Here is a 144,179-nt window from a genome sequence, read left to right as displayed (position 1 = left end):
TTTCTCCAAAATAAAACCATGGAGGTCAGTTAAATGATCTTAAACACAACCTTACTGGAGGAAAGAAACGTACCCATTCTCCATACTTAGTGCGTAATGATGACCACCACCCACAAGTCAAATACTGGGTTCAAGTTGCTTTAGAATGGGGGTGTGGCTCCACATGAGAGATAAGAAACCACAGTAGCTCTCTGGCAAAGCAGGGAGGATCCAAGGTCTGCACTGGAGCAGGGGTTTCTGAGGAGCAAGTGCTTACTTTGACAGTAATCTTTCCAACATCTGCAGTTGAACTCATCTTCTTTCCTGTTTCGTTTATCACTCTGAGAGAGAAGGTCCTGGCTGGTACCACCAACAGCTGCCTGGGTTACACAACCGCCAATCGGGGGATATGTAAAAAACATTTTTTCCGGTTTGGGGGAAAGCAGATATAACTTATGTCAAGATGTCGGAAAACAGCTGAAACATAAAACTGATCTTTTCTCATCCTTTTTATTCCTGGAGAGTTTGAAGAGTATAATTCAATATCAAAACCAAATAATAGCAAATACTGATGTGAGTAAGAGAGCATCAGCAAGACAACCGAGACAAATGGACCACTGCTAACAACTCTTTCAGACTTTTTAAAGCCTTGAATTATTGTAGGAAATGTGTCAACTCAACTTGGCTTTTTATAATCACATCTTCCGAACATATTTAAAATGTAGTAATTGGATAGTTGGGTGGATTGGGATAAAGAAGACAATGACAATGAAGGTACTGGAAAAATCATCATGTAAAATGTTCAATTGTAAACAGATCACATGTTGACCTATGCAACTAAAAGCTAATTCCCAGAGCATAATAGAACTATGTATCTCAGTTCCATTTAACAGAGCCAACAAAGACACACTTTCAAACCAAGGATTCCAACTCACTTAGCCTGGTGGCTTTTCTTGCTCCCAAAGGCATCATAGCACTTCACATTGTTACTTCATTACATTCAGCAAAGACCAGCAGGTATGTCAAGTATTTTATTAAAACTACAGTCAGGATTAAGAAAGCAGTTGCGTGCCATAAAACCTAAGTCATCATAGTTGAGAGGAGATGGTTGCCAACTCTTCCACAAGTGTTGCACTAAGATAAAGCATAGACGGTTGATCCTAAACAGGCATTTTTCTGACCGATGTTAATCAGCAGGAAGGGCTGGCATGTACCCAACGGGCACAGGCATAGACAAAATATGGGCACACAAAGTCCTGCCAACACTAGTGTGCAGATTGCATATTTTATATAACACACCACATACGTGCAAACTTAATATCCACAGGCTGTGAACATGCTCAGACAATTCTGAGAGATTCAACTTGCATCACTAGCAAAGAAAAAGAATCACAATTCAAACTTGAAACGTGTCATTGCAATTACACTAAACTCTTCTTACTTCAATAAAAACCTGTTACAGATCATTATATATTCAAGATCTTTGGCTTTGCGGACAGGATAGTGCATTTTGTATTAATTATTTGATGAGCCAGCAGATTAGTGGTGGGTCTCTGCTTAGTGTCAGTTTTTTTGTTTTGTAGCAATTCTGCAACTTCATACAGCCAGCATTAAAAAAAAGATCACTGTCCCAAATCTGACACATCATAAGTGAAAATGTCCAACATCACCTTAGCTGTGAACTACACAACATATAGTTTTGCTCTGGACAAAAGCTATACCAAATGAATGTGTACCCCTATAAAATATCAGGGAGGACACGGTTCAAGAAAAATCTCTAAATATAGTAAAGGGTTCAAATGATTTCCAGGTGTAGGTCCAAGATTCCTGCTGGCCATTATGTGGTTGACATTAAGGACAACTTGTTTCAGATGCTATGAAAGCTTAAACATCTGCAGCTACAAAGTGCAGCTTAAAATATAAAAGATGGTTGTTTTCCTTCAGAACAACCATTTTCTAAATGTGTCCCAGACATGACTAAACATCCCAACGTGGCAGAAAGACCGAGTAATTTATCACCAGAATGCTGTGTTGCAAAGATGTTCATTTCAATCTGGTATGAGCTCATTCATACCGGTGTTACTGATCACAGAGCGTGAGCCATATGTTAACATAAAGAGACAGACAGGCTTGAAGAAGCATGCATTAGTTTACATAAGCATTAGTTTACATAAGCAACAGACACACACACATTTTGCATGTGCAAGGGTAGTCAAACACACCATCTCTTGCTAAACTTGTTCTGGTATGCAAACACTGAAGCCTCATATAAATAAGGTTTTGATAAATAAAGAGATGTACATGTAAATCACCCAGACATTTAGATAAGCATGGCTTCAATAATTAGAATAAAAAGACACAACCAGACTCGGGAACTCAAGGCAAATGAAATGTATAAATGGAAGGGGGAAGCATCAGATGGAGACTCACACAACTTAATAAAGCAGTTCTAGCAATCTAGCAAGACATCAGTCTCTTTAGAGTGCATGTCACCTGCCTTATAGCCCAATTACTGCTGACAGATTTATGACATCCCTCTATTTTGTGCCCTCCATGTATGCCCAACCTAATGGCTGCCATTTTCCATTACTGCCATTATACTACACATAAATCACTGCAGGGCAACATTTGCCTACTGTGGATGCAACCTTTTATTCTGGGGATGTGTGTATAGTGATATATTGTGGCATTTGACAAGGGTGGACAAAGCCTATGTCTAGTGTGCTAAATATAAAATCGTCAGCAACATGTCTTTCAAAAGCCAGTGTCCTCTTACTCTGAACCATTACCACAGCTCAAGGTTGACACACGTTTTAGTTGGGACTATTTCTTTGGTAGAAAGTAGTTCCAATAAAAACATATTGCCCCTTACTCTGAACCATCACCACAGCTAACGGTTGACACACCTATTAGTTGGGACTATTTCTTTGGTAGAAAGTAGTTCCAATAAAAACATATTGCCCCTTACTCTGAAACATCACCACAGCTAAAGGTTGACACTTTTTCTATTGGGACTACTTATTTGCTAGAAAAGTAGTTATAAATAATAACATATTGCCCCTTACTCAGTCTGAACCATCACCACAGCTCACGCTTGACACACTTTCTTATTGGCACTATTTATTTGGTAGAAAGTAGTTCCAATAAAAACACATTGATATGATGAGTAAACCGACTCATCATATCATAAATGATATATGATCTAAAACTTGATAGATTTGTAAAGTGTGGTTAGTTAGGTAACAATGGTAAGACATCACCAAAATTGTCACAGAAAAATATGCCTTTGCCCTGCGCCTTGCCTTGCAGACCCCGACTCTGCTCACAGCTGGATAGTAGCCGGTGTTCCGGATTAACTGGTTCCCCGATCAACTGGTTTACAGAGGTGGGGAGCGTGGCCTTCGACTGAAATACACATTTCGATCGCTTCTTCTGTCGTTTACATACATCTTTTGGTATATTTGGCTCGGTAGGAAGACTTCGATGCACATTCCGTCGGACTGTGTGAGGTTGTGGTTACGATGGAGATATCCGGACGCGAACAGCAGGGACTACAAAGAGAAAAACGAGTTGACTGGGGATGTCTGTTCAAAACGTTGCAAACTCCAATAAATCATTTAAACCAGCTATTGTTGCCAGACTTATTACTGAATATCGTTCTTAATGTGATACCAAGTCCATCTGAGACCTGTGTACACCTTCAGACAGCCTCCCAGTGAAGCACACGTGGTGTACTCATAGTTTGAAAGCAGCGTGGAGAAGTCTTCAGCTGTGAACTGTAAACTGTGATCCTCTCAGCTAAACATCCGCCCAGGGAAAAATGGGACCCGCCCAGGTTAAACTGTGTTACGACTTCTGTGGCTATCTACCAGCGATCATGTGTAATATGAAAGACTACACACACATGTATCCCTTATAAAAACAGTATTCTGCAGCACTCATCCAGATAAGATGTGACTGTTAACTCGTTTTGCAAAGATAGCAGCAGAAATGTAATTGCTGCATGTGCAGGTAGACTTTAAAATGCTGATGGGTCATTATGTTGGTCTCGGCAAACAATATTAGGAATTCTCTATTCAAACATAATAATTCAGTGTGCATCGACATGAAAATAACAAAAAAGTTCATGCTGGACTCAAACCCGAGTCCCAACAGCAACAATCACGCAAGCCCTGCGTGCGGCACAACTCAACATGGCACCTTATGGAGAATCATAAATGAAATAAGTGTGTTCAAAACACTCACGTCAATTACATTACATGACATTCCATTTACCTGACGCTTTTATCCAAATGCCTACTATAATATGTATATTATAAGTGTAGATACATTCGCTCACATTATAAATGATGGTCGGGTTGCATCTTTCTGGAACTTTTTAACAAAGTTCATCCAACACATTAAAGTGTGGTGGTGTAATACTTTCTGTAGATCCGTGGCGCACCATGGCCCGAGTGATTTTTGCTGTTGGGACTCGGGTTTGAGTCCAGCATGAACTTTTTTGTTATTTTCATGTCGATGCACACTGAATATTATGTTTGAATAGAGGATTCCTAATATTGTTTGCCGAGACCAACATTAATGACCCATCAGCATTTTAAAGTCTAAGTACCTGCACATGCAGCAATGACATTTCTGCTGCTATCTTTGCAAAACGAGTTAACAGTCACATCTTATCTGGATGAGTGCTGCAGAATACTGTTTTTATAAGGGATAAATGTGTGTGTAGTCTTTCATATTACACATGATCGCTGGTAGATAGCCACAGAAGTCGTAACACAGTTTAACCTGGGCGGGTCAAATGTTTCCCTGGGCGGATGTTTACCTGAGAGGATCACAGTTTACAGTTCACAGCTGAAGACTTCTCCACGCTGCTTTCAAACTATGAGTACACCACGTGTGCTTCACTTGGAGGCTGTCTGAAGGTGTACACATGTCTCAGATGGACTTGGTATCACATTAAGAACGATATTCAGTAATAAGTCTGGCAACAATAGCTGGTTTAAATGATTTATTGGAGCTTGCAACGTTTTGAACAGACATCCCCAGTCAACTCGTTTTTCTTTTTGTAGTCCCTGCTGTTCGCGTCCGGATATCTCCATCGTAACCACAACCTCACACACTGGTACTGAATGTGCATCAAAGTCTTCCTACCGAGCCAAATATACCAAAAGATTTATGTAAACGACAGACGAAGCGATCGAAATGTGTATTTCAGTCGAAGGCCACGCCCCCCACCTCTGTAAACCAGTTGATCGGGGAACCAGTTAATCCGGAACACCGTCCCCGTGATGTCAGATCGTTGTTTCTAGAAATCCCCGAGACTTTCAGCTCTTTCGGGTCTCATGTCTTTGCAGCCTGTGCAAAACAGCCTGGACTGTATGCTAAAAATATATCCTACTACGCCAACATTCAAAAATTCGTATAACAGTCCGCGTTAAAGAAGTGAGTAAGTATTCAACAATGTCATGTAAAGTAATTGTCTGTCACTGAGATGCTCTCCCACAAAGTTATAGCTATGTTTCGAAAAACTTTCTCCACTTGTGCAACACAGTAACATGCACCTCCCGGAGGCTTACAATGAAACCAACATGTCGGAAATAAACAGACCTCCAGAAAATAACGAGTCCTTAACCTGCTCGGTACCACACGGTTTTAAGCTTCTGGTGTTATAGGCTTCCCCTCCAAAAAGCCTGTTGGACCCAGAATTGACAACTATCACAGCATGTTCGGTAATGCGCGCTAGCTAAGCGACTCAGCCCCCTTCCAGTGATGTAAAGAAGAGCTAAGACACAATATTAAACGTGTTCTTACCTGTATTCTCTAAGGTCTTGAAGTGTAAGCTCACACTTTAGTATGTGGACGCAATCTCACTTGGTACCCAGGGGTTATGAATAGGACAGAGAGGGGTTTCAGACCGACGCTGCCACGTACAGAACCCTTCGGCGGGGGCTGACCGTACTGCCGCGAAAAGAAGCGCAGGGACATTCTTCATAATAGATTGATTACACCGAACTCAAGTGCGCCTCATACGCAGATGTTACAGAGGTGGGAGAAGTACTCAGATCTTTTACTTTAGAAAAAGTAGGAATACCCTTTTACAAGTAAAAGTCCTGCATTCAAAATGTTACTCAAGTACAAGTACGAATGTATTGTCAGCTAAATGTACTCATTTTCCAAATTGGCCCATTTCAGAATTATATATTATTGGTTTTGATTATAATTATTGAAGCATTAATTACTATTTACCTCTGAATTGTAGATTAGAAGTACAAATTAGCAAATAATTAAACTACTCAAGTAAAGCACAAGTACTTTAAAATTGTACTTAAGTAAAGTACTTGAGTAAATGTACTTAGTTACTTTACACCACTGACAAATATCTTATACTTCAACAGAACTAGTAACACCACACAGTATTATGTTAAAGGTAAAACTCCCAAATGTTATTTTAAAAATAAATAAAAGTATATAAGTTTAGGAATTCAAATGTATTTGAAGTACAACAAATAAAAGTAGCCCAACAAAAATGTATTCAATTATTTCACTGTATGACCTTAATCTCTTTCTATACCCTATAACCCATAAACTATATGGATCAAGGGTCAATAATAATGTTATCTTATTTTCATATAATACTTAATAGATTATTGGTGATTTATTGGATATATTAATAATATGAATTAATGCATTCAAAGCAACTAAAGCTGTCTAAAAAAATGACTAAAAATAGTAAATACAATATTCACCTCTGAAATAATAGTGTAGAAGAGTAGGAGTATGATTCTATAGAAATGCATTATATTTGTATTTGTTGTGTTCTGTGTGTAAAATCTGAACCTGCAAAACAGGTTGTAAACTGTAAGATAATTAGAAGAGAAAAAGTGAAATAGAAATGTCTCTCCTCAATATAGGAGTATTTAAAATGTTGTTTAAGAAAAAGTATATAAGGTGATTGAAAAAAAATCAAAATACTGTTGCTGTAGACCTGAGTCTTACTTCCAAATGTCTCGTTTATTTTCACAAGAACGCCTCTTGCAACAATCAAAGAATGGTAGTATATGGAAGACATTCAAAAGCCTTTTTGCCTTTGCATTCAATCTTTTAGGAAGTTTACGGTAATGTAATGCATGCACTTCTTCACGTTTACAATCTGGACCTGGATATCCACAGTTTGTTCTCTGGAAGTTCAGAACACCATCTGGAGAAAAAAAAACATCTGCACATGGCTTTTCGGTTATTTCCTGTTCCAGACGTTTCTGTTTTTGTTACTGCTCTCCCTGGCTCTGATAATTATGTTGCCCATTATGTGCATGCGACCAATGGGAGACATGGTACTTAATTGTTGGAGACACCGAATTAAAGCTGGCAGGATGATATAAGAGCCTTTGCTTTATTGGAGCAACATACAGTGGCAGGCTGAGGCACATCTGATTAAATACATATTATGATTGCATCATCTCTACAAGAAACAGTATATTCAAGCATTTATTTTTTTCCTTAAAATAATGGTTATTGATTATTCAAAATGTTCCATTATTTAAAAAAAAAAAGATGTATTATAAGCATATTAATGCATACTTTCAAAATGTTACTTTGGATTTTTTTTTTTAAATATATAGATTTTAAAACGTTTACTATACTGTAGGTTACTGTATAAGGTTTATATGATTCCTGACCTGAAATGTTATTCATATATTATAATGGCAAACATCTCCTGGACACTTTGAATGGAGTTTTACCAGCAGGTGTCACTGTGGGTCAGAACAAGATTATTGATCAACATTAGTTCAATCGGCACTATGGAGAAGCATTAACCTCATCTTTGTTTTAAATCCAATCTTTAAAGTACACTTAAACAAAAAATGTCCCATTTAAGGGCTTGAATGTTCTTGCTTCATCTATTCTCTTCCATATCATGACTCGTCGTTACTTGAGTCAATGCCGGGCTAATTTGCTCCCATGACACATGTAATACAGTATATACAACTATATTTAAGCAAAACGTTGTTGTGCATATCTGCAGTAGCAAGCCATCTTTCCTACAATGAAACAACGTTTTTATCCAGTGTGATGAACCTTAGTCTGAAAATGAGCGGATCTGAATTTCATGCAACAATTAGCTCTATAATAATTCCTTATCATCTTTAAAGGTGATCTTTAAGCAATAGGCCATACCAAATGCAAAAATTATAAGCTTGTTTTAGATCAAATCAACAAAACCATTGATAAAAAACAAAGCAACATCATATGGAATGCCATTTATTTATTTATTTAATTTTGGCTTAAATGGCATTCCATAGAAGACCACATTAGACCAGGTCCTGATCTAAAACCACTAGACCTACACTCATCAAATCTGGACTGGATTATCCCAGAGAGTCTAAAGATTCTTTATAACACAGTTTCAGAAAGATTTCACAAATCTGAAACTGTGTTATAAAGAATCTTTAGACTCTCTGGGATAATCCATTCCAGATTTGATGAGTGTAGGTCTAGTGGTTTTAGATCAGGACCTGGTCTAATGTGGTCTACATGTACAAAAAGCACTGAAATCTCCCTTGTTTGTATTTTCACAAATAGAATAAAGGTTTCACAAATCTGAAACTGGCAATTGGCAATTTGACTTATACAACATTTGCAAGTTATACATTTGACTCATACAATAACCCACCTTCGAGTGATGCTCTAGTTTCTTTCAGTGCTGGAATTGGGCCGGTACTCACCGGTACGCAGTACCGGCACTTCTGGTTCTGACCCATGGAGTACCGGCACTTCTTGCTCAGTACCGGCATGCTGGCGGTACTCCGGTACTCATGCACCGTGCCAGTACTCAACACTCTCCCGCCGTTCTTATTATACATCCATATATATATATACAGCCGCCCGGTACTCAGTAGATGCGTCATGAGGTGCCGAACGGACATTCTCATCGCTCTAACCGCTGGAGTTTCACAGCGGCTGTCAGCTGTTTACTCCTGTCATTCAAACAGAACGTGCTGGAGAGGGGGCGGGGCTTATCTTCTCCATGTAAATACTGTGGTGGAAACGACTATGTCAAAATTAACCTATTTGACCGTGATTTAATAGTAATACACGTTTCAAAATAATAATAATAATAATGCCGAAGTAACAACATACTGAAAACTGTTAGTAAAACCATGTTTTAATGCTTTACAATTTACATACCTAGATGCACGTGTGTTGTGTTTATGCAGTGCAACTCCCACCCAGTGGGTGGCTATGTAGAGTGATAGAACAGAGCAGGCACGCCCCCGAGAGAAGGAAAGCAAGTCACGTCACAAATTAGCATTTCTAAAATGTTAGCGTGGATTAATAAAAGTGCAAAAAGACAGCGGTTGTCGCCGGAAGAAACTTCAAATACAGAGAATGCTGTGCCTGTGTTGGAAATTGTGTCTGATGGGGAGCTTTCTTTGGTTGATCCTCCTGCTCCAAGTTCTAGTGCATTAGCATTAGCACTAGCTCCGCCGCCTCCTCCAGAGCCTCTTACGTTAGCTGCTGCTGGCGCAACTGCCACCACCAACACCGGGCAAAGCGATGCACCTGACTGCTGGACAACGGACCAGGTGCAATATTTTTGCAAGACCAATGCATTGCTCCTTCTTAAAGATAAGAAGCTAGGATGTCGGATATGCAGAGATGTCAAATCTTTGGGAATACACACTGGACAAGGACTGAAACTGTCAACTGAATGGGGTGAGTGTGCAGTGTCTCATTTCGGTGTTGACAAGGGCAAACAACAAGCTAGCCTGAGAAAAAAAATCAAAGAACATAAAGAATCACAAGCCCATGTAAAAGCTGCTGACATCCTTACATCTGCTTCACGTGAAACTATTCAACATCAAGTGCAGCCTATGCATCAATCTGAATTAGACACCACTATCAGAGTTTTTCGAACGGCATATAAAATTGGCAAACATAGCCGGCCATTCACAGACATGCCAATTGATTTGAATGTACATAAACTGAATGGGCTGAACGTGGGCAGGGTTTTGCACTCCAATAAAACCTGTGGCGAAATCATCGACCACATAGCTCATGAGCTGAAGAAAAAAATGGCAAAAGACATTACAGAAAACCAAAGAAAACTCTGTGTTTTGGTCGATGAATCTACCACTATTAGTGGTAAAACGGTGCTTGTTGTGTGTCTACGCTCAGCATTAGCTGATGCTGAGCCCGAAACGTTTTTTTGGGAGCTGATCGAGTTGGATGGAACAACGGCTGATGACATCACAAAGGCGTTAATGGAGTGTCTTGGAAGAGATTTTAACGAGGACTTTTTAGGTCAGTGTTTCGTTTCTTTTGCATGTGATGGGGCTTCAGTCATGCTAGGGAAGAGAACAGGCGTTGCTACCCAGTTGTGTAGTAAATTCCCAAGCCTGTTTGTGTGGCACTGCTCCAATCATCGTCTAGAGCTGGCAGTTGGGGATGTGGTCAAGGAGGTCTCAGGGCTCAATCATTTCCAGATCTTTTTTGACAAACTCTATTCCTTGTTCCATGCCTCCCCCAAAAATCAGAGGCAGTTAGCGCAGTGTGCGCAAGCAGTCGGACAGCGTCTCCTGGTGATAGGGCGTGTTTTGTCCATCCGCTGGGTGGCTTCAAGTGAAAGGAGCGTCAGAGCAGTCTGGGAAAACTACCGAGTGCTTCATGATCACTTCACAAATGCTGCAAACGACACGGGCAGGGATTCCAGAGACAGAGCAAAGTACAAGGGCCTGGATGATGTGCTCACATCTGCAACGTTTGTCAGCAATCTGGGACTGATGTACGATGCGCTCACAGAGCTCAGCGACCTCTCTCGGCAACTCCAAAAAAGAGAGATGACACTGCCTACAGCAGATAGGCTCTTAACTCGAGAAATACGAGTTTTTGAATCCATGGTCACCATGCCTGGCCCACACATGACTACAGTTCATACAGCTCTAGCTGAGAAGTCCTTCAAGGGTGTTGCCCTGCGTGAGAATGGCAGGCTTGTACAGATTCATGCAGGTCAGTTTTTCCGCAGTATGGTAGAGAATCTGAGACACAGAATGACTTCCACAACCGCCTCTCATGTCAGCACAAGAGAAATCCCATTACATGGCCGGGAGGCCCGGGACAATCAGCTAATCCAGGACATGAAAGTTATCCATCCTGGAAGTTGGCCTGAAGAGGAGTTAGACGTACAGTATGGGGACGTAGAGGTGCTACGTTTGTGCGAAGTGCTGAATGTGGACAGGAGAGAGACTGTTCAGGGCTTTCGCGAATACAAGGAAACCAGGGCATCCCGTACACCTGCTGCCATGGAGCCTCTACTGAAAGCAGTCCGAACCATCGCTGTCTCCACTAGTGAGTGGGAGCGGGCATTCAGCTGCATGAACGATATCCTTACTGCAAAAAGGAATGCTCTCTCTGTCAGCCGACTGTCCAGCCTGGTTTTCATTAAATGTAATGGACCATCACTAGGACAGTTCAATCCGGAACAGTATGTGAGGTCCTGGCTGGCAAAGGGACGGAGAAGTGCTGATGAAAGAGCCTGTCCAGCTCCAGCCCCTGATACTGATGTCCCCAAGGCCTTCTGGAGCCTTTTCTAACAATGTGAAGTATATTGCAAAGCAGCTCACCCAGTGAGAAGACTTTTGGCATAATGTGCCGATTTGTACAGATCCTGGAGATAGAAGGACTTCAGACCAACCAGGGAGTTATCTGATCAGCTTGGTGTTCAATGTAACTCTTTACCATGGCTCAGACTTTGTTACTTGCAGTTACAGTTTCTCATTTTAGATTGTGCAAATTTTGCATTTGTTTTTACATGTTCTTTGTTCATGCTCTTTATCATTTTTCTGAGTTGGAAAGTTAGATTGCATCATAGTTTACTTTATACATATTTGTATTCTTCAGTGGTGAAGTATATTGCAAAGCAGCTCAGCCATGTGAGAAGACTTTTGGCACTTTTTCGTTTTTCGTTTTCTGAGTTGGAAAGTTAGATTGCATTCAAAATGTACAGAAATACTTAATTTTGTTAAAGCTTTTTATAAAAAATGCTTCTGACCAGAGCTTTGTTTCCTTGTCATTAATGTTGAACACCACCAGAGGGGCTCTCACCTGAAAGGTCTCTGCTTCATGTGTCTTCAGCAGAAGATCTAGACTTTGATTGCTATATTTTCAGTTAATATTGACCTTACTGAGCTTTAGCCATATCCGCTGCCTATCATAAAAAATGTTAAGTACAGTGAACCTTTCTAAAATATACAGTAGTAAAGAGACAAACCCACCAGCATTGTAGTAGCCAAATTCTTGTTTGTGGGCTGTATATATAAAATTGACTTGAAAAAGTTGCTGATTTTAGAGTACTGGCACCTTTTTCATTCCAATTCAAGCACTGGTTTCTTTATGTTTTAGTTTGTTTCCCCTCTTGCTTGCTCCGGACTGAAACTGTCTTTTCACCGACATCTCTTCACCTGCACTAGTGGCCGTATCAAAGCCGTGATTGGTCAGATGTCGATTCATTGCAACGGTGTCGGGTTACAGACGTGCTCCCCTTGTCACTTCTCACTCTCGCGGGAGGGGGGGGGAGGGGGGGGAGAACTGAGCGGAGAACTGCGCACAGCAGCTGAGGCCCTCTGGGCGGGGCCCCCTGCGCAAGGCGGGGCCCCATGCAGCCTGCGTTATTGGCCTGTAGGGTGGGGCGGCCCTGAGTAGGTTACACCTCCTCCCTATTTAAAGCAGAATACCATCTCAACTCACTATTTTCTCATCATTTGATCCATCCCTTTCCAGTGGATCATACGGCTGACCACCTCCTCCCTTCTGATTGAACACCTGAAATGGCGTTAAATGGTAAAATTGCCGTAGTGACCGGAGCAGCCCAGGGGATAGGAAAAGCAATAACAGAGTTACTCCTGCAAAACGGGGCTGAGGTAAAGTTACTTTTTAAATAGAACAGTTGTTTCTACGTATGGCCATTATAGCATAAAAGACAATGAATGAAGGTTGATCGGTGCTGCATTTATTATGTAAAAAAAAAAAACCGGCAGCCATTAAAAGCACAATTGTATATCTGTTGTCTTTTCACTCGTTCAGGTTGCCCTCTTGGATACGAATAAAACTAAAGGGGAGAGTTTGAAGGAAGCCCTGGACCAACTGTATGGAGAACAGAGTACTCTCTTTCTACACTGCAATGTTGAATCAGAAGAGGAAATCAAAGGTAACACACACTCACTTGTTGGAGTTGAACATGTTGGCACTGGAAAACATGGCTGCTAGTGTTCAAACTTGGCTGCAAAATTATTCGTTAACAAGTAATTGCTTTATTTTCTGCTTCAAGCTGCCTTTCAAAAAACTCTAGCAAAATTTGGCAGAATAGACATCCTGTGCAACAACGCTGGCATCTTGAATGAAGTAGAGTGGGAGAAAACTATCTCCATAAACCTCGTAAGAACTTGTATTTATATTTACCACCTACAATAAAACTTTTCAAAGGTTAACATGTCCTTACCTGACTGAACTCTTCAGTTTAACATTACCCCGTGTGCACTGCAATAAATGTTTTATTATGCAGGTGGCTGTTGTCAGGTGTACCTACCTGGCTCTGGAGCACATGAACAAGATGACTGGAGGTCAGGGAGGGGTCATCGTCAACATGGCATCCATGGCAGGTATGACCCACAATGCATTATAATGTGGGGTTTGTAGGATATCAATCAATCAAAGGCACAGAAATGCAGTGCAAGTAGATTTACTCAAGTACTGTACCCAAGTAAATGTGTTGCTACTTTGCACTTTTACCCTACTACCAAAGGTAAATCATTGTAATACCTTCACAGATTTGGATTAATGTGATATATAATCAACATTTTAAAAAACTAATAATAACCAGTTGTACATTCACCAGCTTTGATAAACACATTAATGCATCAATATTTATAATCAAAACATATATGTTATTCTGAAATGAGTACTTTTACTTTTGAGTATATTTTGATGCCAATACTTTTCAACTTTTATAATAGAAACATTTTGAATGCATGTCATGATCCTGGTTTTAGGTTGTTTCCTGTTTTATTTTCAAATGTATTTTCTGTGATTGTATGATTGTGTACACCTGCTGCCCCTTTGTTTCACCTGTTCTCTCCAGCTGTTCTTTTCTCTGTGATTAGTCTTAATTATAAATGCCTATCTTCCCCGTTGTTCTTTGTCAGTTCCTGTCTGGTTTTCCCGAGGTCCTGCCTGTGTTTCTGTTCTTGTTTCTGGTGCCCCTCGGTCTGTACTTGTTCAATTTTCTTCAAAAATCTCGCTTTTTGTTTACTTCCCTCCTCTTTGACTGTGTTTGCGTTCAATCTCTTGTTAAAACCTTGACAAGAAAACATTAACATTTTAAATTAAAACCTGGTAACACTGTAACTGGTGAAAACGTTCATCTTTGTCCCACTTCTGACATTAATTAATCAAACAGTAAAGTACTGTATGAAAACAAAAGTATGTTAAATGATAACCCACATCTTTCAGGTATAATACCTCTAAAAGCTGTCCCTCTTTTTGTTTGACTTTTATCACCCACATCCTGCAGGTCTGAGTCCTGCAAAAAACTGTCCTGTCTATACAGCCACTAAACATGGAGTGGTCGGCTTCACTCGAGCCATGGCTGTAAGGTTTTTTACTATATATTTTATTTATAAAGAAAAGGACATCATGACTTTTAATTCCCAGTATGCTATACATTGTGCCTCTGAGCATTTAAGGCCTCATTATGTGTTTATCTTTTAGGCTGCCTCTACTGCCGCAGGCTACGGTGTTCGATTCAACGCTGTTTGCCCAGGTTCTGTCCAAACTGAACTCTTGACAAGCCTGTCGAACAAATTGGGACAATTTTTCCAACTGGCTGATGAATTCCAAAAATATGCAGAACAAAGCACGTGAGCTAATTTTCTTTTATTTAATCAAACCTATTTTGATTCCATATTTTTGCTGTGCATTTTGTATATTCAGTTATTATTTCCCTGTATAGAAGATATTCTTGCTAGTGACAAAGTCTACCACGTTTACTGTTCACTCTCATTACACCTGGTCAGAGCTGTATTACTCTAAGGGGCATCCTATTATGTTTACTGCTTCACAGTAAAAGCTTTCAACTGGCAAAACAGGTTGGCTTTTATTGTGAAGCAGCCTTAAGAAACGTAATGTTTTGTCATTGATATTATCCTTTGATTATAGGTTAGGGTGGTTAGGTTTCTGCCTGCATTTTCTTTTTGGCAGAGCGCTTTATTTGAGTCGTTTTAACATGTTCTTCCTTTACCTCTAAATAAGGCTTATTTTCTAAAATAAATTCAAATCAATACGTAAAATCAACACTCACACATTTGGAAACAGGACATAAAAAGATATTGTGATGTAACTGTTACAATATGGTTTTGCTTCTTCTGTTAAAATCCCTGTACCTTTTTTCTTTCAGTGTGTCTGAGGTAGCTGATTGCCTCCTCGAGCTGGTGACAGATGAGACCAAGAATGGAGAGGCCTTACAAATTATATACAATGGAAAGAAATACATGACATTTCCTGTTTTTACCTAACAGGTAACTAGGATTATACAGTCGGACCAACAAAACCAAGCCCACCAACTGAATCCTGTAATGTTTCACACTGCACTAACTGAATCCTGTAATGTTTCACACTGCACTAACTGAATCCTGTAATGTTTCACACTGCACTAACTGAATCCTGTAATGTTTCACACTGCACTAACTGAATCCTGTAATGTTTCACACTGCACTAATTTGCTTAAAAATGTTTCATCATGGTATAATAATCGCAAACATACTTCAGTCATGTGAAAAATGTAAATGTAAATGTACTGTATAGTCTACAAAAATAACAATCTGATGTTATTAATAAATGAATAAAACCTTACATAACTCTGTCTTTCAGTCATTCGCAGTCACTGAAAAATCTTCAAGAAGCAAAGATTGCTTGCTTAGGCTTTGCCTTCTGACTCTATTTGAATATTTTGCATACATAATAAAGGCAGCAAACTTAATACTGTGATTTTAAAAGAGGTTATGCCTCCTAATGCCAGTGGTAATCTGTCCGCTCATTCCTTTTGCCTTCCTGTTAATGCATGTGTGTGTATCCATCTATTACTAATGTAGTATTTTTGAAGTCTGGCAATGCTACTTTTACCACAGTAAAGGCCCTGTCACACTGTCCCGAAATTGACACCCGATGGACACACGAATATGGAATTGTGCATTTCGCACGAAGATGGCCCCGAACCACATACAAAGGCAACATTTACATTACATTTAATGAAGAGTGTATCGCCGGCCACTAGAGGGCAGCATCACTGCTGTCTCTGCCCGGATATGCCGTGCTTTGACCCGGTACTGCATAGCGGCCATGTTAGCCCACATGTTATTCATTCACTCCGCCTCGGGTTGAGACGTTCGTCCACTCACACATGTAAGACTGTTTCCACTACCGTTTAGTGTGTCTTTAATATATGTATGTGAATATATGTGTATTGTTCATGTTATACTTTATCAGCTTATCCTGCGGCATTGCTCTATTTCAGGGTGTCGTCATCTTTGTCAATAAAGTACCAAGACTGACATTGAGGAGTGTGTTTCTTCATTTAAGACATACAACTGCAATGAAAGTACCAAAAGCAATTATGTTACAGTAATATGATACTGTACTGATATCGTCAGACTTTGTTCTTTACTTTATCCGTCTTTATATGTAGAAAATATTACGTTTTCTCCGTAATGTTGTTTCCATAACAACAACAACTTCCTGTCAACTGTCCTTCAAAATAATATATTATATCCTTTTTAGTTTCACAGAACACAAATTGGGTTATTTACATAATATATTTACATGATTTTGTTGTGCAATAAAACAACCCGATGGACACACGATAAAGGAAATGTTCAAATTCGGCTGTGATCGTAGCAACATCGGGCCATTCGTGAGGGCATCTTAAGCCATCGTATGACCGCCGGTGGAGTTTCTCAGGCTCCGGCAGCAACTTAGTGAGCGGTGGCAAAATCTTTGGCATGCCAAAAAATTGCCGAAGGACCTTGCGAAGGTTCATTTTCGTGTTGAATTCGTGTGTCAATTGTGCCCTTCGTAAGGCCATCGTGAGGGCATCTTGTTATCATCGGTGCCATCGGGCATTCGCCCCGATCAGAGTGAGGGTGAATGCACCGATGATAACACGAAGATGACACGATTTGACAAGATGCCCTCACGATGCCTTACGAAGTTGCCGCTCACGAAGTTGCTGCCGGAGCCTGAGAAACTCCACCGGCGGTCATACGATGACTTAGATGCCCTCACGAATGGCCCGATGTTGCTACGATCACAGCCGAATTTGAACATTTCCTTTATCGTGTGTCCATCGAGTGTCAATTTCGGGACAGTGTGACAGGGCCTTAAAAGGACTCACTTGGGCACATGTACTGTATTGTAAGCAAAAGCAAATATTTTATTTCAGCAGTACTAGCAACATTAATGAAGGGAGAAGAAGTGGCAACAGTGGCCAGCTTAGACTTCCCATGTACATTGTCGACAATATTAAGACATTTTAAATACAAGTATTTGTCTGATGTAGTTGTAATCAAAGGCACTTGAGGCATTTTGTTTTTTTATTTTGTGCTTTCAAGAAGAGAAGCATTGCAGTTTTGATTATAAAATCCAATACTACAAAACCTGCCAATGCTGGCGTTGTGGATTTAATTGCAGGGATTTTCTAACTGAAAGATGGAAAAGTCATGTATTGTTTTCCTTTAGGGATCAACAATAAGGCATCTCCATTCTTCGTCTCGTCTTTCACCAGCTCCAGTACGCACTCTGCTACCTCAGACGTACTGAAATAAAAAGGGTACAGTGATTTTAATGAATACGCCTGTATCCAGTATCACACATGTTCAAAAGAATGTAAAGTCATAGAGGAGTCTAAAGATAATGGAATTATTTTCATGCTTTATGGAAATGTATGTGGTAGTAGGCTACCTAAGGTTATGCATTGTTGAATAAAATTGATATTTTTTGTGAGCCTTAGTACAATCATTAACAACACAAGCAAGACTCACTTTAATATCCCAAACTTGTCTTCAATCTTTTTGGCTGCATCAGCCAGGTGGGAGAATTGACCAAGATTGGATGGAGTATTGACGAAGAGGTCAGTTTGGACAACACTTGGGCAAAGAACATTGAACCGTATGCCATAACCTGAAGCGGTAGAGGCAGCCTAGGAAAAAACCCACATACACATTATTTAGATTCAACTTCCAGAAGCACAATGTTCAAGACATTAAAAGGACAAGGTGTCTCATTCAGGAAAAGCAATTCAATTATTCTCGCAAAAAAAAAACCTGTACAATGTCAAAGCATTTCATATAATTTGCATTGATTCCCACACCTATGTGGGCACAACACTATCTCTGTACATGCACTTAAAGGTCCCATGTCATGCTTTTCCGGTTATTACCCGTTCCCTTGTGTGTTATGTAAACGGTATGCAAAGTCACAAACCCTCAAAGTACACCCTGTAGCGAGTAAAACTCTAACACAGAAAAGACGTGTCTATGCTGCCCCAGAACGGAGAACGCCTCGTTGGAGATGTTTCTTTTTCCATTGTTTTCTTCCGGGAACCAAGTGACGTAACGACGACCAAATGGACCAATCCGTGGAGCTCCTCACACACACATACTCTCTCGGCGGCAAAACTGTGATGCGCTGGGGGGGGGGGGTGCTAGTGGAGCCATGACATGGGACCTTTAAAAAACACTTTAATTGACTTATTGTACACAGGTATTTACTTCAGCTGTGTCTCATGTCTCTGCCAACACTGCAATGGGCATTTTGACTGGATAGTGTTGTCTTAAATATCACAAAGCAGCTGGAAGTGAATATTGTAGCTGTTAGCTAGCTAGCTAGCTGACAACATTATCGTTGATGGTACATTGCAGACTGCTAAATTAACCCAATACAATTAACAGCGGCTTCCTTTCAACAACACTGATGTTGCATGTTTATTAAATGTTAAATAACCACACTTGTAACCTGTATTTGTATAGAGCAGTGTTTCTCAAACTTTTTCATACCAAGGACCACTTAACCAATAAAAAAACACTAGCGGACCACCTTACTTCACAAATATAAAAAAACACATCGTTTTTCTAGAACAGATTACAAATCGCCTGAAAATGGTACAAACAAGTGGCAACATGTGTGATGAAGGTGTTGCGCTGGGCTATATCATGCAATCGAAACTTAACATCGCTCCATTACGGAGATATTCCCGCGAGAGTGCGGAAAACTGAAATGTATTTATTTATTCCAAATGTGACATTTTACCAATAGGCCTATACTCACAGACCACTAGGGTCCGCGGACCACACTTTGCTATGCCCCGCAACCTTTGTTAAATAGCCAAAATGGCGACCGATGGCAAACTTTTTGAGAGTTCATAGTACACTGCATTTTGCACTTTTGTCATCAATAAAAGCAAGTGTTAATACAAAAGTACACCTATGAGACATGTTTAATTATTTTTTGGACATTTCTTCTCGAAAACCATCCTTACCGCCATGGCTCGAGTGAAGCCGACCACTCCGTGCTTGGTGGCAGTGTAGACAGGACAGCTTGGTAGAGATCCCAGACCTGCAGGATGGGGGTGATATCATTCAGACAAAAAGTGTTCTTAAAGATTTTACAACAGGTAAGTAAATGATATACATTTGGTCATTTTGTGGGTGAAGTGTTCTTTAAAATGATGAGTTCTTTATAAACTTTTTGGCTGCAATGAATGTAGCTTTTCCATATACCGTCCTTTTTCTGCAGGCTTAATTCTTTGTGAAACATATATTATTTGTATGTTATGCAAGATATATCATCTCTGTTCTTTTCTACCCGACTCGTTTCTGCAAATTATGAGAATTTAAACAAAGTCAAAAGCAGTTTATAATAATAAATAATAATTTCTTGTAACAAAGACACTTTTTTGTCTGGTCTTTACCTGCCAAAGATGCAACATTGACGATGACCCCGCCACGACCTCCACTCAACTTGCTTATGTGCTCCAGAGCCAGGTAACTCACCCTGATAACACCCATCTAAAACATAGAATAGTTACTGTTGATTTTGGTGTAAACAGCTGTGATTTGTTTCTTTATGTCTATGAATACTTTGTTGTGTACTACATATTGTGAAATAAAAAACAGAAAACTGAACTAAATTAAGATTAAAAAGAAAGAAAAATGTTGTGTGCAGTGGTGCAAATAGTCATTCATGAAACACTGCAATTGTATGTGTTGTGGTCAGGGGCGCCGTAAGGGGGTGAAAAGTTAGGACGATTCTAAGGGCCCGTGACTGACAGGGGCCCAAACAATTTTAGAACTTTAAGGAAAAAAAGTGTAAGTAACCAATGTGATTATCTTTTCATGGGGCCCAAAATCCCTGACGGCGCCCCTGGTTGTGGTGTAATTTACGGGTACAAGAAATTGACATAATAGCAGCCAGGTGCAGTGTGCTTCTCTCTACTTCTTACGAGGTTTACAGCGACAGTTTTCTCCCACATTTCCTCATTCAACAGGCCAGCGTTGTTGCAAACGATGTCTATCCCACCAAAGGCTTCTGCAGTTTTCTGTAAGGCAGCTAAAGAGCAGAAACAAGTTATTTGTTCACTTTTAATTTCATAACCAGGTGGAACTTGTCCTCTCATTTGGCCACATTGTACATTTCTTCGGGTCCAACAGAGAGGCAGCAGCTGCGGGACAGTAGCCTGCATACTAGCCTGCCCTGCCCTGAAGAAGAAATGATCAAGATCATAATGGATATTCAAAAACAAAAAACGACTGGATATTTAATTTTCGTTTTTTAAAAATTGAAAAACTAAAATTGAAATACGACCCGGTCAGTAACAAACCACTATCTGAGGATAATACAAGCAACCATACAACTCCCTTTATCTAGAGAACCATTGAAGCCCATGAAGAAGTTATCCTTCCACAAATCTTTTCATCTGCTTTAATAATAATGAAGTTGCCACGTGTTTTCAAATTCAATTTAAGGCACTATCTGTGCAGAACATTACAAATATTCTTCATTTGCAGTATTTTATTTTAAAAGTGTTCAGAAAGACTGCATCAATGATATGCTATATATCTATATATCTATATAATATCAATGTTCCCATTTTCCCCCCTCAAACTGTGGGTTTTCTCTGGAAGTTTTTCCTTGTACGATGTGAGGGTCTAAGGACAGAGGGTGTCGTTTTTCTCATACTGATATTCTGAACAATCTGTGTTGTTGTATTTGCTGTAAAGTGTCTCTACTGTAGGCTAATTTTATTATATGTACAGCACTTTGGCTCGACCAAAAATCGTTTATAAATTTGCTATATAAATAAAACTTGATTTGATTTGATTTGATGTTGTTATTAACTTCAATCAAAGTCAATTTAAATAGCGGGCAAGACTTTCCAAGGTGTAAAAATGCTGCTGCCGGAGTACTGACTGGAAGTATTGCTGATATCATGTCTACCATCCTCTTAAAATACTCTGTCCAACAATATCAGTCTCAGGAAGAAAGGTTTTTTTAACGCTTATTAAAAGAAAAACATGCATTCTTGTACTCATGAGGGGACATTGACAGAGGATTACTGGAAAAGTACACAGTACGTACTTCATAGTACTTGTGGGGGTAGTTTCAGTAGTACTGAGTCCAACAGGATCAATCTCATGAAGAACTAATGGCAACAACAAATAATTCCCTCATCAAATTTAGCAGAAGTGGCTTGATGTTGTTCTCAGCAGGGGACTTTGAGTATTTCTCAAAAAGTAGACAGTAAAATTACTTCAATGTATTGTTAGTAGTAGGCTAACTAATACAAAGTCAAACAGTATCAATTTCATTAAGAACTAAAGGTAAAATTATCTTTTTATCACTCATCAAAGATAGCAGATAAACATGCATTATGTACTATGGAGGGGACTTTGACAGAGGATTACTCAAAATGTGTGTGTATGTTCTTTTAAGGTTTTCCCTTTGGTCTATCAACTGGGATTGAGGACACCTGGCGGCTGGAGCTAGCCGGATAAAGGACCGGGCCGGATCTCGCTCTCTCTCTGGCAGGAGGACGCAACGCGAAGAGCAGCCACGACCAGCTGACCTCTTGTTTCGTAGTTTGTTTCGCCTGTTTGTGTCCTTCGGCAGCAGTGAATAAACTCTTGTTTCCTATTCACGCCCTCGTTTTCTGTCGCGCGTTTGTTGTGGCTGAGAGCCAAGCCATGACAGCTGGGGGCTCGTCCACTTCTTTTTAATTTTGATACAGCAACGGATAGGTGAGATTTGTGTGGGTTGGTTGGTGCGTTGCATGTGGAGCAGTGCGGAACGGTGCGGAGTTTTCCCTGGCAGGTTAAGCGGCGGTTCCCTTGGGATCGTTGAGCGGGGTGTGTAGTGTTGCGGAGAAAGTGGTTGAAGCCTTGGCTTGGGAGCATGGCCGTGGTCTCAGTAGTGTTGCTAGTTTGCTAGTCGCTTTGCTGGATTAGCGGTCTACTCTCCAATGCATAAATACCCACCACAAGTAACTGCATGAAGACTAGGGAGGAGATTAGTCAGTGGGATGGTGAGTTAGTGGGGAAACTCCAATCAAAAAATTAGTGTTCCACTTTGGACGCATAATAAACGTGGTGGTATCTGTCCGGTTGGTTTTTGTTTTTGTTCTCTTCTTTCGGTTTAAAGGTCCGGTGTTGTGTTCCGGTGAGGGGTAAATTAAGATGGCTGACGTAGAGGCATTTATTGAAGCTCCGTCTCAGGAGTCTCTTGCCACTTTCTCAAGAGAGCAGCTGCTCTTAATTGCTGATAATTTCTCTGTCTATTGTCGGTGATAGAAGGGTGAAAGACAACATAAAAGACTCTATAGTGTCGACATTAAGTGAGACAGGAGTGTTTGCTGCAAAGGAAGAGGGGGTTTTGTTAAAACCTCTTTTTCAGGCTAGTTCACTGTCCTTTGAGCAGCAGAAGGAGATGTTATTGTTGCAGCTGAGTCATGACAAAATGAGGTATGAGATGGAGTGTGAAAAGGAAATTGCAGTGGAGCGGATGCGGCAGGAGACTGAGAGAGCCAAACTGGATATGGAAGGACAACGTCTTTCTATGGTCAGAGATGGTGCAGTGTTGGGTGAGTGGCACGGTGAACAGGTGCCCAGGTCTCCTCATCGGTTCGATGCTAACAACTTGCGCTTGTTACCGCAATTTAATTAAAGTGATCCTGACACTTTTTTTTTGCTTTTTGAACGTGTAGCTATAGGGCTAGAGATTGGCCTGATGCGGACTGCGCTCTGATGCTTCAGTGTGTTCTCACAGGGAGAGCGCAGTCAGCATATTCCTCCTTATGTCTTGAGGATAGCTCTAGCTATAGTAAAATAAAATCGGCGGTGCTTAGAGCATATGAACTGGTGCCAGAGGCCTATCGACAGCGTTTTAGGTCCTTTGAGCAAAAATAAGATCAAACATATGTGGAGATGGCGAGGGATTTGTCTGTTCATTTTAAGCGTTGGTTAACTGCTCTTGACGTCACTACTTTTGACGATTTGTGTGAGCTCATGACTTTGGAACAGTTCAAAAATATTCTTCCAGACAAGATTGCTGCTTACATAACAGAACACAGGGTCACTTCTGCGGCTGAAGCTGCTGTGGCAGCTGATGAGTTTGTGTTGCTTCATAAGAGCAGGTTCGGAGGGCGATCTGGGGCCCTGGCTGTTTTTGAGGGAAGTAGAAAGGTTGGTTCATTTGGGATGGAGCCAAGGAACTTGGGTTTGGTCAAATCTGAGGGGGATAATAATGATATTTGCCACTACTGTCGCGAAAAAGGCCATTGGAAGGCAGACTGTCCTGCGCTTAGAGCAAAATCTGAGGGAGGAAGATATTTTGTTGGGCCTGTTGCGTTGGCTGCTCCTGTGGAAAGCAGCGGTGTTGCCGATGTGCTTACATCCCACTTAGGTGGATCTGAGGTTTTGGCCTCTTATGCTCCATTTATACGAGCCGGCTTGGTGTCATTGGTAGGTAGTAATGTCAGAGTTCCAATCAAAATCTTGCGAAACACAGGGGCTTTTGACTCCTATATTGTTGACTCTGTTTTGCCTCTGTTTTATGAAAGTGACACTGGTGACACCCTTCTGAGTAGGGAACTGGGATTAAAAGTTCTTCCTATTCCTGTTCATAGGATGTATATTGACTGTGGTCTTGTTAAGGGTGAGGTGGCTGTTGGTGTACGTCCAGCTTTGCCAATCGAGGGGATACAGTTCATCCTGGGCAACGGTTTGGCAGGTAGCAGAGTCTGGACTGATGTTCCCCCTGTGCTTTTAGTGACTGGCGCTCCGATTGAGTCAAGGTCTGAGGAGAGCGCTACAGTGTTGGCAGACGTCACGCCCTCTGGTGTGATCACTTGTGCTATGGACAAAAACATGTTTAGAAAACAGAAGACCAAGCATTGTCCCACTAGTCAAAGTGGTCGTGGTGGGGTTGATGGTGGTCGTGGTGGCGGCAGCGTTGATGGTGGTCGTCGTGGCGGCGGCAACAGGGGTCGAGGAAGAGGCAAGGAAATGTCCTGCTATCGGTGTGGAGACCAAGGACACATGGCTCGTGACTGTGGGCATGCCAACGACCGGAAGTGCTATTCCTGCGGTGGGCTTGGTCACATCCAGAGACGTTGCAGTAGGGTGAAATGTTACAGGTGTGGCGACATTGGCCACGTGGTGGTGCATTGCAGTAAAGCCAGTGAAACTAACTGCTACAACTGAGGAAGCATGGGCCGTGACGGTAATGTATTGTCTGTCATACTGTTTAATAAATCGTTCTCGCTCTGCCCATCCTTTTTAAAGTGTGCTTCTCAGGTTGCTTACCTGTGTTGCTAAAGATGTGGCTGGGTGTGGGAGGAGCGGCTGGCAGTGTGAGGGTTGTATGTTGCAATTGTTGGTTTTGTTGGAAGTGGGGTGACTTATGTCTAGTATTTTTGTTGTTCATTACTGGTGTTCTTTTTGTTTTGTCAGGGTTGGTGTGCCGGTGGTCCTGGGGACACCGACTTTAAGGGGGGGGGTGTGACGACCCCTGCCTTGTTATCTCTGGTGTGTGTATGTTCCTTTAAGGTTTTCCCTTTGGTCTATCAGCTGGGATTGAGGACACCTGGCGGCTGGAGCTAGCCGGATAAAGGACCGGGCCGGATCTCGCTCTCTCTCTGGCAGGAGGACGCAGCGCGAAGAGCAGCCACGACCAGCTGACCTCTTGTTTCGTAGTTTGTTTCGCCTGTTTGTGTCCTTCAGCAGCAGTGAATAAACTCTTCTTTCCTATTCACGCCCTCGTTTTCTGTCGCGCGTTTGTTGTGGCTGAGAGCCAAACCATGACAATCACTCATTGAATATAGCAGGGGAAAAAATGAAGAGCAGCTGATTTGAAAAAACAAACTGGAGAGACTGCTGAGGTGACCAGGTGCCAGAAAGCCACAAGTGAGACAGAGCTCTGTCCCACTTGTGGCACAAACATACCACAAGTTTTTTACCACAAGTTCTTAATAACACCGACACTGTTCCACTACTAGTTTGACTGCTACCAGAAATGAAATTAATTACTTTTACTGTGTACTTTTTGAGTAATCCTCTGTCAAAGTCCCCTCCAGCCTACACCGGCTGAGAAAATATAAGGGTGTGTGCGTAGATCCGCACATTGGTCCATTTGGACCAATTGCGCGTTACGTATGACCAGGAAGAAAGAAATGGAAAAATAAATCTCCAACGAGGCGTTCTGGGGCAGCATAGACAGGTATTTTCTGTGTTAGAGTTTTACTCGCTACAGGGTTTACTTTGAGGGTTTGTGACTTTGCAGACCGTTTACATGCAGAAAAAGCTACATAACACACAAGGGGATGGGTAATAACCGGAAAAGCATGTCACGGGATCCTTAAATTTAAAACAAGGTCCATGATACCGCTGCTTCGGGATTTTGACATTTATTTCAGTTGTCCCCCCCTGTTCAGATAGTACTGATAACTACATTATTTGGGGGTTTTTAGACCGTTGAAAACACATTTTATAGACCAAATATTTACTTGAGAAAAGGTTGTTAATAATTTGTTGCATGAAATAAAAATGAATAACTATAATTATAAAGTTATAATATATAGCTATTATGGAATAATTGATGCCATTTTCAAAAGTCGAGTTACACTTTTTTTGTCATATACACTAGAAATGTGAAACAAAGAATCAACATACTGATGGGGTATAACAATGTATATTCTACTAAATACATGTACATAAATGAACATAACATCTAAACATTCCACTTTGTGTGATTTTAGCAATATTTTAACACAAAGCAGGTTTCTGGTGTGTTTGATTAGCTTCATGGTGTCTAGGTTTGTTTACAACATTCCAGCTGCTGTTCCCTTTTAAGTACCTCCCCTATTTCCATACTGTGTGTGTGTGTGTGTTTGCCTGCTACCTTTGATCTGCTCTTCTGATTCCACGTTACAGTTCAGGAACACAGTTCTCTCTTGCCCATATTGTTTTTCGAGGACCTTGATTAAACTCTTTCCAGCTGTTTCATTCACATCCAAGAGGGCAACCTGAAAGACATAGGATTAACACATAGCTAAAAAGTTCTAGGAATAAATCCTTCCTTAAAAATGTTCAGTTTTTGTTGAACTGGTTTCCTCTTGATTCAACTTTATGATGATTTTGGAGGCTCTCTTGCCTTTGCTCCTGAATTTATCCCCATATGTCAATAAAGATAAGGCACGTTGCAGTGCTCAATTATAAAAAACGTTCATTTATGAAACTGATTTACTTTTAAAAGCAGGTTGAAATATGACTATAATATCTGCAGAACATTTAAATATTAAGAATGTACCTTTTAGTTGTCACCACTTAATTCATAGGCCTACATAGAACATCCATGCAGTTACCTTCAATTAGATCTCACACAATTAAAGCTTTACCTTGGCACCGTTTTCCAGGAGTATCTTCGTTATTGCTTTTCCTATTCCCATCGCTGCTCCAGTCACTACTGCGATTTTACCGTTTACTGCCATCTCAGCTGCTCAGTCAGAAACCAGGATTTTCTCAGCTGAAGGATCCCTGAAACAAGACAAAGTGAGGAAACGAAAAAGGCTGGTATTTAAGATGACACCGCCCCTCATCAATGGGACATACCCATCATGTCGAAACATGATGAGGAAATGTGGATTACTATGTTAAAACTCTATTCAGGTTTTACTTTAAATCGATAGAAAAATATGTTTCACCATTAAGGGAAAATCTTAGAAAAGTGGAACAAATGCTGTGCTTTCCATTGAGTATAAACTTGTTGTTGATGTTGCCTCCTGAGAGCTCTGGTGATGATGAAATCATCTTAAATAAAACCAGACCTTTCAGGAAGCATCTGCGTAAAAGATCAACAAACAGGTACGATAATACATGTTCCGTCTATAATCTTACACAAATACAAACCAATGCAAGTCAATTTAGTCTTTTAACTCTTACGACTCCTACCACTTGGTGAGTTGTGCTGTTGTTTAAGAGATATAACGCACATTTCCGTTTAAAAACATTACGACTAAATAAATTATTTAAAATAACTATTTTCTGGTAAGCCCATGTGAGTTTAAGCTTTAGTCATGTTCCAATACTGTTTCTGTTCGTCAATACACGATATTCCACTCAGTATGAGTCTGTTGCCATTTGCAATAAAACGTAATAAGCAGCGATTATCTGTTACTAAAACTTGAGTATGTACTCGGTTGAGAGCATGTTGGTGTATTGTACGAGTGCCGAATTTAAAAGTGCATACTGTTATCTCTAAAACCAACCTTATTGTAATTTTAATAATTGTATTTCCCTTTAGAAACAAGTCACAATAAAACAGACATATGTTTTAAATGGAGTTTGGGATGACTAGGCTGGAAATAGACTGGCATACATATGTGTAAGTGTTTGTGGCCACTAGATGGAGGCAGAGTGCTGTTTGACCTGATAGTTAATAATCCTCTACATATCTTTTAACCAGAATAAATAGGACAGGCAATAGGCTTTAGGAATTTCCCTCCAAACTTATTTTGCCGATAGATTGTTTTTCTTACCCAAAAGTAATTTCTATGTTTTAGTATGAAAGATATGTGTAACCTATATGTTTGTGTACATTATTCCAGTGTACAATATGCATTCATTTGGTTATTACAAAACAAATTGTGGGGATTGAGTTTAACCAGCCCACTCTGACTATAGAAACTGACAATAAAGGCTGCAGGAGATATTCATTGTTTGGTGTGGACCTTTAGTGGCCTGAACTTAAGATGAGCAATGTTAGTTACTGTAGTCAGAGATCTTTGTGTATTTGTGTCCACACCTCTTTGTGATGTCTTATAATGTTCCCATTTTTATAGTTCTCGTAAAAAAGTTACATTTTGCTTCAACTTAATGATTGGTTTCCATTCCAATTATGTGATCAAAATGTGAAGTGGGGCAATATTGATGCCATACTGTATGCAAATATTTGCTGGAAGTGCTAATAACTCATATTTAAGAGACCCTTCAAAGACAAATACCAAATTCAAAGGGTCCTTCAGTGTACATTAACCAACTAAAAGGTATTTCATGTGGTTATTTTCAGTAAAGAAAATGTACCTAAGCTAGTTCTGACAACACTTGTTTTTGTTTTTAAGTTCAGCAAAGTGTTTTATTTCTTAATTTTTTGCTATTTGTTGACCATTGTATTGATCCATGTTGATCTCTTCTTTGACCTATACCTTGCCTATGAGTATGAATAGGGATCCTTCAAATAGATTGAATCACTTGGGAGTTGGAGTGTGTGTGGGTGTGGGTGTGTGTTGCCTTAAAGGGTTAAAGTTGCTTAAAGGGTTTTTGATAAGCATACTTGGCAAGACTGTTCATGCTTCTGCAACAGTAAAAGTTAACTTAGGGAGATACTAAGAGAAACAACCACAAGAAATGTGTCAAAAAGTGTTGCGACAGAATAGCAGACACTATTTTAATTCAGATGCGGTTTTGTTCATTAATATCACTGTTATTTGGTGTAACAGAAAACATAACTGCCTTTGTTGCAGCTTACAGGAACACCCAAAATAAATAGTTTAATACATTTTTGTGGGAAGTGGTGCCTCAGGCCTGGAACTTAAAAACGTTATTAAATCTATGTGGACCTCCACTCATCATAAATAATTTGCCTGGAGAGTGGCTCACTAAAAGGATCTTTCAGTGGGACACCTTGTATGGGCAAAATGATAATTGTTCATAGATTTACACATTAGCACAAGAGGAACAAATCTGGATTAGTGACGTCAAATAAGTAGTCTTTGATTTAATGATGTTGGTAATCCATTTTTGCATTCACCAAATAGTTTCTCTGGTTAAGTAGTAGGTGGTTTCCTGACTGTGGACATGTGCATGGACCTCTGTGTCTTATTGTGCCGCTAGGTGGAGTGGAGAGTTGCCACATGGTGACAATCTGTATTTCCTGTTTTACTGAGTCCATTACATCATAGTCTCAGATACAGAAGGTTGAACACATGGACACAGAAAGAGAGAGTTCCCTTTTACTGTAACAGAACCCATATGTATTTTATTTCGGGTTTTTTGGTACTTAAAATATTTGTAAACACTATTTCTGTCTTTCCCCTTTTGAAAGGTCATTTTCTGTCAAATATTGTATGATGTAAGCAGCTATAGTACTGTATAATGATGCAGATTATGGGCCTGTACTTTTAGTTTTACATTATACTACGTAAAATGATGACATCTAACTGATATAATGATTATGAAATTCTCCTTCCAACTCTGTGCACTCACAAACCCGAGTCCACAAAGGCCCCTGGAGCTTGTCTTGCTTACGGGGCAAATCCATCATTTAACGCCTTTCAACTGTGATTTGCTGACCAGCTGCTGACTTGTGTTTTCATCCCGGTGGCCCATTGCCATTTCACTGGTGATTACACTGCTAAAGAGCTCCAGAGAGCTGGACAATGCCCGAGAGCTTTACATGTCACCAATGTCATCGGTCGCAAAGAATAGGACGTCGCCATTGAACCAAATATCAGCCTGTTTACAGTGAGGGGCCTCGAGGGGCAGCCAGGGGGGGGAGGGGGAGGGATGTGTGTGTCAGGGTGTGTGTGTGAGGGTGTGTCTGAAATGTCAATACCTACAGAAGACCATGGCTTTGAATGCAAAGGCTTTGTTGTGTGTTTATAGATTATGTGGTCTGAGGGTGTGTGATGGGTGCTACATACTAGACAGAGATGGTTGTTTGTTCACGGAGATACATTCCGCCATGTTTGTGTGTGTGTGTGTGTGTGTGTGTGTGTGTGTGTGTGTGTGTGTGTGTGTGTGTGTGTGTGTGTGTGTGTGTGTGTGTGTGTGTGTGTGTGTGTGTGTGTGTGTGTGTGTGTGTGTGTGGTGTGTGTGTGTGTGTGTGTGTGTGTGTGTGTGTGTATGAGTGTCCATTTTTCATTTTATAACAATACCATTAAAGATCACAACCTTAATTCTATCAACAACAAAATACCCCTCATTCTTTTCAAAACTGTATTAGCTGTCACGAACCATATAAATACAATGATTGTTAGGCAGCGGACTCCCAAACTTCACATGTCAGAGACCCCATAAGCTTCTCAAAGCACCAACATCTGTATTATGACTTTAATAGAATCTCTAATGGTTGCAGTGACCCACAGTTTTTGAAAAATGTATTTGATGCTGTCATGGTCTGGTAGAGGCCACAATTGCAACAACGGTTTCTGACAATTGTCTACAGGCTACAAACAAGCATACCTAATATGTTTCATATCACGTAAAAAACTGAGCATACAGAGTGATTCCATACTCAATATTTTATAAATTATGATCCAAGTTAGGACAATACCAGATTAATATACTTGTTTTTGGTATTTCCTTTTATTTTCAGGATACTCCATTTGACCTACAGTGAATAAGGAGGGACAAGTGAGATTCTTATTTTTTTTTATGCAAGAAGAGAGGGAAACACACCTTGCCAGAGATCACCACCTTTCTAGTTTTGGGAATAATACGTTTTTTCCCAAACAGAAAATGCCATCTCATCCGATACATTGTGTTGGATTCTAGAAAAACGTAATTCTAAATGACAATGATGAGAAAGTAGTCATTTTGTTCGCTACTGTTGTAGGTGAGAAGCTCACAAGATGCACTTTTAAAAAGGTTTTTCATAAATATAAATGTGTTCCACTAATCACGATTCGGGGACCTAAAGCTGCTTAAATGCGTTTGCTTCCTTTAAATGTTATAGTTCTAAAACTCAATGAACGCTTTAAGGATAAAGACTTAAATGTACTAGTTTGTATCTGACACTTACTTCCAAAACCAGAAATTGCATTGAGGCAGGAATCTGACATTTGTTGTTTGCTTTTCTCTACTGAAGGACTGAATGCCTGGATGTAACCTAAATGTGAGGAACAGCAGAGGCTTCACAGCGGCCTGGAGGGCTGGTCATGTCCACACCACACCTTATTCAGTTTTTGGTTCTTAACTGTGGGATTTTGGGGGTGTTTGTTGATTCAAGGATGGTCTTATTTTCAAAGGACTTTGTAGTATAGCCTACTGTTGAATTGTACACGATTATAATTCAAATTTCTAAGCTCATAGTCTGGAAACAGGGCAATGCAGCTAATTTTACAAAAATGTCCCATGTACACCTTTACTCTTGTGGGTGACTTGCAGGTGTTGTTATAATGTATATCAATATAATTGAAGGTGTGAAAGGTAACGGTAAAAAGGTTTGGGAAATCTTAAATAAATTATTAGGTAAACATATACCAAGCAGGAAAATAATGTTCTAGAATAAAAAATCAATGATGCCCTGATAAAAGACCCTGCAGTGTTGGCCAGCTCTCTCAATGAGTATTCCTTATATAGTTCTTTGGACATTACAAAGCTCTTCCCGCCATCTGAGGTCTCACCTAGCCCGACTGTGGATATACACCCCGTTTTTGACCTGGAGGAAATCACAGAGGCTGAGGTAAAAAATATAATCTTAGAGGTTCTAAGGCGGATGCAGAAGATTTCGACACCAACTTGATAAAGACACATATCGACGGTTTAATAAAACCAATTACTATGCTAGTGAATCAATATATCAGCACGAGGGAAGTCCCATCATCCTGGAAGGTGGCCACGGTGACTGCGATTTTTAAATCTGGAGATAAGGCAATGATGTCCAATTATAGACCTATCAGCATCCTCCCCTGTGTCTCTAAGATATCTGAGAAATGGGTGTCAAAACGAATCACCAAACAGTTAGATAAAGGTTTCGCTCCACTCCACCCAATGCAGTTTGGTTTTCGTGCTCACCACTCCACTGAGACAGCTAACTGTGTCTTTGTGGAAAAGGTTAAATGTATGTTGGACACGAGCCCATATGTAGGTGCTGTCTTCCTTGATCTCAGTAAGGCATTTGACACTGTTGACCACCAAGTGCTCCTTACAAAGCTGACTCATTTCAATTTTTCGGCAGTTTCAATACATTGGCTCAAGTCTTACTTATCGAACAGAAAACAGTGTGTTTTGGTCAACGGTGCCAAATCCCCCTACCTTGTCAACCCTGTTGGGGTTCCATTCTTGGACCGTTACCTTTTTCACTGTACATAAATAACTTGCCCAATGTATGTCCTGAGTTGAATGTGCAAATGTATGCCGATGATGTGTTCATCTTTATACACGGGAAAAAGACTGAAATAATCTCATCCTGTCTCTCAAATGCTTTGGACAAGGTTCAACTGAACAACTAAACAACTAAACAACTAAACAACATTTGCTTACAGTTAAATATAAGAAAAACAGTATGCATGATGTTCAGTAAACGACCAGTCAAAATCGAAGGATCCAAAGTATTTTTAAACGGAGCAGAAATAGAACTAGGCTGCAGTCGAATAGTCCATTTAGCTTAAGAACCTTCCTAACCTAGTGAAATTACCCGGAAGTCCTCAGTGGCAGCCATGATAAGTGCCGTTCGAATTCTCTATAGGAAAGGAGGTTTCAAACTTCCTTTATAACCTCCTTTAGCTTAGGAACCACTGGACCTCCCTCACCGAAAGGAGAGGAGAAAATGCTGCCCCACAATGCCTTGCAGCCGCAGCATTTGCCGTCACACAACAGTAGGCCGTTCACGGAAACAACCGATTATGACCGAGAAATGATATCATGAAAGTTACGGTGCTTATTAAGCTTTTTAAAACGTAGGTGGAAACTTGCCAAAGTGCTTTGTTTTGAACGTTCATCAGTATTATAATCAAAGAGAAATATGAACGTTAGTTTTTACTGAAATGATCAAATAAAGTCAACATTTCACAGTCTTTACTGAGCTGTGTGGGGTTTGTTCAACTTTTAAAAGATGTTTGAATGGTGATATACACAGTGATAGATGTTAAGGACTAACGTTTATAATAAATACATTTGTATTGATTTTAAGATCTTTTCATAGTGCATACAATCTTTGGGATCATTTGTATTAATGTAGACCGGAGGGAGAGGGTGACGAGCATAAGTTTCACTTTCCTTTTTTATTTCAATTCCAACTTTGGTCATGAAGAATATGTTTCTCTGTTGTCCACGTTCATAAAGCATAAAACAACAGCATCAGAGCACGGTGCAGAGTCTCTAGGTGAGTTTACAGTAGTCCCTCGTTCTTATTATACATCCATGTTGTAGTCCGCTGTATAGAAAACTGTAGTTTCCATAGTTTCCCCACAGCAGCAGACGCACATCTATGACGTCCGCTGGCGCATCATAAATACGTCGGATAGTGAAAGTGCATTCGGATTCTCTAAAGTACAGCAGTCTCTTCTCCTAAATCCTTTTGAATTCTCCTATCGACTATCCCTTAACCCCGTGACGTTTCACTCAGAGGTCAAGGAATAGACGATAGGGTTAGAACTTATAGGAGCTGATTTTTGGACTATTCGACTGCAGCCCTCGTCTCCCACTTCAAGTATCTTGGAGTTATAATGGACTCAAACTTGACTTTTAAGAAACATATCAAGAAAGTATCCAATACTATTAAATTCAACTTGCTGAATTTTAAACAAATCAGACCCTTCTCAACTGTCAATGCTGCTAAGTCATACCTCCACTCACTGTATGATTCTATCCCACATTGAATACTGTTTGACAAACTGGTCGTTTGCTTGTGCCACAAACCTTAAAGTTAACCAATAGAACAGCTGTACAATAGAACTATCAAAGTGTTTGACAGAAAGCCATATTCATACCACCACTGTACCATCCTTGAAAAACACAATTTCTTGAGTTTTGACAATTTTAAATCTTTTAAAAGTATGTGCTTGTTTTATAAATGTTTACATGGACTGGCCACCCCTCCGTTAGGGGAATTCATCCACAAAAAACACACTGGACGCTGCACTATAGGTCAGAAACCATAGGAGACTGTGAAGTCCACCGCAGACGGACCACTTTTGGACAAAATGTACTCTCCATTAAAGGCAGCTAATTCTGGAATAGCCTCCCAACTGAGATACGGGATTGTCCCACTCTCAATAGTTTTAAAGTTCAACTCAAAGAATGGTTGAGAAACAAACAGATGTGCGATCACCACTAAATGCACTTTAATACAGGGGTATCTCCTCTTGCACTTTATGTATCTCTTGTATCTTCTCTTGCACTTTATATGTCGTTGCTGCTGTATTGTGCTGCCATGTGGTAAATACTTGTGTATGCTGCTCTTGCTCTTTTTGCATATTATGTATTTATTTTTGCTATCTTTATAAATGTCATGTTCTTATATGTTGTATGTGAGGGACTGCGGAAGGAAATTAGCTCAAAGCTAGAATCCGGCATGTTACACTTGAAGCATTATTTGTCGTAAGTGTTCATTAATGTGCATTGTCCCTGTTCAAATAAAGGATTACATGAAATGAAATAAAACAGTGGCAGTATCACGGGTGTATCTTTTTTACCTACTACCACCCCCATCATTCAAGCTCAGAGGAGTAGCAACCATTGCTGCACCCTTCATAATAATGCAACTATTTCAGGGTTGCCAACTCTCACCCATCTGGCGTGTGACACACGCTTTCACTCTCAATCTCACGCTCTCACGCTGCCCAAACTATTCTCACGCCAAAAACAAGAATACCGAAGACTAGAAACGGTTTTGAAAACTTTTGTCAGGTAGTGATCGTCTTCTCAATAGAACATCTTTGATAATGTCTTCTGGCCAATCAGAATCAAGATAACGGCGTGGTGTTGTTGCAGGAAGTCCCGACAGAGAATACTTTTGCTGTAGTACATCTCTATACATCGATACAACATTACGTGTTGATAGAAATCAACACGTAATGAAATAAGACCCCACGGTGTGATGATTGATAGGTGTGTGGGCTGTCTTCCATTTTAACACACAGAACAATGGGGGCTATCCACCCTTATCCACAATATAAAGTCATTCACAGCCTCTTCCCTCTTCTCTCTGAGGAGCAGCAGGTTCAGCTCTCAGAACAAAGTAACAAAAAACTAAAATGGCATTCATTTTTTTAAATATGTCGTGTAGTAATAGATTTATTTATTTGTCTTCTCAAGAGAGTACCAGAATGTGTATTTTACGTTAGTATTTCAAAAAAATCTCCTGGGGGAGAATCCCCCCAGACCCCCCTGCAGGGGTTGGGTTTTCAGCACGTCAACTCTTTCACCGGTGGGGAAATTGCAGGATTGGCTCCAGGTCGCCCTTTTACTACAAGACAAATGTGCCTTTTTATTTCATACAGTTCAATTTGGATTGAGACAGGGAAATAATCTAAACCTCACGCGTGGCGTTTCACTGTCAAGGGGAGCGGGTATGTAATTACATTGCAAATACTGACTTGAGCCCCACCACTGTATGGGTTAGCCCTACCATAGATTACCCAACAAAAATACTCTCTCGCAACTGCCGACCCGTATTGCGCATGCGCAGATCTAAGATCCAGTAGAAATTATAACAAAGTAAAAGTCTGCTGCTTATTGTTCTACTAGGCCAAAATAGAGTCAAAGAGTATATCAGAGTGAGTGTGTTAATTAATATATTTGGCAGTTTGGAGTAAGTCTGTAGATTTGTGTGTGTGTGTGTGTGTGTGTGTGTGTGTGTGTGTGTGTGTGTGTGTGTGTGTGTGTGTGTGTGTGTGTGTGTGGTGTGTGTGTGTGTGTGTGTGTGTGTGTGTGTGTGTGTGTGTGTGTGTGTGTGTGTGTGTGTGTGTGTGTGTGTGTGTGTGTGTGTGTGTTTCATGTATAGGCCTCTCACGATAATTAATTTTGTTGGATACATTTTCCCGGAAATTATTGCGATAAATGATAATATTGTCGGCACCGTTGTATGACCATTTTAGACCCCTGACATAATGATAATATATAACAGTAATTCAAGTACATCCTTTCAAACTGCTAGTCACATCCTCATGTAAATGGGAATTTATCGAGTTCATTTTATTTATCGTACGATAAGTCAATTAATTGCTTATCGCGACAGGCACACAATAAAACAGTGGAAACAAACATGTGTTTGACTTTCATTAGTGAATGAAACTTTGTGCCCTTTATAGTCTGTGTCCAATATTGTGTATTTGTATATATTGTATATGTATCCTATATATATGCTAAGGTCCCGCTGCTGACACGATAGCAGTCATTTAGTGCGCATATGTGTAATAAAACCCATGATATCAAAATCTCACTCCAGCCAGGTACCTAAAGTTGGCAACCCTGCTATTTACAGTATGCAGTAAGAAGCTACACACATATTTCAGGCTTCAGTCATAAACATTTAAGGAATCCTAGAGGCCATTTGCAGCAACAAAGTCTTTATAAACTCCCTCTGCAGAGAAGCCCCTGTGCTGTTTGTCAGTACATCGATACACTTGTTTATGACTAAGGCAAGTGACAGGTTTAAGAGATATTCAAACTTTTAATATCAGAATACTGACCGCAGGTCAGATGGGGACTCGAGTTTGTGACTCGGACTCGAGTCGCACTTAAGTCGCACACACAGAGACTTCAGACTTGACTTGGACTCCTGCTCAAAAGACTTCGGACTCGACTTGGACTCGTGTTTTGGGACTCGTGAACAATCATTGTGTTTTCTATTTTTGGCGTATTAAAGGTGGGGTAGGTAAATTTGAGAAACCAGCTCGAGATCGCTAGAATTTGAAAATACACAACCGGAGAACATCTGCCATTCCTCACAGAGCCCCTCCTCCAACACACACGAACGTGCACATGACCAATGAGGGCACGAGATAGTTTGTGCCCAGATGGAAGGCTGACAGGCAGGTCGGCCATCCAGTTATTTTAGCCGGGCCGGCTATCGGGATGTTAAGAGCATTCCATGGAATATAACAAAAAGTGTATCTCGAGCCGGTTTCTCAAACTTACCTACCCCACCTTTAACATTAACATTAACATCATGGTCACACCATGGCGACTGGCGGGACACCTGCAGCTGTACCGCTTGTAATTACGTTCAACTATAAAAACTTCGAACAAAACGCCGGCGGCACCAACAAAAGGAGCGCACACTGCAAAGTCCATCTTCTCCATCTTCTTCCGCTTATCCGTGGTCGGGTCGCGGGGGTAGCAGTTCCAGCAGAGAGCCCCAAACTTTCTTTTCCCTGGCGACATCAACCAGCTCTGACTGGGGGATCCCAAGGCGCTCCCAGGCCAGCGAAGAGATATAATCCCTCCACCTGGTCCTAGGTCTACCCCTTGGTCTCTTCCCAGCTGGACGTGCCTGGAACACCTCCCTAGGGAGGCGCCCAGGTGGCATCCTAACTAGGTGCCCGAACCACCTCAACTGGCTCCTTTCGACGCGAAGGAGGAGCGGCTCAACTCCGAGTCCCTCCCTGATGACCGAACTTCTCACCTTATCCCTAAGGGAGACACCAGCCACCCTGCGGAGAAAACCCATCTCGGCCGCTTGTATCCGCGATCTCGTTCTTTCGGTCATGACCCATCCTTCATGACCATAGGTGAGGGTAGGAACGAAAATGGCCCGGTAGACAGAGAGCTTTGCCTTCTGGCTCAGCTCCCTTTTCGTCACAACGGTGCGGTAAAGCGACTGCAGTACCGCTCCCGCTACTCCGATTCTCCGGCCCATCTCACGCTCCATTGTTCCCTCACTCGAGAACAAGACCCCGAGATACTTGAACTCCTTCACTTGGGGTAAGGACTCATTCCCTACTTGAAGTGGACAGTCCATCGGTTTCCTGCTGAGAACCATGGCCTCAGATTTGGAGGTGCTGATCCTCATCCCAGCCGCTTCACACTCGGTTGCGAACCGATCCAGTGAGTGCTGAAGGTCGCAGACCGATGAAGCCATCAGAACCACATCATCTGCAAAAAGCAGTGGTGCAATCCTTAGTCCACCGAACTGCAGACCCCCTCCCCCATGACTACGCCTCGAAATCCGATCCATGTATATTACAAACAGGATTGGTGACAAAGCGCAGCCCTGGCGGAGGCCAACCCTCACCGGAAATGGGTCCGACTTACTGCCGAGGACCCGGACACAGCTCTCGCTTTGGGAGTACAGAGATTGGATGGCCCTGAGTAGAGACCCCCCTCACCCCATACTCCCGCAGCACCTCCCACAGTAACTCCCTGGGAACTCGGTCATACGCCTTCTCCAAGTCTACAAAACACATGTAGACCGGATAAGCGTATTCCCAGGCCCCCTCCAGGATCCTTGCGAGAGTAAAAAGCTGATCCGTCGTTCCACGACCAGGACGGAATCCGCATTGTTCCTCCTCAATCTGAGGTTCGACAATCGGCCTGACCCTCCTTTCGAGTACCTTAGAGTAAACTTTCCCGGGGAGGCTGAGTAGTGTGATGCCTCTGTAATTGGCACACACCCTCTGATCCCCCTTTTTAAAAAGGGGGACCACCACCCCGGTCTGCCACTCCTTCGGTACCGTTTCCGACTTCCACGCAACGTTGATGAGACGTGTCAACCATGACAGTCCCTCAACACCCAGAGCCTTCAGCATTTCCGGGCGGATCTCATCCACCCCCGGGGCTTTGCCACTGTGGAGTTGTTTGACGACCTCAGTGACCTCCCCCCGGGAGATTGGTGTTGATCCCCCGTCATACTCCAGCTCTGCCTCTAACATAGAGGGCGGAGTTGTCGGGTTCAGGAGTTCCTCAAAGTGTTCCTTCCAACGCCCTAACACTCCATCAGTTGAGGTCAACAACGTCCCATCCTTACTGTACACAGCTTGGATGGTTCCCTGCTTCCCCCTCCTGAGGTGTCGGACAGTTTTCCAGAACAACTTTGGTGCCGCCCGAAAGTCCTTCTCCATGTCTTCTCCGAACTTCTCCCACACCCGCTGCTTTGCCTCGGCCACGGATGAGGCTGCTGCCCTTCGGGCCTGTCGGTACCTTGCAACTGCCTCGGGAGTCCCCCGGGATAACAAATCCCTGAATGCCTCCTTCTTCAGTCGGACGGCTTCCCTGACCACCGGTGTCCACCAGGAGGTTCGAGGGTTACCGCCCCTTGAGGCACCTAGGACCTTGAGACCACAGCTCCCCGCCGCGGCTTCGGCAATAGAGGCTTTGAACACCGACCACTCTGGTTCAATGTCCCCAACCTCCACAGGAATGCCCGAAAAGCTCCGCCGGAGGTGTGAGTTGAAGGCCTCCTGAACTTGGGCCCCCTCCAGACATTCCCAGTTCACCCGAACTACACGTTTGGGCTTACCAGGTCTATCCAGAGGCTTCCCCCGCCACTCGACCCAACTCACCACCAGATGGTGATCAGTTGACAACTCCGCCCCTCTCTTTACCCGAGTGTCCAAAACATACGGCCTCAGGTCCGATGATACGATAACGAAATCGATCATGGACCTTCTGCCTAGGGTGCTCTGGTACCACGTACACTTATGAGCATCCTTATGTTCGAACATGGTGTTTGTTATGGCCAATCCATGACTAGCACAGAAGTCCAGTAACAAACCACCACTCCGGTTCAGATCAGGGGGGCCGTTCCTCCCAATCACGCCCCTCCAAGTGTCTCCATCATTGCCCACATGTGCGTTGAAGTCTCCCAGCAAGATTAAAGAGTCCCCTTCAGGAGCCCCATACAGGACTCTTTCCAGGGTCTCCAAGAAGGCCGTATACTCTGAACTGCTGTTGGGTGCATAAGCACACACAACAGTCAGAGTTTTCCCCCCCATAACCCGCAGGCGTAGGGAGGCGACCCTCTCGTCCACTGGGGTAAACTCCAACAACGAAGCACCTAACCGGGGACTTGTGAGTATCCCCACACCCGCCCGGCGCCTCACACCTTGAGCAACTCCGGAGAAGAATAGAGTCCAACCCCTATCCAGAAGTAAGGTTCCAGAGCCGACGCTGTGCGTAGAGGTGAGCCCAACCAGATCCAACTGGTAACGCTCCACCTCCCGCACAAGCTCCGGCTCCTTCCCCCCCAGAGAGGTGACGTTCCACGTCCCCAAAGCCAGCTTCTGTCGCCCGGGTCTGGTCCGTCGAGACCCTCCGCTTTCACTGCCACCCTTCTGGCAGCGCACCCGACCCCATCGATGTTTCCCGTAGGTGGTGGGCCCGCGGGACGGAGAAGCGGAGGTGTTGCCCACGTTGCCTTTTCGGGCTGGGCCCGGCCGGGCTCCGTGGCAAGCCCGGCCACCAGACGCTCGCCGACGAGTCCTCCTTCTGGGCCTGGCTCCAGAAGGGGACCCCGGGCTTCCTCCGGGCCGGGTATCCTCACTTCTTAGTTTTTCTTTCATGAGGTCTTTTGAACCAATCTTAGTCTGGCCCCTTGCCTGAGACCAATTTGCCATGGGAGACCCTACCAGGAACACAAGGTTCCAGACAACACAGCCCCCAGGTTCATCAGGGCACACAAACCTCTCTACCACGGTAAGGTGCTGGTTCTTCAGAGAGGTAAAGTCTGCAATATTAAAATCAAGGATGCTGGTGCAACAACGTCAAATTTCATCAGGCACTTGAAAACTCACCCGGAGAGGTCAGTCACATTAACGCATATGGACGGTTAGCAAACATGTTTAGCTCAGCATCAGCTATATAATGTTAACTTAGCTTGCTACTAGCTTTGTAACTGAATATTTGAAAAGATGAGTGAATGTTTGCTTGTCACACTTGTTTGCGTTGAGTGGCGTTGACATCCAACTCTTGACATGACATAAAAAAGGTCGGTAACGTTAATCATTACGTTCCGCTGCCACCATCTACTGGCTAACGTTAAACGTAGAAAAATACATAGTTACATACATAAATACATCTGTCGGTTTATAGGCAGGTTACAGGTTTATTGTTGACCACGTAACGTTAATGTTACAGGTTTATCAGGTTACCATTACACTGGGTTTGAGTGAGAGGATAGAGGAATATGTTTATTTATAGTAGACTTAAAAGATTTAATTAGAGACCCAGTGTAATTAAACAATACGGTTGCAAAGGTCAAATTTTAACATTTTTGTCCACTGGCCAAATGGCTAGCCTAGTGAATGTTGAAATTTTACCAGCCACTCAATAGATTGCCATTGTTATTTTTGGCTGGTGCGTGCAACATACAGTACCAGCCACTTGCATGATTTATCAGCATTTGGCTGGTAAATGGTGTTAATGGTAGATATCTCTTTTGGAACAGGTCATGTTTTAAATGGCACATAACAAATGTATACTTTTAAGTACTTTTAACACAGTTTCCCTGCGGGGGATTAATAAAGTATTTGTGATACTGATTTCTGATTCTGAAGTGTTTTGCTTATAAGTTGTTTGCATTTAGCTAAAGTGTGATGTTTTTCCTCATATTGCATTGCAATAGCCTGTTTAAAGTGATCATATAACAAACAACTAATCAGTACTGATAATGTATGCTAATAGATATAGGAGTGATAATAATACAGTAAATGCTTTGAATTTCTTAGATATAGCTGTGCAGTATTCTTAACAGACTGGATAGCAGCAGACAATAGAAGGCTTATTACAACCAGAAGAGACATGAGACTTTTATTTTGTAGAGACTTGAGACTTGACTTGGACTCGTGACCAAAGACTTGAGACTTGATCAAGTCTCACCCCACAAAGACTTGAGACTTGACTTGGACTCGTGACCAAAGACTTGAGACTTGACTTGGATTTGCAAAAAAAGACTTGTGAACATCTCTGCCGCAGGTTGTTGCTTAGTCGTGAGAGTGACACTTGTGTTTTTATCAACTTGTGAGTCTGAGTATGTGTGTCATCACAATGAAATGTGTTCCTGGAGAAACCTTCTGTAAACTACCACAGAGGCGGTTTTAAATACTTTATAAGTCTCTAAACATATTTGCTCATCATGATAGCATTGTAACCCTGTAAGATACCATCGCAAAACTATACAGATGTGTAGTTGATTTTAAAATGTGGGCTGATAATGAAGATGTGTATAGTTCACCTGCTGGGTCATTTGCGCCGGACCTCTTCTCTCTAAAGTGCATATTTATACTGTGTGTTTTTGTACTGTGTGTGTATTCAAATATATAAAGAGTAGAATTTCCCACAAGGTGAATCTTAAAAATAAGCAGGAACACCCGTGGCTCCATTTGGTGTTGTAGATGATGTGTAAAAGTTGTTTAGACTCCAAATCCCAAATATGATGCTTAAGCTTTATTTATGGTAAACTGAAGCCAAAAAGAACGTGAGGTTTTGTTCATCATGTAGTTTTCTGTATGCCCTTTTTGGTTAGTAGCTAAACTGTATTTTGGGTCGTAGTGACACTTTAAGTAGGCTAGCATGTCTTTGTTAAATATCTGACTCTATCTTATAGCAGAGTAGTTCTACACTCTACTGATACTTTTACTTAAGTGAAATATCTGAGTATCCTGGGCTACATGACAAAAACAAACAAAAAGCAATGGTGGCTGTGGAGTATAGTGCACGTTTTAGATCCATTAGAAAAAGAATAAACATAATAAAAAATATAGTAAAATATAAATATAACAGTATTTGCATTGCAATTATGTGTTTGTATTGGCTAAAGCCTCATTAATGTGTAATTATATTGCATTTTACTGTTGTATGTGTTTAAGGGTTTTCCCCACTATTAGCAATGTATCATATTCTTCAAGAATATAAGCAAATTCAAATTGAATAAAATGTAAAGATGTGACGATACCTCACCTACCTGGAATGAGTCTAGAGTAGCCTCAATGTTTTAGGTAAATTCCACCTCAGAGGAACAGTGAACCTAAAACACTGAGTAGCCTCTCAAATAGCACAAGTTAATCACTGCTCTGTTCTTTAAAAACAACAGTTGTAGGTTGAGCCACGTGGAGGATGTCACTGAACACAACACACATGCATTCACACCAGTTTGTAGACTAACATCAGAAACGCACACTTAAAATCGTATTTTGCTATGATAAAATAATAAAGCTTCAGAATAAGAGCTAAAACACACAAGACAACTGAGCGTGAGCGCACACGTGCAGCTACGGTATGGACACGTGTATACCGTGTAGGAACAGTGAAGAGGGTTAAGATGCTTTTTTATCTCCTTTTTTCACAATTGTTTAAAAACTGAGTAGCCTTCAATACACGAGTGAGGGGCAAACAGTTGTCAAATCATAGAAAGGTTTTTTATGAACAACTAATCGGAGTAAAAACTTTTGTTTTGAACGGATTGAATGAGGTAACGTTGATTTGAGGGTGCGTTCAGGGGGCTAGGCTGACGTCATCCAGGCTCCGTGCTGCATTCAAGTCCGTCGGAGAAAAAAACGTTAAATTACGGGTAAGTAGCCTGTCTGCAGTAAAAGTCTAACAAATAAATACAACAGCCTTTGTGACATTATTTACATCTATTAGTGTTTGTGTGTGTGTGTGTGTGTGTGTGTGTGTGTGTGTGTGTGTGTGTGTGTGTGTGTGTGTGTGTGTGTGTACAACCTTTTACTTTGTTTCTGCATTGTCTCACAAAAACATGCACACTTCAAATGCAAGGACATTTAATTAAATCAAACTATTTTAGGGTGCTTGTACTTTGGGCTAAACTTGGTTATTCAATATAATATTAAATAATAATGCAATTTAATATTTCAACTGCACTGCCTATATCTGACAGCTTTAGTTACTACTTAACTTGCAGTTTAATATATTTCTAATAATACATGTTTAGCCTATACATGAGACAAACTTGTACGGATAAAATCATGTAACTGTTGTATTAATAACACTTTAAAACATATAAAACATGTCAATGCATCAATAAATATAAACCATGATATCACTTATATAACAGTTTAGGCCTTCTGATTGAACGTCACCCTCCTGAGTAACTCCATCCAAGGTTTTTTTTGCTGTATTCTTTTAAATGGTAAATGTTTACATGAAATAGCTTTTTATGGTGGTTTTATAACTTTTACTTAATTATCTGAAAAAGGCTGCTTATTCAACCAATGAGAGTGGTGTAACATTACATAAGAACCATGTGTTAGAAAACTGGCTTTCAAGGTTTGATATCTATGACTGCTTGTGAATAGTCTTCTGGTCATATGTTACAGTGATAGGCTAAAGTAGACCTTTGTGTATCTGCCTGGCAATACGAATGAATCACCCCCTCACACACAAAAGTATCTCATCAAATCACACATTAAAGATGTGACGGTGATCTTCATGTACTTTGGTTTTCTGGAACTAAAGTTGCTTTTAAGGTACACGGGTAACTATTTAGTTTGTTTTGGTCCGTTTGTTATTCAAATATTTATATTAATTAAATGTGTTAAGCTAGTTGTGGAAGCTATAGTTTTATCTAGATATAATCCTGCAGAATAGGACAAAATAACAACATATTGAATTAAAAAAGGGAGCATTTTCTCTACAAAGTAGGTGGTGTTGGTGAGGACACAGTATTAAAACCAAAACAACAAACACACAACAAATAAATAATTGTTTGTATAAAGAGTGGGGGCCATAATAAAGTGGCATAAACAAATATTTAAAAAATATATATATATATATATCTAGGTTAGGCCTACTACACGAAATAAAGTTGTTTATCAGAAATATATGCTCTTGTCATTAATAAGCTATCCAGCTTGAATCGACAAGGCACTTTAATGCTGCCAGAAACTGGGAATTAATCAATTCTACTACGAGGAAGGGTTTGAAGGCATCATCTCGACCTGACACAAAAGCGCACTCCCGGCTTTACGTGGCTACGCCCCCTGTTCACCGTACGTGCGCGTACCCTTCTATCGCGTGGTGAGGATCATCCATATTGCTGCTAGTGGTGGAGATAAGGTTGTAATCCTGCGAGGCCCTCGTACACGTTTCTTTATATTTATACGTGTTTTATTTCGGCGCCGAATGCTTTGCGTCTAGACTGAAGCTATTTTCGTCAAGGACCGACTGAGGAGCGCAGACTCCGCGTAACAACTTCACATTTCCTTGAAATTGAAGGAGAATTCGGGCCGTGGGGAGGACTGGTAATCCTGAGGGGGGAAGAAAGACGGCGGTGGGAAATGGCCACTCAGGTGGAGGCTCTCCTGCCCGGCAACCCGCTTGCAGAGCACGGTAAAACGATCCGCGGTGAGCCGGAGGAAGATGAGGGCGGCCGGGGCGACGGGGCCAAGCGGCAGACTGGTGTCGCCGAGCAGGGGAGCTGCAGCGGCGGCAGCAGCCCCGGGCAGGGAGGGACCTCGGAGGAGCAGACCTCCAAAGAGGAGACAGAGGAGAGCAAAGGAGGTTGTGACAGCGAAGATAAACAAAACGAGGAAGGCGTTAAAGGCAGAAAGGAGTTTACTGAAGCTCCACCGCCCAAGGTGAACCCGTGGACTAGGAAAATGAATGCGGTGACCGTGGTCAGCGTGAATGGACAAGCACACCACGGTTGGTACACCCTCCCTTACATGTTGATTGTACTCGCTGTCGGTGTCTGTCCTTCCAGGTGTGGTCACAAACAATGACTGAGCAGCTGTCAAAGAAAGGTCGGGTAGCATTTTATTAAAAACAAAAATAATAATAAGAGTGATTGCATAAACAAGCCCTGTCTGTGGTCGCCCCCTTGTTGCACCCTGCAAGCTGGATATATTTGGAGTTAAAGCCCCCTCCCTCCTCCTGCTAGGGAAGGCTATTCCTGGAGTTGTGGACCCATAGGTGGCTGGGTGCATCAAAACAAAAAAATATCACACCCATTTAAGTTGCTGAATGTCTAAAATGTATTTCTAAATTGTAAATACTTGTAATCACATGCCAAACAATGGGTCCACCTAAGGTGATAGTGTGCCCCCCATCCCCAATCAATACTTTGAACAGTTTTAGGTGTAATTAGGGGATTGTGCTTCGAGTTTAAGGACACGTTGTGTTGTCGTGCAATGGTTGTAAAGTTGCGGGGTTGGTGCAGACTCGCCAGAATCTGTATTTACTTTAGTTCATCCAGTTTGTGTTTATTTTCTGGCAATCTTTTGAGGTATAGTACGCTTATTTTAGCAGTGTCACAGTGCATGCTTGTTGGGTACGTTGTACAAGACAGTAGTCAACTTAAACGTCCTCATTTGTAACCTGCTCCATCACCATGCTCACCCTCCCTGTGTTTTATCTTCTGCCACACACACCCAATCAGCCAAACCCTAGCTGAACACTCCATGTGTTTGCAAAATATTAAAACCGGCGCTTACTAATGTTTACACGTGTGTTTTGAGGCCCTCTTTTTCGACACATAGCTGCAACACAAATACACGACACATCCGCCCATGTCTCGCATTGCATCAATTAGAAGAAAAACCACGAGCTTGCCGGCTGTGTCGCTGCTTAGCCAGCTAACAATAGCACGACTACTCTTTGGCCTAGTGCTTCGTCAAGCCCTTTCCACTCAGACATTAGCTTAGCTTCCAAGTCGCTACTGTGCAGTCGTTTCAGACTCTGTGCAAGGCATGACATCTCTTTAAGTTTTTTTAAAGCTCAATTAACGAAACTTAAACATTGTCCAACATGAAACATCTGCTTGTTTAATCGCTAAAAAGGAGCTGGCTTGTTGTTAGACATCACGTGTTTACTCCACGTGTTCCCCGAGAGAAAGGCATGGGCGATACTAGCTAGCTAGCTAGCTAGCTAGCTAGCCACTTAGCAGGTTAATTGCGTCGGATTCGTGCAAAGTCAGAGACCAGTTAATATTTGAGGTGGTCCTATGTGAGACATTGTGTGTGTTTCGTGGGTAATATCCCTGTTGTCACGTATTGTGTCTGTTGTCAGCGCTAACCCGGCTCCTGTCTGGTTATCCACCCAGCTAGCCACCGTGAGCTTGGATGCTAACAAGCAGGTTTATGAGAGTCATCATGCCTTATGCTTGAGCTCACTAATCTGGGCTTCAAAAATACAACATAATGTGTTTTCATAAATAAATAAAACCGCACATTAAATGTTTTACATTAGTGGTGGATTGCCAAAATTAGGGTAATTATAATCGATTGTGTCGAGGTATTATTGGTATTATACAAGCTCAGCTCTGGCAAGGCAACGTGGTGTTTCCTCTCACAGCCATGTGTGAGCTTGTTCATGGCCAGTGTCAGTTTTGGAGTCAGGTTATAGTGATTCTGACCCTGGCCTGTCAGCAAATTGTTTTGTCTTTTTGTTTGCCAGTTGGTTTGTTTGCTCGCTGTTACTAATGTAGAATTTAGGGTACAGCCTGTACCCTGAATCTGGACCAATCTGTGAGGTTGGGTGGCTTGTGCTTGGAAAGCTGTCATATCAGCAAGTAAACCTGGCCGCCTGCCAGATAACCCAGCAGAAGTAGTGCCACTTTTTGTATGTCGCATTCAAATAACTAAATTGGTTGGATGCTAATTGTAGGCTGCATTGTTGACTGTTTTGAGAGCTGTTTCTTTTCTTGTTCATGTGATACTTAACCATGCCTACTTAGAAGTTATCATGGGTTTATGGTTTGTAAGCATTACAATAAAAGGTTGCGTCCTTTTATTAATATTTTGTAGATGTAAAAGGTAAAGACGTGAGATTATCATGCGGAAATTGATCTGGTGTAGATTGAACGTCTATCGTTTGAAAGATTGCTTCCTCAGATAAATTATTTTCCTAGAATGTTTCGTTTTGGTCAAAATTAAGGAGATTAATATTTTGAACAGGTAAATTGCTCCCTAATCCGTCATGTGTACTCAGTGTGTCCTTGAACAATTCCCTGAACTCCTGCCTGGATAAGAACACCAGCTGAAAGGCTGAAAACGTATTTCCAAGGCCCAGGCAGCTTGTGTAAGGATCACAGTAGAAGTCATCCTAAATGGATTTGGATTCAGTCTAAGCAGCAATCGCTTTAGACGTGCTACTACTACTACTGACCAGGATTATTTTTAATTGCTGTAAATAATTGTCTTGGCCAAAAAGATTATGGAAGTTTGCGTATCATTTATAATTTCAAAGTTAGCTCAATTTTAGGGATACATTTATTCTCATGTCAAATCTAGACAAACACACAGACTTCAACATTGTCAAAAAAGTAGTGTAAATGTATGTGTGATATGGGGTAAAACGTACCACATAAATTCAAACATTTTAAAACCTGTAGTACATGTAGCTGTCCCCATCCAACCCCATTATCAGAACTCATCACCATCGCCACCACCCCAACTCGTTCCCTCATCACTTTGTTTGATGGACAGTTGTATTTCTCATCTTAACATATACCTCATTCACACCAACGCAACTCCGGTTCAAGCTCCGTGCTAGAGCTTTTCAGGTTCAGAACCGGTTCTTCGGTTTAGCTCTGGCTCTTTTCACACCGCCCAGAGTCCGACTGGTAATGTGTCATTGCGTCATCGTTTGCGTCATGACGTAACCGTTTGCGGGCCTGCTTTATAAAGCCAAACCGCGCGGATGAAATCAGTTGCATTCATTTCTTATGGCTCTATATGTAGCTTTTCCGGACTCATTTCAGTGGTTTAGAGTTGGACTATATTCTTATAAAAAAGTGTACTCGTGTCAATAAAGTTTTTTTTAAAAACACAACTGCTTCCGAGGTTGGTCTTATTTCTTAAGGTGGACTGAACCATGAGTGTGGAGTAACGTTGTATCTTTCATTTAAATGAACTGTAACCTTCACCCAGGTATGTAACCGCTGTTCTCAAATGAACACGTAAAGTTTAATATTTATAGTTTTATAGATTTATAATGAGAGGTGATCAATCTGAATGCTCAGGTTCCACCTTAACACAGACACGTTGCTTCACCATGAGCAGAAACCTTTATATATACAGTCTATGGCAGAAACTCTGAAACTCTTGTTAAGTTTCTCCATCATCGTTGTACAAACTGGATAAAACGCGGGCTTGTTGTTGTTGTTCAGGAGTTGATCTGTCTCTGCCCCCGCCTCGACTTTAGCGTGACGTATGCGGTGCTTTTGCTCTGGCCGGACAATTTTTTGGTGCTTGAAACGAACCGGATTCCGGAGCTAAGAGGCTGCTCCGCTGCGTTGTGAACAGGAAAACCCGGTGCTTTTCAAGCTCCAGCTCCGAACCGGCCCTGAAACACCGTTGGTGTGAATGAGGTATAAGAGGTGAGGTACTAGCTCTTTTTGTACATTTGAGTGTCACTTAGGTCTGATTGAGCTTTGGCAAACTTTCCAGGCTCTTCGATGTCCAGCGAGCCTGAGAGTTGGTTAGCCCATATAATAATGATAATTGGCTGCAGTGAGGGAGCTTAATGTGCATAAAGTATTCGAGAAATACAATGTACAGCTTGACTCAATACTGCCGTTAGCCCTGCTCGCCCAGCAACTGCTACAGTTTATGTTTGAAGTGCGGGCGGTTGCTGATTTTGTCACGCACACTATTGTCACTTTCTGCTACAACATTACATAAGCTATTTCGTGATTAGTTCAAGCTTACACACTCACATGGGAGATCTTCTTGCCTCAAACCCTTGAACTATGTCACACCCAAAGTTTAAACTATTTAAGGTTGTGTACAGGCTACAGCCTACCTTCACCTGTGTGTGATAACTACCACGCTGCTGCAGTTGGCCAGTTCTTTTTTTGCAAAGCTGAAGCCAAAAGAAATGGTAAGGCATTAGAGAAAAACCTTTATCATTACCTACGGGTAACATTGACCGGACCAATCAGTTTTCTGAACAGTTATACTGCTCAGTGTATTTTGGCTCTAGAGGGAGTTGATGGTGAATAAGTGATAAATGGAAGCCTTGCTTTTACCCACCTTGTTCCAGTTGGTCAGAGCAAACGTACCAGTGTCCTTTTATTGGCATGCCCTCTTAAACATTTGATGTAATTCATTCAGTTGGCAGACAATAGTGAAATGTCCTGGCTGTGGTTTTAAGCAGTTTTGTTGGGTCAAAAAACCCAATTTGCCAAATTTAATAAACATGGTCCAGTCAATCAGTGCTCAAAATTTACTTTTTTCTGCCTGCAAACTGCAGCCACTTTGGTAATGCAAATAGGTTGCCCGTCCTGCTTAGGCACCTGTTTTTAAAATGGCCCAAATAGCCCCAAACATGCCAGTGGTGTTGCTACACAGTCTTGGGAGAAGATAAACCAGAAAATCAAGTTTGAGGTGTAGTTCAAAAGGGGCTTACGGCCCGTCTACACTACAGGCATCGAAAAATGCTTTCAACGCTTCGCCCATTCACTTGAATGGGGTGACGTAGAAGATTTTGAATCTTCGCCGAACTGCATTGTGGGGAGCGGAGCATGGCTTTGCAAGCATCGTGAGCAGCAAAAGTTGAGCAATGTTCAACTTTTGATGCTCCCGATGCTTTCGAAGCTGGCATCAGCCAATCAAATCCCGTTTATGCAAATCCCGCCAGTACAAGCGCTAGCCAATCAAACCGCGTGCAAGCTGGGAGAGCCAGACCGCAGTTCATTTCCTCCTATTCCAAACGAGAAATTACGGTAGCAAATCACCCGGTTCTTTCCGACCAGAACTATTTACCGGGATACAAACCGGAGGAACCAGGCATGGAGGGTGGTGGCAGAGACAGTGGGTGAAACTGGTAGGTTTTTGCCTGTTTGGGGATTTTATATCTAGTTTACTTCGTTTTAACATTGCTATTGCTTTGTATGTCGGGGGCGGGAGATTCATGTGATTGGTTGTTGGTCGCTTTGCTCGCAAAAAATCGCCAAGCTTCAGACACGCCCAGCTTCAAGATTTGTTTATGCCTGTAGTGTAGACGGGCCGTTATAGTCATTTTCAGGTTCATACTTGTGCAGTGTGAAAATGTACCTCCTGTTAGCAGTACAGAAGACTGGCACATAAACACAGCCAGCACATCGTCTTCAGATCCTAACCATGTTTAATAACTCAAACGTTTTGCATTTTGCTGAACAAGGGTTTGAGGCTAATATTAGTCATTTTCTTATATTTTATTTTATTCTTAAATGTAACCATTGTTTTTTTTTTCAAAACACTACATATCCCGAGGATCACTTTTACTGTTGAAGTAAACTACTGAACTAGCCAACCCAAATGAAGATACTTACATTTGCATAATGAATACAGGTTGCAAAAAATCCCGTATTTTAAGTATCGGAACTAATTGTTGCTGCTGGGAAGAATCTTTTAACGCTGTCCAGCAGCTGAGGATTGACCCCATTGTCAGGGGGGCTAATGAATAAATGTTAGTGGTGTAACGGTACACGTACCGAAATTATTCGGTTCGGGCCCTTCGGTTCGGTACACGTGTGTACCGAACGAATATAACGTAAAAAATTGAGAACGTGAACAACTTTTTGGAAGTAATCTCAGGTGCTGCGTTGCAGCATTCAGAGTAATTTGCTCACATTGGGTTCAACTCGTCATAAAGCGACCAAGTCATTTCATTGGACGAGAGGCATACTATGAGAGCTGGTCACAGGGATGCGTTCAAATTTAGTCAGTAATTTGAGGAACTGTCTAAATGGCGAACGCAGATAAAGTTGAGCTCGAAAATCCTCCAGCATCATTGAAGTCTCCAGTTTGGGAACATTTTGGTTTCGCAGTTACGTACAAGGATGACGGACAAAGACAGGTGGACCGAACCAAAGCCGTTTGTCGGCATTGTGCGCGGCTTGCACACTCATTTGAAAAGGCATCACCCGAACGTGAATATCACCGGTACCAAAAGACTGAAGTGCAAACCCAACTCCCACTAGCATTTAAGCCTCCACCACTCGCAAAAAGTTCAGACCGAGCCAAAGCTATTACAAATGCCAAATATCCTTAAGTTGCCATGTTAGCAAAGCGCTACCTGGCTGTATCTGCTACCTCTGTCCCTAGCGAGAGGGTGTTCTCCAGAGCAGGAGACATTGTTAGTGCCAGCAGATCTGCCCTTTCGGCAAGCAATGTGGACAAGTTAATTTTTCTTTAAAAAAACATGAAAATATAATGACAAGCAAGTCATAATGTGAAACTGGCTGCTTAGGTACTAGTACAGTACAGTTCAAATACAGATTATTTCAGTTCATCGAAATGCTGCACCTTAATGTTTATTTTGTATTTATTTGAGTGAATACATTATTCACAGTTTAATAATAATTAAAAAAAAATATATATTTTATGTTTTGTGATAATTTTTTTTGCTGTACCGAACTGTGACCTAAAAACCGAGGTACGTACCAAACCGAAATGTTTGTGAACCGTTACACCCCTAATAATTGTAAATATCGGTTGGACTCCATACATTCAAATTTGTTAGCATAATGCAAGAACCTTAATTAATACTTGCAAATGCGGCCCTTTCTGTTTGAAACTTTGGCTCTAAAGAGACTGACTAAAACCTTCGATCACACTTATGTGATTTTTGGCTTGCTTACAATTAGAACCACCTTTTTATGTTAATTAAACATCTCGACATGAATTGTGAATTAAAAAATGTTCGACATGATTTGAGCAATTTAACCTTTCACTTATACACAGGACAAAAGCACTAATGATTGCCATTTTAACTGTGCACAGATAAAGTTGTGATTTTGAAAGACTGATAGATCTTTTGAGGCTGCTTTGCATTCCAGCCAAAGTCACTTCTACTCAGGATGGAGGTTTCAAAATTAGCATGTCCTCCACACGTGTCCCTGCTCTGTGAATCTTGTCCTCTTTGTTGTGGCATTAAACAGACAGACCCCCGCCATAGGCGACGGATGCCTTCATTGCTGTTTGTAGCCGAGTTTTATTACCTTTGTCGGGATCCGACAAAGGTCACGATCCTGGACGGAGTGCTGACTCATGGAAGGGTGAAGTGTATCTACTCTTGCAGGAGAGACTGCCACTGCTGCTACTGAATGTCAACATGAAGTGTCTTCATGTCTGCTGCTCAAGGGAGTGGACTCAAATCTGAAAACCTTAAAATGACTTAATGCTACTGATGAATTCCTAATAGTCATTGGTCCTACAGATCATTGAGTTTTTCATCTTTGCATGTTTCTTGCTGTGAATGCAAAACCTCCATCCTCAGTAATTTTATCCTGTAACACACTATCATTTTGTTCAGAGGGATACTTTCTATTATACTACAAAAGACTTAGACTTCACTGGAACTGAAACAATTAGAGGATTTATCAGTCAGAAGCTTAGAGCCTTTTAGAGGGAACTTACTAAACTAGTTATACCTTACATAACCCATTTTCACACACACACACACACACACACACACACACACACACACACACACACACACACACACACACACACACACACACACACACACACACACACACAAACTGTCAGCTGTTTCAGATGAGCTCCTCTTAATTTGTGTAACTCTAGCTGCTTTATCAGTTTCAGGCTTGTGTCTGGGCTCGATGATAGTGGCACATCCCTCTGTGCTCAGGGTGTGGACCGCTTGCATCAAGGATGTGTCCACTTAGTGACCAAGCCCTTAGTAGCAAAATATCTCATCATGAATCTAGTGGTACTTAATTTTACAACAAATTTAAATAAAGTAGAGAGAGTAATTGTTCACCAAATAAAAGTAGCTGTAGCTTGATGTCTCATGTCTCTTTTCATGGAAATGAGTATTACTGATAGAAAAAGTGAATTTTGTGTTCCATCTTTAACATTTCACATCATGAAGTTAATAAAGACAAAATGTTAAAAACAAAATCCAACAGGAGAAAACATTATGGTTTGATTGAGTTTCTGTTTTCCTCTAAACCAGTTTTTTCTGAAAAGATGTGTTTTTAATCGGTCCAAACGACTGAAGTGACAATTTTTTTTTTTTTCAAGGACAGTGTATAGCTTGCTTTCGATGTACCGCGCTGCTCCAAGCGTTAGCACGTGTCTCCACTGAGGCCTCACTGTCGTGAAAAATGTGAACCTGCACTGGTCTGATCGATTCTGTTGGCTGAAAACGACCTGTGACGACCTCCTGCCCCAAATAAAGCTTTGTCTTTTGCAAAGTTCAATTGTTTACACTCTCCAATATCAACTTTAGTTTACTTTCTACATGCAAACCAGCAGAAGGCTTTAAATGTGAGGAAGCAACAAGACATTCATGTTTTTCAAAGTTTACAGAACTTTGTTAGAGTTGTTCTGCAAAACAAGATGTGGACATGGCTATTAAGATAACCATTAACATTTTGTTGGGGTGGCTTGAAGAGTCACAGATACCCACCCAAAAATGTGCATTTTCTTTTAAATTACAAAGCGTAATATAAGCTAAAAACTATTAGGCTATAAATAACACATTTACATATTGAGGAAAATTGCTGTCTTTGTCGGATGAGTATTGATGTCTGTACGTTCAGGGCTCGACATTAAGGGCTGCCCGATGGCCCGGGGCCATCTAGTATTTAGCTCGGGCAATGAAGCCTCACCTGCTGGTTGGCCGATCGGGCAATCTATTATGCCAGTACCATGCAGCTCGGGGATCAGTAATGAGTGACCCGACAGTAAAACTAAACTTATCTATAACTAGTTTAGGTAGTTTGAGAGGTAATTAAAATAGCTACGTGTGATATTCTAACCTGAAGTGTGTGTGTTTTGTCCGCTCACCGCTACATGTGATTATGCAGAGCTGTGACTCGTCAGCAGCAGCTGATCTCTCTCCCGCCAGATTAGGCTTCACTCGCGTTTATGTCCATAACGATCAGATCTAGCTGGTTCTAGCTAATGATATGACTACCTGCTTATTAAAAGACACCTACACAATAAGTGTCGCTATGCAACTGGGTGAGGCCACAAAGTATAGCGCAGCATTATGCATTTGTTTACATGCCCACCGGAACTGCTAACAGAGCACTTATAATAAAGGACTGGCTTACCTAAAGCCAGTTGAGTAGCACTTGAAATGTTTGGCTCTATGAAACCTGATGTACTTATATGATGTTTTCTTCAAGGTTGTGTCTTCCTGGTCGAACGCACTTATTGTAAGTCGCTTTGGATAAAAGCGTCAGCTAAATGCAATTTAATGTAATGGAACCCCGAGGCATTACCAACAGATCAACGCACAATCAACCCATACAGGACATCTCTTTCTCCACATTAAGTGTTGGACATTAGAATTGACTATTCTTGTCTGTCACATACTCTTCTTGTCTGTCACATACTCTTCTTGTCTGTCACATAAGTGGCGCAACTGAAGCGGTATTGCGCTAAAGGGAAATTATTTTGACCGGACATTTTGACCGAAGAGATTTAGATTTGCCGGCTAACGGGAACTCTGACGTCCCATTTTGTGTGCTTCGCGGTTGCGCTCGGCTCCTCTCGACTGCTGCTCGGGTCTGCTCGGTCAGCCTCCAGATGAGGAGGCATTCGTTTGACCAACAGGGGCCATAATAGTGTAAATAATGTTTGTTTTCGCAGTTATAACTGAATGTAATGTTTTTTACATCTGGGAAGGCATTTGCCTTCATCAGATGGAAAGTGTCTTGACCAACAACTTAAGTATTTCTTATAGCTATGCAGGGCATGCAAGCGAGCAAACACAAACAAGAACAAACAAACAAGTGAAATGAAGAATAAAATTGAAATTGTACAATATAATATTGTGGTGGTTCATCTTATAATTCAGTCTAGAGAATGCACCAGACAGCATCTAAGACCTGCAAAAATCTAAATTTTCTAGGGGGAGGCCCTCCAAACCCTTCGTCCGTCATTTCGTCCGCGTGCATTTTTCAGGGCAATCTCTATTGGGCTCAGGGCCATCTGTAAATTAGCTTAGATGGCCCACAGGGCCATCTCCCAAAATCCTTAATGTCATGCACTGACGTTGTAACTTGGCGTACACAGGGAGACCCCTCCCAGCCTCTCACCTTTGTCTTTGGAGTGTGTGTGTGTGTGTCTTTGTGGCACGGAGGCAGTTTACTCGCGTATGCTCTGTCGTTTCCTCCATATTTGGTTCTTGCAGAGGCTTCACTCCTCTGACGTTGCTCTGTTTTAACACCATCAGACTAAAAGTGGCTAAACATTAAAGTTTCACTTTGATTAAACTTAAGATTTGGAGTGTGAGAACACCCTTATATTGACGACTATTAAGCATTCTCATCCAGTTTCTCTTTCCCCGTAATGGGGGTGGGGGGGAAATAGGTAATCTAGGGATGTCCTAGTTGCCTTTTGGGAACTGTATTTGTCCCGTTTCGAAAATGTTCTCATATCTTTTAATTTAAAAGACACATTTTGTTTGAAATATGTGTGCTTACAATTTTATTTAAATGATGTTAGACCCTGGCTTCTGTGAAGGATTTGTTTATCAAACTTTTGAGGAAAGTCTCAGATTGCTGCTTCTCACATGATTAATTACCACAGTTACCTGAAAATCCCAAAATGACAACAATCTCGTCAATTGAAATAGCCTACAAAAAGACCCAGCATCTGGCTGAGAGCCGGTTATGTTTCCCAACACTAGCACTGTGTTTATCTAAGACTGCAGAGCCGACGTGGCTTAAGGTTTATTTATAGGCTTCAGCAGCGAGGGGGGGTTGTTTGGGAGCAGGCATTGTCACTGGTTTCAGAGATGAGCGCAGGCAGGTGACAATATTGCCACCTGTACTGAAGACCCTCTCTGAAGAGGAACTTGTGGCAGTGCTGCCACATATGACACAGGAAAAAAAGAAAAGACTCTGAACCCTTTCTTTGCCATTATATAAAAATAGTGTTGCTACAAAAGTATAAATTAGGCTTACTAATAAGACAACTCAGATCTGAAGCTACACAGGAATCTGCTGCCAAAGTGCAATAAAAAAGGCAAAATTAATAGAATGAAACCCATTTTTTGTTGCATTTTTATTAGAGTATAAAAAGAAATGCCTTTTTAAAATAGGATGCAAGCAACACTAGTTTCTTAACCTGAATTGATAATAGACCAGGGCTCGACATTAAGGACTGCCCGATGGCCCGGGGCCATCTAGTATTTAGCTCGGGCAATGAAGCCTCACCTGCTGGTTGCCCGATCGGGCAATCTATTATGCCAGTACCATGCAGCTCGCGGATCCAGTAATGAGTGACCCGGCAGTAAAACTAAACTTATCTATAACTAGTTTAGGTAGTTTGAGAGGTAATTAAAATAGCTACGTGTGATATTCTAACCTGAAGTGTGTGTTTTGTCCGCTCACCGCTGCATGTGATCATGCAGAGCTGCGTGTCGACTCATCAGCAGCAGCTGATCTCTCTCTCCCGTCAGATTAGACTTCACTCGCGTTTATGTCCATATCGATCAGATCCAGCTAGTTCTAGCTAATGATATGACTACCTGCTTATCAAAAGACACCTAAACAATAAGTGTCGCTATGCAACTGGGTGAGGCCACAAAGTATAGCACAGCATTATGCATTTGTTTACATGCCCACCGGAACCCGAGGCATTACCAACAGATCAACGGACAATCAACCCATACAGGACATCTCTTTCTCCACATTAAGTGTTGGACATTAAAATTGACTATTCTTGTCTGTCACATACTTTCTTGTCTGTCACATAAGTGGCGCAACTGAAGCGGTATTGCGCTAAAGGGAAATTATTTTGACCGGACATTTTGACCGAAGAGATTTAGATTTCCCGGCTAACGGGAACTCTGACGTCGCCATTTTGTGTGCTTCGCGGATGCGCTCGGCTCCTCGCGACTGCTGCTCGGGTCTGCTTGGTCAGCTTCCGGATGAGGAGGCATTCGTTCGACCAACTTACAGTAGATAACATTACACACATTTTTAACAGGGGCCATAATAGTGTAAATAATGTTTGTTTTGGCAGTTATAACTGAATGTAATGTTTTCTATTTTTTTACATCTGGGAAGGCATTTGCCTTCATCAGATGGAAAGTGTCTTGACCAACAACTTAAATATATCTTATAGCTATGCAGGGCATGCAAGCGAGCAAACACAAACAAGAACAAACAAACAAGTGAAATGAAGAATAAAATTGAAATTGTACAATATAATATTGTGGTGGTTCATCTTATAATTCAGTCTAGAGAATGCACCAGACGGCATCTAAGACAGAGTTCCCGTTAGAATATTTTTTCGCCGGTCAACATGTCCGTTAAAGTTTAAATCTTCCGGACAAAATGAGAAAAGTGCCGGTCAAAGGACTTCTTTGTTATTTATTGTGCTTTAAAACAAATTGATATGATTCGATATTAAACAAACTAATCATAGTAGATTAACTATTCAAAAGTGTTCAGTAACTTACAATAACACAGGAATAATAAACGGAGCGCTCTCTCCCTCTCCTGACAGCCCTTCAGTATCATGCAACTCGCGGATCAGTAATGAGTGACCCGACAGTAAAACTAAACATATCTATAACTAGTTTAGGTAGATTGAGAGGTCATTAAAATAGCTACGTGTGATATTCTAACCTGAAGAGTGTGTTTTATCCGCTCACCGCTGCATGTGATCATGCAGAGCTGCGTGTCGACTCGTCAGCAGCAGCTGATCTCTCTCTCCCGTCAGATTAGACTCGCGTTTATGTCCATATCGATCAGATCCAGCTAGTTCTACAGTAGCTAATGATATGACTACCTGCTTATTAAAAGACACCTAAACAATAAGTGTCGCTATGCAACTGGGTGAGGCCACAAAGTATAGCGCAGCATTATGCATTTGTTTACATGCCCACCGGATCCCCGAGGCATTACCAACAGATCAACGCACAATCAACCCATCCAGGACATCTCTTTCTCCACATTAAGTGTTAGACATTAGAATTGACTATTCTTGTCTGTCACATACTCTTCTTGTCTGTCACATAAGTGGCGCAAATTGCGCAACTGATGCGTTATTGCGCTAAACGAAAATTATTTTGAACGGACACTTTGACCGGAGAGATTTAGATTTGCCGGTCTTCAGCATATTTTACCGGTCGTAGTCCGGTAATTACCGGCTAACGGGAACTCTGATCTAAGACCTGCAAAAATCTAAATGTTCTAGGGCGAGGCGAGCCCCCCCCAAACCCTTCGTCCACGTGCATTTTTCAGGGCAATCTCTATTGGGCTCAGGGCCATCTGTACATTAGCTTAGATGGCCCACAGGGCCATCTCCCAAAATCCTTAATGTCATGCACTGTAGACTAGTGTTGTCACGATACCAACATTTTGGTTTCGATACCAAGTCAAGAATTGCGATTCCGATTCTTTTTCGATACTTTTCTTAAAAAAAGGGAAACAGTCTTAAATGTAATTATTGTGCTTTATTTCACACCAGAACCATAACCATAACACAAACTTTTAAACCATAAGAACAATAACCAAAATAAATGACAATAATTCATATTAAATAAAATTAAGCATCATCTCAAACAACTTTTTTGTTTTATAAAATATATATTTTTTAATATTTTATTAACATGTAATAGTACAGTAATATAAATAATTATTGACAAAATGTATATTGCAGATGTTAGCCACATTGGTAAGTTAGCTAAAAAGATAGCCATATTAGACAGTTATCATTGCCATTAATTGCCTCGTCAAACTACGAAAACGTTCGTTTGTCAAAAAATAAATTACACTTATTTGACTTAGATTTGAGGGCATGGGCTTGAGCATGATGTAATTATGTTATCTATCACAGGGGTTCCCAACCCCCGGAGGTGTTACTGCCGGGCCGCAAAATAGCTGTGAGTTTATCGTAATATTTGCAGAATTATAAATATATAAAATATTTTATCATATTTTTTTCAAAAAGTGTTTAATGTTCGCACCTATACCAGTCATATTATTTCATCCAGTAGCTTAGTTAATCTTTCACCAGATAACCGTTGAAAATGGCTTTTATGATGTTCCGAGGGATTCGGCGGCTCAGCCTGGGCCCTTTCTCATTTCATCAAATCCCCCTCCTCGACTCCTCGGTCCTCCGGTAGTGAACCGGAAATGAATTTCAGCGCGCCATGTTGAAGGACATCTCATTTCTCTAAATGCACTTCGAGCGTCGAGGAGGCTCTCTGGAGGAGCTTTAACCGAGGATACACTGATGGGTCCTCCACGGCTCCTTCGTGGATGCATTTCCGGGAACAGAGATGTTTCAAAGAGTTGTGACGCACGGCCGGACTGATCTCAGCCAATGACAGCTCTGCATGCATCCCCTGGATATTATTTTATTAACTGCTCTCATCGCGACGCGATGTTTACAGTGAGAACAGCTGTGAGGTCCGTGCAGAAAGCAGAGCAGTGTGTAAAATATATATCACTCAGTATAACAGGCCTACTCTCTTTATTTGCTTTAGTTTAGTAGATATCTACAAAGAGTCGACATTTTTCTAAAACCATTTAGTGCTTCACATAATAAAATACACAACGGCTGTTAGCTGTAGGTGCGTGTGGTACAGTGTGTGCGTAGATGCAGCGGACAGACGGGTCTCAGTTGGTTTGGTGTCCTCTGCTTACTTTCAATACTTGTAAATAAAACTTTTGGCCCGTAATTTAATGTCCTCATTGTAGCGACCAGAGAGGGGGGGGGGATATATCCAGTCTCTGATAGTGTTACTTTATTATGAGAGTGCTCTGTTTAATTCTGAAATTGTATATATTTATATAAATATATACATATATATGTGTGTGTGTGTGTGTGTGTGTGTGTCCGCATCTGTAGCCTGTTATTGTCTCATTATACCGCACTGTGAATGAATTAAAAGTAAATAAGTCGTCATGAACACATCTGTCCATCAGACAGAGGGCTGCTGTGCCTCCCGTCATCATTAATGGACGTCTCTTTAAAATGACCGCTCAGAGGAGAGGAGTTCTCATTTCTCTAACCGCCTGCTGCTTCCCCTCCTCTCTCCTCAGTTCCTCGGCTCGCATCTCCTGTGGGCGGGACTAAGTCTCGAGGATAGGAGTTGAGGAAGGGAGTCGAGGAGGGGAGTTAGAGAAATGAGAAAGGGCCATGGTCTCAGCCTCTTGTGCGCACGAGAAAGTTACCGGTGCGCCAAGTAGGAAGAGGAGCGCACAGGAGACAACCGTTTAATTGCAGACTGTTATGTTTATGTGGGGAAATGGCAGTGCATACATTATTTGAGATATATTTCAAACTCAGACTTCATTTTAAGGACATGTCGGCCAGGGGTGTAGAGCTATACGTTTATTTTATTAGATTTTCTTTTTAATGACTGATTTTAAATGCCATTTTCTTAATGTCTTTCATTTTTTTGTAAAGCACTTTGAATTGCCTTGTGTTGAAAAGTGCTATATAAATAAACTTGCCTTGCCTTTGTTTAAGCACCGGATTGGCAAAACAGGAGAGTACACCAGTCTGCCTTGATCTATGAATTCATGTCCGGGACTCTCACGGTATCTGCTGCCCGCAGCTGTTTTATAGAAAGAAAACCTCCTTCACTTCATGAAATGGCTGCAGGCAGCATCAGGAGGCAGCGGGACGTGTAACTCCGCTTCTGAGAAGTGCAGCACCAGCGCGCCGAGAGCTGTGCCTTTTTACGTACCGCCTTCGCTGGGTTTACCTTCATCAGAACAGCGAGTGACTGCAGGCTGCTACGTATTAACCACACACATCTCTACACACATCGAACTGCCCGATTACTCTCCCTTTTATTAGTTTTATGAAGGAGATGTCCGGTCACCAAGGCGCATAATGTGTGTGTGTGTGTGTGTTCTGCTCAGCTGTGTGTTTGTGTCTGTCCGACACCGGCATTTGTTTTCAAATGACCATGAACAGTAATTTACACACATCTGGCTAACTCCTATAGGTAGCCTATATGCGGGTGTTCCCAAAACAAATTAGTTTAATTTTAATCTCGATGTAGTGCTAAATGCTGTCGGACGTGCACCGGAACGAACGTCACTATCATAATATCTTCTGAAAACAAATGCCAGTGTCACTCACACACACACACACACACACACACACACACACACACACACACACACACACACACACCTCCTTCATAATGCGCCTTCACCTCATTTTCCCATCACTGGATTATCCGTAAATCATACAAACAAATCCAAAACGTTGATTTATCTGTTTTCCCGTTTTGGTTTAAAAACTGAATAACGTTGGTTTTTTGGTTTTCCGTTTTTTCCGAAAAACCAAAAAACGACACCGGTTCTTTTTTAAACGTTGTTAATATGTTTTGGATGCATTGTTCTATTATTTGTTCAGGCTGTTACATACAATTAGCCTCCGTTGCTACCTGCTGGTGAGTAAATATTAAAATCAGTTCAAATTGACAACCGGTTCGCGATTTTTTTTTTAATGTAGCCTATCTGCCGGTCCTTGGCACAATAAAGGTTGGGAACCCCTGATCTATCACATTCGCTAACCTGTCTGTCTTTAAATTCTTTAAACAGCTCTGGATGCCGGTCGGCGGGTGCTTAGCCAAGTTTGATGTGTTGGCTCCCTTGGTTTGCAGGGATCTAAAACATTTCTCACAGACAGGCCTCGTGGTGTCCGTAGGCTTGCCCTCACTGTCAGAGATATCGCTCAAATACTTCCAAATTTCGCTTCTGGCGTCTTTTTTGTCAACAAGCCGAGGCGCAGCGGCAGTTGCACTCCCACTTGCAGCCATGCTTCTCGTTTTCTCACATGCTCTGGCATCTAGCGCGTGGCCGAGTGCACGAGAGAGGGGAGGGACTTAGAACGTGCTTGAGAGGGGAGGGACTGCAGGCACGGGCAGTGCAGGGAATGGAAGCAGAGCGCTGAACACACACAGCTCTTAGTAAAACGGCGCTTTCTCACCGGATTACTTTTCCCCGTCATTCTTAAAGTACCGATACTAATGAAACGGAGGAATCGTACCGTTTTTAACGGCAGGGTATCGCGGTACCTTTCAAGTATCGGTACACCGTGCAACACTACTGTAGACTAGGGCTGTGCGATTATGGCAAAAATCATAATCACGATTATTTGGGTCAATAATTGATATCACGATTATTTTGACGATTATTCATTGACCATTTATTGAACTTTAAAACAAATAATATTTTACCAATAAACAAGATCAAATATGTTGGAGCGCACTTCCAAAACCATACTAAACATATATTATTAATATGATAAATAAAAATAAATTAGACCAAAATAAATGAAATCAAACATGTTGCAGTGCACTGTCACAACCTACTGAAAACTCCTTAACATATAGCCAACATTTTGGTAAAACATATTCAACATATTCCACTCAGTTAAACGTTGAAGGCTGGCCAACCGTCATGGTCCAGAAGTAACAGGAAATAAATGTTGAACTACAATTTAAGACCAAATAAAAATGTTTAGGCCACCATGGCAAATGCTGGTAGGGCTGCTCATGTCATCTCTTAAAGATTGTTCGCAAGAAACACCAGCCTGTTTACATGGTCTGGTTTCAGAGATGAGCGCAGGCAGGTGACGATATTGCAACCTGTACTGAAGACCCTCAGCCACGCCCCGACACATGGGGTGACGCCGGCCAATCACAAAGCTTTGATGCGTTCAAGTGCATTATTCTGGCACAGGAAGATTATGTTACAGGACATTAACGATAAAACAGAATATTGTTGTTCTATTTTTAGACACATCTCGCGATCGACTGGTTGGGCACCCCTGGGCTAGACCATAGGTCTGTTGTGGTAGCAAAGTAGTCAGCTGAAGCCACATCTCTCTCAACTTCCCCACGGCATTTGTCATATAGCGCAGGCAGCGCAGACCTGCTGAAATAATACCGAGACGGCATCGCGTAACGCTTGTCCAACGTGTTGACAAGTTGCTTAAAGCCCTGGTTGCTAACAGTGCTAACTGGGCACATATCTTTAGCGATGTGAAATGTAATGGCACCTGTAATATCTCTGTCTCTGCGAGCTCGTCGCGTAGGCCGTTGCTCTGTACAATGCGTCCAGAATCGATGACTGTGATGATGTGGTGGATGAAGTCGAGCGGGCATCTGCTTTTTGTTGTATTACTGCCCGGTCGTATTGCACTTTGTGGTTGTATTTCAGCTGATTAAAGAGATTGGTTGTGTTAGCGTGTGGTGCCAACACAACCTGGTAACAAATCCTGCACTGTACTTTGTTTTGCTCCACGTCGGACTCCTGAAAGCCAAAGTACTTCCAAATAGTGGAAATAGTTGTACCCTTCTTTCTAACGAGTTGCTCCTCTTGATCTGACATCTTCGCTCGCGCTGAACACTCACAACACATGTCACTCCCACGTGGCCGAGTGGGCTTTCAGGGAGGGGCGAAAGCGCACCCAGCAAAAATAATCGTATTTTGTCAATTATGCGGTTTTCATAATCGTCGCAAACCATAATCGTAATCGCGATTAAAATATGATTAATTGCACAGCCCTACTGTAGACTATAATCAATTTAAACGGAACAGATCTTAATGTTTGCATTTTTATACCATTTTGTACAATAATTATAATGAATAAGTTCAAAGAAACTAAAACTTACAGCTGATTAATAACGGTATCTAACTTGAGTTTTTTTTATATCAAAAACCTGTTGAAATGCTACTGTTATTTTTACTGTCCCCAAAAAGCACGTCGGCAGCCTCCAGGAAGGCTTCTTTCACAACTTCGCCGTCTTTGAAAGACTTCATGTGTTTCGCAAGAACGTGACTGACACGATAAGATGCTATGGTAGCAGCCTTGCTCTTGTTGTTGGGCCTGGTGGAAATGGACTGCTGTGCATTTAGCTGTCCTTTCAGGCCCCTCCCCTTTTGGGAGCGTAGGGCAGAATTAGGAGGGAATTCCGTCTCGTAGCGTTTGTGCACTGTTTTGAAATGCCGCTCCTAAATGAGCCTTCTTCGATAAAGCCATGCTCGCATTGCAGATGAGACAGATGGACTTTGAATTGGAATAGATATAAAAATAATCATCCTCCCACTCAGAGTGAAAATGATATATTTTGGGCTTTTTTGCTTCTGCCATAATTGCGGTCTTGTGTGTGTGTGCGGACTGTCACTCCTGTTGACACGGACAACGTCAGCAAACTAGTGCACTGCCCACCAGCCACACCCCGACACATGGGGTGACGCCGGCCAATCCCAAAGCTTTGATGCGTTCAAGTTAGGGATGCACGATAATTATCGGCCCGATAATTATCGGTCCGATATTAGGAATTATGACGTTATCCCGATAAACCCGATACCAGTATTAATAGCCCCGATAATATACAATATATTTTTTGGGTAAAAAAGAAAAAAATACTGCGGTGTGGGTGGATTGGGATGAGGGGCGCTTGTTTTTCACTCGGCTCCGTTTTGCCAGTACTGTGGTATTAGTGGTTTAGGAAGAGGGGAGTTCTTCACAAATCCAGCGCTCCCTAACGGCCCGTCCACACAGCAGCTTTGAACAAATCTTGAAAATCTTGGAACTGGGCGTGTCTGACAGCTTGGGGATTTTTTGCGACCAACAACCAATCACATGAATCTCCCGCCCCCGACATACAAAGCAAAAAAAAAACGGGGATTTTATGCGAGCAATATATATATATATATATATATATATATATATATATATATATATACTCCCCAAACAGGCGAAAACCTACATGCCTGGTTCCTCCGGTTTGTATCCCGGTAAATAGTCTGGTTGTAAAGAACCGGGTGATTTGCTACCGTAATTTCTCGTTTGGAATATGAGGAAATGAACTGCGGTCTGGCTCTCCCTGCTTACATGCGGTTTGATTGGCTAGAGCTTCTACTGTCAGATTTGCATAAACGGGTTTGATTGGCTGACGCTTCCAGCTCAGCTTCAAAAGTTGAACATTGCTCAACTTTTGAATCCTGAACATCCTGGAAATCCTGGAAATCTTCGCCTCGCCCCCCCACAATGCAGTTCGGCGACAAGCGAGGGAAAGTGACGTCATCCCCATTCAAAGTCAATGGGCGGAGACGTGCTGGAAGCGGTGGACAAATCGCCAAAAGCTGCTGTGTGTACGGGCCGTGACTCATGCCTGGCTGTGACGTAAATGGTGTGCGGCCGTGAAGCCAGGACAGTAAACAAACATCTCGTCGGTGGTATGGGCGTTGGAGCTATGTGCAACTCAAGGCATATGCTCGAACCGGAGCTGCCTGGACGCTGCAATCATGTTGCGCACTATCCGTGCTGAGTGTGCTGACTTTTCGTACAATGTCCCACTGTCTGGCTTCCTGCATAAAGTCAAGTGCTCGGCGCAGTTGTGGCGAAATGTTGCTCCTCTGTTTTCATTTAAACAGCTCCTTATCCGTTAGCGCAGCTAGCTAGCACCAGATGCTAACAACAACAATGCACGTAAGGTCTCTCGCTCGCTCGGGCCACACATACACACACCCTCCCGGTCCTCCAGATGACCAGTCGGTGCCTTTATATATACAGTCTATGGTCGGTGCCTGCCGGTGAGCGTGGAAGTGTGGTCTGCCACAAGCGGGCGGCAGGATGCTGTCAGCATCAGCTTGTAGATGGTATTTTAAACTCGATGCGCTCTGAAACTACGGGGCGGCCAAGGAAAAAAAATACACATGCGTTAAAATAATTAGTGGCGTAAACATTTTTTTGTTATCGGTCTTGAGAAGCAGGAAGTTATCGGTATCGGTTTTAAAAAAAACAATATCGTGCATCCCTAGTTCAAGTGCATTATTCTGGCACAGGAAGATTATGTTACAGGACATTAACGATAAAACAGAATATTGTTGTTCTATTTTTAGACACATCTCGCGATTGACTGGGAATCTCCCCACGACCCTTCTTTTTAACGAGTTGCTGCTCTTGTTCTGACATCTTCGCTCGCGCTGAAAACTCACAACATGTCACTCCCACGTGGCCGATTGGTATTTTAGGGAGGGGTGAAAGCGCACCCAGCAAAAATAATCGTATTTTGTCAATAATGCTGTTTTAATAATCGTCGCAAGCCATAATCGTAATCACGATTAAAATACGATTAATTGCACAGCCCTAGTGTCAGGCGTGTCCCACAGGCTGCAACAACTGTCTCTGAGTGCTGTGAAGAAAGATGTGGAAAATTAACAAAGAGGAGAGCGAAAGATGAAGGGAGGAACTGACAGGAGGAGAGAGGTGATCGAGTTGAGTGTAATAGCAGAGAGATAAAGGAGCCAGTACCTACTAATGTGTGTTGGGTAAACTAATGATTTGGAAAATGCAGGTAAGGATGAATAAATGTTTTTTATATGCAGGCATTCACATCAGCATCTGAATTAGCTCCCATCGCCTATCTGATCTCATCATTGCGTGTTTTGCCAAATAAACTACTTGTATATTGTAGATCCTAAACAAATCACCATAGATTTAAATTATAGGCAAGTTAAGTACATTTTCATTGCTTGTCTATGTGTTTGATTTGCACTCTTGTAACTGTGTTGGTGTTTAAACTCTGCTGCTGCAGTGTGTCGGATCATATTTCAGGTACATCTGATCCAGCTCAATCCTGCCAATTGTTTCGTTAATTCACAATTTCAATGGAGTGATACAGTTATGTGTCAATGTACTTGTTGTGTAACAATGCAACCACCTTTTTGTTTGGTTGGAGGTCTTTCTATACTTTTCCTTGATTCTGATCATTTATTTTCTTTTGAGGCTAATAGGTGATAAATGATGATGCAAACATGGCAATATCAAAAGTGCTCCTGCCCTTGCCTCCACATATGACTCCTACATTTTTACTCCTTTTTATGTTCTTATGATATTCAGTCATATGTTTCTGTAACAGACATGCATGGCGTGTCCTTGAGTTGTGTTAAATATAACCCTTATCAGCTATCATACAATTTTTAGATAACACCCATAGTTTGGTTTTCCTTCTGCCAAATGATCATGGTGTAATAGATTTGCACGGATCCAAATATCAATTAAATTCTGATCATTTGTTCATTTTACTGTAATTATTTAAAGACCTAACATTGATAATTGCAAACAGGATTTTCTTGGCAGTGTGAATGAATACAGTGCACAGGTTAAAGCAGGGTGCGATCAGTCACGACCACCTCACTACTTGCCACACGAGGACGATAACGGTCGTGTCTGCTACAGTTCTCTATCAGATAGACGGTTCGGCCACACAAGGCCAACACGGAAACGCAGAAAACGATAACTATAACGGGTCCCAAGGTGGGTAGATCTGCAAACGAAGCGCTCTGGGGGGGCAAACGGCTCCGTGTTTACGCCTATACGATCATGTCCTGATAACGATGGCGGAATAGCCCAGCCTCTCCCCACCTCTCCTGCTCAGAGATCAGCTGCTGGGCTCTCAGAAGAAGGGGAGGAAAAGTGAGGCTCCATTTTTTTATTCTTATATTATTATATATAGGCCTGTCGCGATAATCGATAAATTGACTTATCGTACGATAAATAAAAATGGACTCGATAACTTTTCTGAGCTCGATAAATTGCCGTTTACATAAGGATGTGACCAGCATTTTAGCTAGGAGCGCTGTGGCTGCCGGCCACGCGCGCTGTGAGGGGCGGGGCTGACACACAGCCAGGTCAGGACACTCCGCGTGCAGCAGCGTAGCAGGAAGCCAAATTAATAATATAGCGACAAGCGGGAGACAACGTGTGACTTACTCGCGGGGAATTTAAAGTGAAATGGAATTGGTTACAAAACCTAACTACACATCTCGATTCTCCGGTGTGGCAGTATTTTGGATTCAAGCCAAATCAACGAGGCGAATACGGACTTGAATATGCCGGGCGGTGTGTCGCATTTGTTTAAAAAAGGCAGCGACAAAAGCAGGCAATACCACACATTTTAAACTACACCTAAAACACAACCACCCCATTCCGTTTTCCCAGCTGGTAGCAAACACTGCAGCTGGAGATGGAGAGCCCCCACCTTCCCGACAGTTTACAATCAAAGATGCATTTGCCCGACAATGCAAACATGTTGGTGTTCCTTGCTCGAAAACTTTGAAAAACATATTTGGATATGGCCTGTTGAGGCATCTGGGTCTTTGTATGGACAGTGGACTGTACACATGAGTGTTGTTTTAAGGTTTTTTTTTGCTTGAGACAATGTGTGCTCATATGTATTTATATATATATATATATATATATATATATATATATATATATATATATATATATATATATATATATATATATATATATATAGGGTTGTGTGTGATTTAATTAATTTATTAACATTTAATTAATTTGTTTTATTTATTATATATCATTTATATATTTTAATATTATTTCATTTGCAATGTTGAATGTTCAATAAAAGGTTGTTTGAAAGTATGTACTTGAATTATTATTATTATATATTATCATTATGTCAGTGGTCTAAAATGGTCTTACAACAGTGCCGACAATATTATCGTTTATCGCAATCATTTCCAGGAAAATGTATCATCCAACAAAATTAATTATCGTGACAGGCCTAATTATATAGAGTCGTTATTCATTTGTTTTAATGCTCAATAAATAAAAAAGAAGACCTTTGACCGGCACTTTTCTAATTTTGCCCGGAAGATTTAAACTTTAACGGGCATGTTGACCGGAGAAAAAAAATCTAACTGAAACTCTGCTGCACGGTTCCCTCGTCCCTTGGAAGAGGCGGAGAGGTGGGTGTTTTTCATCTGCTGGTGGACTACCCGGAGAGATTTACAGCAGGAGCAAACACTTGCCTCGGGGAGGGAGAATAAGAGCCAGAGCGTCCACAACGGAGAATAAACAGAAGGGCAACCATGAGCGGGAAGTCTTCTTCGCTGCTTTTGTGGTAGGAGTACAGCGCCACTTACAGGCCTGGCATATGTACTACAGTGTCTCCAGCGCTTTCGAGCGGTCTCGTGTGAACCGACACGTTTCTGGTGCCTGTTGCGTGTGGACGGAAGACTTTTTTGATAAGGATTGCGGTCTGTTATCGTTATCGTCCTCGTGTGGCTGCAGCCTTATGGCGCGTTTCCACTGCAGCGGGGTAGCCCCGTTTAAGCGTCCCTAAGCGTCCTCGCTCTGGCCTCGGGCTGCCTCGCTGGCCGGCCCAGGCCGTGGCGCATTTCCATTACAGTTTAGGACCTGGGCTAGCAACGCAGTGTAGGCGGGGCGATCAGCTTTTTGGCGGGCTTTTTGGGCGGAGCGACGCTGAGATAAAACTGCAGTGGCGTCATCTTCAATGCGACACAACTCACACACAACAATGGAGGATATGGAAGCGATCGTGTACTTGTTTCTTGGTGTGTGGCTTTTTATCACAGCAAGAAGAAGGAAAGGGATCACAGCAAGAAGAAGGAAAGGGATCACAGCGAGAAGGAAAGTGATCACAGCAAACAGGAATGTGATGCAAAGTAGGCTGCGTATATCAAGACGACCACGGTGTGCTTTTCTTAGAAGTAGCCATTTTTGTAGCTCCTCCGTTTACAAAATGCTGTGTGTAAAAATGCTGCAAGCTTGCTTCTAGATATATATGCGACGCTAGGGATGAACTCGCGCGCAATCTTGTGACGATTCTCTCTGACCAATCAGCAGTCGAGAGTGTTGACGTCACTAGTTCAGCCCTGGCCCTGGTCTGAGGGAACCACGATTTTATGAGGCCGGAAAAAGAGGGAAAAAGTACCCGCTGGCCGGTACTAGGCTATACGGAAACGCCACCAAAAACCGGCCTGGACGGTTAAGGACGCTTAAACGGGGCTACCCGCTGCAGTGGAAACGCGCCATTAGAAGATGAACCCAGAGAGTAGGGACTTTTTAGGGGGTAGGAACTAGTTTGCCCTAGTAACTAAATCTGTAACTAGATCCCCTGGTTAAAATGAAAGCAAATTTACTAAATACTTTTCTTATACAATTGTAATTATTTGGCGCGATATGAGCATTTTGCAATGGAACATTAATTTAGCTCCTGTTTTCATTTTAAAACTGTCGAAAATAATAAGATGAGGGCTGACAAAAAGGCAAATATAATAGTTTGCTTGCAACATTTCCTGGAATTTAAAATCCTGGAAGACTGCAAAGAGGAAGACTTCACAGAAGAAGGTATTTTCTGAATTCACTGCTGAATGTGACTTTATTTGGAGCAGCCACTTATAGTGGGGAAGACATCTTGGCCCTGGGAGGCTCTACTCTGACCTTAAACCATCATCTGATACCATCTGATGCACTGAGCAGAGGCATACTTGCCCTCAGTGGGGGGTAATCGTGGTGAAAGACTCAGCTGATCAGCAAAATGTCAACAATGACAAACCTGCTATTTTATTATTGAACAACCACCGTTTGTCCAGTTGTTGACAGCCTACAGAACTCAATTTAGAGTCCCGAGTCACTTTCAATGCATGGCTCATGGTCTGTCGTGTTCTGTTATGTTCAAGAAGTGGTTTTAAAGCAGCACATTTGATTTAGCTTTAATGACAATAACAAATATTTGGACTCTAAAATGTTATCTAATACAGACAGGCTGCAACTTTGTATTTTGATAACTTTTAACACATAATACCTACAATTCAGGGGGTTTTCTTGAAAGGGGATATTCAGACTTTAAATGCTTGTCTAATATAAAATTATAGTTACATTGAAATGAGTTGAACACTTTATGTGAAGGGTATAGTCCTCTGCCATGACTTTGAGGCAGAAAGTCAGCCACTGTCAAAGAAAGGTGTCAGAAGAAATCTGAGGTAATACCTGATGGTAGGGGTGCAACAACTAATCGACTTAATTGATTAAAATCGATTACCAAATGAGTTGCCAACTAATTCAGTCGTCGATTCGTTGGTGACGTCATCACGTGTGTTTTATGCGCCGTTAAGCTCCAACGTTATTGGTCTTTTTATCGGTACTGGAGACATTTAAAAAATATATGTCATGTATTATTGCTACAAAAACATTATATCGCAGTCTTAGTGTCGCCAACTAGTTTCTAATATGCAAAAAGACAAACAAATGCGTCTATGATGTATTTTCGATCAGACGAGATCTCTCCCCCGTCTGTGTGCGAGTGGGCGGGGCAGTTTACACACACGTACGCAGCTGCTACATGCAGCAACACACGGAGGAGATGGCGGAGTGAACGCGCTCCGAGGTGTGGTTAAACTTTACCCGTCTCGATGTGGACAATGCTCGTTGCCAAAAGTGCAATGAGAGTTTAGCATGTAAGGGTGGTAACACGAGCAATTTGTCTAAACATTTAGCAAAAGTGCACTGCATGCAGACGGAGGAATGCACCGGGTTCGACTGTCTTTCTAGCAGCTCTGTAGCCCCATCCACGAGTAACGTTTCCACGTCAGGTGTTATGTATGCTAGCAGCAACACACGGAGTTAACTACATGATACAAACATGGGTTAATGATTAGAGGTAACCGAGTTATTTATTTTGTTAAAGTTTCAGCTATTCTGTTTACAGTTCTGTCATCACATTATTTAATACGATTTGTTAAAACACTGTTGTTTCTTTTGATGTGAAATATTATTTATTTACTTTAAATAAAAAGCAATGTTAATTTGGTTAAAAATCTGTTTAGTTAATTTAATAATATATGTATTTTTGAATCAAGTATTCATCTTTATTGTCTTCATTGTTAGTTTCCACATGCCTAAAACAACCTCAAGCTACATCTAAAAGTTGATGGCTAAATAAGAGCGTTTGAGAAATTGTGCAAGGCATAATAGTCCGAATAGTCGATTAATCATTTCATTAATCGATAGATTAATCGATTATCAAATTAGTCGTTGGTTGCAACCCTACCTGATGGTCACACTGTAAATCTGCCACACAGTGTGTGTGTTTGCCTATAAAACATGCTCTGTCATGCTCTCTAACCAGCATCAGTGTGATGTTAGAAATGCTCAGACTACTGTTGTTCACACTTTCTGTTCAAGCTAAGCAGATAAATGTGGATAAATACTTGAGCAATTTGTGCTTATCCCTCAACCTAACTTAGAGACAGAGTTTTTGCACAGGCAAAAGCTTTTTCAATGAGTTTTTCTATTAACTATCTGTTTACGTGACCCAGATATTGCTTTATATTTGCACTGTGTGTTACTAACTCCCTTTCAAGAGGGTTATGAGATGCTGGACACATGCCTGATTAGCTTTTTAATGTAATACTGGTTGGTCACAGGCCAGTGTAAGTCATAATACTTATAGTACTAGTTGAGTAATCATATATTTACCTCTGGCGTGGAAGTTATTTATTCTCTCTTTGTTGAGACCTGGTTACACAAGAGCTAATAAATGAATATCTGGATAATTGTAACATTTAGATAATTACTTTATTTAGCCGTAACTAATACATTTGTTGTAGCTGATACTAACCCAAGTGGTTTAATGGTTTATCTAAATCCAACTGATGAAATGGTCACATGAACAGAAAAATGTCTAAACCCTAGTTGTGGCTAGAGGTCAGGGGTCGGCTAATGCCCCAGGGTTACTGTTCATAAAACACAGGAAGACATTTATGCCTTAGATTTGATCCACCATTAGAATACAGGATCCTGATTCTGTTTTGAGTCCGATTGAGAGTCTTAGATTTGTTGATGGTGATCCTTGATTTGAGTCTGGATGTTGGTGACACGTAATATTGCCAGCTATAATTAGAATTTAGCAACTACACTGAACAAAAATTTAAATGCAACACTTTTGTTTTAGCTCCCATTTTTCATGAGATGAACTCAAAGATCTAAAACATTTTCTATATACACAAAATAACCATTTCTCTCAAATGTTGTTCACAAATCTGAAAAAATCTGTGATAGTGAGCACTTCTCCTTTGCCGAGATAATCCATCCCACCTCACAGGTGTGGCATATCAAGATGCTGATTAGACAGCATGATTATTGCACAGGTGTGCCTTAGGCTGGCCACAATAAAAGGCCACTCTGAAACGTGCAGTTTTGCTTTATTGGGGGGGTCTGGGGGGGTCCGAAAACCAGTCAGTATCTGGTGTGACCACCATTTGCCTCACGCAGTGCAACACATCTCCTTCGCATAGAGTTGATCAGGTTTTTGATTGTGGCCTGTGGAATGTTGGTCCACTCCTCTTCAATGGCTGTGCCAAGTTGCTGGATATTGGCAGGAACTGGAACACGCTGTCGTATACGCCGATCCAGAGCATCCCAAACATGCTCAATGGGTGACATGTCCGGTGAGTATGCTAGCCATGCAAGAACTGGGATGTTTTCAGCCTCCAGGAATTGTGTACAGATCCTTGCAACATGGGTCTGTGCATTATCATGCTGCAACATGAGGTGATGGTCGTGGATGAATGGCACAACAATGGGCCTCAGGATCTCGTCACGGTATCTCTGTGCATTCACAATGCCATCAATAAAATGCACCTGTGTTCGTCGTCCATAACATACGCCTGCCCATACCATAACCCCACCACCACCATGGGCCACTCGATTCACAACATTGACATCAGAAAACCGCTCACCCACACAACGCCACACACGCTGTCTGCCATCTGCCCTGAACAGTGAAAACCGGGATTCATTCGTGAAGAGAACACCTCTCCAACGTGCCAGACGCCATCGAATGTGAGCATTTGCCCACTGAAGTCTGTTACGAAGACGAACCGGAGTCAGGTCGAGACCCCGATGAGGACGACGAGCATGCAGATGAGCTTCCTGAGACGGTTTCTGACAGTTTGTGCAGAAATTCTTTGGTTATGCAAACCGATTGTTGCAGCAGCTGTCCGAGTGGCTGGTCTCAGACGATCTTGGAGGTGAACATGCTGGATGTGGAGGTCCTGGGCTGGTGTGGTTACACGTGGTCTGCGGTTGTGAGGCCGGTTGGATGTACTGCCAAATTCTCTGAAACGCCTTTGGAGACGGCTTATGGTAGAGAAATGAACATTCAATTCACGGGCAACAGCTCTGGTGGACATTCCTGCTGTCAGCATGCCAATTGCACGCTCCCTCAAAACTTGCGACATCTGTGGCATTGTGCTGTGTGATAAAACTGAACATTTTAGAGTGGCCTTTTATTGTGGCCAGCCTAAGGCACACCTGTGCAATAATCATGCTGTCTAATCAGCATCTTGATATGCCACACCTGTGAGGTGGGATGGATTATCTCGGCAAAGGAGAAGTGCTCACTATCACAGATTTTTTCAGATTTGTGAACAATATTTGAGAGAAATGGTTATTTTGTGTATATAGAAAATGTTTTAGATCTTTGAGTTCATCTCATGAAAAATGGGAGCAAAAACAAAAGTGTTGCATTTATATTTTTGTTCAGTGTACCTTTCAAATGTGTTACTGCTACTTATATTTACACCCATTCAGTGTTCAAAGGTCTCACCTGTATCCTTGCATTTATATTTTTGTTCAGTGTATTAATAACTGTCAACAGTGGGGTAGGGTGAGAGCTTGACGCTCGTGAACTGTCAACGGGAGGGCGGAGGGAGCCTCGCTGCGGGGAAGCAGTGTGTGGACCTCTTTCACCTGTCAGCGCAACTTACATGATGTGGTTTAAACAAATTTAAATAATTTGTTTAAATGGCATAATAATAATTAATGACGACCGTCGGTTCTGTGATTCTTCAGAACACACAGATGGCCAGTCCGCCCCTGTGTAGCATATTATTTCGATGAGCAGATCGCCACTGGGCTTTCAACTAAAGACACAGCCACGCAAAAATTGCGGCATTTGTACAGCTCCTTATGGGTACTGCAATTTGTGAAGTGCCGGCGCGCTCCGGCAGCACTTCACCCTTGATTGTTTCACCACGGAGGAAAGCGGCAGAAAGTCACCTGGAGTTAAAGAGAGCGGGGCTGCGTTGCGTGCATGGCTTCCTTCTGCAGGTAACGGGGAGACGCGCTCTGGCGGCGGTCTCGTTCAGGATCCGAAAATAAAGTTTTAAATATTTTGCACACTTATTCCTAGTGTGCCACTGGTTACGGTGCAGAGGTCACGTAAGGTCATTTTGGTAAATGACGTCACATTTGATAAATTGCCTCACGGGAGATAACTCATCGTAGAAATGTAGAAAGTGTGTTTACCAGACCTTGTGTAACCCACTCCTCATCTGACATCATTTGACCTACTGGGATTCTGTATATGATGTTGCTTACGTATGGGCATAGATTTACAATATAGTGGTATAGCGCTGAAAACTGTAGCTACATTTAACAATAGACAGCAGATATAAATGAAGTCGCTGCTATACTGCTTTTATGCTGGGAGGTAACATTTTGTAAGCATTTCATATTCTTGTTGTACTCAAAAGTCATTAGACTCGGTTTTATCAAGCTTGAGTAAAAGCAAATATGCAGCCAATATTTAGAAAAAGGAATAAAATGCATCTAATAAAAACCCAGATTAATGAGCAGAAATTATTCAACCTAAACTTAGTTTAGTGCAGCTCTGTGCGGATGGTAAAAACCTTTTTGTTTCAGACCAGGACACAGTTTTGTGTCTTGTTACGTTGTTCCTTAACTCTGTGTACATGGAGAACATTAAGAGCCTTATTTCCCTGTGCTTCTGTACAGTTAAGTGTTTCTTTCAGCCTAACAGAGCTCTCAGTGTGGTTGAACAGTCATGCTCTCTGCAGATCAGAGTAGGCCTCCCTCACTGGCCCCAGGATTTCACTGGACCTTTAACTCTTAAACCACAGAACATTTCTGACTACAGTCCTCATGTGTTGAGTTAACAATACGCTGGTTTTGCTTCCTTTAGAGAAGTACTTGTCAAAGCCAATCAAGACATTCAGGTTCTCTGTCAGTATCGCCTGTCCAGGCCTTTTGTTATTGATAAACCTTCTTCTCTCAGGAATGGGGAGAATTGTTATAACCCAATGATGAAGAAACTCTGACATGTGAACACACTGTAGCAAACGTCTGCTCCACATATAAAGAAAGTTCTGTGTCTTGTGCAAACACAAAAATAGTCGCAGGAACAATTTGATCTCTGCATATCACACGGCTCATACGTAACATTTAATTAGTGTAAGCTTACATTGTTCCCTCTAGATCTAAACTATTCTGTGTATCATGAAAACCTCCCACAGTTATCTTTATGTCAATGAATATAATGATGCATTCCCAGATACATCAGTGCAGGATATTTTAATTTAATTTGTTAGCTCATTTCCTGCGTTATAGGTTGAACTTTGTTGTATGCAGGGCCCGAACCAATCAAATTTGATTCTGCTGCAAGTACATTTTTAAGCATTACTTTTAATTATTACTTGGTTTTAGTTCCCCAGATGTCACAGTGCATTATTGTCTGTGTCTGACATGATGGTAAACTGAATAGTTTTAACTTTTGTATTTATTATTCAGGAAGAAATAGACATAAGAAGATTCTACAGACCGAGAGAAAGGGTTTCCATTAGGGTTTTATTGACAACGATGGATCAAGCAATGGAGAAAATAAAACTATTCTCAGTTAAATTCTCATTTATTCTGAAGGTTTTTCTGTTTCAACACAAATTGAAATGATTTAAAGAAGTATATCTAAGTTCAGTGTTTCATATTTATTATTCAATACACTGGTTTATTGTTCAGTCCCATAGGTTCCTGTTTTGCTACACAGATGTTATCCTGGGCTCCTGAATACATACACATGTTTGTAATGAAACCGTGTTTCTGCTCTCGGTGTTGTTAGTGATAGTTAGAAGGCCTTCATTCCCCGCTCTCTCTCTCTCTCTCTACACTTCCCTTGACATGATCGTCCTTAAGGAGGCTTACTGAGATTTTCTCTCGCTGTGAGCCGTTTTCACTCCCTCGTAGTCGGACTGTGGTGAAACTGCAGCCAAAAACAGCTAGAGGCAAGATCTCTGACTTCAGGCCACAAGACAGATCGGCACGATAAAGTGAGCCTAGCTCGTCTTCTGGTATGTCTTTATGAATAGTCGTGTCCAGGTACGCCCAGATCTGATCAATCTTTTTTTCAGCTTTAATGAGTTGGGTACTTAAATGTACGGTATTGTTCAAGTTGTTCATTGTCGGTGTGTTTTCTTCCAACTGTTTGGACCTTGCATTATTTGTTGTATTAAGGTTTTGTATTTGGCCTGAGAAGATTAGCAAATACTACGTCGCTAACAGGGATCTAGTTAATTAAAACGGTAAGAAACGTAAAAGCTGGTACAAGAGTTGGCAATGCAAAAAAGATCTGGGTAAACACCCAAAGAAAGGCTATTGATTTATTTTGACGTGTGACAAGAAAACTAGTATATTTTGTTCTTTTCCTGCTTTCCTCTCCAATCATTTCTGTTGCCAGAGGCTCATGTGTGCCTGTATGCAGAGCTGGTTGTAATGTGACCATCGTTGTGTTTTCACAGAGTCTACTGGGCCGGCCAAGGTGGTGAGAGCAGGGAATCCACCCAAAGCCAGACGCGGAGGAAAGGTAATATTCTGTGTGTGTACTGTGGATGCATGTACATGTACTGATGGATATAAACGGTTTAGACATTCTACTCTAAACATTCAGTAATGCTTCATTGAGTGTTAGAAACTCCCAGGTTGATCTTTTGCGAGTCACCAAAACGGCTATAGGATTACAGGTCTTGTGAGAATTAAAAGACTATGTTAATATAACACCATATCTGTTTTAAGTATATATGTTATAAAGACACAATACAACCTCAAACGGAACATTTTCATTAGCTTAGAGCTTACAGCTCACTGAAGGTATGTTCAGACAGAGTCATGGTATTTATCTGTCAGGCCTCAAGCTGTGTATTACCGCCCCTCCCCACTTCCTGGAATGCAAATGGCCCGGCAGATGAAGCAAACAAAGTCTCCACAAAGTGTTTCATTCACAACTTCCTACCTTGATTGCAAGACTCCCTGCTGTTGTATTTCCGGGTCTTAAACTCCGCCTTCACCACACAGTTTTATGACACACTGAAAAAGGTGCAGTGTTACATAAACAAAAGAGAAATATGCGGTAAAGATGAATTTTCACCCTGTATATCCGCTCTGAAGGTCTTGGACAGAGTCACCTCTCTTCATTAACCTGAGCTAACATCTCAGGTTACCTGTGACACGCCTGCTAATACAGCTTTGTGTCTTTGTTCATCAGGTTGGAGACTTTGGCGACGCCACTAACTGGCCGACTCCAGGGGAGATTGCAACTAAAGACATGCAGGTGGGTGTTTTTGTTTGTTTGAGAAGTGTTGACTCACAGGTTAGTAGATGTGCATTGTAGAGGAAACACTGATGACATGAGGGTGGTGTCTGTTAGGGACTTAAACCACTCGACTATTTCAATATTTGCTGATTGGCGGCTAACGATCTCCTAAGCTCATTTTAGATTCTCATTTGTACTTGCTCGATTTTTTCTTTTATACACATTTGTTTGAGCAGTGTTAAAGAAGCCTAACGTCCAATAGTTATGTTGTTATCCTCGGATTGTTGTGCATCTATCAACTTTGAGCCAGCCTGGCCAGGACATGTGATAGGGAGTCTCTGCCTTAAAGTGAATGGACAATAGGCATCAATATCCATCTCATGTCTGCAGGACACACTTGAGATAGGTGATCATAACAAAATCAAATATCATGATACTATTGATCTCCAGCAATGTGATAGTGTTGTATATGAATGTATGCTTTCATACAGAATTAAGTTTAAACTAGTGTTGTGGAGTACTGTCGGGAAGAACTCCTTAAAGATCTTGTCCAACATAAGCGACAACACAGTGAGGTGTTTAGAAAAAGAACATCTTAGTGGTTTCTAGTCCCAAATTATAATATTTAGCAACCTTTCAGGGGGGGCTGATGCACTTTGCTGTAGTGGATGTGTGTCTTTTTTGACAATGGGTATTAGTGGTTTTGGCTGTAATTACACAGCAGCTAAACGGCACATCCAGACAGAGCAGCCTGCTCCTGCTGGCCCGACTCTGTGTCCTCAGTGCTGCATGTTTATTTTTTTAAGGGTTAGTCACCACCGTGGCAGGGAAACAAAAATGTCTGACCTTTAAGCGGGAACCTGCAAAATCAATCCCATTGCAAAAAGACAATCATTAGTTTGGAAGAGGAGTTGAGAAATTAAGTAGAATCTCAACCTGAGGGATTATTATGAGTGAATCCTTGCTGATAAAAGAATATAATTGAAATGAATCTTGCATGCTGTCTCACTTACTGTTGATATACTTATTTATTTACCTTTAGATTTAACTACAATACCATCAGGTCTATTCCACATAGATACTGGGTACAGATATTAGTCTGATTGTTGAATGAAATAAACGTAAACAATTATAATTCAGGATATAATGTATAGAAGAAATCTATTGTTTATTTGAAAACATAAAATATGCCAACTATTCCTTTTCTCCGCTTCTCAATTGTGAGGGTTTGTGGCTTTTTATCCAATAAGTAACTCAACAACCTTAGGGGTTTGTTGTTCATCAGACCAAACATAAATAAAAATGTCCCTTAGGCCTGTGATGTGGCATCTTTTCAATTTTCTAACATTCAAATAAATAAAGAAAAGGATTCAATAGAACAATCTTTAATGAAACAATTATTGCAAACTGTTTTCTCCTCATTGCACATGGCCGGCTGTCTAATTGACCCTTGGTTGATGTAAGAAAAACTTGAAAAGCTTAAAGCCTTAAACACCTGCCGATATAAGCTCTACTACTGTGTACACACGTCCAACATACTGACCCCCTTCCCTTTATCCCTATTCTCTCGAACCCTACAGCTGTTGTTCCTGTGAGGATGCGTTTAATTTGTCGCCGAGTAGTCAGTCACTCCTCGGAGCCCTTTTCTATTTCTGATCTCTGGGCTATAGTGTGCCAGCGGGAGATTGACCCCGGTAACCTCCCCAGCTAGTTCTGGACGAACATGAGGGAGAGCTGCTTGTCCCCTTACAGTAAAATGTGGGTCACATAGTTAGAGCCAGGAATAACTGGTGGCTTCGGTGGCAGAAATCATAGGTGGGGAGGGGTTCAGATACGGTGACCGAGGCCTGGGAAGGGATGCCCTTTTTAGGGATCCCCCTTCAATAAACCAGACCTGGATCAGTGGTGGTGGTGCTGCTGCTATTCTTAGGGGCTGGAGTTCACTGTCCACCACGTAACACTTAGAGGTGTCAATCAGCTGCTGAATTCCTCACATTATTCACACTGGGAAATGAACTTTGGTAAGGAGGGGTTTTCGATTAGGTTGTACTTAAGAGTTTTAAAGTTAGACTTGAGATTTCATGCAATAAAATGCATACATTGATTCTGTTAAATAATTTTCGGCGTGTGGCTGTTCTGCTTTACATGGGTTTGGGTAAGTTAAAATTGGGGTTGGAACATTTGATTAAACAGATATTTCAAGCTTGAGAAAAGTTGGTCGACGACAAAGCGATGAAATCGGACATATTGACAGATGAATCGAATTATTTTTAGTTGCAACAACACTAACCACCTTTTATCAATTATAATGAGACCGAACAAAAGACACACTTTTCTTAAAGATTTTAATTGACCTAATCCAACAGTTTTATTTATCGATTTTTCCTCATTGGAATAAATTAGTTAGTTTTTTTTTTCCACAGACTTTAAATGCTGCATTGACGTTGGTTGCATACTAGTAACATATGGAAATATGTGATGTTATATTTTCCGGTGCTTCATATGCTCGGATAACGTTTTTTCACTAAAGAAACGTTATGTATTTTGCAACAGTCGACAGTTCGCTAAGCCCCACCCAATCACTTAATAACTGTTGCTATGCAGATTTACCACACACAAGTCATTGGACCTATTGAAACCATCTGTCTTTGATTTCAAAGAGGTAGACAAAAGATCTATCTGAAATGACAACTGTGAACATTAACTAATTTAAAAAAAATCAGGTTTGACTGTTTTATTTTAAATGATTAAAACCAGCTTAGGTTGCCCGGAGAGTTATCCTGCAGACGTGCTGTAGAGATGATGAGCACTCATGTCTCTTCTCTGACTAAAAAACAATGAAGAGAATTTTTTACAACTCTGATCTCAGCATTCAAGCAAATAAACAAACAAAAAGTCACAAACACTGACCCTGGGCAACGTAGTCTGACTTGTTGTAAATGTCTTAATAAGGCCTGTTGTAGGCCAGTACAGACATGATATATTGTGTTATTACTGTTATGTAGCTATAAAGCCTTCTAGGATATCAAGTATATCTCATCAGAGCTCTATGCTAAGCTCAATACTAACCACATTAGAGGTTAGGGGCAAAATTAAAAGAACACATTCAGTGCAAAATACAAGTAACAGTTTGAGACAAATCAAATGGGCTACTTCCAACATTTTTAATAAGAAGTCTGAGTTCAGTGCAGACTGCAGTGTTGTGATGTTTTCGACCCATTTTGTTGTCTGTTTTGTGTCCAGAGTAAAATCATTGTCACTATAGTTTTTGTGTGCTTAGGAGACTGTAACAGAAGTTTCATCAGTGGCTTCCTGTGGCAGAAGGAGAATGAATCAGCAACCCTCTGTTCAACATTTCCTCAACCATTACACCACATTTCTTTATTGAGTCATGAAAAACCCTCACACCTGAGCTATAAACACTCTTCTAATCTAATGGCTCATTTCTGTCACTTCACACACCTCTATCCTCACTAAAAGTAAACTTATATTATTCCTGTCTGTCCAAAATCTAAAGCAATAAACCACAGTAATGTTTCCTCATCTTCATGTAAGGACACATTAGCCATTTAGCCACTGAAATGATATGGGATGTACTTTATAAAACCCTGAGGGAGCTTAGTGGACTTGGAAGCAGCAGATGCTTTTATCTTCCACGGCTTTTGTAGCATCCATTTGGCTTTTATATTGTTTGATGACAACAGGAAGTAGTTAATGGTCCTTGGGTTGTTGGAGAAGAGCAGCACTACAAATGTAAGCTTTTGAAGAGGCAATAATAACGTTTTTTTTACACCAGCCATTATACAAAATTAAAAATGATAACTGCAGAGGCTTGAAAGGATTTGTAACACTTGCTAAAGTGCCTGAACAGTCCCTAAATATTGAAGGTTTATGTCACGTCCATTTTAACTACTAACAGAAGAGCTTTTTCTTTAAATCAGTGTTAATACATTTTCTTCATTGTGTGTGTGTGTGTGTGTGTGTGTGTGTGTGTGTGTGTGTGTGTGTGTGTGTGTGTGTGTGTGTGTGGTGTGTGTGTGTGTGTGTGTGTGTGTGTGTGTGTGTGTGTGTGTGTGTGTGGTGTGTGTGTGTGTGTGTGTGTGTGTGTGTGTGTGTGTGTGTGTGTGTGTGTGTGTGTGTGTGTGTGTGTGTGTGTGTGTGTGTGTGTGTGTGTGTGTGTGTGTGTGTGTGTGTGTGGTGTGTGATGTGTGTGTGTGGGGTGTGTGTGTGTGTGTGTGTGTGTGTGTGTGTGTGTGTGTGTGTCATGGTCCACCTCATTGTCTCTAAACTGCTCTTCCCTCCCTCTGTTCAGATCGAGGCAGTGACACGGACGGTGTCTTGCCCGCCGACTGTCAAGCAGGTCAGAGACTCATGGAGATCCACTGTAAGTTTCACCTGCAGCCTGTGAAACCTGCTGCTAAAAAAAAAACGTTAAATGATGCACCACACAAAGAAATAAACAAACATAAAACGATGTCATAGTTAGTTAAAACCGGCTTAAAGTCAAATTGATTACAAAAAGTCAGGAGAATGAATGAATTAGCCTAGCTTGTTAACGTTGACACTGCAATGTCCACCCTGCACACTCAATGCTTTGGTCATCCCACGTTATTCAAAGGAGGGTTTTATTAGTTTATTTGACCTAATCAGTCTCCATGTCAAAAAGGCTTATTTCCAGGGGCCATGTGCATCACACCATCAAAAATCCATACGAAAAACGATTTTTTTTCACCATTTCCCACAATTGTACTATCTTAAACTGGAGTGTTCACTCTTTTGGAGATTATGTTTTTAATTTATTTTGTGTTTGATGGCCTGAACCAGCACACAAACTTTATAAAAAATAGTATTGAGAATAACACAAACGAGGGCCCAAATTAATTAAAATTAAATGTAATTGTAGGTGTAATATTCAGCTTTCTAAACTCATTTGATGTCAGTCAAATCAAAATCATTGTAAAGCCACTATATTTCATAACGGTTATAATTTGCGCAAAAGGGCTTGCTTCCCTTAAGGTTAGGCTTTATTGAGACATCGGTTTAACGAAGGTATTAAGAAAGTTACTGCATGTTTGAAGTGGGTCCTTGAGTTCAGAGTGAACAGATTAGTTGATGATTTTATACTTTCAAGACCGAGCAGCTCACAGCGGGTGTGGACAGAGTTTATTGCTGCTTGAAATGTGTCGAACCTCTAGTTAGTCCTCGAGTAAAACGCTTTGCATGACTTCTATGCAAACCCCTCGGTAGTATCAAACTTTGCATATATGAGCGTTCGTGATAGCTGAGCTGCTGTAGCACACAAGTGTCCGAACTCTGTTTGATTTGTATAAAATGAGATATCAGTTCTGTGAGAAAAAGATGAGGCGATTCACCAGCCTGTTACTGCGGGTTAGTGGACACTGCTATTACTTGATATTAGGGCTGCACGATATTGAAAAAAACTGACATTGCGATTTTTCCCCCTGCGATATATATTGCGATATGAAAACATACAGGAATTGAAGAAAAGACCGTTTTTTCTGTCCGCAAACCATCCTTTCTTGAACTTTAATGCTATACAATTAGTCTTTTTCTAACTATATTTAACCGGATGAAGGATTTTAGTCCCGGACGTCTGGATCTTAAGTTATCAGAGCAACAAGCTGAGCTAGCTCGGTTAGCAGCGCCGAACTGCCCTGGAGAAACACATGAAGCTACTTTATTCAGTGTTTTTACCTTTAATCACGGGGTCCGTTTGCTTTGGAGATTTTATTGTGATTGGTGGTTTGCTGTCACTCACTCAAGTACCCCTGACATGAGAGCCGCGCGAGTTTTCCTTTTGTAGCAAGCAGCAAAATAATTGTAACATGACGTGTTTGAATTAATTTGCCTACTTAATATCGCAAGTCCTAAAAAAAAAATATATATATATTAAAGAATTATAAAAAAAATCGCACGTCCTGCGATGTGAATATCGCCACGACACGGTATATCGTGCAGCCCTACTTGATATCAAATATAATGAGACCGAACAAAAGACACACTTTTCTCAAAGATTTTAATTTACCTAATACTTTTAATCTCAGTTTTATTTATAGATTTTTCCTCATTGGAATAATTTATTTTTTATTTAGCTTTTTTTTCCACAGACTTTAAATGCTGCATTGACGTTGGTTGCATACTAGTAACATATAGAAATATGTGATGTTACATTTTCCGGTGCTTCATATGCTCGGATAACGTTCTTTCACTAAAGAAACGTTATGTATTTTGCAACAGTCGACAGTTCGCTAAGCCCCACCCAATCACTTAATAACTGTTGCTATGCAGATTTACCACACACAAGTCATTGGACCTATTGAAACCATCTGTCTTTGATTTCAAAGAGGTAGACAAAAGATCTATCTGAAATGACAACTGTGAACATTAACTAATTTTAGTTACCAGTTCAGTACCAGAAATAGTAACAGTTAAAACATTTATTTTAAATGATTAAAAACATCCTTGGTTGCCAGGAAAGTTATCCTGCAGACGTGCTGTAGAGATGATGAGCACTCATGTCTCTTCTCTGACTAAAAAAACAATGAAGAGAATTTTTCACAACTCTGATCTCAGCATTCAAGCAAATAAACAAACAAAACAAAAAGTCACAAACACTGACCCTGGGCAACGTAGTCTGACTTGTTAGGTCTTAATAAGGCCTGTTGTAGGCCAGACATGATATATTTAAGCAATAGCTCACGACAGGCCGTGGTATATGCTCATTATATCACAGCTAAGGGGCGTGGTTCTGCCCGACGCGAAGCATGTCGTCGTTGAGGTGCTTTTTTTCTGGAGATAGGCACTGCTCAATCCACTCCTCCATAGTAAGACCCCCCCGGAGGTCGAAGTTAATCTTAAATGTTTCCATATTATGCTTTGTAAGTTTGTTTCGTAACGGAAGAAATTAAAATATATTTATAAAACTGACAAGTCAAATCAAGCAATCTGATTGGTCGATAGCGTTTTTGCGGACCTCTTTGATTACAGATTTGAAAACATCGTTGCTTGCTTTAAAAGTAGCTCAATTCATGATGTCAAACCTTGGAAAGTATCTAGATATCCCTGCCATAATGCCAAAGGAACTGCACACTGAATATGTTTTGCCGTTTGATGTCTATGTCTGGACCGCTGTGTAAAAAGGAGGGTTTCTGCCCCGTTACTTCTCCGCTGCTTTCTTGTTCCAGTTTGAAAAGCAGTTTGCTTTTCAGCCCAACTGTATACTGTTTTTCTCAGGCGCGGAGGGATACTGACTTGTTGTGAAAAGTAACTTACAGTTCTACCCGTGGTATACGCTCAGTATATCACGGCTAAGAACCAATCAGATTGCTTGATTTGACTTGTCCGTTTTATAATGTGTTATAACTGTTATGCAGCTATAAAGCCTCCTAGGATATCAAGTATATCTCATCAGAGCTCTATGCCAACTGCTTTAGCATGCTAAGAAGCTTGACATAACTAGCATAGAAACATATTCACTTGATGGGGGAGGGGTTAAGCGAGCGGTCCATAGCATGACCGTTATTGTTATGTGCATGTTTAACCAACAAAATATATGGTGTTAAGCTTGGATTTCATTTTACAGAATGGGAAAATAACTGAATATGTACGACTTTGTATCTGTGGCACCATTTTAAATCAATGTCATGTCCAGTAAAATGTGTATTACCACCAAATTGTTTTGTGCAATTTCCCCAATAACTCTTGTTTTGTTTGAATAGGTCTTCAGTCTCCTGTGAAAGATTGAATTGTTTCTCCAGCTCTTTTCTAAATGTCTGACTGTTTCCTCTGCAGGCTCCTAAGAAGCCGACGACAGTCAAGAAGGAGTCGAAGGAGTCGAAGGAGAAGAGGGAGAGCAACGAGGAGAGCAAGGAGAACCTGAAGGCCAAGTCGGACGACTCTGGAGAGGAGAAGAACGGCGACGATGACTCTCAGAAGAACGGACCCAAGACAAAAAAAGGTAAATATGGATTAAGCAGGTGGCCTGTTTGCATGCTGAAAGAACAAATTGTTAATAATCAAAAGTAGCATGTGCTAATGCGTGCATATTAAAAGTACTTGGTGTAAAAACGGTTATCAAGATTGGTCAAATATTTATTTTAACCCCCAACTTCACTGGCATGTTGTCTTAATCACTTTGACTTTTTAGGAGAAAAGTCTAACCTGTCATATTTTTAACCTACATCCAAAGTTTTTAGGGTTAAATAACAAATAGCTTTGTTTAAGTTTGAATACATTCCCAAATTATTACAATGCAATAAATGTAATGAGCAAGTTTTAATACAGCTACCTTTTAAAAAAAAAAAGAAGTGGATCCATAGCAGACGACTTAAGCAGGGCTCAAGCCGCTCAACGCTAACTTTTAAAAGTGGTTGCCAGGCTGGCAACCAGGCATCAGCTTTTGGTTGCCAAAACTGAAAATACGGTTGCCATTTTTAGTCACCTTATATTTTAAATAATTAAGATACTATACATCAACTTAATAATGAAAATGTGACACAAAAGAATGTTCAAATGCTTTATTACAATAAGTAATTAATGGAATTAAGTGAAACTTAAGTAGTAGTAAACTTCCACCCTCAATTGCTGGTATACAAAATACCAGTAGTGCAGCTGTTGTTAGGTTATCATCAGCCTTTTATATTTCCAGAAACAATACTGGCATACAGAATGTGATGGTGAGGATTTCACCACAGACCACCACTTTCTTTAGCAGCCAGTTTAGTCGTGTGTTTTCTGAACTTTTCCATGAGCATATCCCTTTTTACATATTTTGAGGATTAGTCAGTTTTAATTAATTAAAAACATTCCACATCGCCGAGAGATGTATCAATCAGATTTAACATGCGGACGTGCTGTAGAGATGATGAGCACTCATGTCTCTTCTCTGACTAAATGATCAATGAAGAGAATTTTTACAACTCTGATCTCAGCAATGAAGCAAGTAATTACAGATTTAAACCCTTAATTAGGAGCGGCTGACTAATTTTAGAATAAGTGTGTTTGGCTATAGTTTGATGTTAACTCTGAGGGGGGTTGAAGCTTGAATACGCACAAATGTTTTTTTCATCTTGCAGTTCCACAAACTAATTCCCCACATTGCTGCTGTCAAAATGTCATAGTGAATAAAGCGTTTTGAGCTTGTTCTGATATTATTCCAGCAGTCATTTGCGTGTCGTTGCTCCTGTAGCAGTGACTCAGCCACAATCTTCGTATTTTTCCCTCTTTATTCTCTCCCTCCTACCCTACCTCCCTCTCCTTCTCTTACCTACTCAGTCAGCAGATAGACACAGGGCCACGTCACTTAAACCTGGCCGTCATTTCCTCTCGCTGCTTGTGTGTTATCTGTCACACACTCACCCACACAAATCCCCCTAAACCAGATAGTGTTTTAACAGCAGAACACTAATGCACCCCGCTGGCCGGCAGAGGTACTGCAGAGGCCTTTGTGCTGTTTGACCAACACAAAGACTCAGCACTTTTAGAGTCACAATTAGTTATGATGAACGTTCTAAAAGCAGTACCCTCAAATAAACAATGACTATCTCTCCCAAACAGTCTTCTTGATATAAGGTATTTGCAGGTCACTAAGTTTAAAATACTTTATCAGCTTAAAAGGTGTCGATGCTTTCAAAATACTTACATTTATTTGCATTTTTTTAAATGTGGTTGATGCTCATCTGCTTCTTTAAAATATATATGTATTTCATATTTAAAAAATCACAGTATAATTACCTATAGGCAGCAATTGTTGCCTGCCTAAGAGAAATCTTAAATTGATGCAGGAAAAAATAATCCTAAAGAACAGTGCCCCCTTTTTAGCTTACTTATATATTTCCAAAACATTTGGTTAAAATGAGAAATAACAATTATTATTATTATGACAAATAAATGATTGAGGTGATGACTACAGACACCTTTATTACTCAGACAGCTGTATTGATAAAGCTGAATTAGTGTCTAAATGACAAATGTTTGCTCACGGCGTTGCCTCTTTCTGTCGTTACAAATAGGAAACAAGCAGAAGTGGGTTCCCCTGATGATCGAGGTGAAGTCTGAGGGTCCCAGGGAGCGTTCGGCCTCCAGGAACAACAGCCGGCAGAACGAAAACCCCCGTCTGCCCCCCAACGCCAGGAACGACCTCAGAGGTCAGTGTGTTCAGGTCACTTTCTGCAGTACAGATGCTCTTACAGAAGTCTGACAAAGGCAGTGCTGAAACACTGAACACATTCTTTAGTAGCTATTTTTTCTAGTCTTTGTCTGCAGTGCAGACTTTTCAATCAAATCTGACCTGCAGACGTGCTGAAGAAGTGATGAGATCTTCATGTCTCTTCTCTGACTAAACATCAATGAAGATAACCTTTCACAACTCTGATCTCAGCATTTAAGCAAACCAATACAACTGAAATAACCTTACCTAGCTGGTTCAACATGAAGATTTAAATGCCAGGAGATATTTACTCTAGTTTTACTGTTTGACTCGTGACAGCAGATTTAAATTGGTTGTACAGGATATGTCGGTATAACTGCATCTGCTTGATCTATTGGAGACATTACTGCTTTTAGCTGGTTGAGGCGGTGTGCCTGACTCAGCAGCAGGATGTGGACCGATCTGCTTCTGCTTTGATAACCCTGCTCTTTAAATGTACATTTATCAAGGAAAGGAAGTGTGTGTGTAGCACAGCGGAGATTCTATCTTGATATGCAAGATTTCTAGTTAAAAGTAACCTTCTTTTGATCAAAATCAGCAATAGTTATGCAGACGATTCTGCCAACACGATTTGACAGTGGTTTTATTCTACTGTGCTGCTGTGTTTGTGCTAAAGGCTGTTTGTTTCCCTGCAGACTGGCACAGTCAAAAGTACGAGCGGGAGTGGCGTGACGACCACGACGAGGTGTCCAGCGTGAAGAGCGAGGGAGCACCTTTCCGAGGAGGGTTCAGAGGTCGAGGACGTGGAAGAGGGAGAGGCCGGGGGAGAGGCAGAGGAAGAGGTATGTGTGGGGGTTTTTCTTCATACTTATAGAAACAAATGTTAAATAGAACTGAGTAATACAACAATGTACAAACAAATGTAAACAAAAGTAACTTTCTTTTTTTGTTTCCTGAAATATGGAGGTTAGAATTTCCTCATTTTGTGTGTTGGTTAGGAGTAGAGACTTTCTTTAGTACCATTTTAGTTACTCGACAGTGTAACAAATGATAAAGAATGTGTCATTTTGATGTTGACACTCAAACATTAAGAATGTAGTGAGATAAGGTAAGATGGATAAGGTTTGTACGAACTGACACACAGGATGAAAAGTCATATACGCATAATCTTAGTAGTTAGCTTATGGCTATTTTTGTTAAACATAATCAAATAAAAATGTCTCTTACCTCATTTGGAGATGTATGGGTCAAAAGTAGCCTTCAGACGTGCTGTAGAGATGATGAGATCTTCATGTCTCTTCTCTGACTAAACATCAATGAAGATACTCTTCACAACTCTGATCTCAGCATTTAAGCAAGTATGTTTTCATGGCCACAGGATAGCTCAGTGGTTAGTCTTCAGACTGCCAGGTCTGCAGATCATCAAGCACTGCCCCCCCCCCCTCTGTCCCCCCTTTCAATGCTGCATCTACAAATAAAGGCACTCTGGCCTGATTTAAAAAAATAAAAATCTTGCGGGAAATGTTGTTTTCGGTCTCTCAAATATGGAGATTTGGATGTCAAATAAAACAAATTATTAATATAGGAAATAATTGGTGGATTAATGGCTACAATAAGTTATAATCAATTACAGCCCTGAAGTTGTATTGCTCAGCAGTCATAATGAATGGTAGTGTAATTCCCTACAAACAGTGGGGTTAATATATTAATTTACTAATCACAGTTTCTTGCAATCAGACACATGACACTGTTTTTGAATGGTTAAAGACATGAAGCAACAAGTTGTGGCTTTGGGAAGCTATGACTGGTACATGCTGTGCAGCTGAAGGGCAATAACTTCCCTGGATAAAACAAACAAGCTGCAATGTGTATTCACACATTTCACCTACTGCAAACTAAAGCTTCATAGCACACAGACATGAGAGTAGCATCAATCCTCATGTATTTGAAACCTGACATATTCTGTCTAGTTTTGGTAATGTTTTGGCTGACTCTGCTCTCAAACTGGGTGGTTGGCGACCCTCGCTGGCCCCACGGAGGGTACAGAGAAAACAGAAAGTGCAATAACAAGCAGTGAGTGTTGGAAAGAGTTGAGGCATGTTGGATCCAGCAGCAGAGGCGGGTTTCCCCGAAGGCCTGTTAGTTTTGGCAGGTTCTCCTTTCTCTTCCCTCGCTGTGTTTCACTCTCTTTTTATACACATTGTCTTTTCTTACTCTATTCCCTCTTCTTTATTTTCCTATTAACTGTCTCGATTTTCAGCCTCCTCTTTCACAAAACCCAGCTCCAGACTGAGATGGTGAAAGCACTTCTCCCTTTTTTTATTTGAAGAGTGAAGCCAAGTTTAAAAAATAAACAATGAGTAGTTTGAAATAAAGTAATTGTCCATTACGTCCAGCTTAACGTCCCTCCTGTCTCCTTAAGGACGAGCAACAGCATCTCAGAATACAGTAAATATAGTCAATGCCAAATGTATCAGTTTCATTTTAAGGGCATTTTTAAACATTGTTTTAAATATAATAGAACCACATGCAGCATTAGGATTCTTTTGCATGTGGTGATGTGATCATGTGGTATTTTCACTTATAGACGGAATACAGGGCATTTTGTATGTTATATATTTCAGGAAACTAAAAAAAATATTTAACGACCACTATTAAATCTCTGTATTTTTCTGTCCTTTCAAGGCCACTATGACCACCATTACGGCTACAAGTCCTACGACATGAAAGACGGTTCCTGCGGCCAGAAGTTTGGCAACACGGTGACCTACTACTACGACAACATGAGCAGCAACGACCTTTTCTCCGTGGACCACGACCATCTGAAGGACTACATCAAGAGGCAGATGTAAGTTTGGCTCCTTCTCTTACAGACAGAGGCAGTGCTGAAACACTGAACATGGGAACAACACGTTCTTTAGTAGTAACAGGTTTTTCAAGTCTGAGATTTTCTGAGCAGATTTTCAATCAAATCCTACCTGCAGACGTGCTGATGAAGTGATGAGATATTCATGTCTCTTCTCTGAAGAACATCAATGAAGATAACCTTTCACAACTCTGATCTCAGCATTTAAGCAAACCAATATGTGACAAAGCCATATCTAACTGTGATCAAACACTGCTCTAATCACAGTACATTTAAAACTTTATATATTTATTTGATGAGCTATTGTAGTGTGAAACAGATTAAATAATCTTAACCCAAATCTTTGCTACATCATTTTACCAACTAGAGTTCAGGCTACGAGCTTGTCATCTGTTTTGGAGGCTTTTTGAACTCGGTCAAGTAAAAAAAAAAAAGGCCCTAGAAGTTATTTAAAGTTATAAAGGTCCTTGCTGCTAATGAACCTCTGTGGTTATGATTAATCTAATTTACATACAACCTCAGATAACATTTTCCAAAACAACTATGTGTCTCCTTCTAAATGAAACCCCTTACCCATCCACAACAGGTCGGCAGTCAGTTTGGCAGATGTAGACACTTCCCCATGTGTTGAGACAGCTGAACTGCAGTAGCATAACATTTTCCTCGTGTGCACTCAGTGCCCCCTTCAGTTTAAATCTCTATCAAGTTACTTAGAGGCTTTGAAATCCTGTCAAATATTCTGCTTTTGATTAGGGGTTCCTTGGGAGGTATTCTTTCCCATGTGGTAATGCCTGTTTCCACAAAATGTTTTTAATACTCTTTTCATTTGTTCTGCTCCTGGTCTGACTGGGTTCTCATTTGGATAAGATATCTCTTGTTTCCCTTACTGCTCTCTTGTGCTTCCGTAAAGCAGGGACATTTTAAAGTGAAAGATGTGAGGAGTCGTCTACATACAGCTGATTTGTGTCCCTGTTCTCCTGCCCCCTTTAGTGAGTACTACTTCAGCCTGGACAACCTGGAGCGGGACTTCTTCCTGCGGAGGAAGATGGACCAGGAGGGCTTCCTGCCCCTCAGCCTCGTCGCCAGCTTCCACCGAGTGCAGGCCCTCACCACCGACGTGAACCTCATCTTGGAAGTAAGCACATTTATCACAGTACAGTGACGTTGGAAAACATCATTTTAGCTGTGATGTGGTAAGTGAGTCAAAACTGTCAAACTGTTGTTTATCCATAGTTAATTCAATTCAAGTTTTTGATGAGTTGAGTTAAATCAGCTACATTTCAAGTATAAAAGCATATAATAGAAACTTTGAATACTGTCAAAATGTAAAAACGTAGTATAATTAAAACCAATGCTCCTCAGATAAAAGCTCTACATTTTAAAGACTAGTTTGATGTTTGGGAAATAAACATATTCGTCATGTGACAAATGTAATACTTGTCCATTACTTGGCAAATTGTTATTTTTAAATGTTGACTTTTGTATGCATGAAAACAAGCTATTATGGGTTATTCAGTTTTCTTTACGAGGTGTTGGTGAAACTTTAAATTTGAGATTTTCAGAGCAGATTTTCAATGAAATCCTACCTGCAGACGTGCTGATGAAGTGATGAGATCTTCATGTCTCTTCTCTGAAGAACATCAATGAAGATAACCTTTCACAACTCTGATCTCAGCATTTAAGCAAACCAATATCTGACAGCCATATCTAACTGTGAACAAACACTGCTCTAATCACAGTACATTTAAAACTTTATACATATATATTTATTTGATGAGTTATTGTAGTGTGAAACAGATTAAATAATCTTAACCCACATCTTTGCTACATAATTTTACCAAACTAGAGTTCAGGCTACAAGCTTGTCATCTGTTTTGGAAGCTTTTTGAACTCGGTCGAGTTAAACGTAGTATAATCGAAACCAATGCATCTCAGATAAAAGCTCTACATTTTAAAGACTAGTTTGATATTTGGGAAATAAACGTATTCGACATGTGACAAATTCAATACTTGGCCATTACTTGGGGAATTGTTATTTTTACACTTCGGCTTTTGTATGCATGAAAACAAGCTATTATGGTTATCCACTGTTCTTTACGAGGTGTTGGTGGAACATTAAAGGATTTTCTTATGAAAGAAAATGTATCTCCTTAATGCCATTTATGAAAATATGAGGTCATGCTTGAGACGCACTGAACACAAACGTATTACTTCATATCCTTTGACATACGAGCGATCCTTCATGCGGTACCGTATCTCTGTTATTAATGCTCAGACTAACTGACCCATCGTCTCTCCTAACAGGCTTTAAAGGGCAGTCAGGAAGTGGAGATAATTGACGGGAAGATCCGTCGGAAGGTGGACCCAGAGCAATGGCCCCTCCCGGGACTAGCCATGCTCAACCAACCCCAAACAGATTTCTCCCAGCTCATCAACTGCGCAGAGTTTATCCCGAGACAGATGCCCGATGAGCCCAGAGGTGAGCAGTCTGATCTACTCTTAACCTGTTAATTAAAGTGAAATTTGGATTAAAAAAAGAAAATCAAGTTTAGTTTTTCTCGATTCTGCTTTAGCAATTTGCCTCAATCTGAAATGAAGTCAGTACAGTATTTTTTTTTAAGCAACAAAAATATAAACACTTAAAATAATCATATGAAATGTTCTGTCTGCTGCAGGCTCTCCCAGGTCCTCAACACCGGTGAGGAAACATAGCAAGACTGATTTAGACACCTCCAACCTCAAGACGATGCCCAAGGGCCTCTCCGCCAGCCTCCCCGACCTGGACTCCGAGTGCTGGATCGAGGTCAAGAAGAGGCCCAGACCCTCCCCGGCCAGACCCAAGGCCAGCGCAGAGAAGGTGAGGGTCCGCGCCATTCACTCATAACAATAGCCGCGTTCACACCAAGTACTTTGCCGTACTTAGTTCCCAGCACTTAGTGCCCAGCACTTAGTTCCCCTATGGAACTAAGAGCCGATCGCGTTCACACCGGAATAAGTTCCCTGACGGAAGATTACGCAAATCAGCCGCTGACGTCACTTCGTCGTCTTCTGCTTTGGGTTTACTGGCAGGCCGCAAACAACTTCACGGTGTATACTGCCACCCGAAGTCCCCGGCCGGAAGTCCCCGGAGTTGGGGACTAATAATGCTAATGCTAATAATGCTAATGCGAGGATAATAAAATGGCAGCTCTACAAAACATTTCAGAGTTTTACGGGGCGTGGTTTGTAATTCGACCAGGCAATCAGAACTGGGGCACTTGTTTTCCCCCAGGAGAGTACCACCTCTCTAGCAGGCACTAAAAATGGGGGTAAAAGTTCCCGGCACTAAGTACTCTTTTTGGTGTGAACTAAACAGGAAAAGTACGGGGAAAAGTACTCCGGTGTGAACTCGCCTATTGTTCCATCCAAGTTTCCATTGTTTGGTTTCACATTGACCATAATGCTTTTTGGCCACTTGCCAGCAAAAACTTGTTTGTAATGTCACAAAAAAGTGCCTATTAACTTTATAAAGAAATAAAAAAAATTTAAAACATGTCAAGAAGTCATTTAGTTCTGATTCTTTTAATATTGGTGCAAATTGAATAGTCTACGTTTTCTCCAAAGAAATAGATAGTTTAAAGGTGTTCATGTCACTTGTACAGCTCACTGTAAATATTGTATTATCCCATCTGACACACCTTTCTCTGATCTGGTAGTGTTAATTTAAACTAACAATCTTTGTTTTCCATGTGCAACAACTCTGCTCAAATCATCAGGATTTAAAATCAATTCTGTCAAAATGTAAAAACGTAGTATAATTTAAAACTAACGCACCTCAGATAAAAGCTCTACATTTTAAAGACTAGTTTGATTTTTGGGAAATAAACGTATTCGACATGTGACAAATGTAATACTTGGCCATTACTTGGCAAATTGTTATTTTTACACTTTGGCTTTTGTATGCATGAAAACAAGCTATCATGGGTTATTCAGTGTGCTTCACAAGGTGTTGGTGGACCATTACATTTGTGAGATTATCGGAGCAGATTTTCAATCAAATCCTACCTGCAGACGTGCTGATGAAGTGATGAGATATTAATGTCTCTTCTCTGAAGAACATCAATGAAGATAACCTTTCACAACTCTGATCTCAGCATTTACGCAAACCAATTAAACAAATTGCCATATCTAACTGTGATCAAGTGAACAAACACTGCTCTAATCACAGTACATTTAAAACTTGACGGCATTTATTGTAAATCCTGATTAAAACACTGATGATTTGAGCTGAAATATAAAGAAATCTTAACATTTAAAAACATGTCAAGAAGTCATTATTTAGTTCTGATTGTTTTAATATTGGTGCAAATTGAATAGTCTACTTTTCCTCGAAAGAAATAGATAATTTAAAGGGTTTTTTAAATAAAAAAAAACACACTAATGCTGTCATGTAGCCATTGGGCATTGTTTACCCAGCAAATGAATTCCATTTTCCCATTCAGACTTTTTTAACACAATTTATCCTTTTCTTTTCTTCTCTTATTTTTTAAAGCTTTTTCATGATTTTTAGAAAACTACCAATTATGAGTTAACCTTTTCCTCATGGTATATTTAACTTGTCATGCCGGTATTATTTCCCCATCCATTCACGTCTTCACATGCCTGCTCTCTCCTCCTCCTGTGTGCTCGGTGTTGATTCACTGATGCAGGCCCCCTCGTTGCAGCAGCCGAAGGAAAAGGAGGACTTGGTGCGCTGCCTGCTGCCTCAGCCCGGCTCCTCGCCCTCCCCCGCCACCACAGGAACTAAGGTGAATACGCTTCTTGATTATCATTCTTCTAAAAACAGAAGATCTGCAACTAATAGTTGGACTATCATATGTATTCGTTTTTTGGGATTTTCTGAGGATCAATTCTGACAATTAAGTCTTTCATGAGTCAAAGCATGTAATTGGCTTCCAACAATGTCTTCATTTTTCTAAATGGTTATCTGTGATCAGGACGGAGCGGAGCCGGACGAACCGGAGGAGCTGGACTTCATGTTCGACGAGGAGATGGAGCAGATTGACGGACGGCGCAACACCTTCACCGATTGGTCGGACGATGATACGGACGGCGAGATCGACGACCAAGACGTCAACAAGATCCTGATCGTGACTCAGACGCCGCCCTACCTGAGGAAACACCCGGGGGGCGACCGCACGGGACACCACACCTCGCGCTCCAAGCTGACCTGCGAGCTCGGAAAAGTGATCAACGACGGGCTCTTCTACTACGAGCGGGACCTGTGGGACGACACGTGCGATCCCGAGTACGCCACCATCAAGGTGAGCTCATTCTGCGCGATTAACCTACAATTTATTATTTACTATCATGGTTAGGGTCTACGGTTTTATTTGACCATCAACGAGAAGTGGACGGCCCCAACATGTAAAGAAGATGGAAAATGTTCTGCTCTACATTGTGAGAGAATTTGGGTTTTTTTCTTTGTCCCTTTTAAAAAAAAGTCTGAGGAACAGCGGTGAAGCAATATGTAGTTTGATTTTGATTATTACAAAAATGATATACTTATATTGAGCCATGCTTTAGTTTAAATAACTTTTTTGATATGACAATCTGTGAGCCTTAAGTTAAAAATGAAACTCGAGTCTGATTCGAAGGTTTTCAAATGTTACTTGGCCATTACTTGGCAAATTGTTATTTTTTTATTTTGAGTGTGAGAGCAGATTTTCAATCAAATCCTACCTGCAGACGTGCTGATGAAGTGATGAGATCTTCATGTCTCTTCTCTGAAGAACATCAATGAAGATAACCTTTCACAACTCTGATCTCAGCATTTAAGCAAACCAATATGTGACAGCCATATCTAACTGTGAACAAACACTGCTCTAATCACAGTACATTTAAAACTTTATACATATTTATTTGATGAGTTATTGTAGTGTGAAACAGATTAAATAATCTTAACCCACATCTTTGCTACATCATTTTACCAAACTAGAGTTCAGGCTACAAGCTTGTCATCTGTTTTGGAAGCTTTTTGAACTCGGTCAAGTTAAAAGACGTTGTATAATCGAAACCAATGCACCTCAGATAAAAGCTCTACATTTTAAAGACTAGTTTGATATTTGGGAAATAAACGTATTCGACATGTGACGAATTCAATACTTGGCCATTACTTGGGGAATTGTTATTTTTACACTTTGGCTTTGTATGCATGAAAACAAGCTATTATGGTTATCCATGTATGATAACCTCTCCCAACTCTAATCTTACATTAAGATTAGACAGTTACATTAATGTCTAAAGAGACAGCTCACTTTAGTTTAGGGCTGCAACAAACGACTAATTTGATAATCGATTAATCTGTCGATTCATGAAACGATTAATCGACTATTCGGACTATTACTGTATGCCTTGCACAATTTCTCAAACGCTCTTATTTAGCTTGAGGTTGTTTTAGGCATGTGGAAACTAACAATGAAGACAATACAGATGAATACTTGATTCAAAAATACATATATTATTAAATTAACTAAACACATTTTGAACCAAATTAACATTGCTTTTTATTTAAATTAAATAAATAATATTTTACATCAAAAGAAACAACAGTGTTTTAACAAATCGTATTAAATAATGTGATGACAGAACTGTGAACAGAATAGCTGAAACTTTAACAAAATAAATAACTCGGTTACCTCTAATCATTAACCCATGTTTGTATAATTGAGTTAACCCTGTGTGTTGCTGCTAGCATACATAACACCTGACGTGGAAAAGTTACTCGTGGATGGAGCTACAGAGCTGCTAGAAAGACAGTCGAACCCGGTGCATTCCTCAGTCTGAATGTGGTGCACTTTTGCTAAATGTTTAGACAAATTGCTCGTGTTACCGCCCTCACATGCTAAACTCTCATTGCACTTTTGGTAACGAGCATTCTCCACATCGAGACGGGTAAAGTTTAACCACACCTCGGAGCGCGTTCACTCCGCCATCTCCTCCGTGTGTTGCTGCATGTAGCAGCTGCGTGTGTGTGTGTAAACTGCCCCGCCCACTCGCACACAGACGGGGGAGAGATCTCGTCTGATCGAAAATACATCATAGACGCATTTGTTTGTCTTTTTGCATATTAGAAACTAGTTGGCGACACTAAGACTGCTATTAGTGATGGGAATTCCGGCTCTTCTTGGTGAGCCGGATCATTTGGCTCGGCTCACCAAGAAGAGCCGGCTCTTTCGGCTCCCAAACGGCTCTTCAGTTTACCACATATTATACCTTTTAATTAAATCAAATGTAGCCCTGTTTTGACTAATGATTTATATGTGTACACATATATCACTTTTTTATATCACAATTATTCAATACATCCTTTGTACTGAAGTATTCAAAAGTAAAAATTACATGTTTAATATAAATGATTTGCTGTGGCCAATTGTTTTCATTGCATTTACAGACCCGTGTAACTCTCTGAGACCACCCAATGAATGCATTGACTTGCTTCTGGAACCACGCTACACAAAACAGATAGCAACACCTATAAAAACTATTTTAAAAAAAGGGGCTACTGTATCGACCTATATAAAGTATATAAATATAGTTTTTCTTTTCAAAATACCAAAAAGATCCTGCATTTTAGCCATGCCTCATTTCACTCTATTTGCTCTTTCCAGCGCTGTTTTTGCAGGGGGCTGATTCTGTGAGCTGCAGCTGACCACGCCCCCCTGCAGGAGAGGGGAGCGTGCTCTGAGATCAGCTGCTGGGCTGTCAGAAGAGGGGGAGAAAAAGAGATCTCCGTCCTCCGTGTTTTATTCTTATAGAAGTAAGAAGAGAAGTAATGGGGCAGAAACCCTCCTTTTTACGCAGCGGTCCAGGCATAGACATCAAACGGCGACACATATTCAGTTGCCAGTTACTTTGGCATTAGGGCAGGGATATCTAGATACTTCCCAAGGTCTGAAATCATGAAGTGTGCTACTTTTAAAGCAAGCAACGATGTTTTCAAATCTGTAATCAAAAAGCTCCTCAAAAACACTATTGAAGCAGTTCCTGCCGTTGCTACGTTAGTTCAAACGGTAACAACGGACTACTTTTATTTGCGGATGCTTGTCAATTTAAATCAATACATAAAACTATTTTTTAAATCATAAAAGTATTTCAATTAATATTGGGAGTCATGTCGTTACTTTGTTGAGAATGTGGCCATGTAATAAGCGGGATAATGTGCAGTGACTTGGTCATTATGTGTTTAATATCACCTTCATGCCGATCTAGATCCCTCCGCAAAAAACAAACAAAACCCGGCTCAGAGAGCCGGCTCCCGTCGTTCACTTAAAAGACCGACACATCACTAACTGCTATATAATCAGGGCTGCACATAACTGGTGCGCAGAGAGAGGGAGGGTGCACCGGTACCGGCGCTGTTGTTATTAGAATCTGGTGCCGTGCTAGCTGCTCTAACGGATATAAGAAGAAGATGTTTCTACAATGATGTGGAGGGAGAGTCCTCTCCAGTCAGACCGAGAGACTGATAACTACAGCTCAGTGAGGTAAAGGACTCTTGAGTGTTTAAATAGTTCACGTTAGTCTAAGTTTCAAACAGTTTGGTCACAATTTATGTAAACACATATTTCCAAGGCACTCCTTTATAATTATTGGGATAAACAGGTTTTAAATCATTCCAATGTATACTATAGGACAGTAACCAAAAATATCCTTTAAAACTGGAGAGATAAAAAAAAATGCATAAATAAATGTTAAGGTAAAATAAGATATGAATGAACAACACAAATAAAATAAGTTACATTCATTTGTTATTGGCTATGGTAGGTTATTGGTTATGTTCACATCCACTTGTCTAAGATGACAACAGAGACTTTCGACCCAAACCCAGCTGTTGACTTGTGGATGCAAGCAGCTAATCGCAGACTCAACCAGAGAGAAAGAAGTAGGCCTACATCATCAGCTACCATGTCTGACAGAGAGGAGAACAGTGAGGAGAACAGTCAGGAGGGTAGTGATGACAGCTTGTAGGATTACTGCTCGTGCTAATGTTGTCTTGTGTTCACCTCTGCATGTGTGTTCTGTGTTCACCTCTGCATGTGTGTTCAGTGCCGTGTGTCTGGCAAATAAAGTCAAGACCCCCTCAAAAGTTACGGTTTATTTCATTTTAAGGATGAGCACCAAGCAACATCTCCAGGTGCTCCTTTGAGAACCAGGGCAAAAAAGTTATGTGCACCCCTGTATATAATGCTATGTAGCAATAATACATGACATATATTTTTTAAATGTCTCCAGTAAACCGATAAAACGTTGGAGATTAACGGCGCGTAAAACACACGTGATGTTGTGACCAACAAATCGACGACTGAATTAGTTGGCAACTCATTTGGTAATCGATTAAGTCGATTAGTTGTTGCACCCCTACTTTAGTTTAAACATGACAGAAATGCCATTTCATTAGTTCATTTCTGGATTTGATGTCACCAACCAGCCAGAAAATGAGTGTTTTTCTTCAATTACAAGTTTTGATGTTGACAGTCCAGGATTTGTTTTGCGTATTCAAAAATAAAAGGCTTGAGTTGTAAGAAAAAAACAAATGTGCTTGTGATTAGGCTCCACAAACCACAATAAGTTGGTTTGTGTTGTATTTTCGGGTTTTATTGATAAAAAAGCACCTATTATTGTGTCGGGGTAAGTTTTGGGACCACATGATCCACCTGGAAACGTATCAGAGGTCAAGACAATCAAACAACACAGTCTGTAGTGCTCCATATCTCTATCAGGCTCTTCTGACAGCTTCCACCTCAGTCATTGGCAGATTGGAGGTGTTTCTGCCCAAAACCAGAGGTAGATTTAGAGCTTTTTCTGGATATGGAAACCCGACACAATAGAAATGTTTTTGTTTTGGTTTTGTTGTCATTGCTGCCCATTGTAGCATTGTTGAACTCATTGTGAGGCCTTCACGTGCTCGGCAGCACACATCCAGCTGCGTGTGGAACAGGGGGCACTTGTTTATAAATAAACCCCACAAACACGGCCTCGGCCTGAGGGGTCGAGGCAACAGGCTACAGGGGGAACAAAGATGGACGCTCAGAGATCTGAAGATTCTTGGTGGAATAAAGGAGAGAGTGTGAGTGTATAATCCAACACACAGACTGGTACATAAGACTAGCTTATAGGAAGGTTTGACATTGAGCTGCTGTTGTTGGAGGAGCAGTACAGTTTTGTTTTTAGGTTCTACAGGCGTGGAAAATTCAGGGTTTTTTGTTGCTGAAACTGAACTGGTTGAGTTACTCGTGTCAGAACAGTGAGGGCCGCAACATGAAGCTGAAAAGAGTGTTTTTGGCAGCCATGTTTTGCTGCTGCATCACAATCTCCAGATTACTGCAGATAAGGTCTGTTGAAAAGAATACATGTTAACATTTTCCTCAATGTTCCAGGTTATTTATTTATTGCTTTATTTTTCCTTGTATATTTGTGAAAGAGCTTAGGTCTCAGTACAGTTTGGTTTTTTGGAGGGATGTATTTTGTTTTAAATTCTGTGAAAGTCTTTTTTTATGTTTTGCTTACAGTGTATTAATATCTTAATCCTTATTGTCCCTCCTTGAGAAATATTTTTATTTAATTAAAAAGCTATATTGACATAACACACATATGAACTCTTGTTTTTCTCTGTTTCACAGCAAGAGGTGGAGAACTTCAAAAAGGTCCACCTGATCAGCCGCGAACAGTTTGACGGCCTGACTCCCGAACCCCCTATCGACCCCAAGCAGGAGGTCCCTCCTGCCCCCCCCCAAACCCCAGCAGAGTAAGTACACAAAAACACATGGTATTTCTTTAAGAAGGAAATTGTAATAACATACTACACTATATTTGTTGTACTCTTTTATGGCATATTCAATTATGTTTTTTGTAACATACTATACCATTTATCTTAAAAATAAATAGGGCATATTACTTTTTTATGCATGTTTTGTAATTTGTTTAATGGCATACTAACTTTTCTTTACGGAATATTATGCTTCGATTTCTTAAACTAAACATACATGCTATAACTATATATCTTTTATACGTTTTTAAGGCTCTGCTATACGACAACTTATTGTGACATTTATAAATTTTTTGACATTTGCTTCTTTTTTAATGTTATTCAAAAGTCTTACTTCACTATTGGTCATTTCAAATGACACACTGAGTTGCATTTAAATTATTAAGGCAGCTACTTTTTTTTATACAGATTTTAATACAAATATTTCCCTTCAGTCCCCACAGACGCTTTGGCGAACAAACTATTCGGAGCCCCTGAGCCCTCTTCAATAGCTCGCTCGCTTCCGACTACCGTGCCTGACTCGCCCAACTACCGCAGTGCCCGCACGCCCCGCACACCGCACACGCCGCACAGGAAGGACTCCACCATGACGCCGCGCTTCTACCCCGTGGTGAAGGAGAGTCGACCTGTAGATGCCAAGGTAAGACGGCTCCCATGTGAGGGGGACAGACTTAAATTAGTGGATGTTCACTTTGTATTGTCCCAATACCTAGTTTTATTAGGATAAAGAAACCATTTGTAAACGGTAGTGGTTTGACAAAATGTTGCTGGGGTAACAGTCAGGTCGGCGTCTGACAATTTTAAAAATCAATGTCGAGTCAAACCCTACAAAGGATACATGTTGCCTAAAGAGTAACCATAAAGCACATGCCCCTCTTAACCAGTTCAATATTTCTATAATAGGACTCAATATGTAGTCCCACGTGTGTATGCAATATATAGTACCTGCAAAATAGTCTTAATAATAGAATATAATCCCCAAAACGCTGTTCCAGGTTTTCTTAACATGTTATTTATCTCTACTTTCAGACGCCCAGGAAGAGGAAGACCCGACACAGCTCCAACCCTCCCATGGAGTGTCACGTGGGCTGGGTGATGGACTCCAGAGAGCATCGCTCCCGTACCACCTCTGTCAGGTGAGACTCACTCTCTGCACTCTCTCCTTTTGGACAAAGACAAATCTGATTTCTGTTGTAAAACAGTACAAGACTTCAGATAAAATGTTTCTTAAATTCTGGCAGAATTGGAAATTAGTCTTTCATTATTCGTTTTTTGACAACTCACTATATTTGTTTATATAATAATGAAAGTTGTTGTATTTTTTGGATCTTGAAACAGTTCTAAATGTATTGTAAATTGGGAGGCTTTACCTACATTTTAATTAATGTTATGACTCATTAATGTCTAGAAACAGACTCAGGAGAGGGTTAGCCTCATTAAGGCTTAACTTTTGTTTTTAACTACTGAAATGTAGTCCCCTTAATATATCCTTTATGATAGCCCAACAACATCACTTCACTGACGTAGCTCTATGATTTGATGTGGCTAATACTCACTCTGTCCTCCCCCCCTTTCAGCTCCACTGCCAGCCCATCAGAGGGCACACCCGTCATGGGTAACATCGGCTGCACACCTCAGTCCCTCCCTAAGTTCCAGCACCCCTCACATGAGCTGCTCAAGGAAAACGGCTTCACGCAACACGTTTACCACAAGTACCGCCGGCGCTGCCTAAACGGTAAACACTTCTACTTCTACTATCCATTCTGCAGAATTAATTAGAGGTAACGTCATACTTGATGTCTTGATGTTTTACTGTTAATCTTATATTTTAATATAAGCCTGTCATCTTAATGTCTCTTCTTCAACCAATCACAGAGCGAAAGCGGCTGGGTATCGGCCAATCACAGGAGATGAACACACTCTTCCGCTTCTGGTCATTTTTCCTGCGGGATCACTTCAACAGGAAGATGTACGAAGAGTTCAGACAGCTGGTGGTCGAGGACGGGAAAGAAGGATACAGGTGAGACCTTTGAACACTGAATGGGTGTAAATATAAGTAGCAGTAACACATTTGAAAGCTACACTGAACAAAAATATAAATGCAACACTTTTGTTTTTGCTCCCATTTTTCATGAGATGAACTCAAAGATCTAAAACATTTTCTATATACACAAAATAACCATTTCTCTCAAATATTGTTCACAAATCTGAAAAAATCTGTGATAGTGAGCACTTCTCCTTTGCCGAGATAATCCATCCCACCTCACAGGTGTGGCATATCAAGATGCTGATTAGACAGCATGATTATTGCACAGGTGTGCCTTAGGCTGGCCCCAATAAAAGGCCACTCTAAAATGTTCAGTTTTATCACACAGCACAATGCCACAGATGTCGCAAGTTTTGAGGGAGCGTGCAATTGGCATGCTGACAGCAGGAATGTCCACCAGAGCTGTTGCCCGTGAATTGAATGTTCATTTCTCTACCATAAGCCGTCTCCGAAGGCGTTTCAGAGAATTTGGCATTACATCCAACCGGCCTCACAACCGCAGACCACGTGTAACCACACCAGCCCAGGACCTCCACATCCAGCATGTTCACCTCCAAGATCGTCTGAGACCAGCCACTCGGACAGCTGCTGCAACAATCGGTTTGCATAACCAAAGAATTTCTGCACAAACTGTCAGAAACCGTCTCAGGGAAGCTCATCTGCATGCTCGTCATCCTCATCGGGGTCTCGACCTGACTCCGGTTCGTCGTCGTCGTCACCAACTTGAGTGGGCAAATGCTCACATTCGATGGCGTCTGGCACGTTGAAGAGGTGTTCTCTTCACGGATGAATCCCGGTTTTCACTGTTCAGGGCAGATGGCAGACAGCGTGTGTGGCGTCGTGTGGGTGAGGGGTTTTCTGATGTCAATGTTGTGAATCGAGTGGCCCATGGTGGTGGTGGGGTTATGGTATGGGCAGGCGTATGTTATGGATGACGAACACAGGTGCATTTTATTGATGGCATTGTGAATGCACAGAGATACCGTGACGAGATCCTGAGGCCCATTGTTGTGCCATTCATCCACGACCATCACCTCATGTTGCAGCATGATAATGCACGGCCCCATGTTGCAAGGATCTGTACACAATTCCTGGAGGCTGAAAACATCCCAGTTCTTGCATGGCCAGCATACTCACCGGACATGTCACCCATTGAGCATGTTTGGGATGCTCTGGATCGGCGTATACGACAGCGTGTTCCAGTTCCTGCCAATATCCAGCAACTTGGCACAGCCATTGAAGAGGAGTGGACCAACATTCCACAGGCCACAATCAACAACCTGATCAACTCTATGCGAAGGAGATGTGTTGCACTGCGTGAGGCAAATGTTGGTCACACCAGATACTGACTGGTTTTCGGACCCCCCCAGACCCCCCCAATAAAGCAAAACTGCACGTTTCAGAGTGTCCTTTTATTGTGGCCAGCCTAAGGCACACCTGTGCAATAATCATGCTGTCTAATCAGCATCTTGATATGCCACACCTGTGAGGTGGGATGGATTATCTCAGCAAAGGAGAAGTGCTCACTATCACAGATTTTTTCAGATTTGTGAACAATATTTGAGAGAAATGGTTATTTTGTGTATATAGAAAATGTTTTAGATCTTTGAGTTCATCTCATGAAAAATGGGAGCAAAAACAAAAGTGTTGCATTTATATTTTTGTTCAGTGTAGATAATATGTCAGTAATAGGGTAGTTGTTGAGGAGATATGATGTTCTGTCCTAAAATCCGTTCTTACTGAGAGCTTTAGGTGGGTTGTTAAATTAGACCGGACTTTCTTTTTTTTTTTTTTGCAATAATGGAAAATGTAAATGTAACTTGTTGTGTGTTTCAGGTACGGTTTGGAGTGCCTGTTCAGGTACTACAGCTACGGTCTAGAGAGGAAGTTCAGGCCAGACATCTTCAAGGACTTCCAGGAAGAGACCATGAAGGACTACGAAGCTGGTAAGAATTATTTGGGGGAAAAAACAGCATAACACACAGACCAGAGGGGATTATATGATTGATTACAGCAACAAAATACCAACATGTTTCTGGTTACGCTTTCATCTCTCATAGGAAAAGATACACTAACCTTTTTTTTTTCCTTTTCTGTCCTCAGGCCAGCTTTATGGACTAGAGAAGTTCTGGGCCTTCCTTAAATACTCTAAAGCCAAGACCATGGAGATCGACCCCAAGCTGCAGGAGTACCTGCACAAGTTCAAACGTTTGGAAGATTTCAGAATTGACGTGAGTAAATGTTTTTATGTGGTATTTAACCGCTGATTGGCAGCATCTGTGAAAAAGATCAGAACCTCACCTGAGCATGTCTGTTGAAAATGTATAAAAGACATGACCCTGTAGTTTTGGCATAGGTTATTTCTTATCCCCGGTCATTTCACTGAAAGTAAGACATTTGAATCAAGAATAGTGAAACCTTATTTTTACGAGTAAACTGATTCTAAAAGTGATCACTGATTGTGGTTTTGTGCTTTAAAAAACAACTCCCCCCTCTCTAACCTCCCTATTTCTGGTTCCAGCCGCCTATGGAGGAAGGGGGCCGCAGGAGACACTCGTCCAGCGGGGACAGTCGCCGCCGGCACCCCTCTCTGCCCTCCAGCCGGCCCCACAGCCAGAACAGCTCGGGCCCCAGCCCTGCCCCCTTCGCCCCGGGCCCCGCAGCCAAGGATGATGCCAAACCCAGCAGCCAGAAAGACCCCGCTGACCCCGCTCCTGACGCCATGACACTGAAGTAACTCCACCAACACGCCGGCCCACATGATGAACTCAACCACGTCTGCTAGTCGCTGGTTCTGTCTGCACCACAGGAGAGGGGGGTAGTCCACTTCTGCATTTTTTTTTTTTTACTTCAACCAACTTTATTAAGAAATAAGGAAGACAAACAATTAATATGGCTCGGTTTTTTAATTAGTTGTCAGCTTGTGAGGAAAAAGATACTTTTTTTTGTTTTGTCTTGATGAGGAAAGGAATGGATGAGGTGTCAAACACTTTTTTCTTTTCTCTTACAAATCATTGCCAGTCCACACGGTGGATGGTTCGGTGGTGATGTACTACCATGGAATTATTTTTATTTTATTCATTCTTTTAAAAAAAATATATTTTCATGTTGACCCCCCTCTCTGTCACTGGGACCCCTTTTCGATCACTGTCCTGCTGGCTGTAAGATATTTGATTCCTCCCTCAGTTCTCAGATTTATGATTATTATTTCTTTGGCATGCGGTGAGATTGGAGACTTGGAAATAGTTTGATGGACACTGAGTATCTGAAAGCCAGATAGCGGCGGCGCGCGAGGCCGTGCTGCTCCTGACATCCAACCGGACCAAAGTGGTTTAAACCGAGCGACTGACATTTCAGTTGAGGGGCTTCAAATTCAAAATATTTGATTTACTTTATGGCTGGACATTGATGGTTAAATATTAAAGAACCAAATGATAAAAAGAGAGGGAAAAAAAAAGACTTATACCAATCCCTCAGTATGGACACGATCATTGAAAGTTGCCTTATTTTAATGATTTTACTGCTTCTAACATGTGCCCCGCCACCTTATTGTCGATTGTACAGCATTGGAATCAACCATATCCGGTCACCTTTTTTCCAGCAAAGGCCACTAGGTGGTGCTGCCAAACTGTTTCACTTACCCCCCCTCCCTCACTCCCCTCCTTCACTATTTCTGAACTGTCTTCCAAGTGTCATTTGGTCTGTTACAAGTCCTGTAATACTTCCCTGTATTTTGCAAGTCGTGGCTTTTTGTGCTGAAACAAACCTGGCGGGAAGTTTGTCGCCTTTTTCCCGAAAAAAAAAAAAAACACTTCAGTGGGCTGCCAAGTCGGGAAGGGATTGAATCACCGATTGATCTTCCTTTTTGGGTGCTTTTCCCGACTTTCTCTCGCCCCCCCCCCCCCCGCTGCGCCTCCCAAGCTGCGTCCATCCGTTTATCCATCCGTGTGACATCCATCCATCCGTCGACCATCAGTGACGACCCAGGACTGGAATCATCAATCTGGATTACTTGAAGAAGCCATGGTGTTGAGGAGGGCCGTGGGTGGAGACGCTTCCCGAGACCCAGACATTCGGCCTCCGACTTCAACGTGAAGCTCGACCGGGCCTCGGGCGCTCGCCACCACTTCCTGTCCCACCCTCAGATTCACAGATCAGTTACAGGCATGAACGCTGACAGGTGTTTTCCACGCGCAGGTACAGATGTAGCAGTGTGAGCTAGTTCCACACATACGCAGCTTGATGTCTTGCCTCGCTGTCGAGAGAAATTCAAGACTGGACTCAGTTCTGTTCTGTCTTCACACTTCCTACAGTCACGTGTGGATAATTAAATCTTTATCCAGTACTGATGATATCAAATAGAAGATTTCTTCCTCCACTAATGTAAATGTGAATTTGACAGATGAAGAGAAAATGATTACAGCTCCCTGCTACTTGTTTTATTGTTTATAGAACAGATTATATATTTGCCTTACACGTGTACGTACTCTTTAACTTTTTTTTTCTTTCTTTTTTTTTTTTTTTTAAAAGGTCTCATGATTATCTTTTTAATGCTTTTTAATTTCAATTTGCAGTGTTTCTAGCGTTGTTATAGTGGAGGCAGGGTTTGTGTCAGACTGTTTCAAACATCTGTGGATTTCAGAAACGGGAACATAATTCACAACAAAAGGGAATGTTGGCATCAGGGCGTCAGCGAGTGTTCAGTGCAAAAACTAAAGCTGTAAGTTTATAGTGTTTCACGTTGAAATCAGTTATTTTCTCTTTTTTTTTTTTTTTCTTCTAGTAAAGATGTTGAACTTCAAAAAACTAATTTTTCTAATATTTAAACCCCTGTTTTTCGACAAACATGTCTGCCAAGTCTAAAAACTTGATTTGAGGACCATAATTGAAGAAATTCACAAAGTTCTGGAAAAGAAAATATTGAGCCATTTTCTGTTTGACATTATTAACTGTCAAAGAGATCCTTCGTGAGTTAAAATACATTTGACAGATTAAGAGTTTGGACAAGCCTGACCCTTCCTTTTTTAAATCAAAACATGTTTTCTTATTTTTTTTTACTAAAGTTTTGGTCCTTTTTGTGTTATAAGCATTCAGCCTATTGGTTGATGTTCTAGCAGAGAGAAAATCCTGTCAGTGTTTCTTCCTTTGAATCCACAATTGTTGGAAACACGAAATTGCAAAGTTGTACTTGCTTTTCTTTTCTTCCTTTTTAATGTTTTGTTGCTTTATCTTCAGGGAGATTTGGATCAGTTACAGAAGCTTACAGTTGATGCATAAAAAAGTGTTTACTGGAGGTTAAAATATGAGCTACAAAACATTCAGAAAAGAAGAACACAACGTGGCCCTAAACCAGCCGAGCCTTCGAATGGCTCAGCCGGAGACCTGGCAGTCTGACCTTCTTCCTGGGGCAGTCACATGATCCCTCTCTCTAATGTGATCATCACCTGTCACCTGACATTTGGGGGTTTCAGGAGTTTTCTGCCTTTCAGACAAACTGTAGGGGGCGCCACACTCTGCTCATCGGAGAGAGGAGTGATGGACGTGGGAAGAGGAAGAGACAGAAAGAAGAGAAAGAGCCCAACTTGGGCTTGTGATGTCGTTCAGAAGATTATGGCTGATGTCTGGTGACTGAAAAAAAAGGACAAAATTCCATAAAGCCATATGAATAAGAAATAACTGTATATGAACCATTAAGATAGTTCATTGCATTACTATATCTAGGCTTGTCATGAGGAAAAAAATATGAAAACAAGGAAAAAAGGAACAAAAAAAATATATAAAATGGAAAAATGTAAAATACTTGAATGAGATCTTGTATTATAACATTTAATATTCATAATATCTGCTTTGTAGGCTGATGTGATTCGCTATTAGTGTTATTTGTAGTAATTATGCTTTTCCTTTAATAAAGAAAAAAAACACAAAACGGACAAAAAAACCTCAAACACTGACTTGAGTGATTATTTCTCCATGTCTCTGTATATATATGTATGTATATCTATTTAGCCGTTTCAAAGATAAAGTGGACCTATCATGCTATATTTGACAAATATATTGTAGGGCCATACCTATATAAAACATGTCTGGTATTTTGAAAAAAAATACTTCAAACACATGCATTTTAACCATGCCTCATTTCGCTCTTTTCCAGAACTGTTTTTGCAAGGGCTGATTATGTGACTAGCTTTAATGCAAATGAGCTGTAGCTGACCACGCCCCCCTGCAGGAGAGGGGAGCGTGCTCTGATCAGCTACTGGGCTCTCAGAAGAGGGGGAGGAAAAGAGAGGCTCCGTCCTCCGTGTTTTATTCTTATGATTATATAGAGTCGTTATTCATTTGTTTTAAAGCTCAAGAAATAACAAGACCTTTGACTGGCACTTTTCAAATGTTGTCCGGAAGATTTAAACTTTAACGGACATGTTAACCGGCAAAAAAAATCTAACTGAAACTCTGCCGCACGGTCCCCTGGTTCTTTGGAAGAGGCGGAGAGGTGGGTGTTTGTCATCTGTTGGTGGCAAACCGGAGAGAATTACAGCGAGGGAGGGATTGCATTGAATTACAGCAGCAGGAGCAAACGCTTGCCTCGGGGAGGGAGAAAAAGAGCCAGAGCGTCCACAGCGGAGAATAAACAGAAGGGCAACCCTTTTCTGAATTCAAATCTGTATCAGCTCCGTTGCAGCCCCGTTTTTAGAGATTTGGGTATGGAGGTAAAGAGAGAGGGTTGTGTTTTCTGACACTTGGTGAGTTCCCTGACACACCGGATAGATTTGGATAGTTTTTTTTGCAACATAAGAAAAGAAAAATCCACATTTTCTTACAATTTTTTTATTAAACGATCACAGTAGTTGGAGTCTTGAACATTCATGCTTTATTATACAATCATTACTAAGGCCACAATTAATATACATTACATCCAAGGATATGTTTAAAGGCGGAAATGGAAAGTGCAAAAGTATCTTCTGCCTGAGCATTAGGGAACACAGTCGAAGTGCTGATACTTAACATTACTTAAATACCAAATATGTTTAAGAATTAAAACATTTAGATTAATGTGCAAGAGTAGAAAAAGAGTTTGCTCACGTTAAAGCTATGATTCATGACAAAAAGTTGAACATGTCATTAGTTTACAAGTGAGGATGACATGGAAATGTAAACTCAAGTACAAGAAAATGATGTCAACTGAAGGGTCCTTTCTTTAATAAGATGAGCAAAACAACATTAACGGAGGGCAACAGAGTGAGGGGTAAACATGGCTCTGTCGCCGGAGAAGATGTGATGGCAGAAAAGTGATATGATTTATTTAAATGCTCCTTAAGTGTGGGATCTGGTCCACAAACAAGCTACTTATTGATCCTTGTGACTTGTGTTATGGACAATCATTCCACCATAAAAGCAAAATGGAGAGTTAGTCATAGTAAATCAAATTGACTTATACTCTAGTTGCCAGCATGGTGAACCTGGAAATGTTGAGTACACCAACTTTTTATGTTAGAAATGTAGTACGGTACCCAGCACAAAGAGACTGTCGGATTCTAACTTGCATATGTTGGGCTATTAGCATTAGTTGTGTTTATTAAAGGTTATGGCATTATAGCGTATATGCAGAAAATAGTAAAACAATAACTTGTCATTGAGGATGCTGAATCAATTTCTGGATAAAAAATTGCTAATTTAACCAGAAAGTGGCCATATTTGTATTCTCAGTGGGCTGATTTCCACTACCAAGAGTAGTGTCGCGACCATTGGCTGTAGAAAGCACACGATTAAAATCATTATTATTATTTTAATGCTGAAAAAGAAATGGACAGAGCAACCTCAAAAACCACTAATAATCAGCATTTTGTTTACTATTGTCTGCATCTGCTATAATGCCATTCATTTTAATTAAAGCAACTTGTGCTTATTGCTCAAATTGCCCAACATATGCAAGTTGGCATGTGGCCGTTTCTAGGTGCTGGTGACCCGTACTATACATTTCTGGTTTCACAACAGGACTGTAAAAGCTGGCAAATAGACTATTACTGGGAGTTATCATGCTTTCCTTTTCATCTATTTGTTTATTGGTGGACATGAGCTTCCATAAACTTCTCCATGGTGTTTTGGAACAAATGTAAACGTTCATATCCAGATGGAACAGAAAATAACCCTAAACTATTGACTGCTCTGCATCCTTAGCACTTGTGAGTGAAATCATGAGCTCCATTAAAACATTTCTAGGTCACAGGAAGATACAAATAAACAGCATCATTTGATCTGTATGTCTAATGAAGTACAGCGTTTCTACTTGGACATGGGGTTGGTGGCCAGTGTTCGACAGACATTCACAGTTTAAAACAACAGGTTTTCTGGATTCAAATCATTGGAATTAAATAAATAATAATCCAATTTAAGATTAGACATTTCTTGATCACAAACTTGTCGAGGTCTGAAGTTAAAGGTCAGGGGTCATCACTGGCTCTTCTTGGGTGCGTCAGGGATGCTGTCGTTCAGAGGGGTGAGGCCTGTGAGGATGGCGTGCCGCTCATACTGCTTGGTCTGCCTGAACTTAGTGTCGGTGCCGTGGAGCCGGTCCAGAATGCCGAAGACCCCGAAACACTGGTTGAACCTGGAACCAGGGAGGAAATAGATCAACTGAGGATGACTTTTTTTTTTTTTAATAAATAGGAAAATGTAAAATTCTATATTTTTCTTGCAGTAAACAAATCTGGGTGGCATGATCCTTTAAATCAGGGGTGTCCAAACTACGGGCCGGGAACAACTGCGACCCATTGTCCATTTTCAATTGGCCCTGAGCAAATTCTAAAAGTATATTGGAATATGGCCCACGCCTGAAACTTGTGCTTTTCTTGTATTCTACTTCTTAAATATATGACACAGTATTCATGTGTTAATAAGCCCACTTTTCAAATAAATTCAGTCAATTAAAGTTGAGAACATTTTCTAACAAATCCTAATTAATAAAAATAAAAAAGCCCAATAACTTATATTAAATAAATGAAACCCTATGAAATGCTGTGAACTAGGCTGTTTTCTTTTCTTAAAGCATATGTTTACCTTAATTTGATTGATTTTGCCATCTTATAACTTAAAGGTGGGGTAGGTAATTTTGGAGAAACCAGCTTGTGTGCGCTAGATTTGAAAATACACAGCCGGAAGAAATCTGCTACTTCCTTACAGAGCCCCTCCTCCAACACACACAAACGCACACATGACCAATGAGGGCACGAGATAAGTTTGTGCACAGATGGAAGGCTGACAGGCAGGTAGGCCATCCAGTTACTTTAGCCGGGCCGGCTAAAATGATTGGTCGTGCTTTTTACAGTACTACAGCTTCCACAGATGAAATTTTATGGATTTGTTGTCAAAGCACTTAACATCCCGATAGCAATGAATATCTTAAGAGCATTCCATGGAATATAACAAAAAGTGTATCTCGAGCCGGTTTCTCAAACTTACCTACCCCACCTTTAATTTATGAGGCACTATATCTCACCTCTAGTGACTCAATCCTGCTGACGGTTGTTTAATATTTTATATGGATTTTTGCAAGTTGAAATAAAGCTACTGGGCTCACCTGAGGTGGTGGAAGTCATGAAACTCGGGGGAGGGCAGGAAGGGGAGGTGGTATCCACAGTGGGAGATGGTGGTGCTGATCAGAGCCACGCTGTACCACATGGCGGCGGTGGTCACATGGGAGCCCAGGAGGACCGGCCCGAGAGCCACCGGCAACATGTTGGAGATCTGACAGAATAGGAGGGACAAACTGCTTTTAATGGCCGAGGAATAACCAGCAAATATAGTGAAAACTTCTGAGAGAGGTAGAAAATGAACTGAAAGCGTGGAGGGAGGTATTCACCATGTGCTCCAGAGGGTGGGCGTAGATGCAGACGACTCCAATGGGGGCGGTCCACTCATGGTGCTGTTTGTGGAATCTCTTATAGAGGCTGGGATGGTGGAAAAGCCTGAGAGAAAGAAGATGAGGATAACTATGTGGTTACTTACTGAGACACTTAACAGAACGTAATGTTTACTGGAATACTGCTGCAGTGGTGAAAGAAGGACTCAGATCCTTTGGTTGGATAAAAATAACAACACACAAAAAGTCCTTTAGTCAAAAGTAAAAGTACAGAAGTATTTGCAAAATATAATTATAAATTTATAAATGAAAAACAATATATGACGAAAAAACTTCATAGTATAGTTTCTTGAACAAATGTCAAAACAATCATACTGTATGTTGAAAAAGTCATACAATATGACAAAAAAAACAACATACTAGAATGTTAAAAAAATGTTTTGTTATACTATGGTACATCAATAAAAGACAATAACACAATACAAAACTACTAAACATACAGGTCATGTGGAAAATGTCTCATATTATAGTATATTGAAAATATGTCTAAACAATTATAATATAGTATAGTATGTTGACAAAATTCATAACGGGAAAATATGTAAAAATAATTAAACTAATATGTAGCAACAAAAAAATAGTACTACATTATGTGAAAAAACTAAATGTCTGGTCTTCTTTCTGTTGACATCCTTCACATTTACCACTAGGTGGCAGTGATGTGTAAAGGTTAGTTTTTCAATGAAAACAGATAGTCCACCAAAAGGGCTTTTTTCAAAAAGGATACATTATGTCATGTCACAGTCATAAAAGCAAAGGTGTAAATAAAATAATTAAGGATCCAAACCTGTGGGAATAGTAAAACATAAATTCCTCCAGGAGGGAGAAGAAGGCCAGCTCTGCGAGGGCCCAGTGGAAGGCGGGCAGCTCGGGGCCACAGGGGTTTCCACTCATGGTCATCAGGGATCGAGCTACCACCACCATGGACCCCGAGATGAACACATAGTTGAAGAGGACGGTCTTCAACACATGGCGAAGCCTATCTGGATCCACCTGGAAGACCAGGAGGGAATCACAGGGTAAACAATAAGTATAAATGTATTTTTAATGACAAATATATTGCATTTTCATGACATTACATTACCTACATTGAAATGCCTGGAGTATATTTGGTCATTATTCTCTTTTGCACATCTCTAAGAACATCTCCAGCTTATATGTAGGTTGTTGCTGATTTTTTTCCCCCATGTGAAGTTTGCTCATAAGGTTACAAAATGTTTATAACAAAGACATGCAAGTTTAGAGGTCAGCATTGATAGTGTAGTTTAAGTTATCAGCTTCACTAAATCGAAGACAGAAGATATCTCCAGTTTGTGTGTCAACATTTTCCCAATAAACTTTGGACCCTGTGAGTTATAAACATATGGACATATCACGATGGCCCTTTGTGTGTGTCTGCAGTGTACACATGTGAACTGTTGCCCAGTTGCAATACAGTTCTGTGATATAATATGTATCAAAGTACAAACATAACAACCTACATATAAGCCTTTTTAAACAGACAGTTTTACAGTGAGATTCATTTAGTGTTTGGTTGGTTTTATTAAAGTTTCCATTGGAAGACTGACCAGGGGCTTCAATTTAAGCTATATGGATAGATTGCTTGATAAAAGATAAATGTATGCTACAAAACAGCACAGGTCTTTATTTATGACAACTAGGGCTCAGGTTAGGAGGTTACAATCAGTCACGTCTCTTTGACTCAGAGTAACGGGCCTTGGAAAGCTCACAGGACACAAAAAAGGACTTTTGCAGCTTCATAACAAAGTTTCAATGCTATGCAACAAAAATATGTACTCCTATAAGTGCCCCACACATATTATGCATATTCAAATTGGGATAACACACTTAATCTTTTGGAAGTATAGAGCAAGATGGATGAATGATGGATTTCGGCCAACCATCAACGTCTGTGAAACAAACACTGAGAGGACTTTGGTCCAATGGCCAGGTGAACACGGCTCATCAGAGCACTCAGGATGTTCATAAACATGCACGCAATACATATCATATAAGAGTCCAAAAGGAGCACAGGAAATAATACTTTGAATTTATAGATTTTTCAACTTTTGCAATTAGATCAAATTCAATATAAAAATATAAATAAATAGGAAAATACATGTATAAATGAATCGATAAATACAGAATATTATAATAATTATGAAATTACATTTTTTTCATTATTAATTCATTTTTTTGTATTTATTTTTCAAATTTTGACACAAATAATATAATAATTAGTTATGCCATTTTATTCATTTACTCCCCGTTATTTTCATGTATTGTGATGCGAACAACTGATTAAGGAAATCTCTATGATTTGTTGTAATAGGAGACATGTTTTAATGGATGAATGTATCTTTACAATAATGCTTGGTTTAACCTGGCGTTTTAGGGGTGAATAAAGATAAGGAGAATGAGATTAGATGGATTTATTATCCGTAAACACACGAAATGCTATAAAATAATCTATCTTCTGATTCAAAGGTTAAAAAGGGTTAGAAAATACATCTAAATTAGAGGCCGTTCATGCAGTATCAGTTTTGGTAGAAGGAGGAGAGAGTGAGTGGAAGTCTGTATCTCAGTGATAATCAAATGCCTAGTTCAAAATAGTGGTGGTGCTGTTTTGGTATTCAAAGTGAAACTGGAAGAGATTCAGTGCGGAACATACCGGGTTATTCTTGTCCGGCTGGATTCGGTAGCGGGTGATGAAGGAGGGTTTCCCGGTGGTGTCCACCAGCAGCAACAGACAGTTCGTCCCCCAAAACGCCAGAGTGGGGACCAACATCGTGCCTGTGGAGAAACGACCGTCAAAGAGGGACAACTAACCTGCCTTTGACCTGGACCTCAATATTTAAACATCAATAAAGGATGAAAACGTCTTTTTTTTATTTAAAGAAACAACAATTTTCATGATCAATTCTGCATGTTTGAACAGTCTGGCCTTGTTATTTCTGAGCTCACTAGAAAATGGATTTAGCCTTTGAGCAATCTAAGATAATAAACATACTGTAATCACAGAAATAAACTGGCTGTACTTTGCGTTATTGATTTACCTTAAGACCGATTACATAATTACTTTGGAGAAAGAACCTTACATGTTTCACTGGAAGCAATATTTGCCCTATCTGTTAATGCATTTGTGACCGTCAGCACGTAACGTCCTACATTAGATTGTGTGTGCAGACAGTTTACACAACACCAACAACAACATGATGGCTACATCATAAAAGAGAGTAACTGGACACCAGAGGTCATTCTTTGATATGCAGAGCTAAACAAATGTGTTTTTTCCTCTGGGGCTGGTACTCTTTTGTGCAGGATCACAATTCCCAGTTTGGTGTTCAATCATTTGTAAAATCACATTTAGAACTACATTTATTATAAGTACTGTGAAAAAAACCTAAAATACAAAGCATGTTTTGATCAAAGCAAGTCACTCATTCTGTTAACGTGTAGGAAACAGATCAGTGTGTTCGATTTGACCTCAAAAAGACCTCTCTGATTATGAACTGTCCGTAACAGTGTGTTGGCTGCAAAGTGCACTTTCTACAGAACATGTTTTTGGAAAAGAAAAAAAAATCAATTGTTCTTACCCAAGTAGAACAAAGCAGTCTCATGACCCTCAAAGCCCACGTACACCTTGGTCCACATGTTCTGCCAAAAATCTCCTGAAGCTCCCCAGAATCTCTGAAGATGCCTGGGAAAGGAAATCTTGTCAAATATCACATAATAATGAAACTCAGAGGACTATAGAAACTACCCTGCAACAACTAAGTGTCATATCCTTTCATTCCAGTCACATCATGCCCTCTCTTGAAAACCTTGTTTCTCCTCCTGAATCAACAATACAAATGTTTTAGCCAATTGGTTTTCAGTCTTCCAAGTAATTTCATATTTGTAAATTAAAGAATTCAAATTATTGTATAATGTGGTCATTGGTATGCACCAGTCAAGTTACTTTCATTTGTAGTTCAATTGTAAATATTCTCCTTAAGTTAATTTAATGACAAGAACACTAACCTTTTTATAAATATCCTATACACAAATTGTGTTTCACAAATTACACTCAATTTCAAGGTAAATTGTTCTTTTCTCCTCAAGTTAATACAGGATAAGATATTGGTTTGTATTATTGTAACACTGACTCGTAATACCATGTCAGCGAGTTGCCGAATGCAGCCAAGAATAAGATTCCAGATCCAATGACCACAGCAGCTTTCTTCACAGAGTCCCACAGTCCTCCAGGGCCCTCCTGGGTGGAGAAAAGGCAACAATGATGCATCTATGAGCCTCGCCGTTACTCTGGTGATACTGTGCAGTCTCATGATGAGGAGCTTCATCAGCGTTTCCCACAGAGACATCACAGGGTGCAGAAAAGAGTCTAAAACTACATGAGGATGGCAGCACTGTATCTAGTTGTAAGCGAGGAATTTCACACTATGGGACTGCATGGATATAATCAGGGCTGCACATAACTGGTGCACCCTCCGCCAAAAAAGAGCACCGGATCATTTGCGCACCAACATTGAGAGAGAGAGAGAGATATTTGCGAGTTGCATAAGGACTGGTAAGATAGCAGGGTATATAATTCACAAGCTATTTAGGTTTAATTGTTTTAATCCGTCCACGAGCACGACGGCTTCTGCGATCCCTCGCTCTACCCCTCGCTATCGCGTGAAGGGTCTGCTTTATACGCTCCGCATGGTAACCCCCCCCCCCGTTCATAAAGTCAAGTAGTCTACCCCTCAAAAGGTCCGGTTTTTTTCATTTTAAGGATGCGCACCAAGCAACATCTCCAGGTGCTCCTTTGAGAACCAGGGCAAAAAAGTTATGTGCACCCCTGGATATTATGAACCATTAGAAACAAGTGAGATTGAAGAGCAAAATAACATCAGACAGTAGGAGAGAAACATCAATGTGCTTTAAAATGATTATAGTTATCTTAAGCATACTATATTACATTGTTTTTTGGACTTGATAGGAAAGATTCCAAGTTGTTTTTGCATTGATCCACTTGAACATTATTCACATCACATGTCTGTCCCATGAATAATGTTTGACTATAAATATTAATGTAAAAGGAACATTTTTTTCTATGAAGTTAAATAAAGCAGAGGCATATTCCAAAAGCTATATATTTGTGTAGGTTAAAAGCATCAAACCTTTTAAAAGCCACATTTTCTCTATTGTAATTGCAATAATCCATATATGAAATGTGAATGAGTTGTGTTGACAGTGATGACCAGGCAATAAATGAATCTGAGATTAAGGTTTTCAATAAACACTTTTGAATTATTTTAGTGTGACCTAAACAGATTTAAAATGATGTTGTCCCTTTGACAACATTTGAACTTAATTTTCAGCTACAGAGAATCCAAGTATTTATTTTATCTTTAATACGTAATGTCAGTTGTAGAGTGCTTTTAATAAAAGCAAAATCTAATCCAGCCAGAGTGAGAGAAAACGGGATCAGTCCACTCAGTGGGTATAAATCCAGGGATTGATGTCACATTCAAAGACCTTTAAAAAAAAAAAACCCCGCAGCTTTTACCCCGGCTGCCCTTTGCACAGCCATGGCAACAGTGGGAACGATGTTACTGACAGAACTGTCCGCTGATACTAATGCATACTTAATCCTTGTAAGGACAATTTATCAATGACATTTGTAGGCGTGTGGCGCAGTGGATAGAGCGTTGGTGTTCGGATCAAGGGAGCACAGGTTCAAACCCCTCTGCAGTCAGCATGTTGTTGTGTCCCTGAGACACTTCACCCCAAATTGCTCCTGTGGGGATTGCCCACAGTATTGAGTATGTAAGTCTAACAAGTAACATGTAAGAAATGTAATCAACAATAATGTACAAACACACACCCAATCATATCATTATTTCTAAATATAGTGCACACTCCCATTCTACAGGAGGAGATTGAACTGTCATTAACCTTGCGCATGGTAATTTGTATGGAGCTAATTTCCTAACATAACTCCACAAACAAACTAAACGGGTTTTACAAATGCCTCATGATTCACTAACACACAATGTGGTTTGCAAATACAAAACACCATCTACAAACTAATGCATTTAGTTTTGCAAAGAAAAAACATATCTATCAAACAAACGCATAACATTTTTCTAATAAATCATGTTTAAGTACAACACTTTTTTTACAAGTACATTATTTTTTCAAATAATTTTTTTTTTCTTCTCCATGTCCCCTCGGGGGCTCCATAGAATTTTTCTCTGAAACATGATTTAAAATGTTATGTGTTTGTTTGATGCATCAGTTTGTACATGGTGTTTTGTATTTGCAAACCACATTGGGTTTGTTAGTGAATCATGAGGCATTGGTAAAACCTGTTTAGTTTGTTTGTGGAGTTATGTTAGGAAATTAGCGCCATAAATATACATGATTCATTATCCTCTTGGTCACATTCAGGGCTCAATAAACTGGCACGCGAAGGTACAAAAAATGCAACTTGTCAGGTCGAGCCTGTCCCAGAGAACAACCAGGCAAACAGAAAGAAGTGACAGAGCTCCGGTCGGAAAACAAAGCAGGCAGGCGGAAGCATTATGTAAGACGTGTTTTAAATACAAAACCCATGTTGAATACAAATCACGTGTCACAAAGAGAGGAAGAAAGGCAATATTAAAAGGTTTAGTTTAAATTCAGATTGGGTTTTTTGAGTCTTAGAGGAGGCTGAAACTTAGGTAAAAACTTGCGGAAATATATATCAGTAGTAAAAAATGTCTGAGTGTAAAATCTGAAATATTTGTTCTGATATAATATCCATATGAGTAGCAGACAGAAATACAGTGCTTCTATATCTTTATGTGACATTATCTGAAATAAGCTTTTTCGCCAACCCTAATATCATCAGTGTTGACTTTCACATCAACTGTCTCAGAGACAACATGGTGAAAAAGAAGCATGCAGGTTTTCTGAAAACATGTCGTATAATAGTTACATTTCAACATTTTCCAGCACAAATCATACAATAATTCTGTCGTTTGATCTTGTAAGCCTCTTATGCAGAAAAAGGAATGTCCAGGCACTGAAACAAATGACTTGAGTTGTCAGAATCAGAAACAGGTTTATTAACAGGTAAGTTTACACGTATGAGGAATTTGACTTATGTAACATTAACTTCTCAATGCCTGTTTTTTTCATGAGATGCCACCGAGATTAGAGGGTTGTCGGAGGGTTGAGCAGCAGGAGACTCATGGTAATATGACAGAAGAGTTTTACAGGTGTTGTGGTCTTACCTGTCGGCTGCTTCGTGTCGGGGTAACACCCCTCGTGTCTGTAAACACAATAACAAATACAGGGTTTGTCTTTCCAGAAATGATTAATACAGATTCTTAATTTAAGCATATAATTAAGGAGGTAAACAATCTTTCGTCACAAATAAATAATACAATTGTCTACGTAAATGGATGGTTTTGGAGGAAACTGAGACATTTGGCCAAAGATAAAATAATTAATATATTGCCGATACATTTTTTTAATGAAGATGGCCTCATCCTAGTTTGATTGGATAACAAAAGGGTGCTTCAAAACATTGTTTTAACTTTATGATTAAAGTCAAGTTTTTGTTTTTCCAAAGAACTAAAAAACACTGTGGGTTGTCTTCAACAGTGTTACACAGCTAACAGTGTTTTTTATTTGACTTATTTATTGTGTGATAATCAATTCACATGCAATACAGTGCATGAATAAACCTCCAGTGTTGGCCTCATATGATGAACCCTCACTGATTTTCACCACACATATTTGAGGCATTAAACAGTCAGATCTCAGTCTGATTTTCAACTTTCCATGCTGCAACAATCATCCGAGTGCTGTGCAGCCTGGGGTCAAAGTTAAAACTGGAGGCTTACATAATCCAATTAATACAGTTAGCACTTTTTCCAGGCACATTCTTGGGGATAACAACCACCATCCCTCGGTTTGTTGTTGAACAAAATACATACTAAGTTTAAGTTAAGAAAATAACAGAAATCATATTTCAAGGCAAGTGTAACACACCAAGTATATTAAGTCTTCTTGCAATCAAAATGTGGTTCGTCTATTGTTATGTTGGATGTTTGGGCTTCACAGTGCAAAATTATCTTCGTGCAGATGACAATAGAGGAAGAAAGAGTAGTGACCAAAAATTATACTGATTTTGTTTTTAAATATTTAGACAATCTTCGAGCTGTAGCTTCAGAAATGCAAAGAATATTATATCCGTTTTCAATTGACTGAAACAAACCACTGCTTTATAATGCATCCTATTATCATTGGCTGCTCATAAGACTAAATTACATTTTTACAAAGATAGATAGTCAAAATAGGAAAACAATTTAGTCAAAGTAATATTTAAGAATACCATAGCCTAGAAAAATCGTAAAGTGTTACTATTTTGATTGAAATTAAACATAGCGTTGATCTTCCGAACATGCAGGATATGAACTGCGCTGTCCCTCATTGGAAACATCACCTGCTGCCTATAAGACTGATTAGGTTTTGGATCAATATTGCAGTTAAGCAGCCACCAGTTACCCAACTATAGTTTTAAACGTAACAAAAAGAGACTCCCGGACAAGTTCAAAGCCAAGTATATAACCTACTCACCACTTGTTTCCACCGTCATGTCTCCTCGCTCTCACTGTTGGCTCTTTACACATTCTCAAAACAACCGTGTATTTACAACGGCGGACGAATTCTGATTGGTCGGTTCTTGGTCAGCTGACTTGAGTCGCACCCAGAAGTAGCGGCAGGTATGTTTTGACCCTGATTATGAGGAAGGGATGTCCACCTGGAACAGGTGAAGGTTTAAACTCAGCGTGGAGGCTTGTGTTACATAGTATTCCTAGGGGGACAAGTAGGCTACATTTGAGTAGAAAAGACTATGTTGCAATTAGTATTAGATTGATAATATCAAGTCAGTGCTAATTCTGAGAAAAGAAACTGCGGTCAAGCCAGCCTCCACTTCGGAAAACACAGTCAAGCCAGCATCCGCGTTGTTTTGCGGTGCGCGAATATCCTATGCATTACGGTAGTGGCCTGGAAAAACTGCCTTCAAAATAAAAGTGCTTACTCGGTCAATAACAATTATACCAAACATATTAAAATATGTACTATATAGGCCTAATGTGATCAATAATAATGTAAGACAAACTACGTATAACTACCACATTTTAACTGAGTATATGTAAAACTTAAAGAGTTTCAAAAATAAAAGACCTTTAAAGTCTCATGAGCTATCATCCCTCTGTTTTTAGATGAGAATAAAACAAAAACAGTCCAATATCAAATACTAATATCACTTCAGGGTGATAGCAGGACACCCCATCTAGTCACTGAGAAAATCAGGACAATCTGATGTAGAGTTTCAAAATAAAAGACCTTTGAAATCTCATATATATGAGCTATCATCCCTCTGTTTTTAGATGAGAATAAAACAAAAACCCTCCAGTATCAAATACTTATTTCACGTCAGGGTGATAGCAGGACACTCCATCTAGTTACTCAGGGAGAATCAGGACAATCTGATGTACAGTTTCAAAATAAAATATCTTTGAAGTCTCATATATGAGCTATCATCCCTCTGTTTTTAGATGAGAATAAAACAAAAACTGTCCAGTATCAAATACTAATATCACTTCAGGGTGATAGCAGGACACCCCATCTAGTCACTCAGAGACAATCAGGACAATCTGATGTAGAGTTTCAAAATAAAATACCTTTGAAGTCTCATATATGAGCTATCAGCCCTCTATTTTTAGATGAGAATAAAACAAAAACCCTCCAGTATCAAATACTTATTTCACTTCAGGGTGATAGCAGGACACTCCATCTAGTCACGCAGGGAGAATCAGGACAATCTGATGTACAGTTTCAAAATAAAATACCTTTGAAGTCTCATATATGAGCTATCATCCCTCTGTTTTTAAATTAGAATAAGAGTAAAAAATAGATTCAAAATTCAGGATAATAAAAGAAAACCAAGTAGCTATCTAAAGCTTTAGCTTTTTCTTGAATATTTAGACCGAGCAGGCTTCCCTGATGTCTAACAGTATCGTGTTCCACAGCTTTGGGGCGTAATTAACGAAGGCCGCATCACCAATTTTCTTATTTCTGCCTCTGTTTAATTGTTAAGTAGGACATATTTATACAGCTGACACAACAACTAGCCATGGGCCCAAGGCGCTTGAGGCAAAATAGGCAATGATGAAGGCTTAACATTTAATTTGATGTAGACAGGTTCATATTATTATCAGTGATGCTAAACATATTGTAAATGTTCTTTTACATATATTTGTTGCAAGTGTATTTAAGAATAGGAAGTTAACATATCATATCAGTGCCCCTAAAAATATATCTAATGGTATAGGCGGAGTGGCTTAGGAAAAACTGTCTATGCTTGGCACCCATTAATATGCATTTTATGTCAGTTTCAGCTCATGGAAGATAGTGCATTTTTTTTTTCAAACGATTCAAAAGTGTTTTGTCATGTGTACATAACTAAATAAATAAAAACATTTCTAAAGCAATAACCCTCTACAACTCGTCATCCCTGCCCAGCAGATAACTCCCAGCACCATACATTGTTTGATCCGTCTGCTACATTGTACTTACATCGTACATGCAGTGCATACTTTTGAGAATTTCAAATGTATTCTTGTCTGTTCTATAGTCTGCATTTAGATTTAGATACTCTTATTTTACAGTGAATATGGATATGTTTGCTTTAACCTTTATTTGTCTTCTATTTTACACTATATTTTTTCCAATTTTTTTTCGGGGTGATAGCTCATATATGAGACTTCAAAGATATTTTATTTTGAAACTGTACATCAGATTGTCCTGATTGTCTCTGAGTGACTAGATGGGGTGTCCTGCTATCACCCTGAAGTGATATTAGTATTTGGTACTGGACAGTTTTTGTTTTATTCTCATCTAAAAACAGAGGGATGCTAGCTCATATATGAGACATCAAATGTCTTTTATTTTGAAACTCTACATCAGATTGTCCTGATTTTCTCAGTGACTAGATGGGGTGTCCTGCTATCACCCTGACGTGATATATTTGACATTGGACAGTTTTTGTTTTATTCTCATCTAAAAACAGAGGGATGATGGCTCATATATGAGACTTCAAAGGTCTTTTATTTTGAAACTCTTTAAATTTTACATTCACTCAGTTATAATGTGGTAGTTATACGTAGTTTGTCTTAAATTATTATTGATCACATTAGGCCTATATAGTACATATTTTAATATGTTTGGTATAATTGTTATTGACCGAGTAAGCACTTTTATTTTGAAGGCAGTTTTTCCAGGCCGCTACCGTAATGCATAGGATATTCGCGCACTTGACTGTGTTTTCCGAAGTGGAGGCTGGCTTGACCGCAGTGAAAAACAAACACATTTGTGAATGATAATAATTAGGGTAAGTAGTAGCCTACTTTTATCATTATCTATCATTACAATATCTCACCTAGAGCTGGAACATTTAGTTTATTAACTATGTAAATTACCAAAACAAAATCTTAATCAGCAGCTATTTAAGGACGATTTTCTAATATTCATAACTTTTTAATCAACTGAAGTGATTTATATTTTGCAGAGTTGATTGGCTAAATAAGCAACTATAAATACACTATTAATAAACTAATTAATGATGTATGTTAATAATCCTTGTAGTTCCAGTAATCCAAAGTTTGATTCACAGTTAGCAATAAGCTTGACTCGGACAAGATACGTCTCAGGATAGTTTGTTTGACACTTTATTTAAAAAAAAAGAAGGTATCAATTACAAACACATGTTTTCACAGGTCAAAAACTATGTTGCTCGGTGCTTCTTTCTCCTTCTCACACACACACACACACACACACACACACACACACACACACACACACACACACACACACACACACACACACACACACACACACACACACACACACACACACACACACACACACACAAACAGCTGCGGTCATCTATGCCGTCAATTCCACACGGCTGGTTCAAATAAATGATATAATAGCACTAACAACAAAGGATTATAATATTCAAATATATGATCAAACTATACATTTTAACATATGGCTCCTACAATTCTGTTTATGAAAGGCTTAAAGTAATTTATTGAAGACATAAAAGATTATTATTCGAAAAAGGACAATGCAGCCGACAAAAGCAGGATCTCTAATCAAAGGGCATAACATGAATGGTGAATAAACCACACATTGCAAATGAATTGCTGAAAGCAAAAGGTTTTCTATATTTATTTGTATCATCTCTATGCTCTTTGTACATTAAGTGGACTGACCAATGACATCTGTACCTCCCCAGTGCAGTTCCTATTCAGGACATGTACTCCAATGTGCTATACACAAATATGTATCAACTCTTTATGACCTTTGCAGCTTTACACAACTAGAATATTGATGACTATAGGCTGCACACACAAACACACACTCTCATCAATGACAGCTATCGCTTAATAATCCTTCACCAGATAACCTCTAGGCCTGCCCGAAACATGTGCCTCCACTATCACCCATTATTACCCAGGGGATCGGTCCACTGTAACCGTTATGTAAAATGAATGTGACTTTGAACACCGGTGTATTGATCCATACCATCCTGACAGTAAATTCATGTGAAGAGAAAATTGAATTATGTTGTACTTCAATCAGGCCTTTTCTTGTCCTTGGTAGAATGGGTCATTCCAGAATTGGAGGACATTATGTCCCACATACACAAAATCAAATAATCCATGCCCAAAAAGCTAATGCATGCACTTGTTGTGTTACATACATGTATACTTATCTTGAGACAAGATGCATATAAAGTTGTAGAAAAAGTGGTTTCAAAATATTATTTAAAATATCAAATAGCTCTCGAACATCCCCTAAAATGGCCTTTTTCTCTTGCTTCTTGGTGACCAACTTGCATGTCAAATATAACATTTAAAATAGGGTTTGTATTTACTTTTGTTGGTATTATTCTATTGATATATGTCTCTTGTAATGGTAAAATCAATTTGTTCACATTTTAAATAACAGTAATTTTACACTGAAGGTGTGTCCCTCAACATGCGCGCAACCCTGTTACCCAAACCTTTTTAGCTTGGCAGAGGAAGGAAAAAAACTGTTTGTCACATGACACAGTGGAAAGGACATCAGCAAGCCATGTGCTACTACCATGGGTAGACCTATAGGTTGCGGTCGGATAATCCAAAAATCAGCTCCTAACGTCTAACCCTATCGTCTATTCCTTGACCTCTGAGTCACAGGGTTAAGGGATAGTGGAGGAGAATTCAAAAGGACTTAGGAGAAGAGACTGCGGTACTTTAGAGAATCCGACTGCACTTTCACTATTCAACGTGTTTATGATGCACCAGCGGACGTCATGAATGTGCGTCTGCTGCTGTGGGGAAACTATGGAAACTACAGTTTTCTATACAGCGGACTACAACATGGATGTATAATAAGAACGAGGGACTACTGTAAACTCATCTAGAGACTCTGCACCGTGCTCTGATGCTGTTGCTTTATGCTTTATGAACGTGGACAACAGAGAAACATATTCTTTTCTTTTTTTTAATCTTTTTTTTTATTGAGTCAGGCACAATGAGTTTACATTTATACAGTCAATATTTTTATTTATTTTTCCCCTTTCCCCCCCTCCCGGTCTTAGCTAGTAAAATAAATAACTAACTAAATAAAATAGATACCTGTATAGGTAAAAGTAAAGTAATATAGAAGATAATATTAAAAGAAAATGTATAGATAAGGGAATAAAGAATAGTAACAGTAATACTTGTACCCATATACTCACATATGTACCCACATGTACACATGCACATACATACATACATACATACATACATACACGTACCTACATACATACATGTATACAAAGACAGAACAAATAAATACAAATAAATAAATAAAAATTAATATTAAAAAAACAAACAGATAAAAAGAGACACAAGGAAGAAAAAAGAAAAAAAGAAAAAAAACATACACATACATTAAGTTCAGCTATGGCTATCATAGAGCCCCAGACAGATTCAAATAGTTTTGAGGAGCCCCTCAGGTTATATTTAATCTTCTCCAAGTTCAGGTACAACATTAAATCTTTAAGCCATAGAGATGCTTTTGGTGGTATAGAAGATTTCCATTCTAGGAGTATTCTTCTACGTGCTAAGATAGATACAAAGGCTATACTGTCTTTAGTTTTCCTCTTCAACATTCGGTGGCCAGGTAGTACTCCCAAAATGGCAGTTTCTGCACATGGTGTCAATACCACGTCCAAGGCCTCAGTAAGGTGTTTGAAAATGCTTGTCCAGTATCCTTGTAGGCGAGGACAAGACCAAAACATATGAGTCATGTTTGCTGGTGACATGTGGCATCTGTTACAGGTGTCCGTAACATTTGGGTATATTTTGGAGAGTTTAGAGTTGGTGTAATAGATACGGTGGGCACCTTTTAGTTGTATAAGATTGAGCCTGGCACAGGACGTACTATTGTTCACTCTCGCTAATGCGCCATCCCAGACCTCATCATCTATAGCTTGGACTAGTTCCTCTTCCCAATGTTGTTTGATTTTACCAAGCGATGTGAGACGGGAGACGGGAGACGGAATTGTAAATTCTTGAAATCAGACCTTTTTCGATTGTTAGAGTGTCCAGAATTTAGTCAATTATTGAATCCGGAGGGATATTGGGGAAGGAAGGGTTGTTTAGTTTAACCCAGTTTCGGACCTGGAAGTAGCAAAATAGATGAGTGCTTGGAAGGCAACATTTGTCAGAGAGTTGGCTAAAGCTACCAAAAACATTGTTAATGTAAAGGTCCCTTACTCTGATAAGACCTAATCTCTGCCACATAGAGAAGGCCCCATCAGTGTAAGGGGGGAGAAAGAGATGGTTGTTGCGAATGGGACTATGTATAGAGGATCCGCAGAGTCCATGAGCCTTTCTGAATTGGGACCAAATTCTTAGGGTGGAAACAACAATCGGGTTATTCGAATATTGAGTTAGCCGGCTGGGTAATGTAGATGTAAGCAAAGCCAAGAGTGAGGTTTAGGACAGGATTTGGCTTCTAGCTCATACCAACTCAATGTTGGTTCCTTAGTCCATAGAATTACTTTGTGGATATTGGCTGCCCAATAGTAGTGTCTTATATTTGGAAGCGCTAATCCTCCTGTAGATCTATGCCTTTGTAAAAGCTCTTTCCTAATTCTAGGTGTCTTCCCTTGCCATAAAAAAGAGGAGATTAGTTTGTCTATTTTACGAAAAAGTGATTTTGGTAGGAAGACATTGAAGGAGGTACAGAAAGCGAGGGAGAACGTTCATTTTGATACAGTTTACCCTCCCAGCGATTGAGAGAGGTACAGAAAGCGAGGGAGAACGTTCATTTTGATACAGTTTACCCTCCCAGCGATAGTTAAATGTAAATTATTCCACCTTTCCAAATCATATTTGAGCTTGTCAATTAGTGGTGGGACGTTATCTTTGTAAAGGTCTGAGAGTTTTCCACTTATATTCACGCCTAAATACTTAAAATTACTCCTAGACATCTTGAAGGTGAAGAGTCTATCGGGGATCTGAAGGGCCAGGTCATTTACGGGGAAACACTCACTCTTGGAAAAGTTTAGCTTGTACCCTGAGAAGGTTCCGAATCGGGTTAACAGATCTATTATCTGAGGAATGGTAGATATAGGGTTAGAAATGAACAATAGTAAATCGTCAGCGTATAACGAGATTATGTGTTCAGAGCCATATCTGGTAATTCCTTGTGTAAAGCTGGCCGATTTAAGCGCAATTGATAGGGGTTTGATTGCCATAGCGAATAGTAACGGGCTTAGAGGGTAACCCTGGCGAGTACCTCTACCTAGTGTAAAATATTGAGAACTTATCCCGTTAGTACTCACTGAAGCCTTGGGTGAAGAGTATAACAATGCTATCCACGATACAAATTTGGATCCAAGGCAGAACCTCTTAAGGACCTCAAATAGAAAGCCCCACTCCACCCTGTCGAACGCTTTCTCTGCATCCAATGAGACCACCACCTCTGGTGTCTCCTTGGATGCAGGAGAGAGGAGGATGTTGACAAGGCGACGGATGTTGGAGAAGGAGTATCAGCCTTTCATAAACCCAGTTTGGTCTAATAATATGATGTTTGGCGTGACTGATTCAAGGCGTATGGCTAGTATTTTAGCCAGGATCTTATAGTCCGCATTCAGAAGGGAGATGGGGCAATAGGAGCTACATTCAGAATGATCCTTGCCTGGTTTTAATAATACAATTACTACCGCCTCAGTCAGAGTTTGTGGCAACGTTCCCCGGTCCAGAGAGTCCTCGAACATTCTCAAAAGAAGGGGGGTCAATTTGTAAATAAATTGTTTATAAAACTCAATTGGATAACCGTCTGGGCCCGGGGACTTGCCACTCTGGATCAACCTGATCGAATCAGCTATTTCACTAGGCTTTAGAGGTTGATCCAACTCACCCTCTGAGCCGGTGTTATGGACGGAAATTCCAGATCATCCAAGAATTTAGTTCTGTCCGCATTTCCGACAAGGGCTTGTGAGGCATATAGTCCAGAGTAAAAGGTTTTAACAGTGGCGTTTTCTCCCGGAGGCCAAGGGAAGCCAGGCTTCCCCTGTTTTTTCGGATTGTAGTTATAATTTAAATAAATAAATAAAAACACTTTGTTTTGTTTCTGTAATTCTACTTTCCTGTGTGTTCCTGCCGGACCGTCTCTCCGTCTCTCCCCCATTCTCATTGAGAATTTTACAAAGAGTGAAACAGCGCCCCTCTAGATGTCATGGTGAAACAGTAGATTGCATTCACTGTTGCGAGAGGAGGCCAGCAGAATCTAGTTTCCCTTGGTGAAAAAAAATGGAGGGATTAACCAATCAGATGAGGCCCACGTGATGCCCCTGCCAACCTGTGATTGGTCAGGGCCATGCCAGGGGAAGCCAGCCGCCTCTAGCTTCCCTTCAGGGGCGGCTGGCGGCTGGCGATTTGATTGGACACTGCCATCCAATCACATCAACATCAATTTTAATACTGTAACTGTCATCACCGCCGTTAGAAATTATCAAGCAAATGAAGCATTATGGAGGGAGGGGATTTGGCGTACTTAATTAAGCATAACTTCACTAAACTTCCGCTACAGCAGCAACTAAAAATTAAAGCAGATGGCAGGACAACGCCCACACTCGAGCTGTGTACACAGAGGAATAAGGGATCTAATCGGACGTTCAATGAGGACAATTATGTCCGCACGGAGTGGCTAACTGGAAGCGCTAAACTTCAGCGTCTATTTTGCTGGCCATGTCTTCTTTTTGACAAGGGTTCGTGCTCCCTGAACAATCCTTGGGCAACTTCAGGATTCATCGACCTTGCCAACCTGTCACGGGCAATTGAGAGGCACGGTAAATCTAAAAATCATATAGATTGTGCTGTGAAATTAAAGCTTTTTGGACGCGTCAGGATTGACGAGGCTCTGGATGTAGCAAGAACCATTAGCACAAAGAAGCACAACGAACAAGTAAAAAAGAACCGGGATATTCTGAGGAAACTCATCATTGCTGCCCTGTACCTTGCACGTCAAGAGCAAGCATTCAGGGGACACAATGAGGCCGCTGGCAGCTCTAACAGGGGCAATTTTGTAGAGCTGGTAGCCTGGTACGTGCATTTGCAGAGTTTGACACTGCACTCGCGGAGCACTTGGGATCGTCAACAGTCTTCAGCGGTATGTCAAACACCATACAACATGACATAATTGAGAGCATAGCTCGTTGTATCCAGGATGAGACTGATAAAGAAATACACATTTCTCCTTTCATTGCTGTACAAGTGGATGACACATCAGACATCTCCAATAAGTGCCAACTCACTATCATAATCAGATATGTGAATGAAAAAGGCAGTGTGTGTGTGAACGTTTCCTCGGCTTTTTTTTATGTCAGCTTAGAAAGAGATGCAAAAGCTGTAACATCAGTTGTCATGAGAGCCATCGGGAACTACAGCCCAACAAAAAAAACTGATTTGTCAGACTTATGACGGAGCAAGCTGCATGAGTGGACAGCACGGTGGCGTTCAGGCTTTAGTGGAAGCACACTGCCCCAATGCGCTATTCATCCACTGCTATGCTCACAAATTAAATGTGGTTTTAGCACAAGGCACAAACAACATCCAAGCAGCCAAACTGTTTTTTGCCAATCTTGATGCCTTCCACAATTTTTTCTCACGTTCATGTAAGAGATCAGCACTACTGTCTGAAGTTGATCGAGCTGTGCGTGTACCAGGGGGTTCTGCTGTGAGGTGACATTTTAAAAGCCGCGCAGTACACGCCATCCATGAAGGACGCGGGTCGCTCTGTATCGCTTTTGACAGGATAATGACAGAGCCGGGATGGGACAAAGAGACCATTGCACAGAGTGCTTCCTTGAAGCAAAAACTTGAGGATTTTGACTTCACCTTCCTGCTCGGGGTCTTTCAGTCCATTTTCGGCCTCACAGAACCACTCTTCCAGGTTCTGCAAAGCAAGACGGCGGACATCAAAAAATGCCAGGATCGGATCATGAGCACTCTCAGCGCTCTCAAAGCCACAAGAACAGATGAGACATTCAGTCGCATTTACGATGACACGGTCAAAGCAGTCGGCGATCCTGTGCCCCGACGTAAACGACGTCGCCGCGGCTGGGACGACCTGGAGCAAGGGTTTAACCAGCACCAAGAAGGAGACGAGGAAACGGTTGTGTCTTTCCGGCGTCTTTACTTCCAGATTGTTGACGGCATAGTGTTGCACATGACCCAAAGATTTGCAGATATGGAGCACCTGCACTTTTTTCGGATACTGGAACACACATCATTCACATCGTTCTGCAACCCTGATGCATTTCCCAGCAGTGAGCTGGCTCAGCTGATCAACACGTATCCATTCTTTGATGAGCAGAAGTTAAGGAATGAGCTGCACACGCTGTACAACAACAGGTTGTTTCACAAGCCACCAGGAGAGCTGATACAGCTTCTTATTGAGGATGACCTACAGGGCACACTCTCCGAGGTCTACAAGCTGCTCCAGCTCATGCTCACGATACCAGCCACCAGCACATCAGCAGAGCGCTCCTTTTCCTGTCTAAAAAGGATCAAAACGTATCTGAGGAACACGTGTGGACAGGACAGACTTGTCAACCTAGCCACAATATCCATTGACTCTGTTGTTGTGGAGGACCTAAAGGCCGCTGGGAAGTTCTATAACATTGTTATTGACCACTTCGCTACCATGAAAGACAGGAGAATGGCCTTCCTCTTCAAATAGGGTGAGTGAAATGCACACCCCTTTCTCTCTGTGCATACCTGTTGCCTGAACTGCCCGTGTAACTATGTGTGCAATTTCTGATGTGGTTCTGTTGGTTATTGTGCATTGCTTGCCTGGATTTAGCTGCAGGTGTTCAGTCTGAAGTAGTTGTTTTATTGCAGTTGTTTAATTAGCACAGGGTGCTGCTATCCGAAAATCAGCACCGCAGATAGCATGCCATATAGGGCCCGATCACCTGAATAGATGAGATTGTTTATATTTTTGTGTTACTTTTGGACTACGGACTGAACTAATTACAGAGACGAGGACTGTTGCTGCACTTGCCGTGTGTGTTAGTGTAACAGATGTAAATATGCAGTGGGGTTTATTTAATTTAATTTTGTATAATCACACACATTCTGTGTTTTATATTATTTTATTCTGTGTTCTTCATTTTATTGAATGTTAAATACCTGGCAAGGTCGGAGAGCTGTGCTCAGGAGTTTATTGTTGTGAGGACTTTCATTTCCTTTCTTTGTGATTTTACTTTTTGTATATATTGTGTCCCTCACGTTTCCTCTTCCCTTTTTGTAAACGTTCCAAGCAATGAGAGGAGTCACTGAGGGAAATGTATGTAAAACTGATCATTTTATCTGTTATCAGATTCAGACATTAAACAGAGATCGTCTCAACTCTACGCTGACTCGGCGGGTCTCGTCCATTATCAACACAACGCATACTGATACTTTGATGTGAACGTAAAACTTTAAAGGTCTCCTGATTTAGTTTGTGAATGAATGCTTCTTATTTATTAATTACCGAATCTGAACTGCGCATTGAGCGGCTGGTATTGCATTGGTGGGGGGAGGTTGGCATAAATTAATAAGAAAATGCTTAAATTAATAAGACGAGAGAGTTTCAGCTGGAGAGTGCGTGCGGACCTGTCGCTAAGATAACAGGCGTGTACAAGTCCTGCATCTGTATGATACAAATGTGTGTAAAATGTTACCGGGCGCTGTAATCACTCATCTGGTTACGTTATTGACCACCCCCAAAATATGAGCCTGAAGTATATGAAGAGGTAGTATGCAGCCTATTTAATGGAAAGCAGGAGAAACGAACAACAAAAATACAAAAAACAAAAATAAACATATAGTAGGACCTAACACCCAAATTCTCCCCAAAAAAAGAAATGCTCTCAAAAAGGAGAGCCAAACACACATTCCCTTTCCTAAGCTTGTTCCTAAAACGAGAACTAGCAGCAGGACTCCAAAAAAATATGTCACTTCCGTATGACATTAACCTATAATCTAACTAATGTTCCTGAGCAGACAACAGAGAAACATATTCTTCATGACCAAAGTTTGAATTGAACTAAAAAAGGAAAGTGAAACTTATGCTCGCATAGTCGTCACCCTCTCCCTCCGGTCCGGGTCCACATTAATACAAATGATCCCAATACGTATTATTTTATGAAAATATCTTAAATACAAATGTATTTATTAAAAACGTTAGCCCTTTACTCACATTATGAGACTAAAACAAATTAATTTCAAATGTATCTTTCTTTAGTTAAATATCTAAGTGTGTCAAGCATTACATTGTGCAGCTAGCATTAATTCCTGAGGTAAAAGCTCAAATTAGCATTGATTTGCAACCCTGTTACTTGCAACCCTGTTACTATTATTAGAGTAACTAATTTTCCAATTCTTCATTGGAAAATATATATAAAATATTATCAAACAACATTTCTGTTGTCCTGAGTATTTATTTGTCACATTTATGTCATTATCTACAATCAAAAGTAATGTAGCCATTTAACCCTGTTACCTGTTACTCTAATTTCAACCCTGTTACTATACCATTTTCTATTAAAATAATACAATTAATCCAGTTGTATCCAAAAACTACATGAGTATTTAATGTAAATGTGACTTTCTTTACTTAATAGTAAATAATTTATTGAAGAATATTTTTGAAAATATTTTTTCTGCTTAATGAGTATTTGTAACAGGGTTGCACAAAGCATGGCACACAACAAATGAAACATCTAATAAAAAGTGTACATTTGATGTCTTAGCTGGGCAAATAACTTTTTTTGATGATTTATTATATGTTTTTCCTAAATACATAACAAAAAATAATAAAATAAAAGGTTCATTTTTCAAAAATGTTGGTGTCTAAATTGTCCTCCAATTCTGGAATGACCAGAATACAGTATCATATACAGTACTTTCTCTTGTGTCTGAACACGTTTGCTGTAATAGGTGACATGTTATGACATTTGTTGCACAAAAGTAATGCTGTTTAAAGCAATTCATATCTAGGTACATTTGTATTAATAAGAATAAATATGCATTGTCATGCCAGCTGAATTTTACATGAAACTGGTGTGACTATAACATAACGTTTGCTAAAATACTGTTTTCTTTAACTCTGTGATAGTGATACATCATGGTCTAGACCAGGGGTGGGAACCTCCGGCCCCCGGGCCGTATACGGCCCGCGAGACCATTTGGTAAGGCCCTCGAGGTAATCTATAAACACACGCAAAAAAGAAAAAAATTCAGGAAATCTAGACCGCAAAAAAATTAAACAAGCAACCTGTTTTTCCTGGCCACGGTCAGTGTCCATGAACACAACACGAGCCTAACGTGTCATCACATGGTATATAGAGGCTTCTCAATACTCAAATTTCCCCTCCTTTACTCCTCGACTCCTCGGTCCTCCAGTAGTGACCCGAAAATGAATTTCAGCGCACCATTTTGAAGGACATCTAATTTCTCTAATGCACACCGAGGATCGAGCGTCGAGGAGGCTCTCTGGAGGAGCTATAACCGAGGATAGACTGATGGTTCCTCCACAGCTCCTCCGCGGATGCATTTCCGGGAACGGTGGAGGCGTGACGCACGGCCGAAGTAAGGATGGTAACTGGACTGCCTCCGCGATGGTCATGTTCCTCTGGCTGTGTGGACACTTCACCTCCAGCAGGGCAGATGGCTGCACAAGTCCATCGGGTGATGCTCCCAAAACACCCGACTCACTCACAAAGAGACCAGAGTCGATCACTGTCACCCGATAGGCCTGCACAAAAGCCTTCACCCCTTCGGCCTCGTTTACAACCCCCCAGTTGACAGCCATGACTCCGTCCAAGTTGTACCCCCCAAGCACCCTCTTCATGAGGGACGCGCATGGAGTGGATGAAAGTCCCGACCGCAGCACAGTACCAAAATCGCTGGCTGTGAACCTGCCCCGCCTGTGTAACTGCCACTGAGGATTTGTCCGCTGTCCTACGGTGGCTGTTTGGATGGCAGCTTGCTGGTCTCTGCTCAGTCGCATTGAGGCAATAATTGCTTCAAGCCCCCGACCCCCATGCTCCTTCACCAGGTCCGGCACGGTGACAATGGCCTGATGTTGAGGCCGCGGCTCTGGCTCAGGTGACAAAAGCCATGACATGCCACACTGTGCGCCCCTCAGTGCAGACCTGAACCAGTCTACATCCTCAGTGGCGATGTCTCTGGCCAGTGGGTTGTATGTCTCCTCTCGCTGTTGGTAAAGTTGAGACACCGACTGGACTACTTTTGAAGTGCCAGGCTTCCTCCACTGGCACTCAACATCTGTGGAGCTGATCTGCCACATGGCAAATATTGCCAATGCTGCAGCGTGGCTGCATTTGTACATCCCCCGTGCACAATCACAGACATCGCTCTGCATCGCGCCATCGTCTCCCATGCAGATCTGTAAAAATAAAGTAAGTACCATTTGTTAGCATGCTATAATAGATTGAATGAGCAATAATACAAGGATGGTCCGGATCTGGGGGTGGGAGGGTTTATTTTTCCATAGTTTTGTCCTCTTGTCTGATTGTTGTTATTGTTTGTTTTTTCTGTATTTTTTGTAATTTGTGTTGTATTGGTTGTGATTGTACATTGTATTTTTCTAAATGTGTATGAATACATTTTTGAAAAACATTTGATCAACAAAAAAAAAGGATTTGGTCAGGATCTAGACTCAGTGTGTAGTTTATTAATTAATCAATGCTCTCTACATTAGTAAAACACATACCGGTGTACCAGAGGGAGTCACACACAGCTGTGCTTAGATAACCAAACAAATTGACAAGATAACCAAAATCCTTGAATCTACACACAGCAAATAAACTCAAATGACACAACGAGATGTAAAATGAGATCACACATACAGTATAGTCGATATAAAACTGGCCGCTTCAATCTGAAGAGCAACTAAAACAAAACACGGGAGTGTATCTTGTTCTTGTGAACACTAATGTTATCCATCAAAAGATCTCTCTCTCTCTCTCTCTCTCTCTCTCTCTCTCTCTCTCTCTCTCTCTCTCTCTCTCTCTCTCTCTCTCTCTCTCTCTCTCTCTCTCTCTCCTCTCTCTCTCTCTCAGAGGCTGTTGTGCCTCCTCCGTGGCGATGACGTTAAAAAACAATAATAAACATTATTGTAAAGTGGGGGGGACGCAAACGGGATTTCCCCAGTGGAAATTACGCCATACGTGTGCGTCAAATGCAATAAATATATAAGCAAGTTCCAACTGCTCCAACCCCCCCCTCCCCCCTGAGTTCCAGTAGATTTAATACCTTTTGAAATGACTCATTCAATTTTGGTAGGGCTATGTAGCACACCTGTTTCATTTCACTAGGTGACTTTAAGGTGGGGGATAGGAAAACTTTTGATGGGGATTCAGTGCACAGTCCTATCAGAGGTGGAGATGTGATGACACCTTCCATCCAGCCTACAGTAGAGTTATCTACTCACACCCACAGTGCTTTAGCTCATCAGTCCCCAACTATGAAGGTAGATATGGTGCAAAATGCCGAGAGCGTGAAAACCTGATGTGAGCACTTGCAGAAAAAAATCTGAGTTTTGTGTGCATACATTTACACTTGTATAAATATCCACGTAACTGTGAACCAAATGTACACTTGTATAAAATATCCACGTAACTGTGAACCAAATTTACACTTGTAAATAATATCCACGTAACTGTGACCAAATGTACACTTGTATAAAATATCCACGTAACTGTGAACCAAATGTACACTTGTAAAAAATATCCACGTAACTGTGAACCACATTTGAAGTCACAGAAGACAAAAAAAAGTTTTGTAGCTTGTATAAAAAAAATTAACTTAGTATGAAATGTTCACTTGCAGAAAGATACATATTTTTTAAATATAGTTTCCATTACAACTGCAACTTTATTTATTACAACCTCTCAAATCAGTCATTACAACTTGACGAATCTGCTCTGTGGCAGTATAATCGACGAATCTGCGGTCTTGACTTTTGCTACACTTCTTGCGATAAATGTGTTGCAAAAGTAATTTTCACCTGTAGATGTGGGGGAGGGAGGGGGGTGGAGCGAAAGGGCGGAGCTATCAGAAGGACGAGGCTCGGGTGACTGGAGACTGCGGGGCTCACGGTTAGTGTCTCTACCAGTCCGCTGACATGGCGCATCAATCAACGGTACATTTTGCCCATTATTACTTTGAATATTATTATTGTGATTGAGGATTAAATCCGCTTTGAAGACCACCGTTTTTATATCGTGCAGTTTAGCGGCAAAATAACGTCAGTCAGCCAGCTAACGCTAGCGTTGTTGAGTTTATGCTAGCTAAACAAGTAGTGGTTGTAGTCTACAGCAGTAATTAATATATTATAGCCTACTGCTTTGGCACTAACGGTTGATAACCGTTTATGAAATAAAACCAATTGAACTGTACTGAAATAATGACAAGTTTATAATTGTCTTGGGCTCCTGCTGTGTTTTTAAAGCCTTGTAAATTATCCATGCTATTTAGCTAACGTCGAAGTAGTGTATGTGAAATCAGCCTCACAATAAGATGTGTGTATATTACAATTAGGAATGTCATATTTCAAGATGATTACTTAGATATTACAATATGGTTGGTGAGCTGGAGTTCATTATTGAGCTTACACGTTAACGTCACAGTCATCTGAAGAACGAACCCCAAACCGTGTTGTTTTTTATTAATTGTATTACCCAAATTGATATCAAATAAACAGTAAGCATTGGTAACACAATTTCCAAAGTTACAGTCAAATAAAAAGGACCCTGACTCGGACAATACACAATCCAACATGTTCAACAGAAGAGAATCAGTTATATTGTTTGTACACATGGTTCTTTATATATATATATATATATATATATATATACTATATATATATATGTTGAACATGTTGGATTATATATATATATGTTGGATATATATATATATATATAAGAACCCATGTGTACAAACAATATAACTGATTCTCTTCTGTTGAACATGTTGGATTAATATATATATATATATATATATATATATATATATATATATATATTTTGTTTAAGGGTCTAGGTGATGCAGACAGGCTGGACCAGAGAGTGAGAGAGAGAACTGGACTCCTCACAGCAGTGAACTTCAGCTCAGGTACAAAGACTCTTTTTTCATACTGTACAAAGAATCAAGAAAGATATTGTTTAAATGAATGAAGTATTGACTTGAATACACTGATATACATTCCATTAAACAATACTAAATACTAGATCACCTAACATCAGTGAAGTTGAGGTTTGTTTCCATGCAAAAGGTTACATTTAGATGTTAACAAGCAATATCACTTTGTCAGCTTTCTAATTTAATGTATTGAAGGCAAAGATATTTAACACATAGTGAGAACTGCTACTATTTATCTCTCAATATTGTCTGTAAAAAACGTGGTAAAAGTTATCTTTCAGTGAGACAACAGAGCAAGCTTCTACAGTTGCCCTACGTTTTGATAACAGTTCAATATTATTTTGATAACATATATTTCAATGTGATGAATTTCATACTGTTCATTCATAATCTGATTTACAATTAAAAAATAATTATATCAACAGCCCCTAAACACAAACACACCTCTTTCATAAATAACACACTTGTTCTGCAATAATGTGTTTTATGTTTCCTGTAATTTTTGTTAGGGAAGGACATGCCTGAAAGACACGACATCTTCTCCTTCTCTGAGGGTCAAGAAAATCCAAGAGGAACATTAAAAGCTGATTATGAGATTTTAAGACCAGTACAGGACATTCACTAAGAAACTACTTTTATTGTGAAAAAAAGATCTGCACACCGAATATTTTGTAGTCTATCAGGACCATCATTTGTTTGTGATGCTGCCTGCACCTCAGAGAAGGGGGTGGTTATAGTCAGGCTTATAAAGTGTGGCGAAAAACATAGTCAGCTGATGGGATGCATCTATTTCCACATCTACACTCCATCAGCTGATTATTTCTATTTGCCTCACTTTATGAGCTTCACATCACCTGTGCCTTGTACCGCAGAGTTTGCAACGTCACAAATAAATGGGGCCAATCTTCAGTCAGATGTGAATGTGTAATTAACATTTTCAGTAAGAATAATGGACAAAAGGAGTGCAAATACAAATATTTATTGAAATGTGAACCAAAAGTTAATCAAATGTTTTAAATAAAAAACACATATGGACAGAAGGTGTAAACCTATTAAATGTATAAGTAAACACATTTAGTCAAATAAAGTGACAGACTAGGCCTTTGCAGTTGGTATCAGCTTTGCCCAGCATGGGCTCCTCCATCAGGCTGGTCCTCCTCGCTGAGGAAAGACCCTCAGTCCTCTCCACAACACAAGACAGGACGTCCATCACACGGAGGTTTCCCATGAAGTCTCTGCAGCTCTCTGGACAACATGCTGTCTCAATCCGTCCACACACTGAATATGAGAGTTGGGAAAATGAAAAATAATAAATGCTTTAGACAATAAGAAATATAAAGTTGACTGTTGAGTTGCTCAGTTTTTTTAGATTGTCAATACTATTACTGTATAACTAATATCTCAGGTTAAGAGGCACCTTCAAATAAAGATTGGTCTTTAAATACATGTTGTCTTTTGAATTGTTTGTCTAAAGTCAAGGATCTAGAACTGGTACTTAGTTTTAATGATACAGTCTGGTTATTATGCTGTTTGGAGGAGGCCTCACAGGTAAGAGCACTAACTAGCTACCATCACATGTACCTTAGCTTGACTTAAATGTATTAAACGTATAGTTCAGTGATGGCAAAATATAAATAACTAATGTCATGCAAACATATTAATATTTGCTTGATTAGAGTTGAATTTAGCACAATTGCATACAAACGTTAAGGGATTTTAAGATTCTGAAGTCTTCGTTCTAAATAGAAAATAGCATGGATAATTTACAAAGGCTTTGAAAACACAGCAGGAGCCCAAGACAATTAAAACTTGTCATTATTTCAGTACAGTTCAATTGGTTTTTTTCATAAACGGTTATCAACCGTTAGTGCCAAAGCAGTAGGCTATAATATATTAATTACTGCTGTAGACTACAACCACTACTTGTTTAGCTAGCATAAACTCAACAAAGCTAGCGTTAGCTGGCTGACTGACGTTATTTTGCCGCTAAACTGCACGATATAAAACGGTGGTCTTCAAAGCGGATTTAATCCTCAATCACAATAATAATATTCAAAGTAATACTGGGCAAGTAATGGGCAAAACTTACCGTTGATTGATGCGCCATGTCAGCGGACTGGTAGCGACACGAACCGTTAGCCCCGCAGTCATCCGGTTCGACGTGACTGACTGTGGCTGTGACCATAGACATATACTGTTTATATGTCTATGGCTGTGACTGTGTGACTGACCCGAGCCTCGTTGTTCTGATAGCTCCGCCCCTTCGCTCCAACCCCCCTCCCTCCCTGGATGTATAATAAGCCTCCCTCCCCCCACATCTACAGGTGAAAATTACTTGTGCGACACATTTATCGCAAGAAGTGTAGCAAAAGTCAAGACCGCAGATTCGTCGATTTATACTGCCACAGAGCAGATTCGTCAAGTTGTAATGACTGATTTGAGAGGTAATAAATAAAGTTGCAGTTGTAATGGAAAATATATTGAAGTGAACATTTCATCACTAATTCATTTTTTTATACAAGCTACAAAACTTTTTTTTTCTTCTGTGACTTCAATTTTTCAAACAGTTACGTGGATATTTTACACAAGTGTACATTTGGTTAACAGTTACGTGGATATTTTATACAAGTGTAAATGTATGCACACAAACTCAGATTTTTTTTCTGCAAGTGCTCACATCAGGTTTTACACACTCTCGCATTTTGCACCGTATCTACCTTCATACCAACCCTCCTGATGATGTGAGACTAGCTGACCAAATGAGCACTATTGTGAAGCAGATAGGGCAGCAGCTAGCTGATAGCATTATGTCACGCATTAACACTACAGCTGCTGCGCACACGAGTCATGAAGAAACATGCATTAAAAAAGACACACTCCTCAGCCAAACACTGGATCTCTCTGAGGTGTACACGGCATCTTTTGTGTCTATGTTATTAGGGGGTTTGGTCAATCTCTTGCTGACTTGTTCCAAGTGGACAGTTTCAAACTGACTTCAACGAGGTTATGCTCAAATTTCTACACAGCTTGTATTTTGTATCTCCTGTGTGTTTTATTGTTTTCTGTGTTTTGCCCAATTTGGCAGAATTTTAGGGGGGTGTATGTAACAGAGTTATAAAGGTTGGTGTAAAATCTGGGTTAAATTGGAGAATTACGCCATCTGGTGTTACAAATACGTGCCTGCATTGCTGTAGCTTTGTTAC

General features: G+C 40.6%; 5 protein-coding genes across 13 annotated transcripts in view; 2 read left to right on the top strand and 3 right to left on the bottom strand.

Moving 5' to 3' along the window:
* p4ha2 (procollagen-proline, 2-oxoglutarate 4-dioxygenase (proline 4-hydroxylase), alpha polypeptide 2) overlaps positions 1-5,941 on the bottom strand; it is a 39,915-nt gene extending 33,974 nt beyond the window's left edge. For all 6 annotated transcript variants that reach the window (XR_004568121.1, XR_004568122.1, XR_004568123.1 and 3 more), the window contains exon 1: positions 5,794-5,941. The gene's annotated coding sequence lies outside the window, so the exon portion shown is untranslated. The remainder of the gene's footprint in view (positions 1-5,793) is intronic.
* On the top strand, positions 5,323-16,583 carry LOC117540120 (15-hydroxyprostaglandin dehydrogenase [NAD(+)]-like). 4 transcript variants are annotated; one of them, XM_034206633.1, is made up of 8 exons: positions 5,323-5,424; positions 12,760-12,899; positions 13,063-13,186; positions 13,307-13,413; positions 13,541-13,637; positions 14,549-14,625; positions 14,746-14,894; positions 15,431-16,583. In XM_034206633.1, exons 2-8 carry the CDS (start codon positions 12,807-12,809, stop codon positions 15,546-15,548), a joined length of 765 nt encoding a protein of 254 aa, XP_034062524.1. In that variant the 5' UTR covers positions 5,323-5,424; positions 12,760-12,806; the 3' UTR covers positions 15,549-16,583. The 4 variants fall into 4 exon arrangements, 3 of the variants coding, with proteins under 3 accessions (XP_034062524.1, XP_034062525.1, XP_034062526.1); XR_004568124.1 differs by lacking the exon at positions 5,323-5,424 and having other exon boundaries at positions 12,749-12,899; positions 15,431-15,610; positions 15,642-16,583; XM_034206634.1 differs by lacking the exon at positions 5,323-5,424 and having other exon boundaries at positions 12,749-12,899; positions 14,746-14,890.
* Positions 16,584-17,436: 853 nt separating this feature from the next.
* Positions 17,437-27,151, bottom strand: LOC117540182 (15-hydroxyprostaglandin dehydrogenase [NAD(+)]-like). The gene is made up of 7 exons (XM_034206730.1): positions 26,975-27,151; positions 26,479-26,602; positions 20,528-20,634; positions 19,997-20,093; positions 19,565-19,641; positions 18,069-18,226; positions 17,437-17,843 (listed from the first exon to the last, which is right to left on the bottom strand). Exons 1-7 carry the CDS (start codon positions 27,065-27,067, stop codon positions 17,726-17,728), a joined length of 774 nt encoding a protein of 257 aa, XP_034062621.1. The 5' UTR covers positions 27,068-27,151; the 3' UTR covers positions 17,437-17,725.
* Positions 27,152-45,265: 18,114 nt separating this feature from the next.
* On the top strand, positions 45,266-111,197 carry larp1 (La ribonucleoprotein 1, translational regulator). Its single transcript, XM_034206477.1, is given in 22 exon segments — positions 45,266-45,899; positions 78,574-78,638; positions 79,317-79,382; positions 83,677-83,748; positions 87,177-87,342; positions 89,396-89,530; positions 90,228-90,374; positions 92,218-92,380; positions 93,389-93,533; positions 94,703-94,877; positions 95,074-95,255; positions 97,087-97,185; positions 97,375-97,701; positions 103,060-103,164; positions 103,166-103,184; positions 103,640-103,845; positions 104,235-104,341; positions 104,783-104,940; positions 105,081-105,225; positions 107,089-107,198; positions 107,356-107,483; positions 107,774-111,197. Coding segments are annotated over 22 exon segments (3,303 nt in total). The 5' UTR covers positions 45,266-45,532; the 3' UTR covers positions 107,990-111,197.
* Positions 111,198-112,061: 864 nt separating this feature from the next.
* Positions 112,062-124,065, bottom strand: faxdc2 (fatty acid hydroxylase domain containing 2). Its single transcript, XM_034206475.1, has 9 exons — positions 123,785-124,065; positions 122,434-122,471; positions 119,326-119,423; positions 118,765-118,868; positions 117,840-117,961; positions 115,956-116,161; positions 115,109-115,214; positions 114,827-114,993; positions 112,062-113,857 (listed from the first exon to the last, which is right to left on the bottom strand). The coding sequence occupies exons 1-9, from the start codon at positions 123,801-123,803 to the stop codon at positions 113,701-113,703; spliced, it is 1,017 nt and encodes a 338-aa protein (XP_034062366.1). The 5' UTR covers positions 123,804-124,065; the 3' UTR covers positions 112,062-113,700.
* Positions 124,066-144,179: the final 20,114 nt, after the last annotated feature.

Source organism: Gymnodraco acuticeps, unplaced genomic scaffold, assembly GCF_902827175.1.
Source record: "Gymnodraco acuticeps unplaced genomic scaffold, fGymAcu1.1, whole genome shotgun sequence".
In the NCBI taxonomy this organism is placed as follows: Eukaryota; Metazoa; Chordata; class Actinopteri; order Perciformes; family Bathydraconidae; genus Gymnodraco; species Gymnodraco acuticeps.
Note: the sequence above shows the minus strand (reverse complement) of the source record. Positions and strands in the feature narration are given on the sequence as shown.

Coding starts and splice junctions, on each gene's coding strand:
- LOC117540120 (XM_034206633.1), top strand. CDS start 12,807: ATGGCGTTAAATGGTAAAATTGCCGTAGTGACCGGAGCAGCCCAGGGG. Junction 13,187..13,306: donor ATCAGAAGAGGAAATCAAAG/GTAACACACACT, acceptor TTCTGCTTCAAG/CTGCCTTTCAAAAAACTCTA. Junction 14,626..14,745: donor GCTTCACTCGAGCCATGGCT/GTAAGGTTTTTT, acceptor TTTATCTTTTAG/GCTGCCTCTACTGCCGCAGG.
- LOC117540182 (XM_034206730.1), bottom strand. CDS start 27,067: ATGGCAGTAAACGGTAAAATCGCAGTAGTGACTGGAGCAGCGATGGGA. Junction 26,603..26,974: donor TCCTGGAAAACGGTGCCAAG/GTAAAGCTTTAA, acceptor TATGTCTTTCAG/GTTGCCCTCTTGGATGTGAA. Junction 19,642..19,996: donor CAATGTTGCATCTTTGGCAG/GTAAAGACCAGA, acceptor CCCATCCTGCAG/GTCTGGGATCTCTACCAAGC.
- faxdc2 (XM_034206475.1), bottom strand. Junction 114,994..115,108: donor CCCACCCTCTGGAGCACATG/GTGAATACCTCC, acceptor CTATTCTGTCAG/ATCTCCAACATGTTGCCGGT. Junction 113,858..114,826: donor CATGACTTCCACCACCTCAG/GTGAGCCCAGTA, acceptor CCCTGGTTCCAG/GTTCAACCAGTGTTTCGGGG.